At 38.5% G+C, this 144,179-nt stretch overlaps 2 protein-coding genes, 1 non-coding gene and 2 pseudogenes across 7 annotated transcripts; 1 reads left to right on the forward strand and 4 right to left on the reverse strand.

Annotated features, from left to right (window-relative positions):
• Nucleotides 1-1,810: 1,810 nt before the first annotated feature.
• Nucleotides 1,811-106,666, forward strand: Snx12 (sorting nexin 12). Of its 5 annotated transcripts, XR_015450768.1 has the most exons (7): nucleotides 1,811-2,223; nucleotides 7,326-7,421; nucleotides 8,920-9,044; nucleotides 9,554-9,644; nucleotides 87,523-87,606; nucleotides 95,364-96,225; nucleotides 104,921-106,666. XR_015450768.1 is itself a non-coding variant. In XM_087209874.1 (6 exons), exons 1-6 carry the CDS (start codon nucleotides 2,059-2,061, stop codon nucleotides 95,364-95,366), a joined length of 564 nt encoding a protein of 187 aa, XP_087066000.1. In that variant the 5' UTR covers nucleotides 1,811-2,058; the 3' UTR covers nucleotides 95,367-106,666. The 5 variants fall into 5 exon arrangements, 3 of the variants coding, with proteins under 3 accessions (XP_087066000.1, XP_087066001.1, XP_004872682.1); XM_087209874.1 differs by having other exon boundaries at nucleotides 95,364-106,666; XR_015450769.1 differs by lacking the exon at nucleotides 87,523-87,606 and having other exon boundaries at nucleotides 1,814-2,223.
• LOC101703386 (interferon-stimulated 20 kDa exonuclease-like 2 pseudogene) lies at nucleotides 43,893-45,077 on the reverse strand (annotated as a pseudogene).
• Nucleotides 106,667-131,674: 25,008 nt separating the features above from the next.
• On the reverse strand, nucleotides 131,675-131,836 carry LOC147828461 (U1 spliceosomal RNA). The gene has a single exon (XR_015450774.1). It is a non-coding gene; the product is annotated as a U1 spliceosomal RNA (small nuclear RNA).
• A 2,811-nt stretch (nucleotides 131,837-134,647) lies between these two features.
• LOC110347213 (TATA box-binding protein-like 1 pseudogene) lies at nucleotides 134,648-135,301 on the reverse strand (annotated as a pseudogene).
• A 59-nt stretch (nucleotides 135,302-135,360) lies between these two features.
• On the reverse strand, nucleotides 135,361-135,489 carry LOC147828462 (uncharacterized). Its single transcript, XM_087209876.1, is given in 1 exon segment — nucleotides 135,361-135,489. A coding segment is annotated over 1 exon segment (129 nt).
• Between the last annotated feature and the right edge of the window lie 8,690 nt (nucleotides 135,490-144,179).

The following is a 144,179-nucleotide window of genomic DNA, read 5'->3' on the forward strand; positions in this document are numbered from 1 at the left end:
GTAATTGCCTGCCAATCCATGCTGTTTCTTATCACAAAAACTTTGTATGTGTTTTTTTTTCTGCCAGAAATTACCTTTCCCCATTTCTACTCTTATTTATCCTTTATGTCTTTTCCCTTCTGTTAAACTCAGATGTTTTTTTCTTCCAGGAAGCCTTCCCTACTTCCTCCAGTTATACATGTCCTATGTGTTACTTTTTAACATTTGTTTAATTAATTTTGTGGTACTAGGGATTGAACCCTGGGCCTTCACTCCGAGCTACATCTCCAGCTCTTTTAATTTTTTTTAAAATTTTGAGACAGGGCCTTGGTGAGTTGCTAAATTGGCCAGGCTGGGCTTGAACTTGTGATCCTTTAAAATCAGCCTCCCAGAGTTCTGGGATTACAGGTGTGTGTTATCATGGCCAACTTACATTTGCTTATTTTCTATTTGTCATATTATATTAGTTTTGCTGTCTCCCTCAATAGAATGTTAATTTCTTTCTTTCTTTTTTTTTTTTTTTGGTACCACGGATCGAACTCGGGTCCTTCCGCTTTTGAGGCAGGCAGCGGAACCACTGAGCTAAATCCCCGGCCCTAGAATGTTAATTTCTTACCCTGGTGTGGTGGCGCATGCCTGTGATTCCAGCACTTGGGAGGCTGAGGCAGGAGGATTGCTGTGAGTTTGAGGCCAGCCTGGGTTACATAATGAATTCAAAGCCAGCTTGAACTACATAGTGAGACCCTGTCTCAACAACAACAACAAAACAAAACAAAAAAATAGAATGTTAATTTCTTAAGGGCAGAGATTCTTTTATTTAACTCCAGGTCTTCAGTGTTTAGCATGGTGTTTGGCGTATAAGTAGTTGGTTAGTAGATATCAGTTAAATTGAATTAAATAATTGTGAAACTGAAGAGCCTTATGTTTTGTAGAAAGAATTTCAGGCATTAGTGAGATAGGAAAAAAAAATTTTTTTTGAGACAAGGCCTCAGTATGTAGCCCAGGCTTGACTCAAACTCCTGATCCACCTGCTTCAGCCTCCCTGAATGTACGAGTGTTTGGAATTACAGACATGCTTCACCACATCTGGCTGGGAAATATATTTTGAGCAGTGGAGGGCAGGTGAAGGGAAGAGGAAAGAAAGATGACCTGAAATTATCACCTATTTATCCCTTAATGTAATGTGGGGCATGTGTAGATTAGTCTCATAAATATTAATATTTCTATAGATGATTCAATGTAGACGTGTATTTTATATCTCCATTATGGCATGCAACCTTAGAACACTACCAAGTATGGAGTTTTGCAGGATAGAAAGAGAAATAGAAATGTATTAAGTAAATACTGTCAAATTTGCTGAGAAATTAACACTTAGTACACCTGGAGTTAGCTTTTACATGGCAACATGTGGAAGATGAAGATAAGTCCAGTTTTCCAGAAAAGTGAGAATGAGAAAACATCTTTGCTTGCCCCATTCTAGTTGCTGCTTCTTGGCACCTCCTCAAGGAGTGCTCAATTGTGTGACATGAAATGAAACTATCAGTGGCACAAGTGGCGGGGTTGCATTCTAGGTTCTTGGGTACTATTGTTGGAACCCCACCCTCTAGGGATCACTCTTCTATTTTCGCGGAAAACTCGGATTTATTCAGGTCACGGGGCTTTGGCCTATCATTGTAGAATCCTAGGTTGTGGGGCAGTGCCCACTGCTGATTGACGCACAGTATGAGACAATTTCTTGGGTTGAGGATCGTTCATTGGCCGAGCCTGCCTGTGGTGCTTCGCAGGGCATTGGAAGGTACAATTGGAGATTCAGGTTCCGGGGCAACTAACTAACACCACCCGGAAGCCTGAATGAGGCCTTCTCCGTACAGTAAGCGCTGCTATCAGTAAGGCTGCTATTCAGGGCGCAGGGTCCCCGGCCGGGTGGCGTGCGCGTGCGTGCATGCGTGGGCGCGCGTACGCGGCGCCGCTGTCTGTGGGGTGTCTGGTTATTTTGCAAGCGGGAGGGGCTGTGCGCGTTCCTGCCTCGGCCTCTGTCCCCTACCCCCCTTCCCCGGTCCCAGTCTCTTCTTCGTAAAGATGTCGGACACGGCTGTAGCCGACACTCGGCGCCTTAACTCGAAGCCGCAGGACCTGACCGACGCATACGGGCCGCCAAGTAACTTCCTGGAGATCGACATCTTTAATCCACAAACAGTGGGCGTGGGCCGCGCGCGCTTCACCACCTATGAGGTTCGCATGCGGGTGAGTCACGGGGTGAGAGAAACAGCTGAAGGAGGACGGGACGGGGGTGGGGTGGAGGCTGCTATGAGGACGACTAAGGCGAAGACGCTTGAAGGGGTCTTTTAGGAGTTAGGAGCTTAATAGGTTTACAGAGAGGTCTGCAGATACGGTTGTCGCCCCAGGATACAGAAAACTCCTGAGGGGGACATCGGATGAGGGTGAGGGCGAACAAGTACCCACGAGGAAGAGTGAAGCACGGCTGGATAGAGTGGGGAAGATGGAAAAAGATTAGAGTGAGGAATTCAAGTAGATAGGAAACATGACTGAGTGACGAAAGAAGAAAAGGGAGGTTGGAAGACGGCTGGGGGATGGAAAGCCAAGGCGTATATCACTGGGTCCCATAACTAAGCTAGGTTGTGGGAAGTCAGTCTGAAAAGGGAGGACAGGAAGGTGGGGCTTCTTAATCAGGCCTCCCTGGGATAATAGAGTCAAGCAAAGCCTTGGATTAAAGGCAAAATAGACTTCAGGAGAGACAGTGAGTGGGCTTGTGGTAGCAGAAATGGAAAGGGAGTCTCCTGGAGACTGAATGCTTCCCTAACTTGGCTAGGGTTAACACCTGAAGGAGAGAAATGTTTTATGGTTAACTTTTCTCAGGTACCACATACTGTGTCTCCCCTTGAAACCTGGCTCTGCACTGGGATTGGTGGATTGTCAGTTGCTCTCATCCCGTGCAGGTCTTTTAGATTTGAAATACCCAGTGTATTTACTTCAATATTTATTGGGTTCTGTGTATATGAGTGGCTATTTGTCCTTTCTGTCCTACATTAACCTTTTGGATTCCTACCCTGGTCTGTAGTTACCTTAATGCATGACATTTCAGAAAGGACTGCCCCAGGAGTGGCTTCTTCCAGTGTTCACCACAGAGGACTTTATTCTGTAGTGCTTAGTCCAGAGTGCAAGAATGGAATGTGCAGATAGAGTACATGGTTTGCAGATTCTTTTATCCAAAGTGGTTATAGATAAAAAACTTTTAAGAACTATTTCCTAGTTTTCTTCTCAGACTAGAGAGCCAGAATATTCCTTATGGATAGCATCCTGCTCAAACAGCGTTGAAGACCTAAAAGAGTGTATGAATTGAATGAGAAAGTGTGGTCTCCTGCGTGGACTTTGAAATCTCATTGACAGATTATCTCCAAAAGAAAGAAAAATGAGTAGAAAAGCATGAGAAGCACTTGTCTTTTTTGGCAGTACTAGGGATTGAACCCAGGGCCTCACAGTTATGCATGCACTTTACCACTGAGCTACACCCCCAGCCCAACATTTGTGTGTGTGTGTGTGTGTATGTTTCTCTCTCTCTCTTTTTTTTTCGTGGTACTGGGATTGAACCTAGGACCTTTGCACTGAGCTATTTTGTCACATCCCTAGCTCCTTTTCTTATTTTTGTTTTGAGACAGGGTCTTTGCTAAGTTGCCCAGGCTAGTCCTCCAGCCTTAGCCTCCTAGAGTGCCAAGACTACAGGCATGTGTCACTATATCTGGCAATACTTGTCTTGTGTAGATAAGAACTATTTGAAGTCATTTCTTTGGGGAAGAATGGAATTTATGTATTTCAAAATATAAAAGGAGCTAGGGGTGCAGCTCAGTGGTGCAGTGCATAGCATGCCTAAGGCCTTGGGTTTGATCTTTAGCACCACAAAAACAAGTAAAAAACAAAATATAAAAAAGAATTGTTATTGCTGGAGAATTTAATGATCTGAGGGAGCCTAGGCATAACTTGTTCAGTATAAAGGCTCTGCTGTGGGTGTTTGGAGACATTGTCCTGATGCATTACCTAAGAGTCTTAGGAATTATGAATGTAATAGCTCCCTACTTTAGGTATGCTGATAACAGGGATTGTTAATCTTATGCCTTTTATGTTCCAGGCATTGAACTAGATTTTAGTGCCTATCTTTATTCTTACAAAAAACCCATTTTACAAATGGTAAACTGAGGAAAAATGCAGTTTAAGTAACTTGTTCAAGTATATCTAACTGTAACTGATAGGGCTGGGATTTGAACCAAAGTCTGCCTGACCTCAAAGCCCATGCTCTTTTCACTGTAATCTCTGGCAAGGCTTAACATTTTCCTACCAAGTTTTTCATCAGTCCCTTCCACAGATGTATAATAATGATAGAGTTGATGATGGTTCCTTGTTCAGTGGGTTTGAGTTAATTTGTATTGTTTATATTTAATTAGTATGGCTGTGTAGGCTTTTTTTTTTTTTCAGTAGTAGAGATTGAACCCAGGGCCTCACAATGAAGCTGTATCCCCAACCCTTTTTTTTTTGTTTTTTTTGGTACTGGGGATCGAACTTGGGGCCTTGCACTTGCGCAGGAGGCGGCTAAACCACTGAGCTAAATCTCTGGCCCTTTTTTTTGTATTTTGAGACAGGGTCTTGCTAAGTTATCCTGACTGGTCTCACTCCTGCTCAGCCTCCCTTCTGCCCCTCTTTCAAGTAGTGGGACTATAAGGCATGCAGTGCCATGCCTGGGTAAGCTTTTAATATTTTTATTGAACTCCAGTTTTGGGAAAAATTGGTAAAAGTGTTTTTATTCGTTTATTTATTATTTTGTTTTTTGAGACAGGGTCTTGCTATGTAGTTCAGGCCAGTCTTGAAGTCACTATGTTGCCCAGGCTGGCCTCAAACTTGGAGCAATCTTCTTGCCTCAGCCTCCCAATGGCTGGGATTACAGTCGTGCACCACCACGCCTGGCTGTTACTATTATTATTTTTTTCCGGTACCGGGGATTGAACTCAGGACCTTGCTCTTGTGAGGCAGGCACAGCACCACTGAGCTAAATCCTCGGCCCATGTTATTATTATTTTTTGAGACAGGGTCTCACTATATAGTTCAGGCTTGTCTTGATCTCACTGTGTAGCTTAGGCTGGCCTCAAACTCACAGCAATTCTCCTGCCTCAGCCTCCTGAGTGCTGGGATTACAAGGGTGTGCCACAACACCTGTCTTTAATAAACATTTGTGTTTATTAAAAAAAATGTTTTTTTCTGGTGCTGAAGATTGAACCCCAGGGCTCGAATGTTCTAAGCCCTTGATCTTAGCCAAAAGGCCGAGAAGTGATTGGAATGTGCTAAGCACATGCTTTATCATGGACCTATCCCCTCAGCCCCATATAATAATTATTGGTGAAGCTCTTCTGTTTCATTTTGTCCAATAAGGGATCCAGTCCTCATGGGGATCTGGAGAGGTGTCTTGGTGACCTCACATTATGAAAGTCTAGCTCCAAGATGCTCTTTTCTTGCCAAGAGGCAGTTGTGGAGAAAGGAAAAGTTCCTTTTATTACCCACCCACTGGTATGATTTGGTGAGAAGTAAATATGGTCATGATTAATGCATGTGGTTGGCCATTTTTATTTAGAACTCGTCCATAGGAGTAAGATTAAGACTTTTTGTTTGTTAGGGGTTTCTGTTGCCACTAGAGCCTGGGGAATCTTTCCAGTGGTTAAGATGTGAGAATGAGCCAATTTATATCAAGGAGCAAGGTGTGGTAAGCCAATTTATGTAATGGCTATTCTCCACTTTCTAAGTAAGGGAAGGGTAAACAGATATATACATAGGCTTTCTCTTAATCAATTGAATATTTGTCAAGTAACTTGTATTTTGGGAGATGAAGTAGTCATGGTTCCTTGATTTTTTTTTTTTTTTTGAGGTACTGGGGATAGCACTCAGGGGCACTCTACCACTGAGCTATATCCCCAACCCTTTTTGTTTTTTATTTTGAGGCAGTCTCACTGCAGTTGCCCAGGCTGGCCTTGAGCTTGTGACTATCCTGTCTCAGCCTCCCAGAGTGCTGGGATTATAGGCTTGCACCACTGTGCCTGGCATGATTCCTGATGTTTATGAGATCATAATTGAGTTAGGTAGAAAAGACAAACCTCATATATAAAATAACAGTGTGTTAAGGGATAGGAAAGTGTAAATGTCAGGGAAGTTCAGAGGGGAAGGATACCAATATATCTAGCTGGTATTGTCAGAGATTTCCTGGGCTGGGGATTTAGCTCATTGTTATGTCTGCCTCGAAAGCCCAAGGTCCTGAGTTCAATCCCTGGTACCAAAAAGAAAAAAAAAAAAGAAAATTCCTGAATGAAGTGAGATTGAGCTAGGGCTTATAGAATGGAAACGATTTGAATAGAAAAGCAGAGGGAAGCATACTTTGGCAATACTAACTTCTCTTTATTTTTATTTTTTGCAGTAATAGGGATTGAACCCAGGGCTTGTGTACTGAGCTGTATCCCCAGACCTTTTTTATTTTTTACTTTGCGTCAGGGTCTCACTAAGTTATTAAGTTGCCCAGGCTGGGTTTGAATTTGTAGTCCTCCTGCCTCAGCCTCTCAGAGTGCTGGGATAATAGGCGTGCACCACTGCATCTGACCTACCTCCTTCTTTACAGGGAACTTCAGTTCACTTTTTAATGGAAAATGTAATATGTGCATATGATAAATTGTTCAATAAACAGTATTATTTCTACCCTTTCTAGTTGTCTGGTCTTACTCTCCAGGGGTAATTTCTGTGACCAGCATCTTTTAATTAATTAATATATGTATATTATATATCCCTTTTTAAATGCAAAAAGAGGAAAGCCTCCCCTTCTGTACCTTGCTTTTACCAGCTAATATCTTTCCATCCTGGCACATATAGATCTTTCACATTTTTTCTTAGTTGTATAGTATTCCACTATAGAGGTATACCATAATTTATTTAACCAGTTGTTTGTTGATGGACATTATTATTACAAATAATAAAATGCAGTGAAAACTCGTGTATTTTTGTCTGTGTATTTACATACAGTTGCAAGTCTATTTGTAGGTTAAATTCTAAGCAACGAGGGACTTTTTATTTTTGCATTGTTAGGAATGGAACCCAGAGCCTTGTGCATTCTAGGCAAGTACTGTACCACTGAGCTACACCCCCAGCCCCAACTGTGACATGGTTGGATTTAGTAATGGTTAGTAGTCACCTGATGGTGGTTTGAAGGGGTTATAGGTACACAGTTCATAAGAGCTATTGGATCTGCCCAGTGGTTGTGACAGGTAGACATTGTACCATCTTTCATTCTTCCTTCCATGTAGACAAACCTACCTATCTTCAAGCTGAAAGAGTCCTGTGTACGGAGGCGCTACAGTGACTTTGAATGGCTGAAAAATGAGCTGGAGCGAGATAGTAAGGTATGTCCCATGCTCTATGTGGTACCTTTGGAGGAAGAGATCTACATAGGATGAGAGGGTATAAGATCATGTTCTATAAAATCTTGAAAGAGTGAACACACTCTTATCTGCCAAATACCAATATTTTGGATCTGCGAATATAATTTGAAACTTGAAAGAGGTTAAGTTTAGGGCAATGTTTTTATTAGTCTGTGTTTGTGCTGCATAATTACATTCATCTTGGGGAATTGGTACACATATATAACCTATCTTGATCATTTTTATTCCCCTTTTCCCCCTCTGACCCCTTCTCTAGGTCCCCTTCCCGTTTTCACAGAATCTACTTTCCTGTTTCCCACAATCTCTCTGTTTTTTTAAATTGAAAAAAATTTTTTTTTGAGACAGAGTCTTATTATGTAGTTCAGGCTGGCCTCTTAACTTGCAGCAATCCTCCTACCTCAGCCTCCCGAGTGCTGGGATTTCAGGTGTGCGCCACCATGCCCAGCTCAGTTTCTCTTTTATTTTGCTCTTTAAATTATTTATATTTTGGGTTTGTCATATTAGAGAAATTATATGATGTTTAACATTTTGTGTTTGATTTATTTAACAGCATTCTGGTCTCAAGATTCATCCATTTTCCTACAAATAAGTGAAATGTATCCTTCTTTATAGGTGAATAGTACATATATATATCTGTTGATGGACATATGGTCCACTTCTATGATTTAGCTACTGTGAATTGTGCTGCTGTAAACATGGGTATGAATGTATCACTCTAATATGGTGATTTTAACTTTTGGGAAGATACCTAGAGAGGTGTAGCTGGTTTGAATGGAATTTTTATTTTTAGTTTTTTTTTTAGGAATCTCCATACTGATTTCCATAGTGGTTGTACTAGTTTATATTCACACTAACAATGTAGAAAGGTTTGTTTTCCACCACTACCTCATTAGCATAAACAACAAATGCATGGTTGTAGGGCAATTTTAAAAAAAGTATTACTTCACCTAGTGGCTAGCAAAGTCATATGTCTTAACTCTTACAGGTGCTAGAAATGAAAACTATAATCCTAAGAAAGGCCTAGCTAAGTTCTTGGGTGGTGGATTATTAATGAAAATGAGAATTACTTGGAATTTATTTCCTTTCTTTTGAGATAGTAAACCTGCCCACCTATAAAAACAGAGGTGAATCGATCTGAGTCATTCTGACTGTTCTTATGGTCTTAGCTTTTTTGTTATGTTTGAGACAGGGTCTGGCTATGTAGTACAGGCTGGCTTTGAACTCAATATGTAGCCCAGGCTGGCCTTGAACTCTCTTTGATCCTCCTACCTTAATCCCTCCTCCAGTGCTGGGATTATAGACTGTGCCATCATGCCACTTGGTTTTAGTTTTTGCAGATTACTGGCCTTGAGATAGGATGGATCCTATGCTTAGTAAGAAATGAGGTATATGGTACTTTACCATTTTACTTCCTCTCTTTCCTTCTCCCAAGGGGCTGATATATTGCATCTTCTTGCAGATTGTAGTACCACCACTGCCTGGAAAAGCCTTGAAGCGGCAGCTCCCTTTTCGAGGAGATGAAGGGATCTTTGAAGAATCTTTCATTGAAGAAAGGAGGCAGGGCCTCGAACAGTTTATTAACAAGTAAGCCAAGCCAAGTTCCTAGGAGCTCTGCTTGCTGCTTTTGCCAGTATGGCTTTTCTGTATGTTTTGTCCAACCTTGTCTCTTTGTAAGGGGTACTGTGATGGGCCGGGGATTTAGCTCAGTGGTTCCAGCGCCTGCCTCACAAGGGCAAGGATCCGAGTTCGATCCCCGGTACCAAAAAAAAAAAAAAAAAAAAAAAAAAGGGTACTGTGATGTGGTGCTGATTGTGTAGTAGGCTGACTACACAGGAAAACTCCATTTCTTTGAGCAGAATTCTGACCCTGTGTATCAGGGCCTGAAAGAACATTGTATATTAATGGTTGCATCTTGAGATTTACCTGCCTTGCCTTCTGTCCCCTTTCCTTCTACAACATTAGGTCGAGGTGATACCCTACTACTGTTCTCCAAGGGGCTGACCTTGTCCTTCCTCCCCAGTGTACACTCTCCTCCCTCTGCTAATTCTCTGTGATCCCCAATACTACTGATAACCATTTTGGTCTCTTTGTAGAATTGCTGGGCACCCACTGGCTCAGAATGAACGCTGCCTACACATGTTCCTGCAGGAGGAGGCAATTGACAGGAACTACGTCCCTGGGAAGGTGCGCCAATAGGAGCCCCTCTCACCACCTGCCCCTCTACTTTCCTGCTGAGATGACATTGGTTTTTACACTAAGCCTCTCTCTCTCTCTTTGATCTGAAGTTGGCTGCCCATTGTCTGGCCTGTTAGACTGTCTGGCACTGTACCCCTTGGTACCTCCTGACTACACTTTGTGGGCATTCTGCAAGGATCTTCTCTGAAGAGAAGTGGGAAATCACAGGCAAATGCCCTTTGCTTGGGGGTGGGTGGGTGGGTGGAGGTTAGACTGGAAGGCAATTTCTTGGGCATTTATCCATGCTAAGGCAAACTGGGGGGCGGGGCTCATTCTGGTGATACTTGGATACATACCAATGCTGCAAGTCCAGGGGATTTTCCTTTTTCTTAGGTTTAACTGGGAACACCGAGCAGGGAAAGGCCCTGCCCTTCCTACCTGCATGAACTTTTTCTTGTTGGGGAAAGTGGTAGCGATCAAAAGTGCTCCATCTTTTCTCTAGGCCTGTTCCCAGTTTTCTCAGCAGTTTCTTTTATTGTTTTCTCTCTCCCTTGTTGCTTTCTGTGGCAGTAATCCTAGAGTCTAAGCAGTCTGTTGGGTATAGCAAAGTGTGAGTTTTCTGGGCCCATCTTCATGGTTGCTACAGAGTCAGAAGAAAGCCATGGGAAGTAGGGGAGCCCCCCTTTCTCTGTGGCTCCCTACTCTGGCTGCCTATTTTTGCTTACTAGCAGGTGGGTCAGTATGGGCTGGCAGTTCTCCTTCCTCAAGCCCTTGCTACTTTATGAGTTAGCTCTGCAGGTTTGCTGGCTTAAGGGGTGGGGATAACTCACCACTGCCAAGTGACTCCTGAATGGTGGCAGTTGGTCATATTCTAGGTTTCTCCAGGTTGTAGGGAAGAACATTACCACTTTCTTCCTTTCATTCTTCCTTCCCCATCCCATTTAGTGCTGCCCCAAGGGCAGGAACACACAAACCAACCATAGTCTCTGATTTCTCCTAAGCACGTTGAGCTGTTGAATAGGGCTCAGGGGTTAGGGCTGTCACTGCCCTCCCTAGCTTGGTCACAGGGTTATTGAACTGCCTGCATTGTTTCTCATGGAATGCCAGCATTCTCCCTAGGGCTAGTAGCTGGGTATGGATTTCCTAGATTTTAGTCTAAAGTAGCTTCTTATGGTTGACAACTGTCCTGAGCTTTTGTCTAGAAGGGAGTGGGTTTTTTTTTTTTTGCTGGGGTCCACTGTCTCTCCCAAGTGGTGGGATGAGAACAAGATAACTCTGGTGCTCTGTGAAAGTTGGGGCCCTTTGCTTAGACTCCCTATCATGAGAGGATTAGAATTTTCTATACAGGGCCTTGGGGAAAGGATTGCTGATTCTGACATGACCCTGGTTGGAGGGGTTAGGATTAGATTTTGACATGAGTGAAGTCCATCTAAATCTTGACATTCCTTGAGACAGATGAACTCCGCAGCTGCTGAGCTCCCTTTCCCACCTCGCCAGTGTTGGTATTGTTGCTGCCTTTTTGATTTGTATCCTCTGTTATAGCCTTTTTTAAAAAAAATTTCTTCTTTCATTGTGCACAAGTGCTGAGAGTCTGAGGCCCCATTTCTGCTGTGTATATATCCTGATTTGGGGCTTTTATTCAACAAACTGTTCATTCTTCTGTCAGGAAATGTCATATTCAAATCTGTTCATATTAAACCACTGTGAAGCAAGCCTTTGTTTTCTTCCTTAAATTGTAAATTTTGTATTTCTTGTGTCTAGAATATGCTGGGTGTTGTGCTGAAGTCATACAACGTGGTCAGTGTCTTGAGGTGATAAGTTTTGCATATAAATTTAAAAAAAAAGAATCTTAACTGCTCGTAGCAATATTTACGTATCCTTCTTTGCAACTTGCAGCTGACTTTGTCACAGAGATAATGTTATCTGTTTGCAGGAAGTAGCCATAAATACAATATCTGTGGTTTGGGTCAGATTTAGCAGATTTGGTTTTTAAGCTTGTAGGTTTGTGGGATAGAATATGTTTGTCTATATATGTGTGTGTATGTATATGTAATATATGTACATAAGCACATATAAGTATTTACTCATCCTTGGCACACCCACATACTACTAACAAACACTTCTTTTTTTGGTACTGGGGATCGATCTCGGGTCCTTGCGCCTGCAAGGCAGGTGTCGGAACCACTGAGCTAAATCCCTGGCCACAAACACTATTTCTTTCATAGTCTTTTCACTTCAATTGACACTTTGGTATTATCTTTCAAATACTGTAGATTTAGGGATAAAGATGAGTGAACTGTGAGCACTTTTGGTGGGTGGATATTTTCATCTGACAAATGCATTCTCAAATAGTTTCCTATTCGGAGTGGGGTCTGGGAAGGGTTGGAATGAGGGGAGGTAGTAGTCTTGTAATTTGGAAAGTTGAGCTAGTTTTAATGTAGTTCAGCATGGAAAGAAGATACAGAAAATGATGTGTTCAAAACATGAAATTAAGGTAACTTAACAGTTTGATTCTAAATAGAAGAGTGGGAGCTGAGTTAAAGTTAAGAGATTTTTGGTGATTGAAGAATGAAATGACTGAAGATATCTCAGGGGATGGGAAAGAATAGGCATTTGTGTCTGATAAAGGAAAAATAAAGAGATGTAACCTTCATAGGCAGCAGTATTAGAGAATGAACTGGTGAGTAACTAGAAAAAGCAGCTGCAAAAGTATTAACAGAATCTTGGACATATGACATTAATTTAACAAGTGTTAATAGTCTTTTGTGTGCCTAGCTCTCTGCTGAAAGCTGGGTTGGGAGTGAAATGTGGTGGTGGTTGTGGTACAAGTAAAATATGGTTAGGTTTATTTCTTCATAGGTCTTAGACTTTAGTTCAAGAGATTTCTATATAAGACAACAAAATGCTGAAGACAAAGTAAGATGACAGGTTCAGGTGCATCTGCTTAACTGTCCAGTATTTTTTTTCTTTTTCTTTTTTCTGTTTTAAATATCAAATCAGGTAAATTATCTCTCTTTGGAGTCAAATTGGTGATTTTAGCATAATAACCAGGTCCTGCAATAACCCTAAATCCAAGCCCTCTTACCATCCACACTGAAGCGAAGTATAGTTTTCTAAGAAATTTAAGTTTACCTGTGTATCGGGGTGTTTACTACTTTTGAATCCAACTTTCTCCATAGCACAGAAAGGCCTCAACCTTATACTGGGATCTGGGAGACAGAGGCCAATGACAGATTTTCAACATAGCTAGACCTAAAAGGAGTCTAAATTTTCACATTCCAAAGATGTCTTATCTACCTTTTGACCCATTCTTTGAGATGGAGTTAAGCTAGTAAAGTTCAGAGAGGTGAACAACATTCAGGATTCTCTGGAGTTTTTGTTTGATAGGTATCCTAGGTAAGACACTTCTATGTTGAAATACATGCTGTAATGACAAGTAAAATTACTTTCTGGTGTGGAAATGCAGACTAGCTGGTCACTGAATTGAATTTTTCTTCATAGCCTTGAGAACATACCTTCTTATATACAATAACAGTTCTAGTTTTTCTTCATTTGGGTCATAATTTTAATCCTTTTATCTTTATTCTGAAATCTCTCCAAGGTCCTCACATGTGTCCAAGTCATAGAGTCTAAAACTGGATGTCACTTTAATTATAGCCTACATAGGGCTGGGGATTTAGCTCAGTGGTTCCAGTGCCTGCCTCACAGGCGCAAGATCTTGAGTTCGATCCCTGGTACAAAAAAAAAAAAAAAAAAAATATATATATATATATATAAAAACTCTGTGACTAATTTAACTTGTGGTTCTCTGCTACTTTCTTCCTGACCACCCACCACCCTTCATTCCTCTTGTTTTTTTTCCTTGCTTATGCAGAAAAAAATTGTTTTTCAATTCAATTTTATTTTGAGATGAGGGTTTCACTGTGTTGCTAGGGCTGGCCTCAAACTTGCAATCCTTCTGGGCCAGGGATTTAGCTCAGTGATGCTGACATTTGCCTTGCAAGGTCCTGAGTTTGATCCCCCATACCAAAAAAACAAAACAAAACAAAAAAACATGCAATCTTTCTACTTCAGCCTCCCAAGTAGCTTGGATTACAGGTGTATGGTCCCATATCCGGCTTAATTTTAAGTTTATTTTGTCTTTCTACTACTCTGTCTCTTTGTGTCTATCTAGTCTATCTGTGCTTTTAAAGATCAGAGAACTCATTCCTTAAAAAACAGAAAAAATGGGCCAGGAATTTAGCCCAGTGGTTCCGGCGTCTGTCTCGCAAGCAAATTGCTTCACCACTTCAGGAATGTTGGCGCAAATATAAAATGAGATTTGATTAAATGATCTGAGATAATTTTGTCTTCGTGCTGGGAATTGAATCCAGGGCCTCATGCATGCTAAGCACACACTTTATCATTGAACTATACCCTCGGCCCTCCATGCCTGTAATCCCAGTGCTCTGGGAGGCTGAGGCAGGAGGGTTGCAAATTTGAACCAAACCTGGGCAATTTAGAGATTTAGTGGTGAGACCTTGTCTGAAAATAAAAGAACTGGCTGGGGAGGTAGCTCAGTGCAAGGATCCTGGGTTCAGTCCCCAGTACTGAACTGCCATCCCCCACAACTCTGATTTTTTTTTTTTGGTACCGGGGATTGAACTCGGGTCCTTGCGCTTGCGCAGCAGGCGACGAAACCACTGAGCTAAATCCCCGGTCCCCAACTCTGATTTTTATGATTTCTCATCTTGCGTATGAATTAAGTCTTGGGGGTGATACTATACAAAAAGTGAAAACAATTTTTTCTGAGTATCATGAAGTTTTATGTAGCGTAGTTAGTTTTCTTTTCCAGAAATGAATGATTTCATTTACCCTGTTTGCATTTTGTTTGCTCACATCCCATTATATCCAGTCATGAGTACCCCCACTGAAACTGTTAATTGGGTTTACAATTGCCCTAAATTTATCTTTGGTTTTCTGGCTGAAATTTTTCAATAGTCACCTTTTACCTACATAGGGTTATTCATATTAAAAATTAAAAAAATTATAACTTCATTGATCTGATTATAAAGATGCTTATTTTGTTAAAGTGTTTTATTGTGATAAAAATTTGAAAATGTTAGTTGACAAAATTCAAACAACAAATATATAAAGTAAAAAGTGAAAGATTTCTCAACCTTTCTCCCTATTCCCATTCTCTAAAAGTAGCTTTTAATTTGGTATGTCTTCTCAGACCTTTTTCTGTGTGTGTATACATTTATTATTCACATATATTTGTAGGAATAATCACACACTTGTATATAGTTTTTAAAAACAAGATGAGTTTTTGTTTCTTTGTTTTGGTACCGGGGATCGAACTCTGGACCTTGCACTTGCGAGGCAGGCGCCAGAACTGCTGAGCTAAATCCCCGGCCTCAAGATGAGTTTTTACATGTACTATTTTACAACTTTTTCACTGTGTAACTTACACTTCCTGTTGGATTAATATATGGAAATTTACTTCATTTAAAAATGGCTGCATAACATTTTATTTTACTTTTTATTTTATTTTTTGAGATAGTATTTCCCTGCATAGCCTAGGCTAGCCTTGAACTCTGCAGCAATCTTCCTGCCTCAGCTTCCTGAGTGCTAGCGTTACAGGTGTGCACCACTACACTCCGCTGCATAGCATTTTATAGTATGGTTGTATCACAATTTAGTGAGTCACCTACCTATGGGCAGAAACATGCCTTCAATCACTCGCTTTTATAAATAATGCTACATATAATCTTGCTCCAGTATTTAAGTTTTGTTTTTGCTCTGCTGGGGATGAAACCCTGGGGCCAACACATGCTAGTTATTGCTGTAGCACTGAGAGACACCCTCAGCCCCTGTAGGATAGATTTTGAGAGAAGATATTGCTGAGTCAAAGGGTATGTGCAGTTTGTATTTTGATAGATACAGCTAAAATGCCTTCTTAAAGATTGTAGTTTTGGTTCCTGCTAACAGCAAATGAGAGTTCCTGTTTTTCCAGTACAAGTGGAGGAATTCCTGTTTTCCCACAAGAATTCTTCTTGCCAAAAATGGTAAAAATTAAAGTAATTGATAATTAGCCAAACTCTTTGATGAAAATGGTATTTCAGGGCCGGGGATTTAGCTCAGTGGTTCTGCCACCTGCCTCGCAAACACAAGAACCCGAGTTCAATCCCCGGTACCAAAAAAAAATGGTATTTCATAGTTCAAATTTGCATTTTCTGGTACATTTTGTTATAATGACAGCAATTGTCAGGTATTTAAAAGTTTCCCCATACATTTTTTTTTTTTTTTTTGGTACCGGGGATTGAACTGGGGACCTTGCGCTTGCACAGCAGGCGCCAGAACCACTGAGCTAAATCCCCAGCCCTTCCCCATACATTTTAATTTTGGTTGTTTTAGAAGCAGTATCTGTTGCTGCTAGTTGAGGATCCTTACTACTCCTAGCCATGTACAAACCATCACTCTTAATTGATGGCCCGGAATATTCCTAGGTTTCTTCCCACCTGACTTTCGGGGAAAAGTAAAGCGATTAGCCTGGTGACAAAGCTGTATTTTCTGAGGTACTCTAATGACCAGGCTTTTTCTCAGATTGGTATTGCTTGAGGCCAAGCCAGAAGCAGGACTGACAGTTCAACCTCCTCCAGGAATTATAATTTTGCCTCTTTGGCTACCATCCCTCTAGCTTGGTCCTCCTTTTTTTTTTTTTTTTGTTATTTCTCCCAGATCCAAACCTTAAATTCCAGGCAGGGGCGGAACAAGGGGTGGGGGTGGGGAAACCAAGATCTAGACTTGGTAAGTAAAATAGGAGGTTGAATTACAATGACCCAGATCTTCTGGTTGACTGTTCATGCATCTGTCAGAAATGAGCAAGCATTTAATTCCTAGTACTGGAGGGAAACACATGCCCTCAAGGGGTGGGCCTTAGGAAGACTTCTAGTTGGCTGGAATGGAAGACCAATGGGAATTTTGGGATGCTGCTTTCAAAAGTTAGGCATGTCCAGTGGCACCTGAAGCAGCTGGGTTTTCTCAGAGCTCCCAAGGCTGATTTGGGAACTGTACGCACTCACAACCTAGTCACTCTCTACTATTGGTCATGCTTCCAGCATCTAAGCATAACTCTGTGCCTCACCATCTTGTACTGCGGTCAGCTTCTCTGGCCTCTATGGAGGCTCTGTCTCAGGCTGCAGATCTTTCCACCAGTGCCAGCACAGAGCTCTTTTGATGTGACTGCCGAGGTCGTGGGTCTGGGCTTGGGGAGTGGGGATCCAGAACCAGGGAATGGGACAAGAGTTTGTGGCCATTAGGGTGAAGTCATCACAGGAGCACCACCATGGCATTTGCCACAGAAGCAGGAGAGGCTGCACTCTGCGGCTGTGAAGACCTTCTTTATATTGGGTCCGGGGAAGGGAGCTGTCTGACCCAGAAAGATGGCCACGACTGTTTTAGCCAACCATTGCCTCTTCTGCCTGATTACACTCCATGTGCCTTCTTAGAATCATCAACTTTAAAACCATTGCACCAAATACATTTGCCTTCACAGCCTGGACTCAGAGAGGCTGGACTGCATTGCTTTTATTTCTTTGTCCTAATCATTTTTAATTATTCCAGTATTATTCTTGCAAAATATAAAAATAATAATATACAAAGATGGAGCTAAAAGCATGCTTTGGCTATTATCCATAATCTTCCTTCTCCAAAAATGACTGCTATAGACAGTTTGGATGTATCCTGGTAATGTCTGGATCTCTTTGCTTTTCTTTTTTTGAGCGTCCAATTATATTTATTTATTTGTTTATTTTTCTTAAATTCTTTTTTTGGTACATTTTAGGTATACAACACATTTACATTTCTCATTGGGAACTTGTAACTTTACATGATGCATCTCGGTTCTTATTTTTTCCCCATTCCTAGCTTTCCCTTCACCCCCTCCACCCTTCCCTATTTACAAAGACTTTATTTCCATTTTTTCTGTTTCTCATAATTTTTCCTTTCCCTTCTTTCCTTTCCCCTGCCCCTCCCACTTTGTTTTTCTATTTGTCATAAAAAATCCATCGTGTTTGTTTTTATTTACTATACTGTACATTTTCGACAAATTTTTTGGGTTCTTTTTTTTTTTTTTTTTGGTACTGGGGATCGAACTCGGGACCTTGCACTTGTGAGGCAGGCGCTGGAACCACTGAGCTAAATCCCTGGCCTTCAACAAGTTTTTTTTTTTTTTTTTTGGTACCGGGGATCGAACTTGGGACCTTGCGCTTGCAAGGCAGGCGCCAGAACCACTGAGCTAAATCCCTGGTCCTCGACAAGTTTTTTTATTCAGTGTTTTGAAAACATTTTTATTTCAGTACATGTAGATTTATTTCAGTTTTAAAAAATGATATGTCATAGTATGTCTATAAAATGGTTTTTTATTGATAGACTATATTTCTTTCAGTTTTTTTTGCTTTTACAAGTGGTACTCTTTTTTGGTTTTGTTTTTTTTTGAGACAGGATCTCACTGTGTAGTTCATGCTGGCCTTGAACTCATTATGTCACTCAGTCTGGCCTCCAACTCACAGCCTCCCGAGTGCTGAGATGACAGGCATATGCCTGGCTCTACAAGTGGTACTCTTGTGAACATTTCTGAACATAATTCCTTGTCACAGTTTTTCTAGAAGTGGTTCTCAAACTGTGATCTCAGGACCCCTTGACACTCCTGGGAGAATATGTAGTCTATCACTATTCAACATATTGGAAATTAAAACAAAGTTTAAAAATTCATTAAAAACAGTAATAAGGGGGGCCGGGGATTTAGCTCAGTGGTTCCGGCACCTGCCTCAAAAGCTCAAGGACCTGAGTTTGATCCCCGGTACCAAAAAAATAAAAAAATATATAAAAAATAAAAACAGTAATAAGGCCATCATATCAACATAAAAACTTACAATAAAAAATAACTTTCCAAGCCAAAACTATCAGTGAGAAGAGTGAAATTGTATTACATTTTTTTCAAGTTATATTAATGGCTGGTTTAATAGGAGACTTCTGGATTCTCATATCTGCTTCTACAGTTGATCTATTAATGACGTTTTGGTTAAAGTACAGTATATCATACATATATTTTGGTAAATATATAACAAAATTTACCATTCTACTTTTTTTTTTGAGACAAATCTTGCTATATAGTCCAGGCTGGCCTTGAACCCACTGTGTAGTCCAGGGTGGCCTCAAATTCAAGATCCTTCTGCCTCAGTTCTCCTGAGTGCTGGGATTACAGGTATGCACCACCATGCTAGTCCCATTCTACCCTTTTTTTTTTTTTTTTTTTTTTGGTACCGGGGATCGAACTTGGGACCTTGCGCTTTCGAGGCAGGCGCCGGAACCACTGAGCTAAATCCCCAGCCCAATTCTACCCTTTTTAAGTGGTCAGTTCAGTGGCATTAAGCACCGAAATGCAAAACAAAAACTCCCCATTGTTGTCTGCCTGTATCTTGTTTTTTTTTTTTGGTACCAGGAATTGAACTCACGACCTTGTGCTTGTGAGGCAGGTGCAGTGCCACTGAGCTAAATCCCCGGCCCTGCCTGCATCTTCTAACAACCATTCTGCCTCTATAAATTAGACAATTATAAGTACCTCATATAAGTGGAGTCATATAGTATTTGTCTTTTTGTTACTGGCTTATTTCACTTAGCATGTATCAAAATGTCCTTCCTTGTTAAGGCTAAATGGTTCATTTTCATACAGACATGCATACACCCACATTTTGTTTGTCCATTCATCTGCCAACCATACTTAGGCTGTTGTGAAAAATGCTGCTAGGAATATGGGTGTACAGATATCTGTTCAAGTTCCTGCTTTCAATTCTTTTTTTTTTTTTTTTTGGTACTGGGGATCAAGCTCAGGTCCTTGTGCTTGCGAGGCAGGTGGCAGAACCACTGAGCTAAATCTCTGGCGACCCTGCTTTCAGTTCTTTTGGATATGTTCCAAGATATAGAATTGTTGGATCATATGGTAATTCTCATTTCCCTGTTGATGGATATTTAGATCAGTGCTACTCAACGTATTCTATAGTCATGAACTATCGCCCATCCACAAAGAGATAGGTACAGAAATTGAGGATGATTAAAAACTTTGTGTGTGTGTAGTGGTGGGGATCAAACTCAAGACCTTGTCCATGCTAGGTAAGTGCTCTGTCATTGAGCTACACCTCCAGCCAGATCAGTTAAAAGCCTTTATAGCAATTTGACATGGCTATGAGATCTAAGTGCATGATAGATCACTTTTCTAGTAGTTTTTTTCTCTCTAAAGTTATCTGTTTCAGTTACTTTTCTCATTGCTGAGACAAAATACCTAACACTCAATGGAGGAAAGGTTTATTTTGGGTTACAGTTTATAGTGGTTTCAGTTTATAATTGGCTGGCTTCAAGGCAGGGTGATATGGCAGAGGGGCTTCACAGAGGAGAGATAGTCTATGGTGGGCAGAAATAGCAAAGTAGCAAAGAAGCAGCAGCGAAGACCCTCTTCCTGTCCCTTTATATTGTGTCCAGGCTACCCGCCCTTAGCATTCACATCAAGGGTGGGGCTTCCCATTATCCACACCCAGAACTGTGCCAAACCAATCCGTGGACTAACAGAGTAATCATACACCCTTAATCCCAGCATCACAAACTTAATCTCAGTATGAAGATCCAGCCACTTTTGAAAAGCCCCACTTATGACTGCATAAGGCTTTGAGGGGCACAAGCCATAACAGTATCTGTCCACAATAGATTGGACATTTACAAAAACCACAAAAACTAGCCTGTACCCCAGATAGTTTTTTTTTTTTTTTTTTCAGTACCAGGGATCAAACTTGGGACCTTGGACTTATGAAGCAGGCGGTGGCACCATTGAGTTAAATCCCCGGCCCACAGATAGTTTTTTGATAGTTGAACAAGCATGGATTGAGATTTTCCAGATTTTGGTGTTCTTCTTTTTTGCCGTTAACTCTGTGGGCATGTGTTAAGTGTTTCTCTGAAGTAGGTACTGAAGAGTAGAATTACTGAGTTGAAGGGCATGAATGTTTTATGTTTTAATAGTATAAACAGCCTTTTTTCTCATATATTTCTAAGTGTACATATATGCATATGCATGAATAGGCATGTTCTGGGATTATAATTTTTTTTAGCTTTCTATTTTTATGATACTGGGGATTGAACCCAAGACCTTCACACTGAACTATGTCCCCAGATCTTTATTTTTTATTTTGAGACAGGGTCTCAAATTGCCTAGGCTGGGCTTGAATTTGTGATCTTCCTGCCATAGCCTCCAGGAGTGCTGGGATTATAGGTGTGTGCCACCATCCTCAGCTCATTTTTATTTTATTTTTTGTTTTATAAATTTTATTTTATCCCATTCTCCCCCTCAAGCCTGCTCCCCTCCCTATGTACAAAAGCTTTGTTTCCATTTTTCCTTCTATTTTCACTTTTTTTCTTGGTGCTTCCTTCCCTCCCTCCTCCCTCTTTCCATTTGAACACTTTCTTCCCATTTCCCAAGATCCATTATGCATCTCAGTCCTTATTTCCACATTCAGTTTCTCACACCAGAGAAACAATTCGGTATCTAAACATATGTGTCCAATTTATTTCACTTTAAGAGTATGGTCTCAAGGTGCATCCATTTAGCTATAAATGTCTGAAGCTCATCCTTCTTTATAGCAGAGTAGTACTCCATTCTATAAGAAAACCACATCATCTTTATCCACTCATTAGTTGATGGGCATTTTGGCTGTTTCCAAGATTTAGCTATTACAAACTGTGCTGCTATAAACATGGGTGGCCATTTATTGCTGTAGTATGTTGTTTTTAATTCTTTTGGGAAGATACCAAGAAGCCTATCTCATTTTTATTAAAGTATAATTACAGTAAAATTTACTCTTTGTAAGTATATTTTTCTGCAATTATTAAGAATGCATACAAGGGCCAGGGATTTAGCTCAGTGGCACTGCGCCTGCCTCTCAAGCACAAGGTCCCGAGTTCGATCCCTGGTACCGGAAAAAAAAGAAGAAAAGAATGCATACAGTTGTGTAACAACCACCAAATGGTTGTTTTCTTATTAAGTTTTGAGAGTTTTGGGTATAAGTCCTTTTCCAGATATGTTATTTGCAAATATTTCCTCTTGATCTGTACTTTGTCTTTTCATTTCTTACCAGTACCTTTTGAAGCACCGAAGTTTATAATTTTAATGAAGTTAAGCTTATCAGTTTTTAAATGTATGGCTCATGTTTTGGTTTCATATCTAAGAAATACTTGTCTAATACAAGGTTGTTTCTGAGTTGGATTTTCAAGTTTTATTTAAACTATCTAGAATTTATTGTAATGAATGGTATGAGATATTGCTATAACATTATTTTTTCCAAATAGATTATTGTCCCAACACTTTGATGATTTGAATTGCTACCTTTATATCAAATTTCCTTGTACACATGAAACTGTTTTTGGACCATCTATTTTGCCTTTTTTTGCTGGTAATAGAAATTGAGCCTAAGACCTTCATGCTGAGCTACCCCCCAGTCCTTTTTTATTTTTTATTTTTTAATTTTTTTGGTACTTGGGACCTTGCGCTTGCAAGGCGGGTGCTGGAACCACTGAGCTAAATCCCCGGCCCCAGTCCTTTTTTATTTTTGAGACAGGGTCTTGCTAAATTACTAAATTGCCCAGACAGAGATCAGGCTTATAGTCCTCTTGCCTCAGCCTCCCAGAATGCTGGGATTACAGGTATGTGCCACCATGCCTGGCCTCACTGATATTTGTTCATATGTCAATATCACACTTTTGAAATTACTGCCACAGCTTTGTCATAAAATTTGATATATGATAGTCTTCTTTTGTTTTCAAACATTTCTTGAATAATCTAGCTTATTTTTCCTTAAAAAGGAACTTTTGGAATCAGCCAGTAAATTCCACAGAAAATCTTGTTGAGATTTTAGTTGAGGTTATATTGAATTTTTACTTTAATTTGAGAAGAATGAATATCTACATTATTGTATTTTCCCAACAACAGGAATGTGCTGTATTTAGGACTTCATTAATGGTATATCTTTCTTTTAATTTAGGCTTCTTTTATGTTTTAATATATTGTTTTATAATCCTGTGTTTACCTCTTTCTTTCTCATCTGTAAACTTTTTGAATTTAGGAACATTTTTGTTTCATCTTTATATTTACAATGCCTGGCATAGAGTAAATTACTCTGTGAATGATGAATAAATTACACTACACTAATCATTCCAGAATTTGATTAAAAACTATGGGCTTTTCCCCCTAGAAAAATGCACAGATATCCACAGAAGTTTGTATAAAGCTTCAAGGTATACAGGAACATGGTGACCCCTGATGCCCATTTATAAATCTCAGGTTAAGTAACCCTAAATCCTATAATGGCAATTGTATACATTGCTATAGGACTTCAGGAAAAGATTTCATATTTTAACCACAGGGTATGAGTAAGGCTTCATAGAAAAGATAGATTTTTTTTAGGTCTGAGACTTAAGGAATGAGTGGGAATTTTCTGGACTTTGAAGGGCAAAGGAAGAACACTTTTTTTTTGTACCAGGGATCAAACTTAAGACCTTGGACTTTCAAGGCAGGTGCAGGGGAAGAACATTATTTTTTTGAGACAACTTCTCACTAAGTTGTCCAGGCTGGCCTCCAACTTGTCATCCTTTTGTCTCAGTCTCCTAAGTAGCTGGAGTTATAGGAGTGCATCATCATTCTCAGCAGGAAAAGCATTTGGGGCTGAAGGGTCCAGTTAACCCAAAAGCCAGTTTATTCTGCAAGCCTTTTTGTTCATTTGCTTTTTTGTTCAGTTTTTCTTGAACCTCTTTGGCCTTTCTTCTACATTTCCTACCTTCCCTTAACCCCAGTCCCTTATCCACCCACTGTTACCTCCCTTGCCATATGTATTTACACGTGTTTTCTGAAAAGCTGATTCCATTGTAGATAAACTACTATACCCTAAATTTCCTCCCCAAATTCTCTCCATTTGGTTGCATTAATTGAGACCTGGCTTCTCCTTAAGAGTATACTTTGCTTAATGCTATGGCTCTTTTTTTTTTGAGATAGGGTCATGCTATGCAGTCCAGGTTGGCCTTGAACTCATTATGTAGCCCAGGTTGGCTCAAACCTGTAGCGATCCTCCTGCCTGAGCCTCTCAAGTGCTGGGATTACAGGCATGTGCTACCAGGCCCAGCATGCTATGGCTCTTGAGAGAATGCTTCACAAAGTGTGTTTAACCAATCTGCTTTATGATGAATATATAGATTGTTTTCAGTTTTTTAGCCACTGTGAACATCCTAATACATGTATATTTATATACATGTGAATATGTTTGTAGGACAGATGAATGGAATGGACCTGCTGAATCAAATGACATGAACATTAAAAAATTTTGATAAATACCACCAAATTTTTATCCAGAATGTTTGTTCTAATGCACAGTCTTACCACCCATAGGATTGCTCATTTTCTTGTACCTCACTGAGACTGGAGAGTTACTAATATTTGTAATTTTTTTCACAGAAGTCATCATTATTCTTATTCTACTTCACTGCATCCAGACCTTTGCTTTCAACTCTCATATTAAAATTTTTTTCCTTTTAGGCTCATACCTTTTGCAGTATTATACTTTTTTGTACTGGGGATTGAATCCAGGGCCTTTGCACTGAACTATATCTACAGCCCCTTTTTTAGTCTTTATTTTGAGACAGGGTTTTGCTAAATTGCCTAGACTATGTTTGAACTTGGGATTACAGGCATGCACCTGGCTTTTATTCTTTCTTAATATAGTTATTTATTGACTTGGGTATTTCCTTATATTCTGTGAGGATTTGGGCATCTGGTTCTCATTTTTCCCTCTACCCAAACTCCTTTTTATTTCCTGTTTCATGACAGGGTCCTACATATGGACTAGTCAAACAACATCTTAGCTTTACAGTTCCTTGATCATCACTAGTACTCTTTTCCACTCTAATTCTGTCACAAAATCCCTCAGCTTGATTCTAGATTTTATTTCCCAGAACTACTTTACATGTGGAGATACAAACTTCAAATATCCCATTCTGTGTCCATGACTTTGAATTCTTCTAGCTTTCTCCCTGCCTTAATCCTTTTATAATCATTCTTCAGACCGATAACCTCTCCATTTTCTTTAAAACAAATGTGCTCATAGCTGGATGCAATGGTGGGTGGCCTACCTACTCTGGAGGCTGAGGCAGGAAGATCTTGATTCCAGGAGTATGAGACCAGTCTGGGCAACATAGCCTACATCTCTAAGAAAAGTGTTATTATTATGAAGGTAATATGTATTATAAAAATGTGATTAATGACATAAACCTATTGCCTAGATCTGTGTGTAGTGTCACATGCCTGTAGTCCTAGCAGTCTGGGAGGCTGAGGCAGGAGGATCTCAAGTTTTAGCCCAGACTAGGCAATTTAGCAACTTAGCAAGACCCTGTCTCAAAATTTAAAAGGGCCGAAGATGTAACCCAGGGCCAAGGCCCTGGGTTCAATCTCCAATACCACAAAACAAACAAAACCAAAAAAAACTTTTACCTGGAGAGAGAGCATAAGTTTCTTGTAATCTTTTTACTTTGCGGTAACCACTGTTAAGACTTCTCCAGGGCCACTGTGTTCTCTCTTGCATGGTGGCCCACCTTCAAGTTGTAAGGTGTATTTTTTTCCTACTTTTACTTGGCCCAAACTTGCTCTGCAGAGCCTGTTTTCTTTTCCTGCCTTTAATAAAACTTTGCTACCATTTGTGCTTGTCTTGACCAATTCTTTGCTCAGGAGAGAAAGAACCTAGAAACCACCTCTAAAAAGAGGCTCCAGAACCCTCAAACCTGGTAACATATCTGGCTCAGCCAGCCAGGAGAGCAGGTAAGGCCCTTTGTACACATTTTTTTGTTTCCCTGAAGTGTCATGAAGGTTTTTTTTTTCCTTTCCCTGTCTCTCTTCCCTAGGATGGGAACTCAAGAGACTTTTCTCATGGTGCCAGAAACCATTTCTCGCTTTTCCCTCATGTGGCGGAGGGGAGGGGAAGCACATGGCCTCTGTGTTTTTCCCAGTTGGTAAGAGGTCCACAGGTCTACCTCAAGTTTATCTCCCCTTTTCTTTCTTTTTCCCATTTTTGGTCAGTCTTCTGGATACAAGTCAATAAAGAACAGTGAGAGAGCCTGTTATCAATCTAGTCACAAAACAGATCATTCAGGTATCATGTGTATGACCTAGAGTTTAGTATGCATTTTGGCTTCCTGTTTCTGTTCTCCATGATACTTTGCTCAGCTTTTGCACTCTTTTGGGAAAAATAGCTGTTGGCATCTTGGTTGCCTGCCTGAGTAGATGCCTACCTGAGTTTATTCCTTTTTGTGGTCAAAGTCCCATCTGCACCTTTCCCCTAGATGGACTTTTCTTTCTGTAGGTGTTATTTCATCCTAGTTATTTCACCTCTTCACTATTATGGTTTGTCACATGAATCAGCCATGTGGGTTCTGCCATATTTGTTTTCAACTGACCTCATGATCATTGGCAAATCTCACCCTTGTAGATAGGAGCTAAGCCTCCAATTACAAGAAACATGTGGGCTTCCTCCCTCTTTTCTTTTGAATTAGGCTAAATCCCTTCCTTGTTTCTTCTAACAAAATTCAGGTAATTTATACCTATACCTGATGGCCTGAGAAGAACAAAAGAACAGCCAGCAAAGCTTAACTTAAGTGACTGTGAGTATATAAAAGTTGAGCCATCTTTGTTCTTTTTTTAAAAAAGAGATTTCCATCTGTACTGCCTTAAACAAAGCACCAGAGTTTTTACTATGGTGTAAATGTAAAAAGTATTGTTTCCCAAGTGGCTCCATCCTGCTTTAGTAGAGCCATCAAGTAGCTCAAAGTGGCTAAGGGAGTCCTGGTGGGGAGAGACTCCACTCTGATCTCGTGGGAGTTTTGAAGGGCTAGGTAGAGCCTCCAAGTGGCTCAACACCCTTTTCCCTAAGGAGTTAATGGTCCCCAGTGTAGAGACAAAAAGCCCTCAATAGGAATTACTTCTATACCTCTATGAAAGACCCTGGGACCACAGAGAAGTCTGTCTAGTAAATACTTGAATCTCACAAAGGATGCTTTGTAGGCTCAAATCAGGTCTCCTCCTTCTGCATGGGATGCCATTTTAAGGACCTCAGACCTAGTTGTCTCTCTCTATAGGCCCCACAACGAGCCATGGGAAACCTCATGAACCACACCTTGTAGATTCCTCTAGGCTATATCCTTGATCAATGGGAAAGGTTTGACCCTGCCATTTTGTAAAAGGAACAACTTATTATGGCAGTACAATTCCTATGAACTAGGAAATGGCAAGAGATGGGTACAGGATGGCAGTTTAAATTATGATACTATTTTTCAGTTAAATTATTTCTTCCTAAAACATAGAAGGTGGAGTAAAATCCCTTAAATTTAGGCTTTTGTGATCCTTTATCCCAGGAAAAGCCCAGAAACTATGGTTTATAGAGAGCCTCCCCTCCCAAGAAAGAGATATATTTGGTGATCCTGTCTTCAGTTCCCCACCTGTCTTTCAGGAGGATATGGGTCTCTCTCATCTGTTTAATGAATACAACTACACTGGGAAGCCTCCTTGACCTCCTTCTTATAATCCTCAGTAAATCAATCCCATCCCCTCCAAGTGATTCAGGATCTCCACTAGAGCCTGGTGCCCCAGAAGAAGCCAATATTCCTAAGCCCCTCATCATGCTTCTCAGACAGCCTTAAGTCCCACTGGGTATACACAAACAGCTTTAAGCCCCACAAGATGTACCAGAAATGGTGCTTCTTACTCCTCTCTCTAACTCACAGCTTGTCCTGCCCCTGAAAGAAGTTCTAGGAGCAGAGGGGACTATTTGAGTTTAGGCCCCTTTTTTAGTTGTAGATATCCAGCAATGCAAAGAACAGCTAGGCCAACTATCAGAGGACCCTAGTAAGTTTGCAGATGGGTTTCAGACTTTGGCCCTTGCTTTTGACTTATCATGGTGAGATGTCTAATTCATCTTGGCCACTTGGTGTACCACAGATGAAAGATAAAAATCCTATAAGAGGCTAATAAGTATGCAAATGAACAATATGATTTAAGAAGGGAAGGAAACCATCCCAGAGAGGCTCTTCTCCCTTCTTCCCTTCAACAGAAACAAACTGGGACTATAATACTAGTCAGGGATAGAAAATAATGTCCGATATGATAGCTGCTCTTACTATGGGAATGAAAAGGTATATTAAAAAATCTGTTAATTATGTTGAGTGGGGTCATAAAGGGCAAAGAGGAAAAGCCAGCTATCTTCCATAGCTGATTAGTAGAAGTCTTTCATAAATATACAAATACAGATTCATTTCCAGGGAGAGAGTGGCATGGGTGAGACATCATTTCACTTGTCAGTTGGCTACAGATATTCAGCATAAATTATAAAAACTTCAGATGGGTCCCCAGACACCTATATCCAAATTACTGGACCCAGACATTTTTTGTGTTCAACGATTGGGATCCGGAGGAGGATCAGAGAGAAAGGCTAAGAGTATTGCTGTTGAAATTGGCAATGCTTTAAACTCACCCAAATCATCTAAGGGAAAACTCAAGGATTATCTAGGATAAGACTAGACACTAGGCATGAGACTGGACCAGTCCACCACCTGGGCCCTGCTCTGATTGTCAGGTGGCCAGTGTGCCTGACTCATGGCACTGGAGGGTTGACTGTCCTTGCTCACAAAGAGAGGGTAGGCTAGCCAAAACCCTTGTTTCCTACTCTGAAGAGGTCTAAGGGAGCCTACAATGCCCCTGTCTATGGATATTACCACTTCCTATGAGGAACCCCGGATAATGCTGGAAGTTATGGGTGATATAATTCAATTACTTCATTCTGTTTTGACTTCTCTGGAAAACCCTCCTCTAGATTGATAGCCATAGTTGGGGTTGAGGGGACCCCTAGATGCAGATTCTTTATTCCTGCTCTGACATGTCACTTTGAAGGCCAAATTGATCATGAGTTTCTAGTTGTCTCACTGTGTCCTACTCCCTTGCTAGGAAGAGATTTACTAGCAAAACTGGGGGGAAGTGTCAAATCCTGGCAAAAGCAAAAATGGATTTTAATTGTTGAGACTATGCCAAAATGGATTTTACTTAGCTAATTAGCTAACAGGTGGACCCTGCTGCATGGTATAACAATATTTGGTAGGGCAAATTCAGCTATGCCAGTAGTTATCAAACTAAAAGACTCCAGTGAATTTCCTAACCGAAAGTAGTATCCAATCAAAGAAGAGGCATGTAAAGGCCTCCAGCCTCACAGACAAGTTTCTTAAGTATGGCCTTCTGCAGCCTTGTCAGTCCCCTTGCAATACAAAAGTGACTGACAGTACTTTTAGAGAAAATAGACCCTTACTCAGGCTCCAGCACTAGGAATACCTGACTGAAGAAAACCCTTGTTTCTCTATGTATCAGAAAAGAGAGGAATTTCTTTGGGCGTCTTGATCCAAAGGCTAAAACAGAGGGCCAGGGATTTAGCTCAGTGGTTTTGGTGCCTGCCTCGCAAGTGCAAGGTCCTGAGTTCGATCCCCAGTACCAAAAAACAACAACAACAACAACGACAAAAACAAAAACAAAAACCCCCAAAGGCTAAGATGGAGACTACATGTTCTGACTCATCAGGTCAGGGCTATTCTGGAGACAGAAGCTTACTGTGGTTAACAGAGGGATGGCTTGCCAAGTATCAGGCCATTCTCTCAGACACGCCCAAGGTTATTTTAAAAACTTGCACTATTCTTAATCCTGCCTCTCTAATGTCTACAGGCCCAGAAGTTAGCCACTCTTTTTTTTCCCATTAAGTTTATTGGTACATTTTAGGTATAAAATACAGTTACATTCATCATTGGGATCTTGTACCATTACATGAGTATCTTGGTTCTTATTTTTTTCCCCTTTCCCTGCCCTCCCTTCACCCCCTCCACCCTTCCCTATTTGCAAAGACTTTGTTTCCATTTTTTCCTTTTCTCATATTTTTCCTTTTCCCTTCTTTCCCTTCCCCTACCCCTCCCACTTCCCCTGTTCCTTTAGCCTTTTCTTCCTATTACACAGTATCCATTATACATTTTTAAAATTACAATATCAAGATCTAGGAGACATTACCACAGATTTTACAGAATTTAAAAGGATATAGAGGGCTGGGGATTTAGCTCAGTGGTTTTGCCACCTGCTGTGCAAGCGCAAGGACCCAAGTTCGATCCTCGGTACCAAAAAAAAAAAAAAAAAAAAAAAAGGATATAGAAAGCATATTTCAAAAATCTTTTTTGGAATAAATTCGACAACTTCTAAGAAGTACCTTGGAAGACAAATTAATGAAAGTGACTCTGGAGGAAATGTAAAATTTGAATAGCTCCTATTAAAGAAAGTATATTCCTAGCTTGAAAACCTACCTATATGACAACAACAGGCTCATATACATTTTAACTGATAAATTATATCAAATATTTAAAGCAGAAAAAAGAAGGAACACTTCTCCCCTCATTTTAGGAAATCAACATTGTGCTAATCCTAAAACTGGATAAAGATAATAGGAGAAAAATGTATGAACATAGATAGAAATTTGTTTAACAAAACAAACTCTTAGAAGTCATATCTGGCAGTATGTAGAAGGTGGTTTTATTATAGGGGTGGCAGTGTTGGTTCAGCAGTGGAAGATCCACCCCCAAAAGTCATCATTTTAACAGAGGAAAGGAAAAAGCCATATGATCCTGTCACTAGTTGGAGAAAGAGTATTGGACTAAATTCTACAGCTGTTTATGGTAAAAGCTATCAGGAGACTAGAAGTAGAACAGAAACTTCTCAACAGATCAAAGACATGTACTCCATACTTCCAGAAAAAATGCCTTATATGAATGGAGAAGATACAATGCTTTCTCCCCAAGGTGGGGAACAAGGACAGATATGTGTACTCTTCATCTGTCCATTAAACTTTGAAACATAGGCCTAAACCAAAATCGTCTGGCAATAAAATGACACAATTAGCATAGGATTGGCAAGGTAGAAGTAAAATGTTTATATGTAGATGAAATGATCATCTACAGAGAAAATACTAAGAAATCTCTAGGATCCCCTAGAACTTGTATTTGAGTTTAGCAGGCTTAGAAAACACAAGGTATATATAAAAATTCAGGTCTATGTATACTTGCTATAAATGAAGAATTGGATATTGAAATTTAAAAGTTATGTAGGAATACAAAGGATCTAGAAAAGTAAAAAGAAAAAGAAAAAACAGTGCTGGAAGACGTTTAGTACCTAATTTTAAGACTTCCTCTAAAGCTACAGTAATCAAGGCAGTTTTGGTGTAAGGAAAGACATATAGATCATTGGAATAAAACAGAGAATCTAGAAATAGAACCACACATATATGGTCCACTGAGTTTTGAAAGATTATTTAACATTAACATGTTGTAGAATATAAACTCAATTCAAGAGCAGAGGAAAAGATAGTGATTTCAACAAATGGCACTAGAACACCTGGTATCTGTATATAAAAAATTAACGTCAACCCTTTATTTCCATACATAAAAATAACTTGAAAGGATATATGAACCTAAATGTGAAAGACTAAAACTGTGAAACTTTAAGAAGAAATTATAAGGGAAAATGTTTATGAATTTAGGGTAGGCAAGAACTTCCTCGGATACAAAAAACATGATGTATAAAAGAAAAAAATTGGTAAGTGAGATTCCATCAAAATTTAGAACTTTAAATGACATCGTTAAAATGAAAAGTAGTCCTTAAATAGACCATATTTATAATGCATATAACCTATGACCAGAATGTATAAAAAACCCTTACAGCTCATTAATAGACAACCCAATTAAAAAGTAGATACAAGAAGATGATAAATAGCCAGTACAGCATAAGGAAAGGTGTGCAACAGTAGAATCCGAAAAATACTAATCAGTACAACAACAAGATTGAATTATACACTCATTAGGGAGATGAAGTTAAAAGTTTTAAAAGCCTTGTCATAACTTTTTCTTTTTGTTGGATTCTCCCCCTTTGCGTTTAATTTGTCATGCCTAATGGATTCATTCTGCTGGGCTTTCTGGGGTTGTGATCCTCATTGTCTTTTCCTAGGATATTGTCTAAAATCTTTTGGAGTGCTGGTTTGGTATTCATAAAGTTCCTGAGGTGTTCTTTATCATGAAATTGTCTTATTTCTCCATCAATTTTGAAAGATAGTTTTGCAGGGTACATCAATCTGGGTTGGAGGCCGTTTTCCTTTAGGGCTTGAAATCCATCACTCCAAGCTCTTCTTGTCTTGAGGGTTTGCATTGAGAAGTCTGCTGTGATTCTGATGGGCTTTCCTTTGTATGTGATTTGTTTCTTTTCTCTCACTGCTTATAGAATTTTGTTCTTCTGTTCGGTTTCTGGAATCCTAACTATTATATGCCTATGTGTAGATTTTTTTTTGGTACTGGGGATCGAACTCTGGTCCTTGCGCTTGTGCAGCAGGTGGCGAAACCACTGAGCTAAATCCCTGGCCTGTGTAGATTTTTTTTGATCAAGGCTAGTTGGAGTCCTATATGCCTCACTTATCTGTATGTCAAGTCCTTTTCCCTTGCTTGGGAAGTTTTCTGCCATCACTTCTGTGAACAGTTTTTTTTTTATGTCATTTGCACTCTCTCCTGTTTCTTCATTGACTCCAATCAGTCTTATGTTATTCTTCTTTGCATCGTCTAGCAGCTGCTGGATTGATTTCTCATGGTCCCTTACAATTTTAAAGAAATTTTTCTATTCCTGGTCACTAATTGCAATCTTATCATCTGTATCTGAAATTCTATCCTCACATTGGTTCATTCTGCTACGTAGACTTTCAATGGAGTTTTTAATCTCCTGGAAATGTGTTTGTATCTGTTTTATGGATTCCATTTGTTTCCTATGTTGGGATTCCATCATGTTCCTCAGATCCTGTATTTTTTTTATCTGTGTCCTCTCTAGGTTTATTAATCTTGATTTGCACTGTGGGCACAATCTCTGCTGTTATCTGAGAAATTTTTTCTGATTTCATTTTTTCCAGATCCTCTTTTGTTGCCAGTTCAGGGAGTCCAGGTGGTTGAGTATCAGATTGTTCCATCTCATTTCCCTTTGGGGTTGCTGTCGGTGATCTGGAAGTCTGTTTTTGAGGCTTGTTTATGTATCTTCTCATTTCCACGGGGGTGGGGGGGTGCTGCTGGCATCTACATGACTCACCTCCTCTACCCTGAGAGCAGTGGAATGGGGGCCAGGGAGCCTCCTTGCCACTCTTTTGAACATTGATCTTGTAGACCTGTGCAAGCAAGCAGGACATCAGTGACCTGCCCCTCCAAGATCTTGAGGAGGTGATCCCCCTCAGGATATCAAAATACAGGTTATGTAGTTGTCAGTTCACACAGGTCATTGAGGCCAACTTCCCCCAGGGACCTCTACTTAAAAAGCAGAGCTCATAGCTCTTACTTGGACATTGATATTAGAAAAAGACAAGAAGCTATATATCTATTGTAGTACCTTGGTTCAAGAACTTAATTCATTCCACAATTCTGGTTGTGAACCAAATTGGTCATGATCCGAATCAAATTTCCCCATAAGGTTAAATGTGAATAAGGTTAATCCATTCTGACCTAATGTCATGGTCACAGATCGGTTTTGGTCGCCAACGACATCAAATTTTCCCATAAGATTCAATGTAAATAAAGTAAATTCATTCTGAATCATATATATTTTTTAACCACAAAAATATGAAACAAAGTACAGTACACTACAGTATGAAGAGAGAGGACACTAACCTTGCTTGAGGTTGTTTCTTGTACAATTCGGGTTCTTTTCAGAAAGCTCTTGCTTACGCCTATGTCTTCAAGAGTTTTTCCCTATTTCATCTTCCAACAGATTATCTGCTTTAACATTTAAATCTTTTGTCCATTTTGATCTTAGTCACATGGCAAGAAATATGGGTTTAGATTCAATCTTCTGAATGTGGATACCCTTTTTTCCCCAGCACCATTTATTAAAGAGAGTATCTTTCCTCCAGTGTTTGTTTATTTATTTATTATTCGCATTTGAAGTTTACATTCATCTTGGGGAGTAGGTACATAGACATACCACAGTTAATTTCTTTTAATTTTTAAAATCCCCTTTGTGCCCACTTCCCTCCCTCCTTCCCTCTTCTTTTAAATCCCCTTTCCTCATTTTCATTCTTATTAATATTATTAATCTTAGCTCATGTTCATGATATATAATGTTTACATTCATCAAGATCATTAGGATTCTCTACATGGCATATCAGTTCTACTTACTTCCTCTTCCCCTCCCCCTCTCCCCTTGCCCTCTCTCTCCTGGAGCCTTCCTATCTGCAAGAGATCTCTACCCTTGTTTCCTTCTATCCATCCTTCATTATGCTCTTTGCACTTTGAAAAGAACCCAAATTGCACAAGAAATAACATCAAGAATCAACAAATGGGATCATGTTAAATTAAGAAGCTTCTGCATAGCAAAGAAAACAACCAACAGAGTAAAGAGATAACCTACACAATGGGAAAAAATTTTCCAGCTATTCCTCAGATAGAATATCTAGATTTTTTAAAACTCAGAAAAATGAGTTAATCAAATGAGAGATACTATATGGTATTTAAGCTTGTGTGTCTGATTTATTTCACTGAACATTATATTTTCCAGGTGCATCATTTTACTGCAAATGTTTAAAACTTGTCCTTGTTTATACCTGAATAGTATTCTCTTATGTATAGATATCACATTTTCTTTATCCATTTGTCTATTAATGGATATATAGGCTGCTTCCAGGATTTATCTATTATGAATTATTTTGCTGTAAACATTGGTATGGATGTATTGCTGTAGTATGATGTCTTTAGCTCTTTAGGGAAGATAACTAGAAGGGCTATAGCTGGGTCACATGGAATTTCTAATTTTAGTTCTTTGAGAAATCTCCATACTGATTTCCATAGTGGTTGTACTAGTTTACTTTCCCATCAACAATGTAGGACACGCCAGCAATGGAACAGAATAGAGGGTACAGAAACATCCCCAGACATATTCAGCTATTCGATCTTTGATAAAGGAGCCAAAAGCACACATTGGAGGAAAGATAGCCTATTCAACAAATGGCTGTGGGAAATCTGGATATCTGTTTGCAGAAGATGGAAACTGGACCCATATCTCACCATGTACTATACTAAAATTGAAATGGATCAAAGATCTAGATAGTAAAACAGAAACATTGAACTACTGGAAGATAAAATAGGTAAGACATTTGAAGTCACAGGTGTAGGAAAGGATTTTCTGGACAGAACTCCAATTGCACAAGAAATAACACCAAGGACCAACAAATGAGATTACATCAAATTAAAAAGCTTCTGGACAGCAACAGAATCAATTAGAATTAAGAGACAACCTACAGAATGGGAAAACATTTTTGGTAGCTATTCCTCAGACAGAAAACTAGTATCTAGGATATATAAGGAACTCAAAAGAATTAGATCACCTAAAATAAAAAACCCAATCAAGGGCTGGGGATTTAGCTCAGTGGTTTCGCTGCCTGCTGCACAAGTGCAAGGACCTGAGTTCGATCCCCGGTACCAAAAAACAAAAAAACAAAAAACTCAATCAAGAAATGGACTGAGTAAAATGAACAGACGCTTCTCAGAAGAAGAAGTACAAATGGCCAATAGTTGTATGAAAACATACATCTCTTCAACATCTCTGGCCATTAGAGAAATGCAAATTAAAGCAATGCTAAGATTCCATCTTACACCAGAAAAAATGGCAATCATCAAGAAACCAAAAAATAGCAAATGCTGCTGTGCCTCCAGTGTATGTTTTTAACCCTTTTGTCAAAGATCAGATGTCTGAGTGTGCCTGGGATCATTTCTGGATTGTCTATTTTCTTCCATTGATCTACATGTTTGTTTTTGTGGCAATAACATGATGATTTTGTCACTAAAGCTTTGTAGTATAACTTGAAATTTTTTTTGTACTGGAGATCGAACTCAGGACATTGCACTTGCACTTGTGAGGCAGGTGTGGTGCCACTGAGCTAAATCCCCGGTAATAATTTGAAACTTGAGATTGTGATGCCTCCTGCTTTGCTCTTGTTGCCTAGGATGGCTTTTGCTATTTTGAGTCTCTTGTTGTTCCACATGAATTTCAGGATTGTTCTCTCTAGTTCTGTGAGGAATGCTGTTGGTATTTTGATTGGGATTGGATTAAATCTATATATAAGTTTTGAAAGTATGGCCATTTTGATAATATGGGTTCTGCCTCAACAGGAACAGGGGATACTTTTTCATTTTTTGATGTCCTCTTTGATCCCCTTTGTCAGTATTATAGTTTTTATTATAGAGGACTTTCACTTCCTTGGTTAGGTTAATTCCTAAGTATTTAATTTTTCTTTATGTTATTGTGAATGGTATTGTTTTCTTAATTTGTTTCTTGGTAAGTTCATTACTGGTGTGTAGGAATGCTATTGTTTTTGTATTTTATGTATTGATTTTTGTATTCTGCTATACTACTGAATTTTGTTATTGATTCTAGGAGTCTTTTAGTGGAATTTCTTGAGTCTGTTGTTGTTGTTTTTATTTGTTTATTCTTGAGACAGGGTCTCTCTCTGTAGTCACCGTTGGCCTTGAACTCACTATGTATACAGTGGAGGCTGGTTTTGAACTCTTGGCAGTCCTCTTGTCTCAGCCTCCCCAGTGTTGAGATTACAGGCATGTGCCAACATGCCCAGCTTCTTGGATCTTCTATGTAGAAAATCATGTCATATGCAAATAATGATAATTTGACTTCTTTTTTCCTATATATATCCTTTTTATTTCTTTCTTTTTCCTGATTGTACCAGCTAATGTTTTGAGTACTGTATGGAATGGGGTTGGGATTGTGGACATCCTTATCTTGTTCCTGATTTTAGAGGGAAAACCTTCAGCTTTTCTCTATTTAATATTATGTTGGTAGTAGGTTTGTCATAAATTTTTTTTATCAGGTTAAGATAAGCTTCTGTACATATTTCCTTCAGGGTTTATTTATTTATTTGTTTATTTGGTTTTTGAGTTTTTTGAGGCAGGGTCTCCCTTTGTAGTTCAGGCTGGCCCTGAACTCACTATGTAGCCCAGGCTGGCCTCATAGTCACAGCAATCCTCCTACCTCAGCCTCCCGAGTGCTGGGATTGTAGGGGTGTGTCATTGCGCCTGGCTTTATTTTTTATCATGAATGGATGTTGGATTTTGTCAAAGGTTTTTTTCTGTGTCTATTGAGATGATCATGTGATTTTTGGCCTTGCTTCTGTTTATGTGATATATTATATTTATTGATTTGCATATGTTAAACCATTCTTGCATCCCTGGGATGAAACTTACATGGTTGTGATGTATGATCTTTTTGATAGTTTGTTGTGTTATGTGTGCCAGTATTTTGTTGAGGATTTTTCCATTTCTGTTCAGTGAAGTGATTGCCCTGTAGTTCTCTTTTTTGGTTGGGTCTCTTTTTTAGGTTTTGGAATCAGGGTAATGCTAGCTTCCAGAAATGACCTTGGGTATCTACCTTCCCTTTAGATTTCCTTAAAGAGTTTGAGAATATTGACTTTAGATCCTCTCTGCAGTTCTTATAGAATTCAGTGGTGAATCCATCAGGTCCTGGGCTTTTATTAGCTGGAAGTTTTTAAAATTACTGCTTTAATTTAATTGCCTGTTGTGGCTTTTTTAGGGTTTTTATATCTTATTGGTTCTGTTTTGGTAATTCACATGTATCTAAGAGTCTGTCTGTTTCTTTGGATCCTCCAATTTATTGGACTACAGCTTTTCAAAGTAGTTACTAGAAATCTGGGTTTCAGTTTTTTTGTTTGTTTTTTGGGATAAGGTTTTGCTTTGTAGTTCAGGCTGGACTCACTATGTATCCCAGGCTGGCCTTGAACTCACAGTGATCCTCCTGCCTCAGCCTCCCAATCAATGGTGTTTGATGTCATTTCACCTTTTTTCACTTCTAAGTACATTGATTTGGGCCTTCCCCCCTCCCCCCTTTTTTGGTAAGACTGGCTAAGGGTTTATCTATTTTGTTTATTCATGAAGTTTTTTTGTGTATGATCATGGCTACTACTTCAGGTTTTATATGCCTCACATAGCTCTATGTTTAATTATTGACCCATATTTGGAAAGTTTACTGCTATTATTTGTGTAAACAGGTTTTTATGCCATTTGTGCTGTTTTCTTATTTTTCACCAATTCCAGTTAATCTTTATTAATCATCTTTGCACCATCTAGCAGATGTTAGATTTATTTTCCTTATTGTCTTTAATTGGTGACTGATATCATGGTCACTTCTACTACCCATACTTTCAATAGAATATTTAATTGCCTGGATTTCTTTTTGGTATCTTTTCATAGACTCTAATTCTTTGCTCAAGTGGTCATTCATGCTTTGTATCATTTTGTTTAGTTTATTTAATTTTTTTTTGGTACCAGGGATCGAACTCGGGTCCTTGTGCTTGCCCAGCAGGCGGCGAAACCACTGAGCTAAATCCCCGGCCCTAGTTTATTTAATTTTTTATTAGTGTCTTCTGTAAACAAAACTGATTGTTTTGCTTATTAAGACCCATTTTCTGTTCACTTATATGTTCTTTGAGCTCAAAGAGCAGGTTTTTCATTTGTTTTTAATCTCCTCTTTTATCATTTTAAATAATTCAGCTGTGTGGCATTTTATTTCCTTCCCCTTGATGCCCCAGGAATCAGCTTTGGGAGAGTTGGAAGTTTTTGGAGGCATTTTTGTTGGATCATCTTCTCTTGTTTCTGTTGTTGTGTGTGTTTTGGGCGAAAACTGCAGGTACTTATAGTGGAAAGACTTTGTTGCTACTATGGAGATCTCTTTTAGTTAGTATCTGTTTTTCAGGGATGCTCTCTAGATATGGCTAACTATAAGCCTTTTCCTCTGTCCTGAGCTCTGACCACCTGTGTTAATTTGGGAGGGAAGGATGCAGTGTAATTGGACCAGCACCCAATTCTGAATGGAGTGCTGTATTGTTAATGACCCAAAGGCAATTCTGATATTGGCATTCAGAGAAAACCAATTAATAACAACAACTATACTACCCTGGCAATAGCAACAAAATCAGCAGCAATAATAATGTCAAAGACAAGCTGGATACTGACATATCATAAGAACCAATAATGTGCCATCCTGAACCACAGAAAAGAGACCTGCAATTATAATATAAACTCTAAGACAAACCAAATATTGATATATGGTTAAAATGTAATACACTTGATCTTAACCAAAAGGCTGAGAAGTGATGGTAAAAATGTACTAAATACAACTATACCTGCACTAATAATAGAAAAGAATTGAAAAGTAATAACATAAATTTAACCATCTAAAGATTAACATGGGCTGGGGATTTAGCTCAGTGGTTCCGGTGCCTGCCTTGCAAGCAAAAGGACCCGAGTTTGATCCCCAGTACCAAAAAATACATAAATAAAGATTAATAAAGGTTAAGTTAATGGTTATACTAGTAAAGATAGAGAGGGTAGGAAATAAGAGAATGAAAAAGAACTATTTGAAAAATTAAGTACTTGGAAGATGAGAAGGAAGACAGAAAAGTGAAATAAAGGATCCTAATAAGGAATACAAATTAATAGAATTAGTAAAAGAAGCAGAAAAGAACAAACAAGAAAAAGAAAAAAACAGAGCAAAATAAGAAACAAAAAGGGACAGAAAAAAATTAAAAGAAAAAGAAAATTAAAGGAAGAAAACCTCTCCAAACTCCAAAGAACCAATAAATAGGAGAGAGAGAGAGAGAGAGAGAGAGAGAGAGAGAGAGAGAGAGAGAGAGAGAGAGATTGAGATTCTTTTGCATTTTTATATGAGTGTTTTCTTTCCAGGATCCAGTTTTAGAGTCCAAAAAAGTCATGATTTTCTCCACCAACTTTATGGTCTGTCATTTTGTGAAGTATCCCCCCCCCCCCCATTCCAAAGGATTCTCTGTTCATTCACCCCAGGCTGTGGCAACTGTCCACACTGAGGCATGTCCTTCCTTACTTTGGTAGATAGGGAAAGTAATCAGAGCTCCGAAATGTGCTGAATGTAGGAAGCAAGGCAAAGGTTCAAGTAGACTGCTATACTTAATGCCAGCACTTTCTGACCCAACTGCTTCTGAAATCTCCACATGCTGGGCTGGCGTCTCACCATGTAGAGTGAGACCCTGTCTCCTTTCTGGCCTGAACTTAAATTTCCCAGGAGGTCTGTGTCTAGCCCACACCCTCTCTGCAATTATCTCCTGTGACTCTCACCCAGTCACTGTGGGAGAGTAATATTGGGAGCCATGAAGTGAAGTTGTTTTGTAGTTGTTTTGTGGCTCAGTATTAAATAATTAACCCCTTCCCAAAATGGCACCCAATTAAACACTCTGGCAATATTGTGGGTGCTCCAATGGATTTCTTCTCCAACTCTAGCCTGGTATGTGGAGTCACTTTCAGAGTAAAACTCCATGCCATTTTTGCAGTTTACAGTAGTCATGGGCTTTTCTTGGGGCTAGTGCTGCTGGCCTGGTCTGTTGTTTTTCCCTGAGCTCCTAACCCTGAGGAATTACCTTGACTCTTTGGACATAGGTTCCTTTCCCTGGGAGCTAGCATGAGTTTCCAGACTGCTTCATTCTTTTTACTGTATCATGCCCCATTTCAGCTTTTCTGTAGTTTCTAATTTTCCTGTCAGTTCTCTCCTGAAATTCCTGGAGATCTACTTTTTTTTTTTGTCTTTGCCAAGTTGTTATTTTCCAGGTGCCTGGATTCCAGGTCTTTTAGAGATCACATTTTGCTGCTGATTACTACTCCATCATTTTGGTTCACAATAGTTACACTTGTAGAGAGCACAAACCAGTTGTTTTGCAGGATGCCTCTTCATTTGAGTTCATCTGATGTTTGCTCATGATTAGATTCAGGTTATACTTTTTTGGGTAGGAATACCACAAAAGCAATTTGTTCTTGTGCTTTGCAACAGGATATACAGTATATCAGTTTGTCCTACTAATGGTGATGTTAACTTTGACAATTTGGTAAAAGCAGAATATGCTAGGTTTCTTCATTGTAAAGTTACTATTTTTACTATTTGTTTTATTTACTTTTCTTGTTGCTGAGACAAAATAACGAATACCCAGAGTTAAAGGAGGAAATGTTTATTTCAGCTCACAGTTTGTAGAGGTTTCAGTTCATAGTCAGCTGGCTCCAAGGCAAAGTGGCACGACAGAGAGACATCACAGAGGAGAAATAGCCCATGGGAAGCTGGTGAGAGACAGCAAAACACCACCAGCTGCTTTCTGTTCCTTTATATTCTACCCAGGCTATAAGCCCATTGATCAGTGCCACCCACACCCAAGATGGGGCACCCTTAGTGCCAGCATCACACACTTAATTCCAGCGTCATACACTAGATCCAGCCACCTCTGAAAAGCCCCACCTATGACTGCATGAGGCTTTGAGGGGACATCTAGATACAAGCCCTAACACCATTGTAATAAATATGCAATTTTTAGAGGAATACTTTGCAGCTCTACAAATGTCCTATTCCTCATCAAACTCTCACCCAATAATGCTTTCCCCAGTACTGAGAATTGAATGCAGGGGTGCTTTATCATTGAGCTACATTCCCAGTCCTCTTTATTTTTTTTTTGAGATATTTTTACTAAATTGCCCAGGCTGTCCCAGAGCTTGTAATCCTCCTGCCTCAGCCTCTGGAATAGCTGGGATTATACATGTGTGTTACCTCACCTGGCTAGTTTTTAACATTCACTAATGATTTTTGCTTAAATTATTTATTACTATGATGTTTGGAAAATTGTGATTTTCTATATACATCATTAGCTCTATCTACATTGATTACAGCATTCTGCTGTAGAGTTTTTCTTTTACTTCATGTATTTGTTTGTTGATTGATTGATTGATTGTTGGGCCTCTACATTGAACTATATTCCAAGCAGTTTTTTATTTTGAGACAGGATCTCACTAACCACTAAATTGCCCAGCCTGAGCTCCAACTTGTGATCCTTCTGTCCCAGTATCGCAGAGTTCTGGGATTACAAGCATGCATCACCATACCCAGCTCCAATTTAACTATTGATTGATTGACAGTATAGAATTGTGGACTCTTTTTTTTTAGGCTAAAATAAATTTTTATTAAATGTTAGAAGAGATTTACACACAATTCACAAATTCTTTACAAAACAATTGCCAATCCTCTAATTTTGTGAGTTTCTCTACAGATTTGGTAATTTTGCTATGAAATAAAGTTTATAAAATATTTTTTTAAGAAAGCAAGGAAATGCTAATTTTAGACAAAATAATGTTTAAAACTGAATTCTTTGCATGAAAGCAAGCTCTCAAACACCCTTATTCTTTATTCCAGTGAAAAATAATGGGAAAATATACATTAAGCTGTTTTACCGAGGAAACAACAAGTATTCTGTAAACTTCTGAAATTCACCTGAATTTTTTATTACTTTCAGAAGCAATGTCATTACAAGGTGACAACCATACCATGTATGCAAATAAAATTAAAAACATAATCACAAAGAAGCACCTCTTATTGTAAAATATGTTAAGAAGTCATTATACTGAAGGCTTTTGGTGCGGGCAATAAACCCTACAGGAAACAGTCTCTTCACAGAATAGTGGTAACTCATCTATTCTAGAACTGAATAACACCTGTGCAGTAGTGTTGCTAGGATGAATAAAACAGACACAACTTCAAAAGATGATGGCAACATGCAAAAGCTCAAAAGCAGCCCACTGTTCTGGTCTTCTGTGCACACTCTGCCTCATGAACTCTTATTATTAAATGGATTATATTTTTTCTGTGATTATTTTATTTTGTGGTGCTGAGGATTGAACCCAGGGCCTTATGCATGTTAAACAAGTACTGTGCTCTACCATTGAGATACCCCAGCAAATTAGCCAAGATTTGGCCAGTGGGAGCCCTTTTAAGCTGGCTTGTATGCCTATTGTCATGTCCCAACATTCTTTAGCACATATTTGCTGGAATCTTTCAGGATTATCTTGTGTTTTTCTTGTCCTAAACATGGAATCTGCTATTTTCCCAATAAGCTCAGGCTCCCTTAAGTTGGGAATGCTAATTAGAAACCAAGATCAGGGAACTGGGTAAACTAATTGCCACTGAAGTGTGATTGCTTTGGGCTCCTTTAGTAAAGAGATGTAGGAACTGTCCCAGGCTTTTGAATCTTTCTCAATATCTCCAGTGGGTGATTCTAGGTCTATGCTTAGTGTATTATTTGAGAAAACTGCTCCAGAGACAGACTCTTCCATTATTGAGTAGCCTTGATATTTGACAACATTTATATTTGAAAACAGTGGCCATTAGTTTCCTCTACTAAGTCTTTTCTTCTCTGTGATAAATATCTGTGGTTCAATTACTGCCATTAATCTCTTGGCAGAGTTTAAAGATCCACTCATTATTCTGGTTATTCTATTCTGTTCACACATCATTTTATCAATATCTTTATTTAAATATTATCATCTAGAATTAATGTACATGTTCTGATCAGTAGAGAGGAGTGGGTCAATGACTTTCTTTTAGACTTATGCAACTACTCCTGTGAGCCAGGATTAAGTTAATTTGTTCTCTCTCCCTCTCTCTCTCACACATAGTAATCACCGTGTTGACTTATGTTGAGCCTATAGTTAGTTGGAATCCCTAAGACTTTAACTCATTCTGTGTTCATCTATTTGGTGCTTGCACATTTGTGTTTTAGGAAATAGTCTTTAATTTGATCTCTCTTTTTTTTTGGTAGCGGGGATCGAACTCGGGACCTTGCGCTTGCGAGGCAGGCACCAGAACCACTGAGCTAAATCCCCAGCCCTTAATTTGATCTCTCTTTTATCATGTTAAATTTAGCCTATCATTCTGCTTATCAAACTTTCAATCTTAAATGTCATCCAGTTGTACTAGATTCTTTTCTAGTTTATCATTTGTAAATTTTATTAGTATACATTAGTATCTTCATACAAATAACTTAAAAAATATCAAAAAGGGCAGAGTAGAGTTCTAATCTTTTCAGCCTAACTAGATACTTTCTTCCATTTTGAAATCAATCCATCAAATAAGGGTTGTTGCCATTTATCTACCTTCATCTGTTTTTAAATATAGAATCTGAGTCAACAGACCTGTCACAATACTGTGTTGAACCTCTTTCTAGTCTTTTCATGGATCAGTGCTCCAGGGTTTTATTTTTTTAATTTTTTAATTTTTGAGATTGCAAGGGCTATTGAGTGGGGTGAAGCCTCTCTCCCAACAATGCCAGCTCCCCAGGCCACTGCCTATTCTCCTGGGTGCTGTGTCTGCCGCTCCACAGCTACTAGTTTTTTTGGAGATTCTGGGCCAGGTGATGTTCCCACTCAACTTCAACCAACTTGTACAGCTCCATGGTGGCCTGGGCATCTTCCACAGAGGAGTGTCCACTTTTTCCAGCCTGGATGTCCCAGCCCAGCAGCTTCTTGGTGAGAGTCTTGAGAGACATGGTGGCATTCTCCGGGCAGCTGGCCTTGCGGTTGAGGAGAGGGATCTGGGAGGTGTCTCTGGTGAGGGGCTTGGGGTGAAAGTACTGCGGGGCTTTGAAGTCATTGTGGTTGGCGTGTCCCACCACAACCTTCCCAGAGAGGATCTTCAAGATCTGGCTCCACGCAGTCTTGAACGGTGTGGCTTTCAGCATGTGGTGCTTGCGGATACCACTCCACCTGGTCCGGTAGTCCACGATAGGGCAGGGAGGCAGGACGTACTCGTCATAAAGCACATCCCCATCATAGTTGATGATGCTACAGCGAGCCAAGGAGCTAATGTGGCCCTTGGGACCCGTGCCCACCATCTCACAGTCTACCACCACCATCTTTCTTGGCTTCTGTGATGCTCCAGAGCATATGTTTTCTGAGTGCACTTGGGTGGCATTCTGTGCAGCACTCTTCTGAGGGGGCTTCTGGGAGTGAGCTGGGGGGCTCTTAATCTTGGGAAGGGCACTCTGGAACGCCCCCAGCAAATCTACTTTACCCACAACAGAATCAGTCTTCTTGGAAGGGGCAGGGGTCATCCAAGACACTGCAGCTTTCTTGTCCAGGGACTGCTCTGACCTGTCGGTAGAGGCAGCTGTCTTCTTTCTTTGGGGAGGATGGATCTTCCCAGTGCCATCCACTCTTGGAGTTTCCCCTTTCTTTGTAGGTTCTGAGTGTGGCTTAGGGCACCTTACTAGGACACTGGTTCTTTTTGTTCAAAAAGCCTCTCTGTTCCAAGAACTGTTGCCTCTTGACAAAATTTCGATGCTTGGCATTTCCTTCTAATGACTTTTTGGGAGGACATTCCGCAAAATCCAGATTCAGGAGTAAAGCAGACATGAGGACAGCAAACAGTGGGAATGCAGGTGGGAAGAATGGCTCACGGATGACAGGATAAGGTTCTCATTCTCTGCTGAGTCCCTTCTACCATGTGAAGGTCTGTGGAAAACCCAGAGGCGAAGTGAGGGGCATCGGAAGTCGAGGTAGCCCACTTCACAGGCACACTCTGGATGGCCCTCACGGTGGGGACCATCCCCACTACGAACAGAAGCGTCCTGAGCTGGATGAGGAAACCAGGGCGCGCCGATGGGCACTGGGACGGCAGGTGCATGCGTGGGACCATGCGGGGGGCTGGTGCGGATGGGCCCCCACTTCCAGCAGTGAGATCAAGGACTCAGAGTGCGCAAGGACCAGCGGCAGGGGCAGGATGTGCTCCCTGGCCCCTCTAGCCCTAGCCCCGTGGAGGTACAACTCGGTGGAGGTACAACTCGAAGGTCTCTCCAGGGTTTTAGAGAGGCTTGTTTATTGTAAAATGGGTGGGGATGTTTACATAGTACAAATATATTATTCTTTGTTTTCTTTTTTAGTACATGTAAAAACTGATCTGGCACAGTCTGTGTCCTTATTGGTGCTAGAGGCAAAGAAAAATGTTTCCAGCAGGCAAGGCTATTCTACCTTAACCATAGACTCTTCATTAAATGTAACAAACTTCACAGTCATCTAATTTGAGCTTCTAAAACCTGACTGACAAAGCCTATCAGTGTGCCCATCTCCTTTAATACTATATCAGTCAAGTACTTATATACCTTATAAAAAGGAGGAAAGGTGCCTTATGGAAAGATGCTTTCAGAATTTGAAAGTAAGGATAGTGTATTGGTCAGCTTTTCATTGCTAGAATGAAATACCTGACACAAGCTACTCATGGAATAAAGAGGTTTATTTACTTCACAGTTCTGGAGGTTCAAAGTCCAAATGGCATAGTTGCAGGCACTGGCAAAAGCCCAGTGGCAGATGGCAGAGCACAGGTGGGAGAGTGATCACATCTTGAACCAGGAGGCAGACAGAGGTGAGGGCCTGGCTTGCTTCTTTTGTAATAATCTTTTCATGAGATCTGAAGGGTCTTAAGAGAGATACCTAATCCTTTCTGAGGGCATCCCCAATGACTTAAGGACCTCCTCTTAGTCCCTAACTTTCAAAAGTTTCTTACCATCTTCCATTGCCACCCTGAAAACCAACCTTCCAACACAGTGACCCCTGGGAGATATTCAAACCACATCCAAACCATAGCAGATAGGAAAATGCTATTGTCTGAAAATGAAGTGAAATGAAACACAATGAATAAAAGTAGCTATCTGAAAGTGCACACCTGCAGATTTAATCTAACCTAAGAACTAAGTTTTCTTTTAATGAAAGGAATTTTTCAAGTTTCCTTTGAAAGCTAGAGTATGGTATCAGGAAAAAGAGTGTAAGTGTAATAATGCAAAGAAATCCTAACTTACTCAGCTGTTTTATAATGCGGTCATCTGAAAGAAGTGGTTATCTTCAAGGAGAGTGGAAAGGAGAAGAGTTATATATATATTTCTTCCCATTAAGTTTATTGGTACATTTTAGGTATAAAATACAGTTACATTCATCATTAGGATCTTGTACCATTACATGAGTATCTTGGTTCTTATTTTTTTCCCCTTCCCCTGGCCTCCCTTCACCCCCTCCACCCTTCCCTATTTGCAAAGACCTTGTTTCCATTTTTTTCCTTTTCTCATATTTTTTCTTTTCCCTTCTTTCCCTTCCCCTACCCCTCCCACTTCCCCTGCTCCTTTAGACCTTTTCTTCCTATTACACAATATCAATTATACATTTTTAAAATTACAAAATCAAGATCTAGGAGACATTACCAAAGATTTTGCAGAATTTAAAAAGATATAGAAAGCATATTACAAAAATCTTTTTTGGAATAAATTCGACAACTTCTAAGAAGTACTTTGGAAGACAAATTAATGAAACTAACTCTGGAGGAAATATAAAATTTGAATAGCTCCTATTAAAGAAAGTATATTCCTAGCTTGAAAACCTACCTATATGACAACAACAGGCTCATATACATTTTAACTGATAAATTATATCAAATATTTAAAGCAGAAAAAAGAAGGAACACTTCTCCCCTCATTTTAGGAAATCAACATTGTGCTAATTCTAAAACTGGATAAAGATAATAGAAAAGAGTATGAACATAGAAATTTGTTTAACAACACAAACTATTAGAAGTCAGGTCTGGCAGTATGTAGAAAGTGGTTTTATTATAGGGGTGGCAGTGTTGGTTCAGCATTGGAAGATCCACCCCCAAAAGTCATCATTTTAACAGAGGAAAGGAAAAAGCCATATGATCCTGTTAGTAGTTGGAGAAAGAGTATTGGACTAAATTCTACAGCTGTTCATGGTAAAAGCTATTGTTACGGAAATCTCGGAAAGAAATACACAGAGACACAGAATTCGGATAAAATAATAAAATTTCTTCTGGCAAGCAGACAGGCATGCCAGAAACCAGTCTGGTCAATATCCCCGCCCTTGGTTCAGCATTTCCCTTTTTATATCCTTTTAGCCATTATCTCATCCCTAGTGGTCTTTGATATGTAAAAACAATTCCAGTTCCTATTTACAAGTCACAGACACAGGATAGGCCATATACATTGTAAATTCACCCTGGCATGGTAACTTCATTAGGTTAATGAAGTTGCTGATTAGAGTCAGATAATCTTCACCTTAAACAAGGAGTTACAGGAAAAGCAAATGTTAAAAGAACACATTACTTATTTTGCTTCTACAACTACCTTAATAGTCAATCTATTAAGTTATCTAAAACTTTTCCGTATCATTCCTCCCTCTGTTTACTTCAGGATAATTCTTCTATCCATTACAAGTTCTATCCAGTTTATCTACATTTTTTAACACTAGCATTTGGTAGTCTTGAGCTGAAGCACTGTGCTACTGTATAAATTTTGAAATCCATTGGATGATGCAAGGACCAAACATTAATAGTAATATTATAACAAGAAGGGGACTCAGAAGAGTTCCTATCCAAGTTTTTTCATTCTGCCCAAGTAAAATTAATCTCACAGGACAGCTCTCCTATACCAAATTTCTCATCAAGAGCCTTGATCTGATCTTTTAGTTTGCCTAGTGATTCTTGTACTACACCAGATTTATTAGCATATTAACTCTCTTCACCAAGAAATAAGCAAGTCCCTCCTTTCTGAGCAAATCGAGAGCATGCCTATTTTGTCATGACATTGGCCAGTCAATCTAGTTGAGTTTCTAAAGCCTGAAGTGTGTCTCGAATTTCCTCAAGATCTTTTTAAACTTCTTGTCCTAATGAAATATATTACTCCTTGTAGCCAAATAAGATCCCATGGGGCTGGCATATACATAGATATAGGATTACATTGACCTTGTTTACAATTGTTACAATTACCAGTGGCTCATCCAACAAGGGAGCCATTGATCCAAACTTGTGTTTTCTCTTTGCAATATAATTTTTCATTAGAATAGCCCCCCACAGTCAGAAGTTATCCCAGGTCCCCCATAATGTTTTTATCAAAGAATATTGTAAATGCATAGCCTTGTGGTTCCCATTTTTCCATTTTAAAAGTCACATATTGTTCATCAAACTTTTCATAGGCCTAAACACCCATAGTTCGAAAACAAAGAAACTTAAGGCAGTGGTGATCTGGCACAACACAATAACCCATGTTGGCCTTGTTGGTATTCTTCAGCCGTGCGTTGACTCACCAGCCTCCGGAGTGGTGAGAGCAGGGCTTTGAGTGTGTTGTCTTTCTCGGCTTTCAGCATCAGCTTTATTGTTACCTTGTGCAATGAAGTCTTTGCCTTTCTGATGTCCTGAACAATATATTACTGTGACTTTGCTAGGTTTCCATACTGCCTCTAGCAACTGTATAATTTCCTGTTTATTTTTAGTTAGCTTTCCTTCTGCCATGAGAAGACCTCACTCTCGGTAAATCATGCCAATGATGTATAATGTAGCAAATGTATAGCAAACGTCCATATATATATATATACACCTTTTTTACCCTTTGCCCATCGGAGTGCCTGTATGAGTGCCCAGAGCTTAGCACATTGCACCGACGGCCCTGGCTAGGACCACCTTATCCTTCATGGTTACTGCATATCCAGCATGATGGACCCCATCTTCCACAAAGCTGCTCCCATCCGTGAACAGAACAAGGTCAGCATCAGACAAGGGTGTCATTTGCAAGTCAGGGTGGCTGGAAAAGAGCTCATCAGTGACACCCAAGCAGTCATGATCAGGAAGGCCTGTCTCCATGGGCAAGAAGGTAGCAGAATTTAAAGTTTTTATAGAAATAAACCACAAGTGGGGATTCTCACAGAGAAGGGCTTGATACTGAGTAACCCAATTATTTGAGAGCCAATGATGCTCCCTTGTGTTTAGCAGTTCTAGGACCGAGTGTGGAACCTGCACAGTCAGTTCCTGACCTAAAGTCAGCTTGTCTGTTTTTTTGAATCAACAGAGCTGAAGTTGCTAAGGCCCAAAAGCAATGACGCCATCCTTTTGATACTGAATCTAAATTCTTAGACAAATATGCCACCATTGATTCCATGGGCCTACTTCTTGGGTCAACATTCCAAGGGCTACCTGGGTTTTTTTGAGTCACATATAGAGTGAGAAGCTGCTTTACATCTGGTATGCATAGGGCTGGGGTGGCTGCCTAAGTCAATTTTAAATTTGTTTTTTAAGCTTCCTCCTGTTTTACAGTCCAATGCAGATGATTTTCTCTTGTCCCTTTAGGGCTTCATAAAGGAGTTTAGAGATTTCTGTAAAGCCTGGAATCCAAATTTTTACAGAAGCCTGATGCCCCAAGAAACTCTCTCAGCTGTTTCTTTGTTTGGGGTATAGGGATGGCACTAATAACCTTTCATTTCCTAGGCAACGCATGCCCTGTGTTATTTGAAATCCTAAATATTTAACATGCTGTACACAAATCTGGGCTTTTCCCCATGATACCTTATATCCAGTTTTCTTGTAAGTGCAGCAACAACTTTTTGGTGCCTTCCCAGCACCGTTATTGGGTTGAGCTGCATAACAGTAAGTCAGCCACATACTGCAATAGGACACAGCTTTATTGTTCCACGGGGAAGGCAAGCAAGTCCTTGGCTAGGGATTCCCCAAAAAGCATGGGTGAGTTTTAAGTCCCTGTGGCAATCTAGTCCAAGTAAACTGAGTCTTTTTTCCATCACTGGGGTCTTCCCATTCAAATGCAAAGATGGGTTGACTGAGGGGAGTGATGAGAAGGCAAAAGAAGGCATTTTTAAAATCCAAACAAGTAAACCATGCTGTTTCTGGAGGTATGAGACCCAGCAAAGCATAGGGTTAGGGACCACTGGGTGCAGCGTTACTGTTCTGTCATTTACAGCCCGTAGATCTTGCACTGGCCTGTAGTCCCCATCGGGTTTCCGAACAGGCAGCGAAAGGGTGTTCCATGGTGACGTACATTCTCTAATAAGTCCCAATTCCTTTAATCTCATGATATGGGGTTTAATTCCAATTTGGGCTTGCCTGGACATTGGGTATTGTTTTACACCAATGGAGCCGAATTGTCTTTTAATTTTATAACTGTGGGTGGATGATTCTTAGCTAAGCCTGGGGATGATTCCTCTGCCAATACTCTAGGAAACATAGTTCTTAATTCTTGCAGAGCCTGGAAAACATCATCCACATTGTAACACTGCCATTCACCCTCTCTTTTAGTTGTTATCCTCATGATGAGATCTCTTCCTGGGTCTAAATGCAGAGATGCATTTCCTCATTGGATGAAAGTTATTGTAGTTCCCAATTTAGATAATAAATCTCTTCCTAGTAAAGGGCTAGGACATTCTGGCATATACAAGAATTCATGTTTCACTTTATGTCCTCTAACTTCACATGTCCTTTCATAGCAAAACTGGTGTTTTTCTGAAATTCCAGTGGCACTAATCACTTGGATGCACTCTCCGCTCAGAGGGGCAACTGGAGCTGTTACTACTGAATGTTCTGCACCACTCTCCACCATTAAGGACATATTTTGACCCCCTATCTATATATCGACCATGGGCTCATGGGGGCCTAGCTGCATTGAGCCCGGTCTGTGTCAGTCACTGTCCTCCATCACAGGCAACAATGTGCCAGTATCCTTCCTTTCTTTCAAGTCCTGCTTTTTTTTTTCCTTGAGCCTTGTCTTTCTTTTTCCTTCTCTTCCTTGGCTCCCATAGCTACTGCTACTATCTTCCTTTCTGGCTCTCTTTCTCTTTCACTGTCTCTCTATTCACATACACTTTCCCAGCTAATTGCAACAATTGTGTTATATTCATGCCTTCCCAAGTCTCCTGCCTTTGGATTTTCCTTCTAATGTCTGGTGCTAACTGGGTTACAAAAGTTGTATTAATTAGCTGATGGTTTTCAGGAACAGTAGGATCAAAAGGTGTATACATTCTGTAAACTTTACAGAGCTACTCATAAAATCTCTCAGGGCTCTCATTGGGCTCCTGCTGTGTTTCTAGCACTTTAATCATATTTGTAGGCCTTTTACTTGCAGCCCGCATTTCTGCTAAAAGGGCTCTCTGATAATTTCTCAAGTTTTCCTGTCCTGCTTGGGTATTGGGATCCCAATTGGGCAACACCTTACTGGGAATTGCTGTTCATATCAAGCGTCTGGATTCTGCATAGCACCCGGTATTCTAGTGGCATTAACTTTTTAATTTTTCCTAAAACTCTCTGTATTTTTTAGAGGTTAACAAAGTTCTACAAAGTTTTTCACAGTCCTCCCAATTAGGACAATGGATAGCAAAGATGGAATCAAATAATTGAAGCATTTTGGAGGGGTCTTGGGAGAGAATAAATGACTTTTTTCTCTGGACAGAGCCTCTTTTATTATCCTTTTTAAAGTCAAATCTCAAATATTGCACCTTGGTCTGACATATTTGTGCCTTTTTCCAACAGTTTTTTTCTAACTCACTATAAAGCAGGTCATATTGTAACCTGTTGGCTCTTAAACCCTTTGAAGATGACAAATGTACACATATTATAGTAACATATTTAGAATTTAACCCTTTGATAACAACTAATGTAAACATATTTAAACCTTTTATAACATAGTTGAAACCAACAAACATACATTTTTTTTTTGGATAAATCACTTTTGCACATCTTTTGACATACCTAGACCTTCTGGTCTTGTATATCTTTTTATCCTTTTAACAAGACAAACATACAAAATTTTTTATATCAAAATTGTATCTCTTTTAAATATATATTTTTTATCTCACTATAGACCTTTTATCACAAACTAGTCTTTAGCTGTTAAAATTTTAAAGTGTCCCTTTGTTCATTCTCAGATTGTTACACTTTAAATTTGGTTGGCTGCCAATTGAATGGTAGTAACCTTGAGGTTTTTTTTATCAACAAAGTGCAGAAAAGAGCAAGTTAACCTTATAATTACAATTGAAGAATTTGCAATGTACAATACTTTAAGCACACCAATTAAACATCAACTCAAACTGAAACACAGATACATTTATCAATTAACTAAAATTTGTAACCCTTGTAAAATTTCTTACTTTCTCTGGCTTTATGTCCTTCAGAGCTTTTTCAGCTGTTTTTAATCCATTACTTATTTTTTCTTACTAATTTTTAAAATTTGAGTGTAAGCCTTATTCATTCCTCTCTGAGTCTGACCACAGCACGGTGCTCTGAAGCCAAGCAGTTTTCATGCTTTTGTCCCCACCTCCTCCAAACCTGTGAATTTAGCAACTCAAAAAGAGGGGGAAAGTCTAAATTTTCGGTCCGGATCTGAAAGAACCGGTAACTTTTCAGCATCGTTCCCTTTCTGACAGAGGACCAGGATGTTGCTTTTTGCTTCCGGGGCGCACATATGACCCCAAGGAGGGATAATTTTTGAGCCATAAATCAATATAGGGAAATTGATCTGGATATTCCCATCCAGGGGTGGTGATTGTTAGCCAGACAGACCAGAGGAGACTCTAACCTAGGGATCTCTCAGTTGGCCAAGCTAGACAAAGCTTGGGCCATTCTAACTCACAAAAGGCTCTAAGTTTTGGGGTTTCATCTTAATACCATAATTTCCAGTAAAACCTTTCTTAAAATTCTTAAGCATGCATTCCAAAACAGTAGGATGAGATGTTTCTGTCCCCACGATCGGCCGATCAGAGTGTTGGTGCGTATGTGGGTACCCTTGTACAGAGACGCAAGACAAAGGTGGGGGATCACTTGCTTGCCTGCCTGGCTGCAGGCTTCTCGGCCATTGTAAGGTCTGTTCAGGCTATGGTGGGCTGTTGCCTAAGCTCACCATTGTGCCTTTGTTAAACGAGACCACACACAAATTCTACGACGGGGAGGACTCTTTAAGCACAAGCGCTTCCTCCCTGTCTTGTTCTGCAGCTTGTTTCACACACTCTCCTATCCAGAACTCTTTCACTCACAAATTTATTCAGAAGTTATCACATTCCCTCCTGGTGACCTCCTAACCGTAACCAAAACAAATGAAAGAAGCTACCTCCCCAAATGGCAAAGCACAAGGGGTGATCAGGCCCCTGCACTTTGTTTGCCCAAAGTTCACAAAGTGAACCAAGACAAATGGGAGGAGCTACCTCCCCAAATGGCAAAGCACAAGGGCTGATCAGGCCCCTGCACTATGCTTGCCGAAAGTTCATAAACTGAACCAAAACAAATGGGAGGAGCTATCTTTCCAAATGGCAAAGCACAAGGGGTGATCAGGCCCCTGTGCTGTATTTGCCCAAAGTTACAGAGTCCAAATTCACAAGGCGAAACAGAAAGTTAATGACTAGGGGCTTCCCGGGGTTTCTCACCCAGCAAAGGAAAGAGACAGACGAGACACCAAGAGCAGCAGTCCTCCTTCTGTAGTCTCCTTCTCAGGTTCAGGCAAACCTCCAGTGGTGAGCGGATCTCTGTGTCCTGTTGGGGAGCCTAGGAAATTAGTCCCAGGGGCGCGCCTTTCCTCTCAAGGAGACAGAGAGCCGCTCCCTCCAGTGGGGTTTGGGCCGATGCCCAAAAGGGCCATTTCATTCCCAATTCCTGGCCAATGCACCAAAGGTTTCTCTCCAGAGCAGACGGGCATGCCAGAAACCAGTCTGGTCAATATCCCCACCCTTTGTTCAGCATTTCCCTGTTTATATCCTTTTAGCCATTATCTCATCCCTAGTGGTCTTTGATATGTAAATACAATTCCAGTTCCTATTTACAAGTCACAGACACAAGATAGGCCATATACATTGCAAATTCACCCTGGCATGGTAACTTTGTTAGGTTAATGAAGTTGCTGATTAGAGTCAGATAATCTTCACCTTAAACAAGGAGTTACAGGAAAAGCAAATGTTAAAAGAACACATTACTTATTTTGCTTCTACAACTACCTTAATAGTCAATCTATTAAGTTATCTAAAACTTTCCCTTATCACTATCAGGAGACTAGAAGTAGAACAGAACCTTCTCAATAGATCAAAGACATGTACTGCATACTTCCAGAAAAAATGCCTTATATGAATGGAGAAGATATGATACTTTCTCCCCAAGGTGGGGAACAAGGGCAGATATGCGTACTCTTCATCTGTCCATTAAACTTTGAAACATAGGCCTAAACCAAAATTGTCTGGCAATGAAATGATACAATTAGCATAGGATTGGCAAGGTAGAAGTAAAATGTTTATATGTAGATGAAATGATCATCTACAGAGAAAATACTAAGAAATCTCTAGGATCCCCTAGAACTTGTATTTGAGTTTAGCAGGCTTAGAAAACACAAGGTATATATAAAAATTCAGGTTTATGTATACTTGCTATAAATGAAGAATTGGATATTGAAATTTAAAAGTTATGTAGGAGTACAAAGGATCTAGAAAAGTAAAAAGGAAAAGAAAAAAAAACAGTGTTGGAAGACGTTTAGTACCTAATTTTAAGACTTCCTCTAAAGCTACAGTAATCAAAGCAGTTTTGGTGTAAGGAAAGATGTATAGATCATTGGAATAAAACAGAGAATCTAGAAATAGAACCACACATATATGGTCTGCTGAGTTTTGAAAGATTATTTAACATTAACATGTTATAGAATATAAACTCAATTCAAGAGCAGAGGAAAAGATAGTGATTTCAATAAATGGCACTAGAACACCTGGTATCTGTATATAAAAAATTAACCTCAGGGCCGGGATTTAGCTCAGTGGTTTCACCACCTGCTGCTCAAGTGCAAGGACCCAAGTTCAATTCCCGGTAGCCCCCCCCCCCCCCAAATTAACCTCAACCCTTTATTTCCATACATAAAAATAACTTGAAAGGATCTATGAACCTAAATATGAAAGTCTAAAACTATAAAACTTTAAGAAGTTATAAGAGAAAATGTTTATGAATTTAGGGTAGGCAAGAACTTCCTCGGATACAAAAAACATGATGTATAAAAGAAAAAAATTGGTGAGATTCTATCAAAATTTAGAACTTTAAATGACATCGTTAAAATGAAAAGTAGTCCTTAAACAGACCATATTTATAATGCATATAACCTATGACCAGAATGTATAAAGAACTCTTACAGCTCATTAATAGACAACCCAATTAAAAAGTAGACACAAGAAGATGATAAATAGCCAGTACAGCACAAGGAAAGTTGTGCAACAGTAGAATCCGAAAAATACTAATCAGTACAACAACAAGATTGAATTATACACTCATTAGGGAGATGAAGTTAAAAGTTTTAAAAGCCTTGTCATGACTTTTTCTTTTTGTTGGATTCTCCCCCTTTGCGTTTAATTTGTCATGCTCAATGGATTCATTCTGCTGGGCTTTCTGGGGTTGTGATCCTCATTGTCTTTTCCTAGGATATTGCCTAAAATCTTTTGGAGTTCTGGTTTGGTATTCATGAAGTTCCTAAGGTGCTCTTTATCATGAAAGTACCTTATTTCTCCAATTTTGAAAGATAGTTTTGCAGGGCACATCAATCTGGGTTGGAGGCTGTTTTCCTTTAGGGCTTGAAATATGTCACTCCAAGCTCTTCTTGCCTTGAGGGTTTGCATTGAGAAGTCTGCTGTGATTTTGATGGGCTTTCCTTTGTATGTGATTTGTTTCTTTTCTCTCACTGCTTATAGAATTTTGTTCTTCTGTTTGGTTTCTGGAATCCTAACTATTATATGCCTATGTGTAGTTTTTTTTTTTTTTTTTTGATCAAGGCTAGTTGGAGTCCTATATGCCTCACTTATCTGTATGTCAAGTTCTTTTCCTCTGCTTGAGAAGTTTTCTGCCATCACTTCTGTGAATAGTTTTTTAAAAATTTTATCTGCACTCCTGTTTCTTCATTGACTCCACTCAGTCTTATGTTATTCTTTGCATTGTCTAGCAGCTGCTGGATTGATTTCTCGAGGTCCGTTACAATTTTAAAGCAATTTTTCTGTTCCTTATCACTAATTGAAATCTTATTTTCTGTATCTGAAATTCTGTCCTTACATTGGTTCATTCTGCTGTGTAGACTTTCAGTGGAGCTTTTAATCTGGAAATCTGTTTGTATCTGTTTTATGGATTCCATTTTTTTCCTATGTTGGGATTCCATCATGTTCCTCAGCTCCTCTATTTTTTTATTTGTGTCCTCTCTAGATTTATTAATCATGTCTTGCACTATGGGCACAATCTTTGCTGTTATCTGAGAAATTATTTCTGATTTCATCTTTTCCAGATCCTCTTTTGTTGCCAGTTCAGGGAGTCCAGGTGGTTGAGTATCAGATTGTTCCATCTCATTTCCCTTTGGGGTTGCTGTAGGTGATTTGGAAGTCTGTTTTTGAGGCTTGTTTACATGTCTTCTCATTTCCACGGGGGTGGGGCAGTGAGGGTGCTGCTGGGCCCCTGCGTCTCACCTCCTCTGCCCTAGGAGTGGTGGAATGGCGGCCAGGGTGGGGGATGGGGAGGAGTTTTATATATATATATATATATATACACACACATACATATATATATACATACATATATATATATATATATATATATATATACATACATACATATTTGGTACTGGGGATTGAACTCCGGAACTTGTGCTTGCGAGGCAGGCGCTGGAACCACTGAGCTAAATCCCCAGCCCCAAGGAGTTATATTTTTAAAAATATCTGGAGTAGAGAAAGTTTTTCAGGCTTATAATTGACATTAATATATATTTTGGGGCTGTAAATTCTCTTTGGTTCAAACATATGCTTATAAATTAATCTCAATATATAGTATGGCCTGTTGCATATGCTTGCATGCCTAGAGGGATTGTCTCATATGGTCAGTCCCTTGTTCTGAAGATAAATTTATTTCCTTTTTTTCTTTTGAGACAGGGTCTTGCTATGTAATCAAGGAGGCTGGCCTTGAATTCACTGTATACTCTAGGTTGGCCTCAAACCTGTGGTCCTCCTGCCACAGCTTTGCAAGGGCTGGGACTATATTTGTGCACCACCACACCCAGCTATTTCCTATTATTCTATAATACATATAATATAACTAATCGTGGAATTGACTGGTGTGACTAGCACCGTATTTTCACCTACTGTGATGCCACAAAGATATTGTCTACCTATGAATCAGTTCTGTAGTTAGAAATGAGACTTCCTGATTTCAAACAGCTTTCTAACTTCTGTGTATATATTAGGAGATAAAGGATTCAAAGAAACAATAGTTTTCTTAAAAAAGCACTCTATAGGGAAATTATAGTTTTACTGGGAAGACTAGACATCATGTAGGTCATTTCTTAAAGAAGACAATGCTATGTATAGTTATAAATTATATGTAATGTATATTTGTAAATATATATTTATAACAAATTATAATATAAGGCAGTATATAGTAAAAGGTTAAGTGGACAGCATAAATGAGTGCTGTACAAATTCATATCCTCCTTCAGTTCCTGTCATCTCTTCTTCCCCTTCATTCACCTTTTATTTCTTTATTTTCCACTCTTTAATTCAATATGATCTGGCTTCTCTCTTGCAACTGGCCTGAAATTGTTAGGGGTGGAAGATATGGGGCTAAAGGGATACATGTTAGGCATTGCTGTTTTCTACTAGCAACATCTTATTCATTTTCATGGCGTCTAATGCTTCCTACATACTGACCTCACATTAATGTATGTCTAATCCAGCCTTCTTTTCTGAGCTTCATACTTCTTATTTTCATCTGCTTATGTGGATGGTCCACAGACATTTAAAATTCACTATTTCCCATACTGGGGTCACTAATAACTGCTTAAACCTATTTCTCCTCTTGTGTTCCTTATCTCAGTGAATGGCACCACATCAGTCCAGTTCCCCACACCTGAAACCTTCACACTGTCCTTTCTCTAGTTATTCTACCACCAAATCTTTTCAGTTTTTTTTTTGTGCTAAATATTCATTGAATCCATGTACAGTATATCTCCTTATTCCTACTTCCATTAATCTGGTCCAAGTCACCATCATCTCAAACCTGAACTATTGCAACTGTCTCCTAATTCATCTACTTGCCCACTTATCCTACTCCCAAATTGTTTTTCTACCCAACAGCCAGAGAATGCATTAAAGAACATAAACTCATCGGTATCTTCCCAGTCCTATTAGGAGAAAATCCAAAATTCTTTAAGTGGATTATAAGGTTCTACATCTACCTCCTGTATCATCGTAATTTATCATCACTCCCCATCTCAAACTCTACTTCAATCATTCTAAACTCTGTTTTCCATTCTTGGAATATGCCATGACTTCTTTCTCTTGAATTCAAGCCTTCATACATTCTACTCCAATGTCTGGTTGTTCCACTTTATTCTTTAAAATATTTATTAGTATATATTTGCCATACATAATTATTATATCCTTCAAAGGGAATTTGTACCTGTACATACTATGTCTTAATAATTCTTTTTTTCTCATTAACCTCTCTTCCCTTCAACCCTTCTTCCCCTCCCCATATACAAGAGCTTTGTTTCCATTTTTTTTTATTCCATTCTCTTTTTAAAAAATCCATTTTCTTGGGCTGGGGATTTAGCTTAGTGGTTCCACTACCTGCCTTGCAAGTGCAAGGACCCAAGTTCGATCCCTGGTACCAAAAAAAAAAAAAAATCCATTTCCCTTCCTTCCCTTCCCTTCCCTTGTTCCCCTTCTAAGTTGACCATGTTCTTCCAAGTTGACCGTGTTCTTCCTACTTTCCAATAGCTATCCTCCATTTTACTCCTTATTTACCCTTTGAGTTTCTCACACAAGAGAAACTTATATCACTTTAAATATCACTTGTGTGATATTTAAACTAGTGTGTCTGATTTATTTCACCTAAATGTATGCTCTTGAGGTGCATCCATTTACCTAAAAATGACTCAAGTTTATCCTTTATAGCAGAATAGTACTTCATTGTACATAAATACATTTCCTTTATCCATTCATCTGTTGATGGGAATTGGGGCTGTTTCCAAGATTTAACAATTGTAAATTGTGCTGCTATAAACATGGGTATGCATATATCACTGTGGTATAATGCTTTTAACTTTTTTTTTGGTACCAGGAATCGAACTCGGGACCTTGTGCTTGCAAGGCAGGCACTGGAACCACTGAGCTAAATCCCTGGCCCAATGCTTTTACCTCTTTTGGGAAGATACCTAGAAGGAGAAGAGCTGAGTCAAATGGAACCTCTAGTTTTTTTGGGAAATCTCCATACTGATTTCCATATTGGTTGTACCAACTTATATTCCCACCAACAATGGAGAAAGGTTTCTTTTCCTTTTCTTTTTTGTTTTTGTTTTTTTGAGATAAGGTCTTGCTATGTAGCTCAGGCTGGCCTTGAACTCATGATGTAGTCCAGGCTGGCCTCAAACTCATGGCAGTCCTTCTGCCTCAGCATTCTGAGTGCTGGGATTACAGGCATGTGCCACCACACCCAGCTAAGGGTTTCTTTTCCCCCACAGCCTCAACAGCATTTGTTATTGGTTGAATTCTTGGTGATAGGCATTCTTTCTAGAGTGAGATGGAATCTCAGTGTTGTTCTAATTTGGGTTTCTCAAGAGGGTCTCAAGTGACCAGTGATGTTGAATGTTTCTTCATGTACTTATTGGCCATTTGTATTTCTTTTTTTTTGGTACTGGGGATTGAACTCGGGTCCTTGTGCTTGCGAGGCAGGCAGCAGAACCACTGAGCTAAATCCCTGGCCCTGTATTTCTTCATCTGAGCAATATCTATTCATTTCAGATGCCCATTTTTGGATTGGGTCTTAAAATTTGGGGGGTGGTCTGATGTTTTTTTTAAAGTTCTTTGTATATTATAGGTGTTCTTTGTCTGAGGAATAGCTGGTAAAAATATTTTCGCATTCTGTGGGTTGTCTCTTCACTCTGTTGGTGGTTTCTTTTACTGTACAAAAGTTTTCAATGTAGTGTGATCCTTGTTGTTGATTATTTGTAATATTTTCTGTGATATTGGGGTTTTGTTCATAAAGTCTTTGCCTATACATATGTCTTTGAGAGTTTTACCTATTCTACCTCCCATCAGATTAAGTTTTCTGTTTTAATATTTAGATTTTGGATCCATTTTGATTTTATTTTCTTTTTTAAAATTAATTTTATTGGTACACTATTTTGTTTTTGAAGCAAAACATTTATTGGTACATTTTATATATACATAATGGTAACATTCATCACAGGGAATTTTTGCCTATACATAATATATCTTGATTCTTCTTTTTTCTCCATTCTCCTCCCCTTCCATCAACCATTGCTTCCCTCCTTATTTACATAAGCTATGTTTCCATTTTCCTTTCTATTCTCTCTTTTTTTCCCCTTTCTCTTTCTTCTTCTCTTCCCCTTGGCCCTCCCTTGTTGCTTTTCCCATTTGGACATTTTCTTCCTACTTCCCAATACTTGTCATCCATTTCAGTCCTTATTTACCCTTTTTCACACAGAGAAACAATGTGATATTTAAACATGATTGTCCAATTTATTTCACTTAAAAGTATGGTCTCAAGGTGCATCCATTTACCTAGAAATGACTCATGTTTATCTTTCTTTATGGAAGAGTAGTTCTCCATTGTATTTAAAAACCACATCTTTTTTATGTTTATCTGATATTTATTCATGATTAGATTCAAGTTATCTATTCCTGATCAAGATAGTACATAAATGATACTTGTGTCCTTCTCAGGATATTGTACCTAAAAGCTCATGATGACTCCTTGCCTCTCATTGATAATGGTAGTTTTTTTTTTCTTTTTTCCCCATTAACTTTATTGGTACATTTTAGGTATAAAATACAGTTACAGTCATCATTGGGATCTTGTACCATTACATGAGTCTCTTGGTCCTTATTTTTTTCCCCCTTCCCTTGCCCTCCCTTCACCCCCTCCACCCTTCCCTATTTGCAAAGACCTTGTTTCCATTTTTTTCCTCTTCTCATATTTTTTCCTTTCCCCTTTTTTCCCTTCCCCTACCCCTCCCAATTCCCCTGCTCCTTAAGACCTTTTCTTCCTGTTACACAATATCAGTTATGCATTTTTAAAATTACAATATTAAGATCTAGGAGACATTACCACAGATTTTACAGAATTTAAAAGGATATAGAAAGCATATTACAAAAATCCTTTTTGAAATAAATTTGACAACTTCTAAGAAGTAACTTAGAAGACAAATTAAAGAAACTAACTCTGGAGGAAATATAAAATTTGAATAGCACCTATTAAAGAAAGTATATTCCTAGCTTGAAAACCTACCTATATGACAACAGCAGGCTCATAAACATTGTAACTGATAAATTATATCAAACAAAGCAGAAAAAAGAAGGAACACTTCTCCCCTCATTTTAGGAAATCAACATTGTGCTAATCCTAAAACTGGATAAAGATAACAGAAGAAAAAAGTATGAACATAGATAGAAATTTGTTTAACAAAACAAACTCTTAGAAGTCAGATCTGGCAGTATGTAGAAAGTGGTTTTGTTATAGGGATGGCAGTGTTGGTTCAGCATTGGAAGATCCAACCCCAAAAGTCATCATTTTAACAGGGGAAAGGAGAAAGCCATATGATCCTGTCACTAGTTGGAGAAAGAGTATTGGACTAAATTCTACAGCTGTTCATGGTAAAAGCTATCAGGAGACTAGAAGTAGAACAGAACCTTCTCAACAGATCAAAGACATGTACTCCATACTTCCAACAAAAACTCCTTCTATGAATGGAGACGATACAATGCTTTCTCCCTAAAGTGGGGAACAAGGGCATATATGCCTACTCTTCATCTGTCCATTAGACTTTGAAACATAGGTCTAAACCAAAATGGTCTGACAATAAAATGACACAACTAGGACAGGATTGGCACGGCAGAAGCAAAATCTTTATATGTAGATGAAATGATCATCTACAGAGAAAATACTAAGAAATCTCTAGGAGCCCCTAGAACTTGTACTTGAATTTAGCAGGATTAGAAAACACAAGGTATATATAAAAATTCAGGTCTATGTATACTTGCTATAAATGAAGAACTGGATATTGAAATTTAAAAGTTATATAGGAGTACAAAGGATCCAGAAAAGCCAAAAACAAAAACAAAAACAGTGTTGGAAGACGTTTAGCACCCAATTTTAAGACTTCTTCTAAAGCTACAGTAATCAAGGCAGTGTTGGTGTAAGGAAAGACATATAGATCATTTGAATAAAACAGAGAATCTAGAAATAGAACCACACATATATGGTCCACTGAGTTGTTTATTTATTAAATTCTTTTATTGGTACATTGTAGGTATATAACACAATTACATTTCTCATTGGTAATTGTACCTTTACATAATGCATCTTGGTTCTTATTTTTTCCCCATTCCTAGCCCTCCCTTCACCCCCTCCACCCTTCCCTATTTACAAAGACTTTATTTCCATTTTTTTCTTTTTTCATCATTTTTCCTTTGCCTTCTTTCCTTTCCCCGGCCCCTCCCACTACCCCTACCACTTTGGACCTTTTCTTCCTATTTTACATTATCGATTATTCATTCTAATCATTGGTACATTTTAGGTATACAATATAATGACATTCATCATTGGAAATTTGCACCTTTACATAGTCTCTCTTGGTTCTTGTTTTTCACCCTTGCCCAGCCCTCCCTTCAACCCCTCCATTCCTCCCTATTTACAAAGATTTTGTTCCTGTTTTTCCATTTTCTCATATTAATCCCATTCCCTTTTATCCTTTCCCTTAGCCCTCCCACTTCCTTCCCCTTTGCCCCTTTTCTTCCTATTTCACATTACCTATTATACATTTAGTCCTTATTTACACTTTCAGTTTCTCACACCAGAGAAACTATTCGGTATTTATACATGTGTGTCCTATTTATTTCACTTAAGAGTATTGCTTCAATGTGCATCCACTTAGCTATAAATGTCTCTAATTTCTCATTTTTTATGGCTGAGTAGTACTCCATTTTATAAAAAAACCCCACATTTTCTTTATCCAGTCTCCAATTGATGGGCATTTGGGCTGTTTCCAAGTTTTAGCTATTACAAACTGTGCTGCTATGAACATGGGTGCACATATATCACTGTGGTATGATTGTTTTAATTCTTTGGGGAAGATCCCCAGCAGTGGAATAGCAGGGTCAAATGGGACTTCCAGTCCTAGTTCTTTGAGGTATCTCCATAGTGATTTCCACAGTGCTTGCACCAGTCTACACTCTCACCAGCAGTGGAGCAGGGTTCCTCTTTCCCCACAGCCCCGCCAGCATTTGTTATTGGTTGATTTCATGATAGCAGCCATTCTTTCTGGAGTGAAGTGGAATCTCAGCATTGTTTTCATTTGGATCTCTCGAATGACCAGTGATGTTGAACATTTTTTCATGTATTCATTTGCTATTTCTACTTCTTTGTCTGAGAAATGTCTGTTCATTTCAGATGCCCATTTTTGGATTGGGTCTTTATATTTGGGAGGTCTGATCTTTTTAAGTTCTTTATAGATTTGAGATAGTAGACCTTTGTCTGAGGAAGAGCAGGTGAAGATTTTTTCCCACATTGTGGGTTGTCTCTTCACACTGCTGGTGGTTTCTCTTGCTGTGCAGAAGCCTTTTAATAAGAAGAGATCCCACTTGTTGATTGTGCTAGTTCACGGGCAACTGAGGTTTTCTTCATAAAGTCTTTTCCTACACTGATGTCTTCAAGGGTTCTACCTAACCTCTGTTCCAACTGGTTCAGAGTTTCTATTTTAATATTTAGATCTTTAATCCATTTTGATTTTAGTTTAGTGCATGGCGAGATATATAGGTCTAGTTTTAATGTTTGGCAAGTTGAAGCCCAATTTTTCCAGCACCATTTATTAAAGAGGCTATCTTTCCTCCAGTGAGGGTGTTTGGCTCCTTTATCAAAGATGAGATGGCTGAGTGTGTCTGGCGTTGTTTCTGCATCTTCTAATCTGTTCCACTGGTTCTCAGGTCTGTTTCTTGGCCAGTACCATGCTGTTTTTATCACAGTAGCTTTGTAGTAGAGTTGCAGGTTGGGGATTGTGATACCCCCTGCCATGTCTCTGTTACCTAGAATTGCTTTTGCTATTCTGGGTCTCTTCTTGTTCCAAATGAATTTTTGGATTGTTTTCTCAAGGTCTATGAAGTATGCTGCTGGGATCTCCATTGGAATTGCATTGAATCTATATATAGCAGTTTTGGAAGTATGGCCATTTTCACTATATTAATCCTTCCTACCCAGGAGCAGGGGATGTCTGTCCATTTTCTGATATCATCTTCAATCTCTCTTTGCAGAGTGCCATTGTTTTCAGAGAAGAGGTCTTTGATTTCTTTCGTTAGGATGATTCCTAGGTATTTCAGTTTTTTGGATGCTATTGTGAAAGGAATTATTTGCCCTATTTCTCTCTCAGTGAGTCTGTCATTGGTGTAGAGGAAAGTTATTGATTTTTGTGTGTTGACCTTGTAACCAGCTACTTGACTGAAATTGGTTATTAAGTCTAGAAGACTTTTGGTGGAGTTCTTGGGGTCTTCTACATAGAGTATCATGTCATCTGCAAATAATGACAATTTGACTTCTTCATTTCCTATCTTTATTCCTTTTATTTCTGTCTCTTGTCTAATTGCTGTGGCTAATGTTTCCAGAACTATATTGAACAAGAGTGGTGATAGTGGACATCCTTGTCTTGTTCCTGATTTGAGTGTGAAGGATTTCAGTTTTTGACCATTTAGTATGATATTGGCTGTTGGTTTTTCATAGATGGCTTCTATCAGTTTGAGGTAGAGACCATCTATTCCAATTTTTTGTAGGGTTTTTATCATAAATACATGTTGGATTTTGTCAAATGCTTTTTCTGTGAATGCCCAATAATATTTAACTTTTTTCATATATTCATTTGTTCTTTTTCACTGGAGAAGTATCTTTTCATTTCAGATGCCCATTTTTGGTTTGGGTCTTAGAATTCGGGGGTTTGATTTTTTAAAGTTCTTTATATATTCTAGGAAGTAGTCCTTTGTCTGATGAATAGCTGGTAACATTGTTTTTTCCATTGTGTGAGTTGTTTTTTCACTCTGTGGCTTTTTTTTCTTTTTTTTGCTGTGAAAAAGCATTTTACTATGATGAGATCCCTATTGCTGATCACCTACACCTATGTGTACATCTATGTCTTCAAGAGTTTTAGATATTGTATCTTCCAGCAGATTTAGTGTTTCTGTTTTAATATTTAGATCTTTGGTTCATTTCAGTTTGAGTTTAGTTTCTGCAGGATCCCTTGTGTTTTTACCCTTTTCATTCCTAATTGCATGGATTTGGGTCTTTTCTTCTTTTTTGATAAGGATTGCTAAGGGTTTGTCTATTTTATTTAATCTTTTTTCTTTTTTTTTTTTTTTGGTACTGGGCATTGAACTCAGGACCTTGCACTTGTGAGGCAGGCAGCAGCACCACTGAGCTAAGTCCCTGACCCTATTTTATTTAATCTGTCAAACTAACAAATTTAATTTCATAGCAAATGCTGTTGAGGCTGTGAGCTATGGTGAGAGATATGGGTCTAAGTTTAATCTTGAGTATGTTGAAAGCCATTTTTCCCAGCATCATATGTTTTTTTTTTTATACCACATTGTGCTTTATTTATTTAGTTATTTTCTTAAATTCTTTTATTTGTACATTTTAGGTATACAACACATTTACATTTCTCATTGGGAACTTGTACCTTTATATGATGCATCTTGGTTCTTATTTTTTCCCCATTCCTAGCCCTCCCTTCACCCCCTCCACCCTTCCCTATTTACAAAGACTTTATTTCCATTTTTTCCATTTCTCATCATTTTTCCTTTCCCTTCTTTCCTTTCCCCTGCCCCTCCCACTACCCCTACCACTTTGGACCTTTTCTTCCTATTTTACATTATCGATTATTCATTCTAATCATTGGTACATTTTAGGTATACAATATAATGACATTCATCATTGGAAATTTGCACCTTTACATAATCTCTCTTTCTTCTTATTTTTCACCCTTGCCCAGCCCTCCCTTCAACACCTTCATTCCTCCCTATTTACAAAGATTTTGTTTCTATTTTTCCATTTTCTCATATTAATTCCATTCCCTTCTTTCCTTTCCCCTAGCCCTCCCACTTCCTTCCCCTTTGCCCCTTTTCTTCCTATTTCACATTACCTATTATACATTTAGTCCTTATTTACACTTTCAGTTTCTCACACCAGAGAAACTATTCGGTATTTATACATGTGTGTCCTATTTATTTCACTTAAGAGTATTGCTTCAATGTGTATCCACTTAGCTATAAATGTCTCTAATTTCTCATTTTTTATGGCTGAGTAGTACTCCATTTTATAAAAAAACCCCACATTTTCTTTATCCAGTCTCCAATTGATGGGCATTTGGGCTGTTTCCAAGTTTTAGCTATTACAAACTGTGCTGCTATGAACATGGGTGCACATATATCACTGTGGTATGATTGTTTTAATTCTTTGGGGAAGATCCCCAGCAGTGGAATAGCAGGGTCAAATGGGACTTCCAGTCCTAGTTCTTTGAGGTATCTCCATAGTGATTTCCACAGTGCTTGCACCAGTCTACACTCTCACCAGCAGTGGAGCAGGGTTCCTCTTTCCCCACAGCCCCGCCAGCATTTGTTATTGGTTGATTTCATGATAGCAGCCATTCTTTCTGGAGTGAAGTGGAATCTCAGCATTGTTTTCATTTGGATCTCTCAAATGACCAGTGATGTTGAACATTTTTTCATGTATTCATTTGCTATTTCTACTTCTTTGTCTGAGAAATGTCTGTTCATTTCAGATGCCCATTTTTGGATTGGGTCTTTATATTTGGGAGGTCTGATCTTTTTAAGTTCTTTATAGATTTGAGATAGTAGACCTTTGTCTGAGGAAGAGCAGGTGAAGATTTTTTCCCACATTGTGGGTTGTCTCTTCACACTGCTGGTGGTTTCTCTTGCTGTGCAGAAGCCTTTTAATAAGAAGAGATCCCACTTGTTGATTGTGCTAGTTCACGGGCAACTGAGGTTTTCTTCATAAAGTCTTTTCCTACACTGATGTCTTCAAGGGTTCTACCTAACCTCTGTTCCAACTGGTTCAGAGTTTCTATTTTAATATTTAGATCTTTAATCCATTTTGATTTTAGTTTAGTGCATGGCGAGATATATAGGTCTAGTTTTAATGTTTGGCAAGTTGAAGCCCAATTTTTCCAGCACCATTTATTAAAGAGGCTATCTTTCCTCCAGTGAGGGTGTTTGGCTCCTTTATCAAAGATGAGATGGCTGAGTGTGTCTGGCGTTGTTTCTGCATCTTCTAATCTGTTCCACTGGTTCTCAGGTCTGTTTCTTGGCCAGTACCATGCTGTTTTTATCACAGTAGCTTTGTAGTAGAGTTGCAGGTTGGGGATTGTGATACCCCCTGCCATGTCTCTGTTACCTAGAATTGCTTTTGCTATTCTGGGTCTCTTCTTGTTCCAAATGAATTTTTGGATTGTTTTCTCAAGGTCTATGAAGTATGCTGCTGGGATCTCCATTGGAATTGCATTGAATCTATATATAGCAGTTTTGGAAGTATGGCCATTTTCACTATATTAATCCTTCCTACCCAGGAGCAGGGGATGTCTGTCCATTTTCTGATATCATCTTCAATCTCTCTTTGCAGAGTGCCATTGTTTTCAGAGAAGAGGTCTTTGATTTCTTTCGTTAGGATGATTCCTAGGTATTTCAGTTTTTTGGATGCTATTGTGAAAGGAATTATTTGCCCTATTTCTCTCTCAGTGAGTCTGTCATTGGTGTAGAGGAAAGTTATTGATTTTTGTGTGTTGACCTTGTAACCAGCTACTTGACTGAAATTGGTTATTAAGTCTAGAAGACTTTTGGTGGAGTTCTTGGGGTCTTCTACATAGAGTATCATGTCATCTGCAAATAATGACAATTTGACTTCTTCATTTCCTATCTTTATTCCTTTTATTTCTGTCTCTTGTCTAATTGCTGTGGCTAATGTTTCCAGAACTATATTGAACAAGAGTGGTGATAGTGGACATCCTTGTCTTGTTCCTGATTTGAGTGTGAAGGATTTCAGTTTTTGACCATTTAGTATGATATTGGCTGTTGGTTTTTCATAGATGGCTTCTATCAGTTTGAGGTAGAGACCATCTATTCCAATTTTTTGTAGGGTTTTTATCATAAATACATGTTGGATTTTGTCAAATGCTTTTTCTGTGAATGCCCAATAATATTTAACTTTTTTCATATATTCATTTGTTCTTTTTCACTGGAGAAGTATCTTTTCATTTCAGATGCCCATTTTTGGTTTGGGTCTTAGAATTCGGGGGTTTGATTTTTTAAAGTTCTTTATATATTCTAGGAAGTAGTCCTTTGTCTGATGAATAGCTGGTAACATTGTTTTTTCCATTGTGTGAGTTGTTTTTTCACTCTGTGGCTTTTTTTTCTTTTTTTTGCTGTGAAAAAGCATTTTACTATGATGAGATCCCTATTGCTGATCACCTACACCTATGTGTACATCTATGTCTTCAAGAGTTTTAGATATTGTATCTTCCAGCAGATTTAGTGTTTCTGTTTTAATATTTAGATCTTTGGTTCATTTCAGTTTGAGTTTAGTTTCTGCAGGATCCCTTGTGTTTTTACCCTTTTCATTCCTAATTGCATGGATTTGGGTCTTTTCTTCTTTTTTGATAAGGATTGCTAAGGGTTTGTCTATTTTATTTAATCTTTTTTCTTTTTTTTTTTTTTTGGTACTGGGCATTGAACTCAGGACCTTGCACTTGTGAGGCAGGCAGCAGCACCACTGAGCTAAGTCCCTGACCCTATTTTATTTAATCTGTCAAACTAACAAATTTAATTTCATAGCAAATGCTGTTGAGGCTGTGAGCTATGGTGAGAGATATGGGTCTAAGTTTAATCTTGAGTATGTTGAAAGCCATTTTTCCCAGCATCATATTTTTTTTTTTTATACCACATTGTGCTTTATTTATTTAGTTATTTTCTTAAATTCTTTTATTTGTACATTTTAGGTATACAACACATTTACATTTCTCATTGGGAACTTGTACCTTTATATGATGCATCTTGGTTCTTATTTTTTCCCCATTCCTAGCCCTCCCTTCACCCCCTCCACCCTTCCCTATTTACAAAGACTTTATTTCCATTTTTTCCATTTCTCATCATTTTTCCTTTCCCTTCTTTCCTTTCCCCTGCCCCTCCCACTACCCCTACCACTTTGGACCTTTTCTTCCTATTTTACATTATCGATTATTCATTCTAATCATTGGTACATTTTAGGTATACAATATAATGACATTCATCATTGGAAATTTGCACCTTTACATAATCTCTCTTTCTTCTTATTTTTCACCCTTGCCCAGCCCTCCCTTCAACACCTTCATTCCTCCCTATTTACAAAGATTTTGTTTCTATTTTTCCATTTTCTCATATTAATTCCATTCCCTTCTTTCCTTTCCCCTAGCCCTCCCACTTCCTTCCCCTTTGCCCCTTTTCTTCCTATTTCACATTACCTATTATACATTTAGTCCTTATTTACACTTTCAGTTTCTCACACCAGAGAAACTATTCGGTATTTATACATGTGTGTCCTATTTATTTCACTTAAGAGTATTGCTTCAATGTGTATCCACTTAGCTATAAATGTCTCTAATTTCTCATTTTTTATGGCTGAGTAGTACTCCATTTTATAAAAAAACCCCACATTTTCTTTATCCAGTCTCCAATTGATGGGCATTTGGGCTGTTTCCAAGTTTTAGCTATTACAAACTGTGCTGCTATGAACATGGGTGCACATATATCACTGTGGTATGATTGTTTTAATTCTTTGGGGAAGATCCCCAGCAGTGGAATAGCAGGGTCAAATGGGACTTCCAGTCCTAGTTCTTTGAGGTATCTCCATAGTGATTTCCACAGTGCTTGCACCAGTCTACACTCTCACCAGCAGTGGAGCAGGGTTCCTCTTTCCCCACAGCCCCGCCAGCATTTGTTATTGGTTGATTTCATGATAGCAGCCATTCTTTCTGGAGTGAAGTGGAATCTCAGCATTGTTTTCATTTGGATCTCTCAAATGACCAGTGATGTTGAACATTTTTTCATGTATTCATTTGCTATTTCTACTTCTTTGTCTGAGAAATGTCTGTTCATTTCAGATGCCCATTTTTGGATTGGGTCTTTATATTTGGGAGGTCTGATCTTTTTAAGTTCTTTATAGATTTGAGATAGTAGACCTTTGTCTGAGGAAGAGCAGGTGAAGATTTTTTCCCACATTGTGGGTTGTCTCTTCACACTGCTGGTGGTTTCTCTTGCTGTGCAGAAGCCTTTTAATAAGAAGAGATCCCACTTGTTGATTGTGCTAGTTCACGGGCAACTGAGGTTTTCTTCATAAAGTCTTTTCCTACACTGATGTCTTCAAGGGTTCTACCTAACCTCTGTTCCAACTGGTTCAGAGTTTCTATTTTAATATTTAGATCTTTAATCCATTTTGATTTTAGTTTAGTGCATGGCGAGATATATAGGTCTAGTTTTAATGTTTGGCAAGTTGAAGCCCAATTTTTCCAGCACCATTTATTAAAGAGGCTATCTTTCCTCCAGTGAGGGTGTTTGGCTCCTTTATCAAAGATGAGATGGCTGAGTGTGTCTGGCGTTGTTTCTGCATCTTCTAATCTGTTCCACTGGTTCTCAGGTCTGTTTCTTGGCCAGTACCATGCTGTTTTTATCACAGTAGCTTTGTAGTAGAGTTGCAGGTTGGGGATTGTGATACCCCCTGCCATGTCTCTGTTACCTAGAATTGCTTTTGCTATTCTGGGTCTCTTCTTGTTCCAAATGAATTTTTGGATTGTTTTCTCAAGGTCTATGAAGTATGCTGCTGGGATCTCCATTGGAATTGCATTGAATCTATATATAGCAGTTTTGGAAGTATGGCCATTTTCACTATATTAATCCTTCCTACCCAGGAGCAGGGGATGTCTGTCCATTTTCTGATATCATCTTCAATCTCTCTTTGCAGAGTGCCATTGTTTTCAGAGAAGAGGTCTTTGATTTCTTTCGTTAGGATGATTCCTAGGTATTTCAGTTTTTTGGATGCTATTGTGAAAGGAATTATTTGCCCTATTTCTCTCTCAGTGAGTCTGTCATTGGTGTAGAGGAAAGTTATTGATTTTTGTGTGTTGACCTTGTAACCAGCTACTTGACTGAAATTGGTTATTAAGTCTAGAAGACTTTTGGTGGAGTTCTTGGGGTCTTCTACATAGAGTATCATGTCATCTGCAAATAATGACAATTTGACTTCTTCATTTCCTATCTTTATTCCTTTTATTTCTGTCTCTTGTCTAATTGCTGTGGCTAATGTTTCCAGAACTATATTGAACAAGAGTGGTGATAGTGGACATCCTTGTCTTGTTCCTGATTTGAGTGTGAAGGATTTCAGTTTTTGACCATTTAGTATGATATTGGCTGTTGGTTTTTCATAGATGGCTTCTATCAGTTTGAGGTAGAGACCATCTATTCCAATTTTTTGTAGGGTTTTTATCATAAATACATGTTGGATTTTGTCAAATGCTTTTTCTGTGAATGCCCAATAATATTTAACTTTTTTCATATATTCATTTGTTCTTTTTCACTGGAGAAGTATCTTTTCATTTCAGATGCCCATTTTTGGTTTGGGTCTTAGAATTCGGGGGTTTGATTTTTTAAAGTTCTTTATATATTCTAGGAAGTAGTCCTTTGTCTGATGAATAGCTGGTAACATTGTTTTTTCCATTGTGTGAGTTGTTTTTTCACTCTGTGGCTTTTTTTTCTTTTTTTTGCTGTGAAAAAGCATTTTACTATGATGAGATCCCTATTGCTGATCACCTACACCTATGTGTACATCTATGTCTTCAAGAGTTTTAGATATTGTATCTTCCAGCAGATTTAGTGTTTCTGTTTTAATATTTAGATCTTTGGTTCATTTCAGTTTGAGTTTAGTTTCTGCAGGATCCCTTGTGTTTTTACCCTTTTCATTCCTAATTGCATGGATTTGGGTCTTTTCTTCTTTTTTGATAAGGATTGCTAAGGGTTTGTCTATTTTATTTAATCTTTTTTCTTTTTTTTTTTTTTTGGTACTGGGCATTGAACTCAGGACCTTGCACTTGTGAGGCAGGCAGCAGCACCACTGAGCTAAGTCCCTGACCCTATTTTATTTAATCTGTCAAACTAACAAATTTAATTTCATAGCAAATGCTGTTGAGGCTGTGAGCTATGGTGAGAGATATGGGTCTAAGTTTAATCTTGAGTATGTTGAAAGCCATTTTTCCCAGCATCATATGTTTTTTTTTTTATACCACATTGTGCTTTATTTATTTAGTTATTTTCTTAAATTCTTTTATTTGTACATTTTAGGTATACAACACATTTACATTTCTCATTGGGAACTTGTACCTTTATATGATGCATCTTGGTTCTTATTTTTTCCCCATTCCTAGCCCTCCCTTCACCCCCTCCACCCTTCCCTATTTACAAAGACTTTATTTCCATTTTTTCCATTTCTCATCATTTTTCCTTTCCCTTCTTTCCTTTCCCCTGCCCCTCCCACTACCCCTACCACTTTGGACCTTTTCTTCCTATTTTGCATTATCGATTATTCATTCTAATCATTGGTACATTTTAGGTATACAATATAATGACATTCATCATTGGAAATTTGCACCTTTACATAATCTCTCTTTCTTCTTATTTTTCACCCTTGCCCAGCCCTCCCTTCAACACCTTCATTCCTCCCTATTTACAAAGATTTTGTTTCTATTTTTCCATTTTCTCATATTAATTCCATTCCCTTCTTTCCTTTCCCCTAGCCCTCCCACTTCCTTCCCCTTTGCCCCTTTTCTTCCTATTTCACATTACCTATTATACATTTTAGTCCTTATTTACACTTTCAGTTTCTCACACCAGAGAAACTATTTGGTATTTATACATGTGTGTCCTATTTATTTCACTTAAGAGTATTGCCTCAATGTGCATCCATTTAGCTATAAATGTCTCTAATTTCTCACTTTTTATGGCTGAGTAGTACTCCATTTTATAAGAAAACCCACATTTTCTTTATCCAGTCTCCAGTTGATGGGCATTTGGGCTGTTTCCAAGTTTTAGCTATCACAAACTGTGCTGCTATGAACATGGGTGCACATATATCACTGTGGTATGATTGTTTTAATTCTTTGGGGAAGATCCCCAGCAGTGGAATAGCAGGGTCAAATGGGACTTCCAGTCCTAGTTCTTTGAGGTATCTCCATACTCATTTCCACAGTGGTTGCACCAGTCTACACTCCCACCAGCAGTGGAGTAGGGTTCCTCTTTCCCCACAGCCCCGCCAGCATTTGTTATTGGTTGATTTCATGATAGCAGCCATTCTTTCTGGAGTGAAGTGGAATCTCAGCATTGTTTTCATTTGGATCTCTCAAATGACCAGTGATGTTGAACATTTTTTCATGTCTTTATTTGCTATTTCTACTTCTTTGTCTGAGAAATGTCTGTTCATTTCAGATGCCCATTTTTGGATTGGGTCTTTAAATTTGGGAGGTCTGATCTTTTTAAGTTCTTTATAGATTCAAGATAGTACACCTTTGTCTGAAGAAAAGTAGGTGAATATTTTTTCCCACATTGTGGGTTGTCTCTTCACACTGCTGGTGGTTTCTCTTGCTGTGCAGAAGCTTTTTAATAAGAAGAGATCCCACTTGTTGATTGTTTGTCCCAGCACCATTTGTTAAAGAGGCTCTCTTTTTTCCAGTGAAGGTGTTTAGCCCCTTTGTCAAAGATGAGGTGGCTGAGTGTGTGTGGAGGTTTCTCCATCTTCTATTCTGTTCCATTGACCCTCAGGTCCTTTTTTTTTTTTTTTTTTAATCACAGTAGCTTTCTAGTGTAATCTTAAGTCAATGATTGTGATGTTCCCTGCCTTCCTTTTTGTCCAGAATTACTTTTGCTATTCTAAGTCTCTTGTGGTTCCAAATGAATTTTAGGATTGTTTTCTCTATTTCTGTGAGGTATGCCATTGGTATTTTTTTTTTTTTGGTACCGGGGATTGAACTCAGTACCTTGATCTTGCATAGGCAGGCACAGTGCCACTGATCTAAATCCCTGGCCCTGCCATTGATATTTTGATCAGGATTGCATTAAATCTGTATAACAGTTTTGGATGTATGGTGATTTTCACTTTATTGGTTCTTCCTATCCAAGGACAAGGGATATTTTTCCTTTTTTTGATATCCTCTTCAATCTCCTTTTCCAGACTATTGTATTTTCAATGTAAAGGTCTTTTATTTTCTTTGTTAGATTGATTCCTAAGTATTTCATTTTTCTTGATGCTATTGTGAAAGGTGTCATTTCCCTAATTTCTCTCAGTGAGTTTTTCATTTGTTTACAGGAATGCTATTGATTTTTGAGTGTTAACCTTGTATCCAGCTACACTACTGAATTTGGTTATTAAATCTAGGAGTCTTTTGGTGGAGTCTTGGGGTCTTCTATATGGAGTATAATGTCATCTGCAAATAACAAAATTGTAACTTCTTTTCCTATCTTTATTCCTTTTATTTCTTTCTCTTGTCTAATTGCTCTGGCTAATGTTTCCAGAACTACTGTACATTGAACAGGAGTGGTGATAGTGGGCATGCTTGTCTTGTTCCTCATTTTAGAGTGAAAGCTTTCAGTTTTTTTTCCATTTAGTATGATGTTAACTGTTGCTTTTTCCTATATGGCTTTTATCAGATTGAGATAAAGACCTTTCTTTTCCAATTTTCTTTAGGGTTATTATTTTTTTAACCATGAATGGGTGTTGGAGTTTGTCAAATGTTTTTCTGCATCTATTAAGATGATCATGTGGTTTTCATCTTGGTTCTGTTGAATCATTCCTATATTTCTGAGATGAATCCTACTTGGACATGATGTATTACCTTTTTGATGATTTGCTGCATTCTATTTACCAGTATCTTATTGAGGATTTTTTTCATCTATGTTCATTAAGGAAATTGGACTGTATTTCTCTTTTTTGGTTGGATCCTTCTGTGGTTTTGGTATCAGGGTGCTGCTTGCTTCCAGGAATGACTTTGGGAGTATTAGTTCCCTTTCAATTTCGTTAAAGAGTTTGAGGAGTAATGGCATTAAATTCTCTTCAAAGTTCGTACAGAATTCTTACAGAATTTCAGTGAAACTGTCAGGACCTAGGTTCTCTCTCTTTCTTTCTTTCTTTCTTTCTTTCTTTCTTTCTTTCTTTCTTTCTTTCTTTCTTTCTTTCTTTCTTTCTTTCTGAGACAGGGTTCAATTATGTAGTTCAGGCGGGCCTTGAACTCACCATGTAGCCCATCCTGACCTTGAACTCTCAGTGATCCTCCTGCCTCAGCCTCCCAAGTGCTGAGATTATAGGTGTGCACCACCATACCTGGTGGACCTGGAGTTTTCTTATTTGGTAGGTATTTTTATTGCTTCTTTAATTTCATTGCCTGATCCTGGATTATTTAGAATTTTTATATCTTCTTGATTCATCTTTGGTAATTGATATGTATCTTGGTGTCTGTCCATTTCTTCTGAGTTTTCCATCTTATTGGAGTACAGGTTCTCAAAGTAGGCCTTGATGACCTTCTGGATTTTTACAGGATCCCTCGTGATTTTGCCCTTTTCATACCTAATTATATGGATTTGGGTATTTTCTTCCCTTTTTTTGGATAAGGTTCACTAAGGGTTTGTCTATTTTATTTAATCTTTCAAAGAACCAACTCTTCGATTTACTGATTCCTTTGTATTGTTTTCTTAGTCTTTTTTTTTGGTACCGGTGATTGAACTCGGGACCTTGCGCTTGCAAGGCAGGCGGTGGAACCACTGAGCTAAATCCCCGGCCCTGTTTTTTCAGTCTTAATTGCATTAATTTATGCTCTGATGTTTATAATTTCCTTCCCCATATGAGCTTTGGGTATAACTTGCTCTTCTTTTTTTTAAAAGCTTGAGGATCAGCATTAGGTTATTTATTTGAGGTCTCTTTGTTTTTCTGATGTAGGAATTCACTCCTATAAATTTCCCTCATAGGACTGCTTTTCATTACATCCTATGAGTTCCAGTATGTCATATCAGCATTATCATTTAATTGTAGAAACTGTCTGATTTCGTCTTCAATTTTATCTGTGACCCATTTGTTGTTCAGGAAGATATTATTTAATTTCCATGGGTTTACGTAGTTTTTATGTATTTTTTTGCTATTGTTTTTCAATTTCATTGCAGTATGATCTGGTAATACATGCGGGATAATTTCAGTTCCTTTGCATTTACTTAAGCATGGTGTATGAGCTAGTATGTGGTCTATTTTGGAGAGCATCCATTGTGTTGCTGAGAAGAATGTATATTCTGTTGTTGAGTGGAACACTCTGTAGGTATCTGCTAAGTCTGTTCAAAGGTTTGGTTCACCTCTGGTATTTCATTGTTGATATTTTTTGTCTAGTGGATGTATTTATTTGGGGTGTTGAGATCACCCACTAGAACTATATTATTGCTTAACTGAGTTTTCATAGCCATTGGTATTTGTTTTATATAGTTGGGTGTGCTGGTATTTGGTATATATATATTTATGATTGTTACCTCTTCCTCTTTATTTGTTCCATTACCAAGTATGTAGTGACCTTCTTTGTCTCTTCGGATCAGTGTTGGCTTGAAATCTACTTTGTTTGTGTTATGGCTTGTGTTCTGATATCTCCCCAAAGCTTTATGTGAATTAGGTGGAGGTTTTTTTTTTTTTAGAGGTGGCTGAATTTAGAGTGTGTGATTGATTTATGGTGTCATGCTAGGCATAAGGGCACTAGGATTGAGGATGTGAGTGCTACCTGCCCTAAGAAACCTAGTTAAAAATAAAAGTGGTAGAAAGATGCTGTTGAGGGCCCCTCCCCATATCCCTTGTTCTGGCTGCCATGAACTGTTTCTCCTCTGCAAGGCCCGTCTGCCCTGCCACTTTGTCTTGCCCCTGGTTGCTTTTGCTGTCTTCTGCCACCATGAACTGTTGCCCCTCTGCCATGTACCAAGCTGCCTTAGAGTCAGCCAATTATAGACTAAAACCTCTACAAACGAAAGCTAAATAAACCTTTCCCCCTTTAACTTTGAGTATCTGGTATTTTGTCTCAGCAATGAAAAAAAACCTAACACAGTCTGCAAGTACAACAGCTACTTCTGTTTTCCAGTTTCCTGTCACATGGAGAATTATTTTCCATCCTTTAACTTTGTTTGTGAATTTGTTGTTGAGTTAAATATGTTTTTGTATGCAGCATATTGTTGTATCTTGTTTCTTGTTCCATTCTGCCAATCTGTTTCTTTTGATTGATATATTGAGACCTTTTACCTTGATGGTTCTAATGGATATGTATTGAATTATTCTTGTCATTATATTATTTTCCTGTTTTGGTTCCCTTTCTTTCCATTGTATTTAATTGCATGTCTTGTCTGGTGGATTAATTCTGTTGGGATTCTTGCAATTCTTGTGTTCATTGTCTTTTTCTAGAATATCCTTCAGAACTTTTTTTGGTCTTTTTTTTTTTTTTTCACTTTTCTTTTTTGGTACCGGGAATCAAACTCAGGGCCTTGCGCTTGCCAGGCAGGCACTGCACCACTGAGCTAAATCCCCAGCCCTCCTTCAGAACTTTTGAAGTGCTTCTTTAGTGGTTGTAAATTTCCTCAGGTGTTCTTTATCCTAGAAGTATGTTATTTCTCCATCAATTTTGAAAGATAACTTTGTGGCTTTCATCAATCTGGGTTGGAGGTTGTTTTCTTTTTTTTTGGTACTGGGGATGGAGGTTGTTTTCTTTTAGGGTTTGATGGTTGTTCCACTTTCTGTGATGGTATGACTAAGCATTGAGTACAGATTGGTGACAGCTTGATCTTTGCACTGTATGATTTCTTATTTTTTTCTATTGCTTTCCATTGATAACCATTATTTAGATTATTTACTTCACTGGGGCTTCTAAATGGTTATTTTTCTAGTTCTCCCAATGCTTCTACATCTATTAAATTGAATTCTTTCATAGAGAATTTTCCTCTCTCAACTACATTTATTTGGTATCCTAAAATAAAGGTCTGCACATGATTGGCAAGCTAAGTGTTTAACTCTTTTGTGTATGTTTTTTTTGGTTTAGTACTGAGGATTGAACCTAGGGTCTTGCACATGCTAGGCAAGCACTCTAACACTGAGTGACATCTGCAGCAATTTTGTTTTGATACAGGGTCTCACTAAGTTGCCCAGGTTGGCCTTGAATTTATGATCTTTTGTCTCAAGTTCCAAGTAGCTGGGATTATAGACATCTGCCACCATGTACAGGTTAAGTGTATTTTTAAAAGTTTATTCAAATTAGTAATTCAGAATATCACTTGTGTATTGTAAGAATAACAGACAAAAGACCACTTAATCCACAGGCTAAATAAAACATTACACGTAAGTCATGAAAAATAGAAAATATTTTTGTAATATTAGTTATTAATGGGGGAAAACAGAATGAGCTTTAAAAGATTAACTTGAGTGCTAGTACTTGAGAAAAATGCAGTCTTAATTAGAGGAAAAAGAAGTAGATGTATACTTAAGGTGATTTGAAGTGTTCTGCTGAGTAATTTCAAGGGCTTTTAGAGTTTGATGACACTGTTCTTATGTTTAATTTCACTACAAATTTAAGTTATTTCCATTTATTTGATAGGTGCTATTACCAATGCTTCTCACATTCAGCAATTAGGTCCCATGATCAGGACAATCTTTGGCTCACAAATGGAGGGGGGCACATTTTCCAATATAGTTAAAGAAGTGGATGTGAGAGGAATGAAGTGAAATATACTGAGCCAAAAATAATATAAGACAAGGAGGGAGAAAGATATTCATGCCAGAATTTTTTTTTTTTTTTGGTACTGGGGATCAAACTTGGGTCCTTGTGCTTGCAAGGCTGGCAGTGGAACCACTGAGCTAAATCCCCGGCCCCATGTCAGAATTTTGACGTATGAGAAGGGACCAGGGTCGGGACAAGGGTAAAGCAAGCAAGGTACCTATAGCACAGAACCTACACTTGCACCATCCTGAGAATGCATGCCTCCCTAACTTTTGGATCATGAGACAGTGACTCTGAGGTCTGTCAGTGTGAAACAGGGCAGTGAGAGCCATGGAAGATATTAAGGGTGGGAGCCCTAGCAACAGAGAAACTGGTTATAAAAGTAAAAATGTAGGCAAAATCTTTAGGCCTGTAGATATGAACCCAGAGATCCTATGTGATAGAGCAAGGGTCAATATCAAGGTAGACTGAATAATGGAAGTCAAGAAAGACTTCACAGAGAAGATTATGTTGGAGTCTAAATGATGAATTAGAAAACCCTTCTCAGGCCAAAGAGATATGAGAAGAATGATAGCAAAGACAGAGGAACCAGCAGATATAGAGGAATGGAGGTGTGAAATGAGAGGTTTAGTGGCTGGATTTTAAGGAGTGATAAGAGATGAGATTGGGGACCATGTTATGGAAAGCTTTATTAGCCAGAATATACATTTGGACTTTATTTCTGTGGACTTTGGGGAAATAGTTGAAGGATTTTTCTTAATGGCATTAGGGATTGAACCCAGGGATTCACACTGAACTACATCCACAGCCCTTTATAAATTGTTTTTTTTTTTTTTTGGTACCGGAGATCGAACTCGGGTCCTTGCGCTTGCGCAGCAGGCGGTGAAACCACTGAGCTAAATCCCTGGCCCTATAAATTGTTTTTAATACTGGGCTTGGTGATGTATGCCTGTAATCCCAGCACTAGAGAAGCTGATGCAGGAAGATTGCCTTAAGTTTGAGGCCTGTTTGGGCTACATAGTGAGTTCAAGGCCAGTCTGAACTACAAAGAAAACAATTTTTGGAGACAGAGTTTTGTTAAGTTATTAAGGTTAGCCAGGCTGTGCTCAAACTTGTGATCCTCCTTAGCCTTCCAGAATTCTGGGATTCCAGGAATAAGCCACTATGTCAACTTCTTTGAAGGATTCATATGCTTGTAAGTTACATGATTAGATTTGTGAATTTTAACAGATTATGAAATGAGGATCTAACAAGGCTGAATAGGAGAGGAGTCAGGTCAGAGAGATTCAGAGTAACGACTAAAAACAGGTAATGGGAAGTAGGGGAGGGAGGTACATCCTGATATAGAAAATCAGTTCAAAAGAAGATATTGTAGACTGGATCAAGAAAATGTGGTTTTTTAATAAAATGGAGTACTACTCAGGCATAAAAAATGAGAAATTAGAGACATTTATTGCTAAATGGATGCACACTGAGGTGATACTCTTAAGTGAAATAAACAGGACACACATGTGTAAATACAGAATAGTTTCTCTAGTGTGAGAAACTGAAAGTGTAAATAAGGACTAAAAGGTATAATAGATAATGTGAAATAGGAAGAAAAGGGGCAAAGGGGAGGGGGAAGTGGGAGGGGTAGGGGAAAGGAAAGAAGGGAATGGAATTAATGTGAGAAAATGAAAAACTAGAAACAAAGTTTTTGTAAATAGGGAGGGCAGGGGAAGGGGGAAAAATAAGAACCAAGAGAGTATGTAAAGGTGCATATCTCCAATGATGAATGTCATTATATTGTACACCTAAAATGTACCAATAAAAGGATATACAAAAAAAGAAGATATTATAGATCAAACAAAACATATGCATAAGAGTTAACAAGGGGAAGTGGCCCACCAGGGCTGGTCCACAGGGCCCCACCCTCACCCACTCAGGGAACAGCCATTTTGAGAACATTCCAAATAGCCAGAGGGAACTAAAGAGTGTGACAGTCTAGCCTCCCAGGGTAGACTCAGGGTATATGGGTCCCCATTCCCATTGTCCCCTCTCTAAATACAGAGGAGGCCAAAGCCCTGCAGCATCCTTGCTGGTGTACTCCAGCAGCATAAGACACTCCTTCCTCACCCACCAAAATTCAGGCTGTAAGAGGATAAACAAGTGAATGCTGCTTGTGTCTGGAGTCATCAATATTGGGCTCCAGGCATGCCTGAGTCACCACCAGTTGCCTCAAGTTTGTTGCATGCCAACTAGGACCTTTATCTGGCACACAGAAGTAACACTAGTCCTGTTTAAATTTGTGCCCAACACCCTAAGGTCGCTTGAGTTCCTGCCTAGTGCTCATTGCACTAGGGATGTATCATCCGTAGACACACCAGAGGTTCGGTTTGATATTCAGTACCAGTCTGGGTACTGGTTCTGTTTGACATCCAGTACCAGTCTGGGTCCCCATGGGAAGACCCAGTCCTATGTGAGTCTCTGCGTGTTGCACTGGAGTTGCTAGAGCTCTGATTCAGTGCCAGGCACTCAGCCCCTACCCTGGAGCACTGGAGGCTCCATCTTGCACCTCACCACAGTCCGGATCAGTCTCCACTCAGTGCAGTAGGCCAGTCCTCTACCTGGTTTGCAGCAAAAGTTAAAGGTCTGCCTGATTTGCCTGGTGCTCTGGACCCCCTTGAGACACCACCCAGTGCCCTGTGCTCTCCTTGGGGACGCTGGAATTTCCCTATATCAGTTCTGGCACACATGGGTCTCCATGAGCCTACGTCTGGTTTTCAGCTGGTCCCACAGACACCGGACACCGGACTATACTTCAGGTACCCAGCATTCATCTTCAACCAGCAGAAATTCATGCCAAGAGCCTCAGAATCCAAAGCCCCACATTTTTCCTGGAATTGTACCCCAGCTTGGGCAGTTGCCACAAACAGGTTTATAGACCATTTGACCCTTTGAACAGACCCCTTGAACAGAGAAGTCCCCACACAAGCCTACAGCTTATAAAGAGGGGCAAAGAGGAACGTGACTTGTGGGATTAGAGACTGCAGGCTCTGGAAATACATAAAAATTTTCTTCTTCTTTTCTCCCTTCTTTTTCTTTTTTCTTTTTGGTACCGGGGATCAAACTCGGGACCTTGTGCTTGTGAGGCAGGTGGCAGAACCACTGAGCTAAATCCCTGGCCTTTTCTCTCTTCTTTTAACTCAATTTTTCCCCTCTATTGGTATTTTTTAAAGCTTTATTATATATTTTTTCTTTTGGTAGAATTTAGTTTTCTCATCCACTTTCTTGTTCCTCCCTTTTAATATTACTGTTTTATTTGTTTGAATAGGTCCTCCTTTTTTCTCTCTCTTGCTATTTTTCTTGCTATCTCTATTTCAACTTGTTTTCTTATTATTTTTCTCCTAATTTAATCTTTATTTATCCTTTTTCTAGTTATTTTTTCTGTTAGTGTTATCTAATACTACTAGTTTTCTTTTACTCCTTAATAAGACCTTTTTATTATCATTCTTACTACATTCTTCCCATTTTCTTTTTTTTTTTTTTTAAGCTTTGGGTCTGATCAGTGCTGCTCTGGGCAGCAAAGACAAAGACCCCCTAGCTTGCAGCACTTTTTATTCAGTACATGGGGAAACAAATGTAACAAGTGAAATGCAGAGTTCAGTGCTTCACATTGGGATAAACAAGGTGTAACCCTTCTTCCCATTTTCCATCGCCCAATTTTCCAATATCTGTTTTTTCTTTCTTTTTTCTTTATGCTCCCATGCCTGTACCATATCCTTACTGGTGTAACCATTTACCCTTATGAATCTGTAGATAGCTAACTATGTCTTATTACAGTTGAACACTGTTCAGTTGTGAATGGAGGTTAAATTGTTCTATTGTGTCGATATTTTCTGGTTTGTCTTAGAATCTGTACTATAATTATAGGTCTCATTCTTTTTTTTTTTTTAGTATAGGTCTCATTCTTATGGTTAAAGGTGGCACACTGTTTAGTTATTATAGTCTGTTATTATTTAGTGTGTATTTGATGCTGAGGTTGTGCCTGGTTTTACTACTTTACCCAAAGTGACATAGTTGTTGCTCTCAATTAGTTTTCTCTGAATGTTAATGTCTATATTGGCTGGGGGTCATAAACAGTACTACAATCCGTTATACAGAACTAGGTACTGGGCCAAATAGGCTGCCACCTCCTTTCCCTAATAAACAGAGGTGGTTGGATCCTGGGCCAGACACAAAGGCCAATAGCTACCTATGCCTAGAAGACATCTTTGAAAAGTAGTCATTACCTAAAAAGGTCTCAAGACTAGCAATAAAGCTACCCATAAGCAATTTGTAAACCTCAACACAGAAAACAAACAAACAAACAAATAAATAGAAAATGAGAAAACACAGGAACAAAATGGCCCTAAAAGCTCCCAACTCCCAAAGCAAATTCAGGGGGGATTGAGGGAGAAGAAATCAAGCCACATAGCTGAAATACTTGAAATGGTAGCAGTGGAAGTAACAAAACAGATCAAGAAGATACTTGGCAAATTCAAAGCAGAGATAATTAAAGAGTTAATGACTCTAATAAAACAAATGATCAGAAGATATTAATAAAAAATAGAGGAGCTAAAGAAAGATATACAAACCATGAATTCCCAGCATAGAAAAGAACTGGAGTCCATAAAACAGTCTCAAACAGAAATCCAGATTAAAAGCTCTGTTGAACGTATACACAGCAGAATTAATCAGTGTGAGGACAGAATATCAGACCTAGAAGACAACTAATGAAAAATGCCTTAAAAATAGCAAGGGGACATTTGCATTCTAATACAAAAAAGACCAATCTAAGATTAATTGGAATGAATGAAAAATCAGAAGATAGCAAAAAAACATAAAAAACCTATTTACAGAAGTAATAGCAGAAAACTTTTGAAACATGGAAAAATCCAACACAAGAACAGAATATTAAAAGCTGTTAAGGGGCTGGGGATTTAGCTCAGTGGTTCCCCCACCTGCCTTGCAAGCGCAAAGTCCCGCATTTGATCCCCGGTACCAAAAAAAAAAAAAAAAAAAAAAAGCCATTAGAGAAAAGAAACAAATCACCTATAAAGGAAACCCCATCAGAATCACAGTAGATGTCTCAACACAAACTCTATAGGAGAGTTTGGAGTGACTGAAGTATTTCAAGCCCTATAGGCTACCAACATCCAATCAAAATTGATGTACCCCATGGACCAAGGATTTAGCTCAGTGGCACTGTGCCTGCCTTGCAAATGCAAGGTCCTGAGTTTGATCACCAGTACAAAAAAAAATTGATGTACCCTACAAAATTATCTTTCAAATTTGATGGAGAAGTAAGAAACCTCCATGAAAAAGAACAGCTGAAGAAATTCATGACCACCAAACCAGCACTCCAAAAAATTCTCAAGGATATCCTGAAAAGAGACAATGAAGATAGCAGTGCCAAAAAGCCCAACCAAATGAATCTACCAGGCAAGGCAAACAATTAAATAGAATAGAAAAAAGGGCATTGACAACAGGAAAATAATATAATGACAAGGATAAGTCAATACCTATCAGTTATAACCACCAAGGTGAATGGTCTCAATTCAACAGTCAAAAGAAACAGATTAGCAGAATGGATCAGGAAATAAGATCCAACAGTGCTGGGGATTTAGCGCAGTGGTTCCAGTGCCTGCCTCGCAAGCGCAAGGTCCCAAGTTCGATCCCTGGTACCAAAAAAAAAAAAAAAGGCCCAACAATATGCCACATACAGCAAACATATTTAACCAAAAGAGAAATTAAAGGACTGAAAGTTAAAGGATGGAAAACAATACTCTATGCAACAGGAACCCAGAAAAAAGAAGTAGCTATTCTAATTGCAGATAAAGTGGATTTCAAGCCAAGATTAATCAGAACAGACAAAGAAGGTCACTATATACTGGGTAGGGGAACAATTCAACAGGAAGAGATAACAATCAAATATATATGCACCAAATACTGGCACACCCAACTTCATAAAACAAGCACTAAAGGACATGAAGAGTCAGATAAGCACAAATACAATTGTAATGGGGACCTCAATACTCTACTGTCACAAATAGACTGATCAACCAGACAAAAAATCAGCAAAGAAATATCAAAATTGAGCTAAACTTTTGAAAAAATGGACTTAGTAGATATCTACAGAATGTTCCACCCAACAGCAACAGTTATACTTTCTTCTCAGCAGCATATGGCACTTCCTCCAAAATAGACCAAATACTAGCCCATAGAGCAGTGATAGCAAACCTTTTATAGACCAAGTGCCCAAAATGCAACCCAAAACCCTCTTATTTATCACAAAGTGACAACACTGCAGTTAAACCTGAACGCTGAGGTTTTAGTCTAGAGAAAACGTTATCCAATGCTTGGCTGCTGGGGTGACTTGGCTTGCATTGCCAACAGAGAGGGCTCTGCTTGCTGCAGCATATGTACCATAGGCTTACCACCACTGCCATAGAGCATGCTTAAGCAAATGCAAAGGAATCAAAATAATCCCATGTGTATTATCAGATCATAGTTCAATGAAACTAGAAATAAATGGCAAAAGACAACACAGGAACAGCAAACACATGGAAATTAAATAATGCACTCTGGAATAATCAATGGGTCATAGGTGAAATTAAAGAAGAAATCAGACAGTTCCTACAATCAAACAATAATGCCAGTCCAACAAACCAGAACCTATGGGACTCAATGAAAGCAGTCTAAAGAGGGAAGTTTACAGTTGGTGAATTCCCTTATCAGAAAAGCAGAGCAAGCTCAAATAAATAACCTAATGATACACCTCAAGATTCTAGAAAAAAAAAAGATTCTAGAAAAACAAGAACAATTCAAACTCCAACATGGTACAAGGAAGGAAATTATAAAAATCAGAGCAGAAATTAATGCAATTAAGACTAAAAAATCAATACAAAGAATCAATGAATCAAAGAGTTGGTTCTTTGAAAGATTAGAATAACAAACCCTTAGCCAACCTTATTAAAAAAAAAGGAAAGAAAAGACCCAAATCTATGCAATTAGAAATGAAAAGGATGAAATCACAGTGGATTCTGCAGAAAAACTACTTCCTTTCTTATCCTTATTCCTTTATTTGTTTTGCTTGCCTGATTGCCTGGCTAATGTTTTCAGAACTATGTTGAACAGGACTGGTGACAGTGGGGATCCTTGTTTTGTTCCTGATTTTAGAGTGAATGCTTTTAGCCTTTCTCCATTTAGTGTGATATTAGATGTTGATTAGTCATTGATGGCTTTTGGTGGAATTTTGGGGCCTTCTAGGTGGAGTATAATGTCATCTGCAAATAATGATATTGTAACTTCTTCCTTTCCTATCCTTATTCCCGTTATTTCTTTCTCTTGTCTAATTGCTCTGGTTAATGTTTCCAGAACTACTGTACATTGAACAGGAGTGGTGATAGTGGGCATGCTTGTCTTGTTCCTGATTTTAGAGTGAAAGTTTTCAGTTTTTTTTCCATTTAGTATGATGTTGACTGTTGGTTTTTCCTATATGGCTTTTATCAGTTTGAGATAAAGACCATCAATTTCAATTTTCTTTAAGGTTTTTAAAAATCACGAATGGGTGTTGGACCATGTCAAATGCTTTTTCTGCATCTATTGAGAGGATCATATGATTTTTGTCTTTGGCTCTGTTAATACAATGTATTACATTTATTGATTTGCATATGTTGAACCATTCCTACATCCCTGGGATGAATCCTACTTGGTCATGGTGTATAACCTTCTTGATGATTTGCTGCATTCTGTTTGCCAGTATCTTATTGAGGATTTTTGCATTTGTGTTCATTGTGGAGATTAGCCTGTAGTTCTCTTTTATGGTTGGATCCTTCTCTGGTTTTGGTATCAGGGTAGTGCTTGCTTCCAAGAATGACTTTGGGAGTATTGGTTCCCTTTCAGTTTAAGAGTTTGAGGAGTAGCAGCATTAGGTCTCTTAAATTTCTTGTAGAATTCAGCAGTGAAACTGTTAGGACCTGGTCTTTTCTTTGTTGGTAGGTTTTTAATTACATTTTCAATTTCATTGACATTGGTTTATTTAAAATTTTTATATCTTCTTGATTCAATTTTGGTAATTCATATCAATGTAGGAATCTGTCCATTTCTTCTGTGTTTTACATCTTATTATAATACAGGTTCTTTTTTTTTTTTGGTACCAGGGATCAAACTCAGGACCTTGTGCCTGCAAGACAGGTGGTGGAACCACTGAACTAAATCCCTGGCCCAGAATACAGGTTCTTGAAGTAGGTATTGATGATCTTATGAATTTCTGTATGATGTGTTGTGATTTCACCTTTTTCATTCCTAATTGCATGGATTTGAGTATTTCCTTTTTCTGATAAGGTTGTCTAAGGGTTTGTCAATTTTATTTAATCTTTCAAAGAACCAACTCTTGATTCTTTGTATTGTTTTTTCAGTCTCCATTGCATTAATTTCTGCTAGGATTTTTATAATTTCTTTCCTTGTACATGCTTTGGGCTTGACTTGCTCTTCTTTTTCTTGAGGCTTGAAGTTCAACATTATGTTGTTTATTTGAGTCAGCTCTGCTTTCCTGTTATGGGTATTCACTACTATAAATTTGCTTTATAGGACGGCTTTCATTGCATCCCATAATTCCAGTATGTTGTATTGTCATTATCATTTAATTGTAGACACTGTTTGTGACCCATTGTTTGTTTATTTTATTTTATTTTATTTTATTGGTACTGGGGATTGAACTCAGAATCTTGTGCTTGCTAGGCAGGTGGCAAAACCACTGAGCTAAATCCCCGGCCCTTGTGACCCATTGTTTGATCAGGAGGGTGTTATTTAATTTCCACGTGTTTATAAATTTCCTGTGGTTTCTTTTTCCATTGATTTCCAATTTCATTGCACTATGGTTTGATAATATGCATGGGATAATTTCAATTCCTTTGCATTTACTTAAGCATTTCCAAAAGATACTGTATGGTCTATTTTGGAGAACATCTTGTCTATAGCTGAAGAGAATGTGTATCTGATGTTGTGGGGTAGAACATTCTATAGACATCTACTAAGTACATTTGTTCAAAAGTTTGGTTCAGTTTTAATATTTCATTGTTGAGTTTTTGTCTAGTTGATCTATTTTACAGTGGGGTATTGAGATTCCTCCATTAAAACTGTATGAGTGTTTATTTGATTTTTTTCATGTCCATTAATATTTATTTTATATAGTTGGGTGCACTGCTATTTGGTACATATATATTTATGATTGTTATCTCTTCCTCTTGGATTGTTCCCTTTACAAGGATATAGTGACCTCTGTCTCTCTTAATCAGTCTTGGCTTGAAATCCACTTTGACTGCAAGTAGAATAACTAATCCTGCATTTTTCCAGGTTTCTGTCACATGGAATATTGTTTTCTGTCCTTTGACTTTCAGTCTATGAATTTCTTTTTGAACTAAATGTGTTGCTTGTATGTAGCATATTGTTTGATCTTGCTACTTGATCCATTCTGTCAGTCTGTTTCTTTTGATTGGTGAATTGAAACCATTAATATTGATGGTTATAATTGATATGCATTGACTTATCCCTGTCATGTTTTTTCCTGTTGTTGGCTCTCTTCTTACCTCCTCTGTTTAATTTCTTGCCTTGCTTGGTAGATTCATTCTGCTGGAGTTTCTGGAGTTGTAATCTTTGTTATTTCTTTCTAGAATATCCTTCAGTACATTTTGGAGTGCTGGTTTGGGAGTCATGAATTTCTTCAGGTGTTCTTTGTCAAGGAAGCATCTTTTTTCTCCATCAATTTTGAAAGATAGTTTTGTGGGGTACATCAATCTGTGTTGGAAGTTGTTTTCCTTTAGGGTTTGAAATATTTCACTCCAAGCTCTCCTTTGCTTGAGGGTTTGTGTTGAGAAGTCTGCTGTGATTCTGATGGGCTTTTCTTTATAGGCGATTTGCTTTTCTTTAACAGCTTTTTTTTGGCTGTTTCCAATTTTTTGCTATTACTATACACATACAACAAAAAGCATATTGCAATAATGTGTGCACAGATATGATTATTTCCTTATGTTGAAAATTTACAAGCAGACTGTTAGATCAAATGGAATCCACATTTTATACTCATAATATTATAACATTTCCTCCCACCATGTTGAAGAGAACAAAATTCTGTTCTCTTCTGATTTTCTCTAATTTCTCTGGCCATTCTTCCTCATTCTCTTCCATCATTTCTTCCACTTAGTCATCCCTTTTATGTTGGTATTCCCAAGCAATGTCATTCTGTTTTCCTCTTCTTTCTCCAAAGTTACCACCTCAAATGTCTCGGGGAAAGATGGCAGTCATCAGGGCTGAAGCGTAGCCAGGCTTGCAAGCTCCCTCTGAAAAGTTTGCGTACTTGGTGGCTAACTCAGCAGGCAGTTTAGAGTCCAGTTTCAGGAGGAAGCCCAACCAATCATACTTGCAGCCTAGAAGGAGGCCAGGGGGAGCCGGCGCCCGGGCCCATGCTGGGCGGGAAGGCGAAGGTAGCAGCGCAGGTGGCGGCGGCGACAGCCACGGGGAACCCCGGTGGGTGCCCACTTTAACAGCTTTTCATATTCTATTCTTGTATTGAATTTCTGGAATTTGGACTATTATGTGCCTTGGGGAAGATTTTTTTTTTATCATGGCTAATTCAAGTTCTATATGTCTCACTTATCTGTATGTCAAATTCTTTTTCCCTGTTTCGGAACTTTTCTGCCATTATTTCTGTGAATAGTTTTTTATGTCATTTGCAGTACTCCTGCTTTTTCATCGACTCCGATCAATCTTATGTTATTCTTCTTTGCATCATCTAGGAGCTGCTGGATTGATTTCTCATGGTCTCTTGCTGCTTTTAAGAAATTTTTCTTTTCATGATCACTAAACACAATCCTATCTTCTATATCTGATATTCTGTCCTCACATTTGCTCATTCTGCTGTGTATACTTTCAATGGAATTTTTAATCTCCTGGACATCTGTTTGAATCTGTTTCATGGTTTCTATTTCATTCCTTTGCTGGGCATTCATAGTTTCCATCATTTTCCTGAGTTGTCTATTTTTTTAATCTGTATCTGCTCTAGAGTCACTAAGCATATCTTTCATTCTGGTTACCATCTTTGTAGTTATCTGAGAAATTCTTTCTTTTTTTTTTTTGGTACCGGGAATCGAACTCAGGACATTGTGCTTTTGAGGCAGGCACCAGAACCACTGAGCTAAATCCGTGGCCCCTGAGAAATTATTTCTGATTTAATTTTTTCTAGAGCCTCATGCATCTGTTTTGTTTCTTCCACTGTTACCATTTCAGAGAGTACAGAGGGGTGGCTTTCAGATTGTTCCACCTCATTGCCCCCTGGATTTGCCTTTGGTGAACTGAAAGTCTGGGGGGGGGTTGCATCTTGTTTAAGTGTCTTCTCATTTTCTATTTTTAAAAACTTTAATTCCTAGGTTGATGCTTGTAAATTGCTTATGGCGAGTAGGTTTATTGCCAGTATTCAGAACTCTTAGGAAATGACTACTTCTCAGAGGTGTCTTCCTGGTGTAGCTGGCTTTTGGGTTTTGAGCTTGTGCAAGATGCTACCTCTTCAATTTATTGGGAATGAGAAGTGTCTGCCTACTTGGCCTAGCTGCTGGTTCTTTGGTACTGGCCTATAGTCTTTTTTTAAAGACCCTTAGGCAATCTCAGTCTTGGTATATCATGAAGAACAACTGATTAGCACAATTATGTCACCTTGTCTGAAGTAGTACAATCAGCAATAACAATAGCATCAAATATAGCCTAGAAAATGGCAAACTGTGGTAACTATTAATTTGTCATCTTTAACTGTATGAACTATTTGTGGTTATATAACAAAATCTAAAATGAACTAGAAAATTGTGTGCAATAAATAAGCCCTTAGTATGGCAATTTTACCCTTAGGGGAGAAGATTTGAAAGGAGCTGGTGTGTGTGTGGGGGAAATAGAGAAATAAAAGAAGAGGAAGTGAGGGCTGGGGATTTAGCTCAGTGGTTCCACCGCCTGCCTTGCAAGCACAAGGACCCGAGTTCGATCCCTGGTACCAAAAAAAAAAAAAAAAGAAAAAAAAGAAGAAGAAGTCATTAGAAACAAGCCTGGAGAACAAAGAAAGATCATATAAACTTTGGGAAACTGGTGCAGAAGATAGGAGGGAAAGAGAAAGGAAAAAATAAAAACAAGAAAAGAACAGAGGAACATCAACAACAAAAAACTAGAAACCATGTCCAAAGATTCAAGAAAAAACAAAACAAGAACCAGAAAAGAGGCAAAAAGAAAGAAAAAAGAAAAGAAAAGGAAAGGAAAAATAAAGTCCAATTCAAGACCTCTTTCTGCTGTCACTGGTAGACAGTGTGGGCAGACAGAGTCCAGAGCCGAACTGATTAATCCCAGCAACCCAGCCATAGCTTTATGGTGGGGTAGTGGATAATCCCAGTCAGCCTGCATCTTTAGTTCTGCTGAAGTTCAGGCTGGTTTCTGGCTATGAGGCTGGAACTGGATTTGTTGAGCCTGCCACTGTCCATGTGCTTCCTGCCAGTTTAAACTCAGCTCCCTTCCAACTTGAACTTTGCTCCCTGACTTTCTGCTGACTTGAACTTGGCACCCTCACCAAGACACTGGGAGCCACTAGATGGAGTTGGCCAGAAGCTGTTCTGAGTTCCAAGCTCAATTGTCCCCTCTCCAAGATGGCTACTGGCTAATAATCCTTTCCTGGGTGACATCTGAACCTGAATAACTAACCAGCCACTGCAGTCTGCTGCATCCACTGCTTTGTTCCACTGGTACGTTGCTCCATGGAGGCCTCTAGGGTTGCCAGTAGTCACTGTGTGCCTGCATTTCCCACACCATGTGTCCTGGCTCAGGGAGAAAATGCCGCATGTTATTTCCCTCCTCTTCATTGAAATCTCTGTCCTTGCTCTCCCCGTGGACTTTAATTTTCACTTGAGATCCTTTCTGGGTCCTGGGGACCCACTTCCTTCTTTCTTCTCCTCCTCATGCCACTATATCTTAGTGTCAGAATACAAAATCTCTGAGAGGCTGTTTCTCTGCTGTTCACCACTCCACCATTTTCCTGGAAGTCTCTTGGTCATGGTGTATAATCTTCTTGATCAATTATTGTGTTGTGTTTGGCAGTATCTTATTGAGAATTTTTATATTTATGTCCATTAAGGAGATTGGCTGGTAGTTCTCTTTTTTAGTTGGATCCTTTTCTGGTTTTAGTTTTAGCGTAATGCTTTCTTCCAAGAATGACTTCTGGAATATTGCTTCCCTCTCAGTTTCATTAGAGAGTTTTAGGCTGTGGCATTAGAATTCAGCAATGAATCTTTCAGGACATGGGATTTTCTTTATTGGTAGTTTTAAAATTACTTCTTCAATTCATTGACTGATATTGGATTATTTAGAATTTATATGTATCTAAGCATCTGTCCATTTCTTCTGAGTTTTCCATCTTAGAGTACAGTTTCTTAGAGTAGGTACTGATGATTTTCTGGATTTCTGCAGGATCTGTTGTGATTTCACCCTTTTCTTTCCTAATTACATGGATTTGGGTCTTTTCTTTCCTTTTTTGATAAGGTTGGCTAAGGGTTTGTCTATTTTATTTAATCTTTCAAAGAACCAGCTCTTAAATTCATTGATTCTTTGTATTGTTTTCTTAGTCTCAATTGCATTAATTTCTGCTCTCATCTTTACAATTTCCTTTCCTATACATTCTTTGGTTTTAACTTGCTCTTCTTCTTTTTTTTTTTTATAAGCTTGAGGTTCAACATTAGGTTATTTATTTGAGCTCACTGTGTTTTTCTGATGTGGGAATTCATGCCTATAAATTTCACTCATAGGACTGCTTTCATTGCATCCCCTAAGTTCTGGTGTGTTGTATTGGCATTATCATTTAACTATAGAAGCTGTCTGATTTTTTCTTAGTTTTATCTGTGACCCATTGATTGTTTAGGAAGGTGTTATTTAATTTCAATGTGTTTATGCAGTTTTTGTGGTTTCTCTTGCCATTGACTTCCAATTTCTTTGTACTGTGATCTGATAATATGCACGGGATAATTTCAATTTTTTGCATTTACTTAAGCATGTTCTAAACCAGGCATGTTGGCACATGCCTGTAATCCCAGCACTCAGGAGGCTTAGGCAGGAGGATCACCATGAGTTTGAGGCCAGCTTGGGCTACATAGCGAGTTCAAAGCCAGCCTGAATTACATAGTGAAACCAAACCAAACTAAACCAAAACAAAAAAAGCATGTTCTATAAGCTAGTATGTTGTCTGTTTTGGAGAAAGTCCTATGTGTAGCTGAGAAGAATGTGTTTCCTGTTGTTGTGGGGAAGAGTATCTGTAGATATCTACTAAGTCTATTTGTTCAAAGGTTTGGTTCAGCTCTGATATTTCTTTGTTGATTTTTTTGTCCCATTGATCTATTTGTGACTGAGGTATTGAGGTTCCTCATTACAGTCATATTAGTGCTCAGTTGATTTTTCATATCCATTAATGTTTGTTTTATATAGTTGTGTGTGGTGGTATTTGGTGCATATATATTTATGATTATTTTTTCCTCTTGCATTGTTCCCTTAAGAAGTAGATACTGACCTTCTTTGTCTCTCTTGAAGTCTTGGCTTGAAATCCACTTTGTTTGTAAATAGAATAGCTATCCCTGCTTTTCCTGGGTTCCTTTCACATGGAGTATTGTTTTCCATCATTTGACTTTCAGTCCATGAATTTCCTATTGAGTTAAATGTGTTTCTTGTATACAGCATATTGCTGGATCTTGATCCATTCTGCTAATCTATTTCTTTTGATTGGTGTATTGAGACTATTCACCTCGATGGTTATATCTGATATGTATTTACCTACCTTGTCATAATTTTTCTTGTTGCTGGTTCTCTTTCTTTCTCTCTGCTTGATTGCTTTGCCTGGTGAATTCATTCTATTTGGATTCATGGAATTCTTATCTTCCTTGTGTTTTTCTAGAATATTCTCCAGAACGTTTTAGACTGCTAGTTTGGTGGTCATGAGTTTCTTCAGCTGTTCTTTTCATGGAAGTATCTTATTTCTCCATCAGTTTTAAAAGATAATTTTGTGGAGTTCATCAATCTTGATTGGATGTTTGCTTATTGTGCTTGAAATACTTCAGTTCACTTCAAACTCTCCTTGACTTAGGGGTTTGTGTTGAGAAGTCTGCTATGATCCACTTTTCATATTTTGTTCTTGTGTGGAATTTCTGGAATCTTGTCTATTATATGCCTTAGTGTTGTTTTATCTGATCATGGCTAATTAGAGTTCAATATGCCTCACTTATCTATATGTGAAATTCTTTATCCATGCTTAGAATGTTTTCTGCTGTTACTTCTGTGAGCAGGTTTTTATGTTCTTTGTGACATCTTCTGATTTTTCATCGATTCAGATCAATCTTATTCTTCTTTGCATCATCTAGTAGGTGTTGGATTGATTTTTCTTGGTTCTTTGCTATTTTTTTTTTTTTTTTGGTACTGGGGATCAAACTTGGGTCCTTGTGCTTGTGAGGCAAGCGGCGGACCACTGAGCTAAATCCCTGGCCCTCCTTTGCTATTTTTAAGAATTTTTTCATTTGATGATTTCTGACCACAAACCTGTCTTCTAGGTCTTATTTTCACATTGAGTGATTCTGCTGTGTATACTTTCAATAGAATTTTTAATCTCCTGAATATCTGTTTGAATCTGTTTTATGGAATCCAGTTCTTTCCAATGTTAGTATTTTTTTTATCTGTATCTACTTTAGATTCACTAACCATGTCCTTTATTATGATCATCATCTCTTCAGTTATCTGAGAAATTATTTCTGATTTGATTTTTTCTAGAGCCTCAGCTTTGTTACTTCTGCTGTTACCATTTCAGAAAGTTCAGCTGAATGTCTTTTGATTTCTTCCACCTCACTGTCCCCTGGATTTGCCTTGGGTGAGCTGGAATTCTGGGGTTGCATCTTGCTTCTGTGTCTTCTCATTTTCTTTTTTTAATATTTGTTTTCTGCAGTGACATTTATAAACAGCAGCAAATCAGCCTCTCCAAGATTCAGAATACAGACATTGGAATATAACAACTTGAAGAAGAGAAGGAGGGAGATGGATACCTGGGACCCAGAAAAGATCTGAAGGGAGAATTGGAGCCTACAGGGAAAATGAAGATACAGACCTCAATGCATAAAGGAAGTGGGAAACTGCCTTTTCTCCCTGACTCCTGGCTTGTGGTGTGACAGAGAAGGATGGAATTTACAAAGACAAAGTGTGGGGGGGTGTTGAATTCAGAGGCTTCCAGTGAGAAACACACTGGTGGACTGGTACAGTGGATGCTGTATACTAGAAGAGCTGGTGAGTGACTCTACTTCAGACATCCCAAAGAGAGGGTGGTTGGCCAAACACCATTTTAGGGAACGGCCAACTGAATCCAGGACTCAGAGCAGCCATGGGTTGGCTTCATCTCAGGGCTCCTAGGAACTGTGTGAGGCACAACTACAGGAGACATTCAGGATCAAGGCGCCAAAGTAAGGCCAACAAGAGACACAGAGAGTGTTGTAAGCTGAACAACTCAGACCCCAAACCCACAACAAGAGGCCAAGATCACCTTGAACTTCTGTGGAGTTGAAAGGACCAGAATTGGCAACATGCACTATTCCTACTGCAGGCTTGCTGGGATTGTCCAGCACTCCACCCTAATCCCACTGAAGGCTCACTGAGATCATCCAGCCATAGATCTGGGCTCTGTTTGCTTTTATTATCTACCAGTGACAGCAGAGATGTGCCATGAATTGGAAACCACCACAAAATTGTAAACTACAGAAGATAACCACAGGCTTTAAATTACAGAAAAATCTCTTTTAAAAAATTTTTTTACTGAGGTATACTTTTTTATAACTTATAAAATCCATCCATTATAAGTATATAATTCAATAATTTATAGAGTTGTGCAACCATGACCACAGCCTGGCTTTAGAATATCTTCATCAGACTAAAAGATCCCCTGTATCCTTTTGTAATCAGTCCCCATTCCCACTCCTAGCCTCAGGAAACCATTAATTTCCTTTCTGTCTCTGTATATTTGTCTTTTGTAGAGATTTCATATGAATGGGATTATAATCTGTACAGCTTTTTGCATCTGGCTGCTTGCACTTAGCATTATATTTTCTTTCAAATTGAAGTATAATTTACAAACCATAAAATTCAGTATTTTAACATGGTTACTTAGGTTTTAGTATATTGACAAGGTTACAACCATCACCACTATTTGATTTCAGAATATTTTCATCACACCAAAAAAACCCCCACCCCATATTTATTATTACTGGATTCTCATCTCCTCTCCCACACTATTCTTCTGGAAGCTGGTAATCTATTTTCTGTCTCTATGGAATTGCCCACTCAGGACATTTCATATAAATGGGATAATATAATATGTGGTCTTTTGTGTCTGACTTTCTTTTAGCATAGTGTTTGCAAGTTTCATCTATTTAAAATTTTTTTAATTAAAAGTTTTTATTAGTATTTGTTTGAAGTACATAATATTTATATTCTTTGTGTGGAATTGATACATGTACGTAACACATTTTAATTCCTTATTTCATCCTCTTTCCCTCCCCCATCCCTCTGTCTTGATTCCCTTTCCCTTTGAGAAAGATCTGTCTCCCATTTTCTATTATCAATCTTCTATTTTGCTCTTTATTGATATTTAAGCTTGTGTGTCTGATTTATTTAACATTATTGTCTCAAGGTGCACCCATTTTCCTACAGATGACTCAAATTTATGCTATATGGCAGAATGGTACTCTAGTGTGTATAAATACCACATTTTCTTTACCCATTCATCTGTTCATATATATTTAGGCTGCTTTCAAGATTTAACTATTATGGGGCTGGGGGAAAAAGATTTAACTATTATGAATTGTGTTGTTATAAACATGGATGTGCATGTATTTTTTTTTTTTTTTGGTACAAGGGATCGAACTTGAGTCCTTGCACTTGCGAGGCAGGCGGTGGGACCACTGAGCTAAATCCCCAGCCCCTCTGCTCAAATTTTTTTAAAAACTTATTTTTATTTCTAAGCCTGGTTTCCTATATATCATATTTAGGTCAGGATAGGTTAGTGGTCAGCCAATGATTTATTAACAACTCTCTTTCAACACCAATGACCAGTATGTCTTCCACACTTTTCTAATGAAATTGTATGTGGATTGAGAAACACATTCAAAATTAAAGGAGTTTTCAAGCCTTCCCTGGTTTATGTTTTGCTAGGGCTTTTCAAGTCTCCTGTATCTGTGCATCACCTCACATTCAACTAAGGAAATGTAAATACTTAGGGCTCTCTCTGGCACCCTGAGCTTGAATGGAGCCTTGCACATGCACATGGTCTTCTAGACCACCAGGGCTTTGTGGGAGCTTATCAAGCTTCACTGTAGCTGTTTTTTTTTTTTTTATCTCTCTGTTAAACCTTTGACAGATATGCTTTTCCACTGCTTGTGCCAACCAACATTGTGACTTCAGGTAACTGTGATGTTGGCTTTCCCTGATTATATGCCACTGAGTTTGCTATTACTTCAAACATCCTTGGGCATGGAACCTTTTTTTTTAATTAAAATTTTTTTTTTTTTTATGGAGGATCAAACTCAGGACCTTGTCCTTGTGAGGCAGGCATGATGCCACTGAACTAAATCCCTGGCGGGACCTTTTTTATGTATACTCATTCCTGGTCAAGTAAATCCCAGCAAGCAGCCAAATTGCTTTTTTGTGGCTTGCTTTGCTCTGTTCTTATAAAATCTGCTCTAAGAGATTTGGGAGGGGAAATGGGAGCTGCCTCAGGCTAAACATGATAGAGTCTCACTATTCTTTTTTTTTTTTTGGTACCTGAGATCGAACTCGGGACCTTGCACTTGCGAGGCAGGTGCTGGAACCACTGAGCTAAATCCCTGGCCCAGAGTCCCACTATTCTTAATCAAGATTCAATACGTTTTCTTAAACATTTTTTAGTTTAATTTTAGTCTCTTTCTTGAGTCCTGAAATGATTGTTTTTGATAATTTTGTACAGTTTTATCATTGCTCTAAGGAAGAGAGGATTTACTGATTCTGCCACTCTAGAATTCCTAAGTGATCTGTGTTTTAAAAGATCATTCTTATGTGTTCTTACTGCAAAAATGATAAATATGTGAGGTAATTCTGTGTTAGTTTGATTTAGCCATTCCATATTCCATGATATTTAAAAACAACATGTTGTATATCATAAACATATATAGTCTTGTTTGTCAATTTAAAAATAAAGATCATTCTGAGAGCAGTGAAGGATCAATTTTCTGGAAGGGAAATGTAGTCAGGATTATAGGATTGTATTCAGCAGTATTTTGTAATCTGTAAACAGGAATGGAGAATAAAAACAATTCAGTTAATTTGTGGGTAAGGATTGACAAAGAGTTATGGTGGGTGCGCAAGGTCCCAAGTTCGATCCCTAGTACCCCCCCCCCCCAAAAAAAACATCAAGGAGAAAGGAGAATTGAGAGTATTGGTTATTGTCATTGAAATATGACTGTATATGGAATCTTACCTAGGTAGAAAAGGAAATCAAGTCCAAAGAGACATAATGGCCTTGGAGAATACATAAGAGATTTAGTGAATTAAAGGCCTTGAGGAAGTTGAAGGGTAAATTCAGGGAGCATACTGTATAATTCTACCTCTCCTAAGAGGTAGAAAAATAGGAAGAGAGCAGAATCTGGTTTTGTAGGTGGAACCATTCTAGGTGTCACTACAGAAATGGAGGATTGAAATGGAATTGAGAAAAATAAATTATAAAAGGAGATGTCAAAGACCTGTGAGGTTTGGAAGTTAGATCATCAATGGGGTTAAGGAAGGCTCTCAGGATTAGAAGAGGAAAAGAAAACAGGTTATATCAAAGTCATCAGTGAATATAGAGGAGTTACTTGAAGATTTACATTTAACATTGAGAGCATGATAAAAGAAAAAGAAACTATTGAGGCAAGATAGTAAAATAATACTCCAGGGATTTAGTAAAAGATAAAAAGATGTGAACCTGATTTTGACATATAGGAAAGGATGAATAAAGGAAAATGAACAGCCTGAAACACAGCTTTGTAAGAGAAATAACACCATTTGACATGACACAGTTCAGGTAAGGAGCGGAGATAGAAGATGAATGGATGGAAAAGACCAAAGGCTAAAAGGTTTTAGGAAATGGTCAATAGATTTTTTTGTTTGTTATTTTGTTTTGCTCAATTATACAGTATAATTAGGTATATAATAATAAGATAATATTAGAATCTAGGTGATTAGTATGAATCCAGAATATAACTAGAGTCATTGTTAAAAATATTATTAGCTAGATAGGATGCTAAGGAAACTTTTTGAAATTATTTTGACTAAATCTTAGGGAAATTTAGGAACTAATATTGGTGGCTGGGAAGTAATTTGACAGCTTTAGAATACCGTGACTATAACAGATGTAAAATTTGGGGTCTGGGAATGTAGTTCAGCTTTAGATGATGTCCCTAGCATGTGGTAGGTCCAGGGATCAATCTATAGCACCCCTCAAAGTGATATCAGTATACATTTGGTAAGTTATTAATGGTCAACATTGAAATTGATCTTGACTGTAGATCATAATTTTGATTAAGAATAAAATTTACTATAAAACAAATTATTCCTAATCTTTGTCCAGGAGGCTGTGATGAATTTTTTCTCTTTGAAATTGGAAAATTAGAGCTTTAAAAATGTATTGACTTTTTGGAATAACCTTTTTACTATTCTTTTTCAGAACCATTTATACAATATGTAGAAGTTTATGTAGGAGCTGCTTTAGTATGAGGGATTTGATCTTAATACCCCAATATATTTGACATGTACATCATATTTGTCATGTATATATATGATACAGAGCTAGAAGCATAAAAGAAAAAATGTAAAGCAAAAATGATACTGAATTGGGATGTAGAGTTCCAGTTATGAAAAATTTAAGAAGATTAACTTCCATGAGGGTAATCTGACATATTTTCAGTTTTTTATATTATGTGTTATGGACTGAACAAATGATAGAATAATTTGATATTGAAATATATAATTGTTGGCAATGAGGTATTAAAGGGCAGTTGCTTAGCTAGAAGGGAGCCTTATAGCTATTTCTGTATTAATACTATGTATTTGATATTGATTGGCAACAGTGGAAAAATTATTGATCACCAAGCTGGGTACTTATTAAATTGATTTACTCTGAAATAATATGGAGGAGTCTTAGAGATTTAGCACAATATTTCTTCTTTTTGTCATTCTAACAGCCTTAAGAGAAGAGATAACCAGGGGCCAGGGATTTAGCTCAGTGGTTCTGCTGCCTGTCTCACAAGCACAAGGTCCCGAGTTTGATCCCTGGCACAAAAAAAAAAAAGAGAGAGAGAAGAGATAACCAAAACATGTTGTTTATATAGCCCTCTGTCATTTGTGACCTGGGATATTGCGCTCTTGGGGAGTCAGAATTCCAGTTCATGAGGAAATCTGTGTCAATGTGGTCTAGCCAGGTGAGTAGTCCCTGTGGACTAGTTACACAGTATTTTGCTCTTTAAAAAATAACAATAAAGAAAAAAAGCAAAGAAGAAGAATATGAAAAAATATTGATATGAATCTTAGACCCTAGAGGAGAAGTTCAGGCTTGGGTTGTGAACAGCAAAACAGAGGGAGAGGGCCCTGAGGGTCATACTGGAATTCAGCAGAGTGGTATTCATGCAATATAAAAACCGGGAGAACTGGGAGAACTAAGTGTGTTTTGAAACCTGGCTTGACTTCAAGAATGAAGAAAATTAGTTTAACTGCAGTAAAAATATCTATGAAAGCAAAGTTAAATAGAAAAGAAGTATACTTTGAAGTTAAAAGAGGTAGAAGTTTACTTATAATGAAGTATCTTTTTATAATAAAATATTAGCTATGTAGACATTATAATCGTATCTCAAAGATTTTCAAAAAATATTTAATGGTTGGAATAATGAATCCTAGCTCTCCTATTTACCAGCTATATGATTATGTGACAATTACTTTTTTTTTTTTTTTGCGGTACTGAGGATTGAACTCAGGACCTTGTGCTTGCAAGGCAGGCATGGCACCACGGAGCTAAATCCCTGGCCCATGTGACAATTACTTATCTTCTCCAAACTGCAGTTTCTTCATTTATGAAGTGAACTAATGATACTTACATGGTTGTTGTAGGAATTAAATAAAAAAATATATAAAGCACATAGCATGGTGTCAGGCATGGATTCAGAGCTCAACAATTTGTCACTATCATCAGGCAGTGGAAAGGAGACTTAATAATTAGTTATTTCTTGCCAGAGCAGCTTGCAGAAGTTTCAAGGTCAGACCCTCTTGGGGATCAGTCTACATTTAGTGTGAATTTGGCCCACTTAAAAAAGATAATTCCCTTTGTTTGCTGGGTTTGTAAGAAATTACATTCTTTATATGTACTCCTTCCAGAATAGTACTTTTTATTTTATGTTTTGGTATTGGGCATTGAGCCCAGGATCTCATGTGTGCTAAGCACACTTGCTACCACTGGATTACATCCCAGCCCTAAGGTTGAAATGGTATTAACATTTTTGTTAGCATTTACTATTAGAATTTTTAATGTTTTTGTTGCATCATTTAAAAAATTTTTATTGGTACATTTTAGGTATACAATATAATGAGATTCATCATTGGGAATTTGTACCTTTACATAATATATCTTGGTTCTTGTTTTTTCCCCATTCCCCTGCCCTCATTTCAACCCCTCCACCCCTCCCTATTCACAAAGACTTTGTTTCCATTTTTTCCTTTTCTCGTATTAATTCCATTCTCTTCTTTCCTTACCCCAACCCCTCCCACCTTCTCTTCCCCTTTGGACCTTTTCTTCCTATTTCACATTATCTATTATGCCTTTTGATCCTTATTTACACTTTCAGTTTCTCACACCAGAGAAAGTATTAGGTATTTACATGTGCCTGTCCTATTTATCTCACTTAAAAGTATCTGATGTCCTCTTCGATCTCCTTTTTTAGGGTACTGTAGTTTTTGTTATAGAGGTTTTTTTACTTTGTTAGGTTAATTCCTAAGTATTTAATTTTTCTTGATGCTATTTTGAATGATATTGTTTTCCTAATTTCATTCTTGGTAAATTCATTACCGGAGTGTTGGAATGCTATTGTATTTTATGTATTGATTTTGTATCCTGTTACACTATTGCATTTGGTTATTGATTCTAGGAGTCTTTTAGCGGAATTTCCTAGATTTTTTCTGTAGAGGATCATGTCATATGCAAATAATGATAATTTGACTTCTTCCTTTCCTATACACTTTTATTTCTTTCTCTTATCTGATTGTCCTGGCTAATATTTTGAGTACTATGTTGAACAGAATGGTGATAGTGGACATTCTTGTCTTGTTCTTGATTTTAGAGGGAAAACTTTCAGCTTTTTCCCATTTAATATGATGTTGGTAGTAGATTTGTCATAAATGGCTTTTATCAGACTGGAGCAAGGTTCTTCTATATCTATTTTCTTCAGGTTTTAAAAAAATTTATAAATGGATGTTAGATTTTGTCAAAGGCTTTTTTCTGTATCTATTGAGATGAAAGTATGATTTTTTTTTGTTCAAGTATCAACAATCTTTTATTACCAAATGTGCTCAGGGTTAACTTTTTAACCTGGCTGACAACAAAAACATCTCCATCACATCCAGGATGGGGATATAGACCCAGTAAAGACTGTCTTTAAAAAAAGATTGAAAAAATGTATCTATTTAAGTATTTTATTAAAAAATTAAATTTTACCAGTGTTGCAGAAAAAAAATAAACTAATTTCATTTCATTAAAACAAAATAAAACATAAAACAAGTGGTACTTGGAAGCCTGTGTTTCCTTAAATGCCACCCCCCCCCCCAACAACACTGGGAGAAAAACACCCATCCCTCATTAAAAAGAAAACCCTCTCTGGGCCAGGGATTTAGCTCAGTGGTGCTGCTGCCTGCCTTGCAAGCGCAAGGTCCTGAGTTCGATCCCTGGTACCAAACAACAAAACAAAAAAACACACAAAACCCTCTCCTCCTCCTTTGTTTACCTTCCATCACTTACTTCAGGAAGCACCCAAAGAACAGGGTAAAGACTCAGCTGGTTCACACCAAGGACCCTCCTAGGAATATTCACCTCTGCTACAATAAGAAAACTCATTCTCAATTTCAGGGCCAGATATCTAGAAACTTGCAAATCATACTCAAGGTTCTTCCAGGGAGAGGACTGAGGGCTCTTTGAAAGATGGACAGGGAAGTTCTAAGCAAAAACACAGAACACTTTGTAACCTATGGAGTCTAATCTATCAGGAAAAATTAAGTAGCAGCAGGCATCAAACTAGGGGAAGTATCAAAAAGGAGTTTATCTTTCCCTTTCACCACAAGGGTAAAGGAGGTAAAGAGAGCCATGTGTGTATTTGACCTCAGCTGTCCTGTGAGATATGTGTACATTTTTCACTAATCCCCTTTTGCCTTGCTTGGGGCTTTCATCTTATCTTGTGTAGAGGGTTCAAATGCATAGAAGCGGTCAAGGGGTATGTTTGCTGTTTCTTGCTGGATAAAACTGTCATCCCAGGACTACCTAGGTTTTGGTTGCTTTATGGAAGCATTCTCCCCTTATGCAGGGTACTTAATACAGAAATTTTCAATATCTTCATAACTGACAGGTTTTCAGTAGTATTTCCTCAAAAACCACCCCTGGAGACAGACCATTGCTTTGGGGATATCCATTGTAATTTCACCTTTTTTTTGTTTCTAATTGCAATCATTTAGGTCTTTTCTTTTCTTTTTTGGGTAAGACTGGCTAAAGGTTTAGCTATTTTTTTTTTATTCTTTTGAAGAAACAGCTCTTTGATCCATTGGTTCTTTGTATTTTTTTAGTTGCAATTTCATTAATTTCTGCTCTGATTTTCATAATTTCCTTCCTTGTACTAGCTTTGGATCTGGATTGTTTCTTGTTTTTCTAAGACCTTGAGGTGCACCATTAGGTTATTTATTGGGACTCAGTCTGTATTTCTGATGTGGGTGTTTGCAGCTATGAACTTCCCTCTTAGGACTGCTTTCATTGGGTCTCATAAATTCTGATATCTTGCAATGGCATTGTTGTTGGATTCTAGGAATTGTCTAATTCCTTCCTTGGTTTCTTCTGTGGCCCACTGATTATCCAAGAGAGTACTGTTTAATCTCCATATGTTTGCACAATTTTTGTGGCTTCTTTTGCCATTAATTTCTAGTTTCATTGCCTTGTGATCTGATAATATGCACAGGATAATTTCAATTCTTTTGTATTTATTTAAGCATGCTTTATAGGCTAGTATGTGGTATATTTTGGAGAAAGTTCCTTGTATTGCTGAGAAGGTGTATTCTGTTGTTGGATGTAATACCCTGTAGATATCTATTAAATCCATTTTATAAAGGTGTGGTTCAACTCTTTTGATTTTTTGTCTAGTTGATCTGTCTATGTGTGATAGTGGGATATTGAGGTCCACCACTATAATTGTTATTTTTTTTCAGGTTCCAGTATATTATGTGATAATAGACATGGTTGATACTCTTGGAAACAGCAACAACAACAACAGCAAAGCTGTACCTAGAATCTATTTATCTCTATCTCCACTGCCTCCACCCTAGTCCAAGCTAATTATTTCTCACCTGAATTAGACTTCCTGGTAGATGGTGGAATGGTGAGCAGCAGCAAATCAGCTTCTCTGAGATTTGGAGTCCAGATCCTGGAATATAGCAATGTGGGGAAAAGAAGAAGGAAGGTAGTGGGTCCCCGGGACCTAGCAAGGATCTGAAGTGAGAAGTGGAGCCCATGGGGAGAGTGAAGAGAAGGACCTCAATGCAGAAGAGGGAAGTGGCAAATGTTGCTTTCTCCCTGAATCCCAGCTTGTGGCCTGAGAGAGCCAGTTCAAACCTACAGAGGCATGGTGATGGTGACTATGGGTGATTCCAGAGGCCTCCATGGAGAAATGCATCAGTGGAATGGAGCAGTGGATGCTGTGGGCTAAAGTGGCTGGTGAGTAATCCCAATTCAAATGTCCCCAGGAGAAGGTGACTGGCCAGTCAGCATTTTGGAAAAGGACCAACTGAACCTGAAAATCAGAGAAGCAGTGAGTTGGCTCCATATTGGGGCTCTCAGTGTCAGGGTGAGGTGTAGCCATGGGAGACACCCAGGGTCAGGGAGCCAAGTTCAAGCCAGCACTTGGGAGTGTTGTGGGTTGAACAACTCAGGTCCCAGACTTACAGCCAGAAACCAGGATCAGCCTGAACTTCAGTAGAGTTGAAAGCACAGGCTTGCTGGGATTATTCATCACCTTGTGTAATTGTACTGTAGGCTTGCTGAAATGAACTAACAAGGATCTAGGCTCTGTCTCTGCCCTCTTTGTCTACCAGTGACAGCAGAGATATGCCCTGAAGTGGACATTTTTTTCTTTCTTCCTTTCTTTCCTTTTTCTTGATTGTTTGTTCTTGTTTTTATATGAGCATGAACATTGTTTCTAGTTTTTTCTTGTTGTTTTGTTCTTATTACATTTCTTTCTTTTTTCTTTCTTACTTTTTCTTTTCTTTCTTTCTTTCTTTCTTTCTTTCTTTCTTTCTTTCTTTCTTTCTTTCTTTCTTTTTCTTTCTTTTTTCTTTCTTTCTCCCTTTCTCTCCAGTCTTCATCAGTTTCCCAAAGCTTGGGTAATCTTCCTTTGCCTATCAGCCTTGTGGCTAATCTCTCTCTCTGTTTTTCCTCTTATCCTTTTAAAATTTTCTCCCCTGAGGGTAAAATCACTGTATTGAGAGTATATTTGCTGTATACAATTTTCTGGTCTGTTTTAGATTTTGTTATATAACAACAAATCTTGTTCATATGGTTAAAGGTGGCAAATTAATAGTTACCAGAGTTTGTAATTTTCTATACTATGTTTGATGGTCTTGTACTCTTATACCTCTTTAGTGAAGGTGATGTAGTTGTTCTGATCAGTTGTTCTTCCTTGTATGCAGACTGAGATTGCCTGAGGGTCATAAGCAATACTATAGGCCAGTAGAAAAGAAACAGGGGCTAGGCCAAATAGGCAAAACCTTCTCATCCCCAATAAATTGAAGAGGCAGGATGTTGGGACAGACTCAAAAGCCAAAAGCTAGCTACACCCAGAGGACATCTCTGAAAGGTAGTCATTTCCTAAGGAGTTCTCAGTACTAGTAATAAAGCTACATACCATAAGCAATATACAAGCATCAATGCAGAAGCCAAACTAAAAAAAAAAAAGAAAATGAGAAGACATGGAAGCAAGTTGTAACCCCAGACTTCCAGCTCACTCAGGGCAAACATAGGAGACAATTGAAGAAAAGATTAGTGAGCTTGAAGGCATAGAAATAGAAACTATTCAAAATGAAACACACAAAGAAGAAAATGAAAACAAAATGAACAGAGCATCAGTATGCTATGGTACAAATTCAGATAGTCTGAACTTGGAAGAGATTACAACTAGAGGTAGGGATTTGCTAGCCTCAGTGACCAGAAGAGTATTTCAGACTATAAGATGATACCATCCCAAAGTGGATAATGACAGAAGGAAAAGAGAAAAAGACCAATGGCAGAATTTTGGGGGTCGGGGATTTAGCTCAGTGGTTCTGTCACCTGCCTTGCAAGCACAAGTATCTGAGTTCAATCCTCAGTACCAAAAAAAAAAAAAAGAATTTTGGGAGAGTGTCTTTGTAAGGGTAGAAGATCCCTTGCATACTAGAAAGTAGGCTCTGGTTTTGAAATTTGGAACTGAAAAATGAATCATGGATTCTACAACCACATTTTGTGAAAAATAACTCTACATTCACTATTACTCTTGCCTTTCATATTAGTCTGTTAGTATAGAAGGAAGAAAAACTTGATGATGCAGGAGGTATGTTGCAAGCAGAGCAAGCAGTATGTAGGTAAGCACAGAAATGTATATGAACATAGTATTTGGGGAGAACTTCAAGTAGTATGTTGTTAAAATGCAGGGATTGTGTGATAGAATAGCAAGAGATGAAGCTGGAAACATCAGCAAGGGTCAATGAGAAATCATGACAGGGTTTTAAGTAAAGAAGTGCCACGATCACATGTGTATTTGCTTGTTTGTTTCTTTTGGTTTTCTTCTTGAGACAGAATCTTGCTGTGTAGTTCAGACTAGCCTTGAACTCACTATGTAGCTTGGCTGGCCTTGAACTTGAGGCAATCCTCCTGCATCAGCCTCCCAATTTCTAGGATTATAGGCATGCACCACCATGCTCAGCATATGTGTATTTTAGAATGAGCCATCCCTTTTCCAGTGTAGAAAATAGCTTGGAAGGAAGAAAGGTAGAGCAGGGAGATAATTTAGGAGGTGTGTGTATTTCCTAGGATGGCCCATAACGAATTATCATAAATTGGGTGGTATAAAACAATAATTTATTCTCAGTTCTGAAGGCTAGAAGTCCAAAGTCAAAGTACTGACAGGACCATGCTCCTTCTAAAAGCTCTAGAGAAGAATGCTTCTGCCTCTTCCTAGCTTCCGATGGCTTCCAGCAATCCTTGGCATTCAATGGTATACTAGCCCTTTTTCTGTTATAATAATAAAATACTTTATAAAGAATAGAGATTTGTTTAGATCACAGTTTTGGAGGTTAAAGGTCTCAATAGCATAGCACTGGCACTAGTGAGGACTCCTTTGGCTGTGTCACATTGTGTTGAATGACATGATAGTGGGAGTACATGAGAGAGGGAAAGATCAAATCACCAGATAGGAAGCCAGAGGTAGAGGAGGAGCAGATATGCTCCTTTTATAACAATCCTGTCATGAAAACTAACTCAGGATCCCATGAAAACTACTCTAATCTCTTCCAAGGGTGATGGTACTTATGATCAAATGATCTCCTAGTAGACCACCTCTTAAAGGTCCCGCCGGCTCTTAACAGTGCCACACTAAGGACCAAGCTTCCAATGCGTGAACCCTTTAGAGATAGATTCAAACCACATTCAAACCCTAGCACTTTGCCTGTAGCTGCATCATTCAATCTCTGCCTTCCTTTTCACATGGCCTTCTTCCTTGCATGTCTGTTTTGCTTTTTGTAGTACTGGGGATTAAATCCATGGCCTTCATACTGAACTACATCTTCAGCCTTTAAAAAAATATTTTTATTTTGAGACAGTCTCACTAAGACTCTAAGTTGAACAGGCTGGGCTCAAACTTTCAATCCTTCTGCCTCAGCCTTTCATAGAGCTGGAATTACATGTGCCACCACCCCATGCATGTCTTTATGTGGCCTTATAAGAACACTTGGATTTAGGGCCTACTCTAATCCAGTATGATTCCGTCTTAACTAATTACATCTGCCAAGACATATTTCCAAATAAGGTCACAGGCTGCATTTCTGAGTGGACTTAAATTTAAGTACACTATTAAAGTCAGTACAAAGGCTATTATGGTAATCAAGGAGAAAGAGTTGATGAGAATCTGAATTAAGTCACTGTGAAGGGAATGAGGTGGGAGAGACAGATTCAAAGTATAGAATTGGAGCCAGGCATGGTGACACATGCCTGTAATCCCAGCACTCAGGAGGCTGAGGTAGGAGGATCATTATGAGTTTGAAGCCAGTCTGGACTACACAGTAAGTTCAAGGGCAACCTGAACAACATAGTGAGATCCTGTCTCAAAAAAAAAAAAAGATAGATACCTACAGGCCTGTTTAATGATATCATACCTTTAACCAGTGGTGAATCCTTTACAAGTATCTTTCTGATTTCATTGTAAGTCAGTGACATTGTTGCTTATTTTTGAGCTTCTACCCTCTGCCTGTTTTAGATGGCACATCACTTTAGGAATAAGATTAAGTGTACAAAAGTGAAAATCCCTACTTCCAAAATTCTATTTGGACTGGATAATGAATCCTTAGAATTATAATGAAACTCATTATTTCATGACAGGACTGGGCCCTCTGTCCAGAATGGATAATTTTATTTGACAGATTTTTTTGAACATTTATATGCACAGACATTATCTAGGCCCCAGGGATACAGAGATAAATAAGCAATGGTCCCTATCCTTATGAAACTCACAGGTTAGTGTGAAAGACGTGAATAAGCAGATAATTGTAGTAACATGTGATAGGTGCTTGACAAAAGTAAACATATTATGCCATAAAAGAATGTTAGGAAAAGTACCTAACCTGTTTTAGAAGTTGTTAAGATAGGCTTCCTAGAAGAGATGATGATCAAGTTGTTTTGAAGGAAAGGTTGGAGTTAGTTCAATGAAATATTAAAGGAAACTGTATTCTAGGAAAAGGGACAGAAATGAGAAAGTATGGCCTACTGTGGGAGTAAAAAACCAAAAGTGGGCCGGGGATTTAGCTCAGTGGGTCCAGCGCCTGCCTCATAAGTGCAAGGTCCTGAGTTCGATCCCTGGTACCAAAAACAAAAAACCAAAAGTATCTCAGAGCCAGGTATGGTAGTGTATGCCTGTAGTCCTGACTACTTGGGAGAGAGAAGGAAGAGAATCATTTGAGTCCAACAGTTTAAAGCCAGCCTGGGCCACTTAGTGAGACTCTATCTAAAAAAAAGTATTTCAGTGTGACAGAAGTAAAGTGTGATTAGAAATAAGATTGGAAAGAGTCAGGGGCTGGAGAGACCAGGAAGGGTACTATAGGTCATTCCATGCTATGCTAGGCATTTGGACTTTATTCTGAAGCTATAGAAAAGCACTGAAGGACTTAACATACAGCAATCATGGTAAAAATTGACTCTGGTGGCCATGTGAAATCCAAATTGATCGAAAGACAAAACTGGAAGCATGCTTATAAGTTAGGTGGCTATTGAAGTACTCCAGATAAAAAAATGTAGGTACTTGAATAGGTACAAAGACAGTGAAGATCACAACAATGGGAACAGAGATTTGAGAGACTCAGGACTAAGTCAAGAAGCTCTGGAGACCATGTGAGCACTAATGGAGATAAATATAAAGGACGACTTTGATGCTCCAGGATTGAGCACCATTCACTCAACCAGCAATTCAGCAGAACAAGGTTTGAGGTTTGTAGAGGATGAGAAGGATGATAAAAGTTTTTTATTAGGACATATTTGCAGTATATAATGGTTATATTTGTTGTGGGGAGTTGGGACATGTACATAACACATCTTAATTCTTTTTTTTTTTAAATCAAAGTTTTTATTTATTTTAAAACTTAACAATCTCTTAAAGTCACAATTCAGATTCAATAAAGAAGCAAAGCCCAATTTTTAGAAAAGCAAGCTGTGAGGGCCTGGTAAAAATTCCTATGTGTTCTTTATAATATTTAGCGTTATAATTTTTTACATTCAAATCATGTAGATGTGTAATCAAGCAAATGTAGAGCTGAGAGGAATTTTATGTGATCTGGTCACCATTATTTATGTAATTTTCTTTTAGAACTCAAAAGGATATTATTAAAAAAGATTCATCTTCCCAGAGTATTGAAAATTTTCTTGCCACTTTGGTTCAGAATAGAAAGTCTGAATTACTGGGTGATATTTACCTTGACAGAGAAGTATCTGTATTTAATTTTGGCATCATATCTTTGATAACATTCTTTTTTTGTATTAAATTCTTTTATTCGTACATTGTAGGTATACAACACAATTACATTTCTCATTGGGAATTGTACCTTCACATGATGCATCTTGGTTCTTATTTTTTCCCCATTCCTAGCCCTCCCTTCACACCCTCCACCCTTCCCTATTTACAAAGACTTTATTTCCATTTTTTCCATTTCTCATCATTTTTTCCTTTCCCTTCTTTCCTTTCCCCTGTGCCTCCCACTACCCCTACCCCTTTGGACCTTTTCTTCCTATTTTACATTATCGATTATTCATTCTAATCATTGGTACATTTTAGGTATACAATATAATGACATTCATGGTTGGAAATTTGCACCTTTACATAGTCTCTCTTGGTTCTTGTTTTTCACCTTTGCCCAGCCCTCCCTTCAACCCCTCCATTCCTCCCTATTTACAAAGATTTTGTTCCTATTTTTCCATTTTCTCATATTAATCCCATTCCCTTCTATCCTTTCCCATAGCCCTTCCACTTCCTTCCCCTTTGCCCCTTTTCTTCCTATTTCACATGACCTATTATACATTTAGTCCTTATTTACACTTTCAGTTTCTCACACCAGAGAAACTATTTGGTATTTACACATGTGTGTCCTATTTATTTCACTTAAGAGTATTGCCTCAATGTGCATCCACTTAGCTATAAATGTCTCTAATTTCTCATTTTTTATGGCTGAGTAGTACTCCATTTTATAAAAAAACCACATTTTCTTTATCCAGTCTCCAGTTGATGGGCATTTGGGCTGTTTCCAAGTTTTAGCTATTACAAACTGTGCTGCTATGAACATGAGTGCACATATATCACTGTGGTATGATTCTTTTAATTCTTTGGGGAAGATCCCCAGCAGTGGAATAGCGGGGTCAAATGGGACTTCCAGTCCTAGTTCTTTGAGGTATCTCCATACTGATTTCCACAGTGGTTGCACCAGTCTACACTCCCACCAGCAGTGGAGCAGGGTTCCTCTTTCCCCACAGCCCCGCCAGCATTTGTTATTGGTTGATTTCATGATAGCAGTCATTCTTCTGGAGTGACGTGGAATCTCAACATTGTTTTCATTTGCATCTCTCGAATGACCAGTGACGTTGAACATTTTGTCATGTATTTATTTGCTATTTCTATTTCTTTGTCTGAGAAATGTCTGTTCATTTCAGATGCCCATTTTTGGATTGGGTCTTTAAATTTGGGAGATCTGATCTTTTTAAGTTCTTTATAGATTTGAGATAGTAGACCTTTGTCTGAGGAAGAGCAGGTGAAGATTTTTTCCCACATTGTGGGTTGTCTCTTCACACTGCTGGTGGTTTCTCTTGCTGTGCAGAAGCTTTTTAATAAGAAGAGATCCCATTTGTTGATTGTTTGTGCTAGTTCATGGGTAACTGAGGTTTTGTTCATAAAATCTTTTCCTACACTGATGTCTTCAAGGGTTCTACCTAACCTCTGTTCCAACTGGTTCAGAGTTTCTATTTTAATATTTAGATCTTTAATCCATTTTTAGTTTAGTGCATGGTGAGAGATAGAGGTCTAGTTTTAATCTTTGGCAAGTTGAAACCCAATTTTTCCAGCACCATTTATTAAAGAGGCTATCTTTCCTCCAGTGAGGGTGTTTGGCTCCTTTGTCGAAGATGAGATGGCTGAGTGTGTCTGGCATTGTTTCTGCATCTTCTAATCTGTTCCACTGGTCCTCAAGCCTGTTTCTTGGCCAGTACCATGCTGTTTTTATCACAGTAGCTTTGTAGTAGAGTTGCAGGTTGGGGATTGTGATACCCCCTGCCATGTCTCTGTTACCTAGAATTGCTTTTGCTATTCTGGGTCTCTTCTTATTCCAAATGAATTTTTGGATTGTTTTCTCGAGGTCTATGAAGTATGCTGCTGGGATCTCAATTGAAATTGCATTAAATCTATATAGCAGTTTTGGAAGTATGGCCATTTTCACTATATTAATCCTTCCTACCCAGGAGCAGGGGATGTCTGTCCATTTTCTGATATCATCTTCAATCTCTCTTTTCAGAGTGCCATAGTTTTCAGAGAAGAGGTCTTTGATTTCTTTTGTTAGGATGATTCCTAGGTATTTTAGTTTTTTGGATGCTATTGTGAAAGGAATTATTTGCCTTATTTCTCTCTCAGTGAGTCTGTCATTCATGTAGAGAAAAGCTATTGATTTTTGTGTGTTGACCTTGTAACCAGCTACTTGACTGAATTTGGTTATTAAGTCTAGAAGACGTTTGGTGGAGTTCTTGGGGTCTTCTATAAAGAGTATCATGTCATCTGCAAATAATGACAATTTGACTTCTTCATTTCCTATCTTTATTCCTTTTATTTATTTCTCTTGCCTAATTGCCGTGGCTAATGTTTCCAGAACTATATTGAACAAGAGTGGTGATAGTGGACATCCTTGTCTTGTTCTTGATTTGAGTGTGAAGGATTTCAGTTTTTGACCATTTAGTATGATATTGGCTGTTGGTTTTTCATAGATGGCTTCTATCAGTTTGAGGTAGAGACCATCTATTCCAATTTTTTGTAGGGTTTTTATCATAAATGCATGTTGGATTTTGTTAAATGCTTTTTCTGCATCTATGGAGATAATCCTATGGTTTTTGTCCTTGCCTCTATTGATATAGTGTATTACATTAATTGATTTTCATATATTGAACCATCCCTGCATCCCTGGGATGAATCCCACTTGATCAGGGTGTATGATCTTCTTGATGATCTTCTGCATTCTATTTGCCAGTATCTTATTAAGGATTTTTGCATCTATGTTCATTAGTGAGATTGGCCTATAGTTCTCTTTTTCAGTTGGGTCTTTCTCTGCTTTGGGGATCAAGGTGAGGCTTGCTTCCAGGAATGAATTTGGGAGTATTACTTCCCTTTCAATTTCATTGAAGAGTTTAAACAGTAGCGGCAGCAGTTCCTCTCTAAATGCCTTGTAGAATTCAGCAGTGAAGCCATCAGGGCCCGGGCTTTTCTTAGGTGATAAGTTTTTAATTACGTTTTCAATTTCATTGGTTGATATTGGGTTGTTCAGAATTTTTAGGTCTTCTTCGTTCAACTTTGGTAATTCATATGTATCTAGGAATCTGTCCATTTCTTCTGTGTTGTCCATCTTATTGGCATATAGGTTCTGGAAGTAGGTATTGATGATCATCTGGATTTCTGCTGGGTCTGTTGTAGTTTCACCCTTTTCATTCCTAATTGCATGCATTTGGGCCTTTCCTTTCCTTTTTCTGACAAGGTTGACTAAAGTTTTATCAATTTTGTTGATTCTTTCAAAGAACCAACTCTTGGCTTCATTGATTTTTTGTATTGTTCTCTTAGTCTCCATTGCATTGATTTCTCCTCTGATCTTTATAATTTCTTCCCTTGTATGAGCTTTGGGGTTGTCTTGCTCTTCTTTTTCTAGCAGCTTGAGGTTCAGCATCAGGTTGTTTAATTGGGCTCATTCTGTTTTCCTAATATGCGTATTCACTGCTATGAATTTCCCTCGTAAGACTGCTTTCATTGTGTCCCATAGATTCTGATATGTTGTATTGTCATTGTCATTTAATTGAAGGAACTGTCTGATTTCTTCTTTAATTTCCTCTGTGACCCATTGGTTATTCAGAAGTGTGTTGGTCAATTTCCACATGTTTATGAAATTTTTCCAGTTTCTTTTGCTATGGATCTCCAATTTCATGGCACTATGGTCTGATAATATACAGGGGATAACTTCAATTCCTTTGCACTTACTTAAACATGTTCTATGTGTGAGTATGTGGTCTATTTTGGAGAATGACCCATGTGCAGCTGAGAAGAATGTGTATTCTGATTTTGTGGGGTGGAAGACTCTGTAAACATCTGTTAAGTTCATTTGTTCAAGAGTTCGATTGAGTTCTAGTATTTCATTACTTATTTTTTGTCTAGTTGATCTATCTATCTGTGACAGTGGGGTGTTGAGGTCCCCCACTACAATTGTATTAGTGCATATATGGCTTTTCATGTCCGTTAGTATTTGTTTTATATAGTTGGGTGCACTAGTGTTTGGTGCATAGATATTTATGATTGTCATCTCTTCCTCTTGGATTCTTCCCTTTACAAGGATGTAGTGTCCTTCTTCATCTCTCTTAATTAGTGTTGGTTTGAAATCTACTTGATCTGCCAAGAAGATAGCTACTCCTGCTTTTTTTCGGGTTCCTGTCGCATGCAGTATTGTTTTCCACCCTTTAACTTTCAGTCTATGAGTTTCCTTTTGAATGAAGTGTGTTTCTTGTATGCAGCATATTGTTGGATTTTGCTTCTTGACCCATTCTGCCAGTCTATTTCTTTTGATTGGTGAATTGAGACCATTAACGTTGATGGTTATAACTGAAACGTATTGACTTGTCATTGCTATGACTTTTTCTTTTTGTTGGGTTCTCCCCCTTTACATTTAATTTCTTGTCATGCCAGATGGGTTCATTCTGCTTTGCTTCCTGGGGTTGTGATCCTCAATGTCTGTCCCTAGGCTATTGTGTAAAATTCTTTGGAGTGCTGGTTTGGTATTCACGAAGTTCCTAAGGTGCTCTTTGTCATGAAAGTATCTTATTTCTCCATCCATTTTGAAAGATAGTTTTGTAGGGTACATCAGTCTGGGTTGGAGGCTGTTTTCTTTTAGGGCTTGGAATATGTCACTCCAAGCTCTTCTTGCCTGTGATGGTTTGTGTTGAGAAGTCTGCTGTGATTCTGATGGGCTTTCCTTTGTATGTGATTTGTTTCTTTTCTCTGAGTGCTTGGAGAACTTTGTTCTTCTGTTGAGTTTCTGGAATCTTAACAATTATATGCCTATGGGTAGATTTTTTTTGATCAAGGCTATTTGGAGTCCTATATGCCTCACTTATCTGTATGTCAAGCTCTTTTCCCCTGCTTGGGAAGTTTTCTGCCATTATTTCTGTGAAGAGATTTTTTATGTCATCTGCACTCTCTCCTGTTTCTTCATTGAGCCCAATCAGTCTTATTTTATTCTTCTTTGTATCATCTAGCAGCTGCTGGATTGATTTCTCATGTTCCCTTATACTTTGGAAGCAATTTTTCTTTTCCTGGTCACTAATTGCAATCTTATCTTCTATATCTGAAATTCTGTCCTCACACTGGCTCATTCTGCTGTGTAGACTTTCAATGGAGTTTTTCATGTCCTGGAAATCTATTTGCATCTCTTTTATAGATTCCATTTGTTTCTTATGTTGGGATTCCGTCATGTTCCTCAGTTCCTCTCTAATTTTATTAATCATGTCTTGCACTAAGGGCACAATTTCTCCTGTTATCTGAGAAATGATTTCTGATTTCATTTTTTCCAGATCCCCTTTTGTTGCCAGTTCAGTGGGTCCAGGTGGTTGAGTATCAGAGGGTTCCATCTCATTTCCCTTTGGGGTTGCTGTAGGTGATCTGGAAGTCTGGTTTTGAGACTTATTTATATGTTTTCTCATTTCGACTGGGGCGGGGGGCTGTTAGCTCCTGCACGGATTACCTCCTCTGAGCTGGGTGAGGTGGGACAGGGGCCGGGAGCAGCGGTAGGGATGGTGGCCCAAAAGCCCTTTCCTGTGGGCTGGGAGCAGCGGGAGGGATGGTGACCGGGAAGCCCCTTCCTCTGGACCAGGAGCAGTGGGACGAAGGCTCAAAAGCCGCTACCTCTGGGCCGGGAATAGTGGGACTCAGTACCTTGGTCTGGTGGTCTGGTGTCCTCTGCGCCTTGGTAATGTGGAATCAGGTGGCTGCCTGTCTGCAGTGGGGTGATTCGATGTCTTCCGCATGACTCAGGACCTCGGTAGGGCGTGCACAGACCTGCCTGTCTGCAGCGGGCTGATTCGGCGTGTGTTCCGCACGACTGGGGACCTCGGCAGGGTGTGGGGACACATCTTAATTCTTTGTACTTCCTCTTCCCTTCCTATACGTCCTCCTCCCTCCATCTCCTGGTATTTTAATTGTTCTTAATTTCTACATTTATATCTCAATCTTTGTAAAATTTTACATATAAATAACTTGGAAAACACTAACCATCTTTCAAGAATTTATCATCAACACAGTTGGTAAATATTTCTGGTTATCAATTTTTTATCAAACATATTTTCTTTGATTTCCCCCAAATCAATATGTTAATAAAAAAGTAAAACCACTTAAAAACATAGTATACAAATATTTGATCATACCAGACACATAACATAAATGATAGGCTTTAAGATCTCAAAGGGAAAATAAGATGAAATAGGTTTCACTAAAAATGCTTTTAAGGAAATTATGAGATATTTGCCAGTATTATTTCCTTTATTCTCTTCTATTTGCTATTCATTAGATTGTATTAGCTACTTGGACCTTCAGGTAGATTTCCTTTAATAAGAGCTAAACAACACTTTTAGTGAGAAATTACTTTGTACACCTGTTTTACAAATATTTTATGATACATTTTTGGATAAAGCACTTTCCCATCTTCTTAAAAGATCCCACATTTTCTAAACAGGAATCACAGGCACCCCAATGCTAAAGATCATATGTAAGTGGATTAATTTATTAACATTGTCGTAACATTAGCATGGTGAAACATTTTAAACACACAGCTAACTGCAGCCATTTGCGTGTGTTCTGAACCTAACACAATTATGTAAAGTAGCAAGAAAAAGACAAAAACACCCCAACTTCAACACAAATTATATAATATTCTTTCTAGAAAAATCTTTAGTATACTTTCTTAGGTGAAAGAAAACAACTAATTTGACACTCTAATGCACTGTAGAAGAGCTTTGAGGCCTGATAGTTTGGATTCTGGCTCTCCCACTTGCTAGGTAGGGTTCAAGTCATCATTTAGTTTCCTCTGGTTAAGAAAAATAATGCTCCTTTTTAAAAGGACTATTGTGAAGTTTAATAATATATGAAAAGGGCCTAGAAGCTGATTAAAATGTGGGGCTGTGGGGAAAGAGGAACCCTGCTCCACTGCTGGTGGGAGTGTAGACTGGTGCAAGCACTGTGGAAATCAGTATGGAGATACCTCAAAAAACTAGGACTGGAAGTCTCATTTGACCCCGCTATTCCCCACTGGGTATCTTCCCCAAAGAATTAAAAGAATCATACCACAGTGATATATGTGCACCCATGTTCATAGCAGCACAGTTTGTAATAGCTAAAACTTGGAAGCAGTCCAATTGCCCATCAACTGGAGACTGGATAAAGAAAATGTGGTTTTTTAATAAAATGGAATACTACTCAGCCATAAAAAATGAGAAATTAGAGACATTTATAGCTAAATGGATGCACATTGATTGAGGTGATACTCTTAAGTGAAATAAATAGAACACACATGTGTAAATACCTTATAGTTTCTCTAGTGTGAGAAACTGAAGGTGTAAATAAGGACTAAAAGGTATAATAGATACTGTGAAATAAGAAGAAAAGGGGCAAAGGGGAAGGGGAAGTGGTAAGGGTAGGGGAAAGGAAAGAAGGGAATGGAATTAATATGAGAAAATGAAAAAACTGGAAACAAAGTCTTTGTATATAGGGAGGGATGGAGGAGTTGAAGGGAGGGCAGGGGAATGGGGAAAAAATAAGAACCAAGAGAGATTATGTAAAGGTGCAAATTTCTAATGATACATGTTATTATATTATATACCTAAAATGTATCAATAAAGTTAATTTTTTAAAAATCTCATCAGGAAGTTAGAGACAAATGTGGGCTATACAGTGAGTTCAAGGTCAGCCTGAGCTATGCAGCAAGACCTTGTCTCAAAAAAAAAAAAAATAGGAGACCTCTTGGAAAAAGGCAGAGTGGTAAACAGCAACAAATTGACCTCTCCAAGATTTAGAATCCAAACACGGGAAAATAACAACTTGGGGAAGAAAAGAAGGAGGGAGGTGGATCCCTGAGAAGCAGGAAGGATCTGAGGGGACAATTTGAGCCAGAGAAAGTCAAGAGACAAATATACCGCTGAAATGGACCAGGGAATGCTGTGTGCTATAAGAGCTAGTAAGTGACTCCAGTCCAAATGACAGCCCTGTCCTCTGGAAAAGGTGGTTGGCCAGACATGATTTTAGGGAGAGTCCATCTGAACCCAGGACCTGGAGCAGCCATGGGTTGGCTTCATCTCAGGGTTCCCAGAGTTGAAATCCCACAGTGACAGAGTGAGGGACAACTGTGGAAGACTTCCAGGGTCAGGGAACAAAGGTTAGGTTGACAAGAGATACCCAGAGTGTTGTAGGGTGAACAGCTCAGGCCCCAACTCTAAAACCAGAGGCCAGAATCAGCCTTAACTACTGTGGAGTTGAAAGGACCAGAACTAGCACCATGCCTTAATCCTGCTGCAGGTTTTCTGGGATCATTTATCACAGATCTGGGCTCTGTCTGCCTCCATTGTCTACAAGTGACAGCAGAGACACACCCTGAATAGGACATTATCAGAAAACTAGGCCCCACACAGAGGGGTCTAAAGTGTTTTAATTGCTTTTGGTTTATTTTCTTTTTCTTCTTCTTCTTCTTTTTTTTTTTCTTATAAGTGTGAACATTGTTTTTAGTTATTTTTGTTTTGTTCTTTTGTTTTATCCTTCTTTCTTTCCCTGCAGTCTTCACCAGTTTCCTGAAGCTTGGGTAATCTTTGCTCAACCTTCAGCCTTGCTTCTAATCTCTTTCTTTTTAGTTCTCTATTTTTTTTTCTTATCCTTTTAAAGTTTTCTCCCCTGAGGGTTAAATTGCTCTATTGAGGGGCTATTTGTTGTATATAATTTTATGATATGTTTTAGATTTTGTTAGATAACTATAAATATTGTACCTATGTTTAAAGGTGGCAAGTTAAGTTATCACAGTTTGTCATTTTCTAGGTTGTACTAGATGCTATTGTCTTTACTGATTGTACTACTTTAGCCAAGGTGACATAGTTGTTGTATCAGGTCTTCCTTGTATGCCAATACCAAGATTGTCTGAAGGTCATAAACAATACTATAGTCCAGTACCAAAGAGCTGGGTGCTAGACTAAACAGGCAACAAGCTCTCATTATTAATAAATTGAAGAGGAGGTAGGATGTTGGGACAACCTCAAACACCAAAATCCAGCTATGCCTAGAATACACCTCTGAAAACTAGTCATTTCTTAAGAGGGCTCAATACTAGTAATAAAGCTACCAACTATAATCAATTTGCAAGCAACAATGCACAAAACAAATAGTAAAAAATAGAAAATGAGAAGACACAGAAGGAAGATACAACCCCAGACCCCCTGCTCACCCAAAGGAAATCCAGGTGGCAGTGAGGTGGAAGAAATAAAAATACACCCAGTTGAATTTTCTGAAATGCTAACAGCAGAAGTAACAAAGCAGATGAATGAGGCTCTAGAAAAAAAATCAGAAATAATTTCTCAGATAGCTAAAGAGATAATGAACATAATGAAGGACATGGTTAGTGAATATAGAGTAGGTACAGATAACAAACAATAGAGGAGCTTAGGAAAATGATGAAAACCATGAATGCCCAACATAGGAAAGAAATGGGGTCCATGAAACAGATTCCAACAGATATCCAGGAGATTAAAAATTCTATTGAAATTATAGAGAGCAGCATCACCTGATGTGAAGATAGAATATCAGATCAAGAAGACAGGTTTGTGGTTAGTGTTCACCAAATGAAAGATTTCCTAAAAATAACAAGGGACCAAGAAAAATCAATCCAACAGCTGCTAGATAATGCAAAGAAGAATAACATAAGATTGATTGGAATCAATGGAAAATCAGAAGATAGCACAAAGGACATAAAAAACCTGTTCACAGAAGTAATGGCAGAAAACTTCCTCAGCATGGGAAAAGAATTTAACATACAGATAAGTGAGGCATATAGAACTCCAATTAGCCATGATCAGAAAAAACTACACCAAGGCATACAATAGTCAAGATTCCAGAAATTCAACACAAGAATAGAATATTAAAAGTGGCTAGAGAAAAGAAAAAAATAACCTATAGAGAAAAGCCCATCAGAATCACAGCAAATTTCTCAACACAAACCCTTAAGACAAAGAGAACTTATAGTGAAGTATTTCAAGTCCTAAATGTAAACAATATTCAACCGCTCCCAGTGCAGAAGAGGATGCTTCCAGGCCATCATAGCACCTTTCCCAGTGCAGAGGAGGAGGCTTTGGGGCCACCAGAACTGCTCCCAGCACAGATGGGGAGGCTTCTGGGCCATGGTACCACCAATTCCAGTGCAGAAGTGGAGGCTTCTGGGCCATCGTAGCACTGCTTCCAGCGCAGAGGAGGAGGCTTTTGGGCTGCTGTATCACAGCTCCCAGTGCAGAGGAGGAGGCTTTGGGGCCACCAGAACTGCTCCCAGCACAGATGGGGAGGCTTCTGGGCCATGGTACCACCAATTCCAGTGCAGAAGTGGAGGCTTCTGGGCCATCATAGCACTGCTTCCAGCGCAGAGGAGGAGGCTTTTGGGCTGCTGTATCACAGCTCCCAGTGCAGAGGAGGAGGTTTCCAGGCCACCATACCACCGCATCCAGCGCTGAGGAGCAGAGCAACCCCCAGAGCTGAGGAGGTGAGCCACACAGGTGCCAGCAGCACCCCACCCCCATGGAAATGAGAAGACATGTAAACAAGTCTCAAAACCAGACTTCCAGATCACCTACAGCAACCCCAAAGGGAAAGGAGATGGAACTCAACCACCTGGACTCCCTGAACTGGCAACAAAAGAGGATCTGGAAAAAAAGAAATCAGAAATAATTTCTCAGATAACAGCAGAGATTGTGCCCATAGTGCAAGACATGATTAATAAGTCTAGAGAGGACACAGATAAAAAAGTAGAGCAGCTGAGGAACATGATGGAATCCCAATATGGGAAACAAATGGAGTCCATAAAACAGATACAAACAGATTTCCAGGAGATTAAAAACTCCATTGAAAGTCGATGCAGCAGAATGAGCCAATGTGAGAACAGAATTTCAGTTATAGAAGATAAGATTGCAACTAGTGACTAGGAGAAAAATTTCTTTAAAATTGTAAGGGACCACGAGAAATCAATCCAGCAGCTGCTAGACAATGCAAAGAAGAGTAACATAAGACTGATCAGAGTCAATGAAGAAACAGGAAAGAGTGCAGATGACATAAAAAAAACTGTTCACAGAAGTGATGGCAGAAAACTTCCCAAGCAGGGGAAAAGAACTTTACATACACATAAGTGAGGCATATAGGATTCCAACTAGCCTTGATCAAAAAAAACTACACATAGGCATATAATAGTGAAGATTCCAGAAACCCAACAGAAGAATAAAATTCTACAAGCAGTTAGAGAATAGAAACAAATCACATACAAAGGAAAAGCCCATCAGAATCACAGCAGACTTCTCAAAGCAAACCCTCAAAGCAAGAAGAACTTGAAATGACATATTTCAAGCCCTAAAGGAAAACAGCCTCCTACCCAGATTGATGTACCCTGAAAAATTATGTTTCAAAATTGATGGAGAAATAAGACACTTTCAGGTCAAAGAGCATCTTAGGAACTTCATGAATACCAAACTGGCACTCCAAAAACTTTTAGACAATATCCTAGGAGAAGACAACGAGGATCACAGTCCCAGGAAGCCCAGTAGAATGAATCCATCCGGCCTGACAAGAAATTAAACACAAAGGGGGAGAATCCAACAAAAAGAAAAAGTCATGACAATGATAAGTCAAAATGTATCAGTTATAACCATCAATGTTAATGGTCTCAATTCACTAAGCAAAAGAAATAGACTGGCAGAATGGGTCAAGAAGCAAGATCCAACAATATGCTGAGTACAAGAAGCACACTTAATTCAAAAAGAAACTCATAGACTGAAAGTTAAAGGGTAGAAAACAATATTCCATGCAACGGGAACCTGAAAAAAAGCAGGAGTAGGTATCCTCTTTGCAGATCAACTGGATTTCAAACCAACACTGATTAAGAGAGACAAAGAAGGACACTACATCCTTGTAAAGGAAACAACCCAAGAGGAAGAGATGACAATCATAAATGTATATGCACCAAACACTAGTGCACCCAACTATATAAAACTAATACTAACGGACATGAAAAATCATATAAGCACTAATACAATAGTAATGGGGGACATCAATACCCCACTGTCACAAACAGATCAACTAGACAAAACATAAGCAATGAAAAACTATAGCACTCTGAAAAGAGACATTGCAGATGATATCATAAAATGGAAAGACATCCCTTGCTCCTAGGTAGGAAGAATCAACATAGTGAAAATGGCCATACTTCCAAAACTGCGATATAGATTCAATGCAATCCCAGTAGAAATTCCAGCAGCATACTTCACGGACCTTGAGAAAACAATCCAAAAATTCATTTGGAACAAGAGACGTAGGATAGCAAAAGCAATTCTAGGCAACAGAGACATGGTAGGGTTGTCACAACCCCCAACTTGAGACTATACTACAAAGCTACTGTGATAAAAATAGCATGATCCTGGCAAAGAAACAGACCTGAGCAGTAGTGGAACAGATTAGAAGATGCAGAAACAACTCCAGACACACTCAGCCACCTCATCTTTGACAAAGGAGCCAAACACCTTCACTGGAGGAAAGATAGCCTCTCTAATAAATGGTGCTGGAAAAATTGGGTTTCAACTTGCCAAAGATTAAAACTAGACCTCTATCTCTCACCATGCACTAAACTAAAATCAAAATGGATTAAAGATCTAAATATTAAAACAGAAATGCTGAACTGGCTGGAACAGAGGTTAAGTAGAACTCTTGAAGATATTGGTGTAGGAAAAGTTTTTATGAACAAAACCTCTGTTGCCCATGAACTAGCACAAACAATCAACAAGTGTGATATCTTCTTACTAAAAAGCTTCTACACAGCAAGAGAAACCACCAACAGTGTGAAGAGACAACCCAAAATGTGGGAAAAAATCTTCACCTGCTCTTCCTCAGACAAAGGTCTACTATCTCGAATCTATAAAGAACTTAAAAAGATCAGATCTCCCAAATTTAAAGACCCAGTCCAAAAATGGGCATCTGAAATGAACAGACATTTCTCAGACAAAGAAATAGAAATAGCAAATAAATACATGAAAAAATGTTCAACATCACTGGTCATTCGAGAGATGCAAATGAAAACAATGCTGAGATTCCACTTCACTCCAGAAGAATGGCTGCTCTCATGAAATCAACCAATAACAAATGCTGTCAGGGCTGTGGGGAAAGAGGAACCCTGCTCCACTGCTGGTGGGAGTGTAGACTGGTGCAAGCACTGTGGAAATCAGTATGGAGATACCTCAAAGAACTAGGACTGGAAGTCCCATTTGACCCCGCTATTCCACTGCTGGGGATCTTCCCTAAAGAATTAAAAGAATCATACCACAGTAATATATGTACACCTATGTTCATAGCAGGGCAGTTTGTAATAGCTAAAACTTGGAAGCAGCCCAATTGCCCATCAACTGGAGACTGGATAAAGAAAATGTGGTTTTAAAAAATAAAAAGGAGTACTACTCAGGCATAAAAAATGAGAAATTAGAGACATTTATAGCTAAATGTCGATACTCTTAAGTGAAATAAATAGGACACACTTGTAAATACCTTATAGTTTCTCTAGTGAGAGAAACTGAAAGTGTAAATGAGGACTAAAAGGTATAATAGATACTGTGAAATAGGAAGAAAAGGGGCAAAGGGGAATGGGAAGTGGTAGGGGTAGGGGAGAGGAAAGAAGGGAATGGAATTAATATGAAAAACTGGAAACAAAATCTTTGTAAATAGGGAGGGATGGAGGGGTTGAAGGGAGGCCAAGGTAGGGGGAAAAAATAAGAACTAAGATTATGTAAAGGTGCAAATTTCCAATGATGAATGTCATTGTATTGTATACCTAAAATGTACCAATCAAATTAAATTTAAAAAAAAGCATCCAACCAAGATTGATATACCACTTTCAAAACTCATCATACAAACATAAGATACTTCCATGATAACAAATACTTTAAGAAATTCATGACAACCAAGTTACACCATAAAGCTTTGAAGTTTATTCTAGAAAAAGACAATGAAGACAACAATTCCATGAATACCAATACAGTAAATCCACCAGGCATGGCAAGAAGTTAAACAGGGGAAAGATAGGGAACCAGCAACAGGAAAATAATATGACAAGGTAAGTCAATATACATCGGTTATAATCTTCAATGTAAATGGTCTCAATTCACCAATCAAAAGAAATAGATTGGCTGAATGGGTCAAGAAGTAAGATCCAACAATATGCTGCATACAAGAAACACATTTAACTAAAATCATAGACTGAAAGTTAAAAGATGGAAAGCAATACTCCATGATACAGGAACCCAGGAAAAAAAGTAGTAGTAGTATTTTATTTGCTAACAAAGTGCATTTCAAGCCAAGGCTGATGAGAGGAGACAAAAAAGGTCACTACATACTTGTTAATGAAATAATCCAAGGGGAAGAGATAACAATGAAAAATATGTATGTACCTAATACCAGTACACTCAACTATATAAAACTCTTAAGTGACATAAAAAATCAGACAAACACTAATACAATTCTAATGGGGTTCCTCTATACCCCACTGTCACATATAGACCAGCTAGACAAAAAAATCAATATGAAATATCAGAGCTGAACCAAACTTTTTTTTGGAGGGGTGCTGGGGATCAAACTTGGGACCTTGCGCTTGTGAGGCAGGCCGTGGAACCACTGAGCTAAATTCCCAGCCCCCTGAACTGAACTTTTGAATAAATGGAGTTAGTAGTTATGTGCAGACTGTTCCACCCCCAAAACAACAGAATACACATTCTTCTTAACAACACATGAGACTTTCTCCAAAAAGACCACAAACTACTTCATACAACATGCTTAAGTAAATGCAAAGGAACTGAAATTATCCCACATTACCAGATCATAGTTCAATGAAATTGGAAAACAATGGGAAAACCCACACAAAATCTACATAAACACTTGGAAATTAAATAATAGCTTTCTAAACTGCCAATGGATCACAGATGAAATTAAACAAGAAAGTCGACAGCTTCTGCAATGAAATAATATAGCCAATAATACATACCAGAACTTATGGGACATAATGAAAGCAGTCCTATGAGGGAAATTTATAGCAGTGAATTCCCACATCAGAAAAACAGAGTGAGTTCAAATAAATAACCCGATGTAGACCCTTAAGCTTCTGGAAAAAAGAAGAGTAGTTAAACCCAAAGCATGTATGGGAAAGGAAATTATAAAGATCACAGCAGAAATTAATGCAATTGAGACTAAGAAAACAATACAAAGAATCATTGAATCGAGAACCTGGTTCTTTGAAAGATTAAATAAAATAGACAATCCTTTAGCCAACCCTATGAAAAGAAAGAAAGAAAGAAAAGACCCAAATCCATGTAATTAGAAAAAGGTATAATCATAACAGATCGTGCAGAAATACAGAAGATCATCAGTACCTACTTTGAGAAACTCAGAAGAAATGAACAGATGCCTAGATACATATGAATTACCAAAGCTGAATGAAAGAGATATAAAAATTCTAAATAATACAATATCAGTCAATGACATTGAAGAAATTATTTAAAAACTACCAACAACAGCAAAAAAGCCCAGGTTCTGACAGATTCACGGCTGAATTCTACAAAAAATTTAGAAAAGATCTAATGCCACAGCCTAAAACTCTTTAATGAAATTTAGAGGGAAGCAATACTCACAAGACATTATTGGAATCAAGCATTATCCTGATACCAAAACCAGAGAAGGATCTAACTCAAAAAGAGAACTACCAGCCAATTTCCTTAGTGAACATAGATGCAAAAATCTTGAATAAGATACTGGAAAACACAATGCAGCAAATAATCAAGAAGATTATACAACATGACAAAGTAAGATTCATCCCAGGGATGCAGGGGTGGTTCAACATACACAAATCAATAAATGTAACACACCACATTAACAGAATCAAGGGCAAAAACCACATGGTCATCTCAATAGATGCAGAAAAAAGCATTTGACAAAGTCAACCCGCACTCAAGTAAAAACCCCTACAGAAAATTAGAATAGAAGGTCTTTATCTCAATCTGATAAAAGCCGTCTATGACAAATCAACACTAACATCATACTAAATGGTCAAAAACTGAGAGCATTCACTCTAAAATCAGGAACAATACAAGAATTCCCACTACCTACACTCTTATTCAATGAAGTTCTGGAAACATTAGCCAGAGAAATTAGACAAAAGAAAGAAATAAAAGGAATTAGGATAGGAAAGGAAGAAGTTGTTATCATTATTTGTGGATGACATGATAGTCTACACAGAAGACCCCAAAAATGCCATCAAAAAACCTCCTTGATTTAATAACCAAATTCAGTAGCATAGCTGTATACAAAGTCAACACTCAAAAAACAATAGCATTCCTGTACACAAATAAAAAACTCACTGATGGAAAAATTAAGGAAACACCATCTTTCAAAATAACATCAAGAAAAATGAAATACTTAGGAATAAATCTATGCTTGATCTTAGTCAAAAGGCCAAGAAGTGATACTTAGGAATAAATCTCATGAAGGCAGTAAAATATCTTTACAATGAAAACTACAGTACTCTGAAAAAGGAGATTGAAGAGCATATCAGAAAATGGAATGATGTCCCCTGTTCTTGGATAGGTAGAACCAATGTAGTGAAAATGGCCATACTTCCAAAACTGTTATACAGATTTAATGCAATTCCAATCAAAGTACCAATAGCATACCTCACAGAACTAGAGAAAACAATCCTAAAATTCATTTGGAATCAGAAGAGACCTATAATAGCACAAGCAATTCTTGGTAACAACGGCAAGACAGGGTGCATCACAATCCCCGATTTGAAATTAGACTACAAAGCTACCCCAATAAAAACAATATAGTACTGGTCGAAAACCAGACCCAACAATCAATAGAACAGAGTAGCAGATGTAAAAACAACTCCAAACACACTCAGCTACGTTATCTTTGACAAAGGGGCCAAACACCTTCATTGAAGGAAAGATAGTCTCTTTAATAAATGGTACTGTGAAAACTGGCTTTGCACATGCTGAAGACTAAATACAGACCCATATCTCTCACCATACACTAAGCTAAAAACAAACTGAATCAGAGATCTAAATATTAAACCAGAAACATTAAATCTACAGGAAGATACGATAGATAAAACTCTTGAAGACACAGGAGTAGGCAAAGACTTTATGAACAGAACCCCGATTGCACAGGAAATATTACAAAGAATCAATAACTGGATCACATCATATTAAAAACCTTTTACACAGCAAAGGAAACCACCAACAGAGTGAAGAGATAACTCACAGAATGGGAAAAAATTATACCAGCTATTCCTCAGACAAAGGACTTATATTTAGAATATATAAAGTACTAAAAAAAAGACCCCAGACCCTCCCAATTTAAAGGCCCAATAACAAATGGGCACCTGACATGAATAGACCCTTCTCAGCTGAAGAAGTACAAACAGCAAATAAGTATATGAAAAAATGTTCAACACCACTGGTCATTTGAGAAATGCAAATTAAAACAATACTAAGGTTCCATCTCACTCCAGAAAGAATGGTTATCATCAAGAAATCAACTAATAACAAATCCCAGGGAAGCTGTGGGGAAAAAGGAACACTTCTCCACTGTTGGTGGGAGTGTAAATTGGTACTACTAATGTGGAGATAAGTGTGGAGATTCCTAAAATATAAAACCTGATATTTTCTCTCTCTTTTTTTTTGGTACCAGTGATCTAACTAGGGACCTTGCACTTGGGAGGCAGGCAGCGGAACCACTGAGCTAAATCCCCGGCCTTTGATATTCTCTTTGACCCAGCTATTCCCCTTCTAGGTATCTTCTCCATAGAGTTAAAAGCACCATAGCACGGTGATGTATGCACACCCATGTTTATGGCAGCACAATTTGTAATAGCTAAATCTTGGAAACAGCTCCAATGCCCATCAACATATGAATGGATAAGGAAGTGTTATTTACATCATAAAGAATGATAAAACTTGAGACATTTTTAGGTAAATGGATGCACCTTCGGAAGATACTTTTAACTGAAATAAATCTGACACACATGTTTAAATATCACATTGTTTCTCTTGTGTGAGAAACCCAAAGGGTAAATATAGACTAAAATGGATGATAGATATTGGGATTAGGAAGAGAATGTTCAAATGGGAAGGGAAAGAATGGAGGGGGGATGGAGAAGGGAAGGACGTTCATAGGGATAAAACCAAAAAAGAATGGAGGGAAAACAATAGAAAAAGTTTTGTAAAGGGAGAGAAGAAGAAGGATTGAAGGGAAGAGAGGGGAATGGGAAAAAGTTAAGGTTTATTATGTACAGGTACATATTACCTATGATGAATGGGATCATCATATATGTCAAAAGTGTACCAATAAATTTTTAAAAAACCCAAAATAAAAAAATCTCTTGAGAAGGAGAAGTATGCACATTTTTATTCAAATTTATACTACTAATAATATTTGCCTTATAGTATACAAATACTTGATCATACAAGACATTTATCATAAAATAAATGATAGACTTTAATATCTCACCAATTTTCATTCCTAGAAGGGTCCTGCCAGCTCCAGCTGACATCCTCCTAGGCAAGAGCTGGACACTACTGGAAGTGTGTGACCACATCCTGGTCCTTCTACAGGATGGAGGGTACCTGAAGTTGCCAGAAACTTTGCCCTGCAGGTGATGACAGACAGAAGACCTCAACACCTGTGGAAAAGATTTCTAGGCCTTGGGGCAATGCACTTTCTGGTCCCCCTTCTGTCTTTCTTTTTTTAAAAAATTTTATTTTATTGGTACATTTTAGGTATACAATATAATGACATTCATCATTGGAAATTTACACCTTTACATAATCTCTCTTGGTTCTTATTTCTCCTCATTCCCTGCCCTCCCTTCAACCCCTCCAAACCTCCCTATTTACAAAGACTTTGTTTCCATTTTTTCATATTAATTCTATTCCCTTCTTTCCTTTCCCCTACCCCTTCTATCTTTCTTAGAAGCTATCTTTCTCTCCATAAATTTTTCCTACTCTTAACCTTGGTTGTTTCTAAAATTCATTCTTCAATTTTAGAGAACACGAACTCCTGTTTCAGATATCTAGCAGGTTTGGGAGTTGCATCTATTCCCCCTACATCATTTTGGAGGTCTTCCACCAAGATTACTGGTCAGAGACTCAAAGCTATACACCTACCCAAGATGACAATGCCTGGTTCCTATCAAGGGCCTTTAGATAGACCCTCTGTAGAGTAACTCTGACTGTTGACCGCAACTAAGAACCTCTTCAGGGGGAAGTAGCCAGATGGTTTTCGCCCTTTGCCCCCTCACAGGAGTTAGGGGTACTTCTTCAGAGGGGGTAATATTGTAGAAAGGTAAGTTAATTAGATAGATATCTTTTAGGCAGTTAGACAGGGCTGTCATTCAAGGAACTAACATGGACCACAGTGGAGAAGCCAACAAGGAGGACAATCAAGACACATTCACTGAAAGTCAGCATTATAAAAGAAGAGAAACTACCAAACCCACGTACTTCCCCTAAGGATGCATAGCAGTGATTGATATTCTAAATAGGTATCAATCACCTGGGTGGGGGACAAAGATCTTCCAAGAAAGATCCCTGACCCACACCTTACCACAGAAAATCCTTGCTCATTCCTTGTATGCTTGCTATGTGACATGTTTTCCCACTGGATCCCCATTTAATCAGTATTACCTAAGTGACTATACTTGCCATAATCTTATTGGTTGTTCATAGTTTTGTCCACTTGTGATTTCTCATTGGATCAATATCACCTAGGCAACTATACTTGTAATCTTACTAGTTGACTACAGTTTTGTCCCACCTTGAACCCGCCTCACCTCATGGCTTCATCCCATAAAACACCTTTGAGAAGTTGGGTGAGTGGGAAACCCACTTTCCGGTCCCCCTTCTGTCTCTCTTAGACAGAGCTATCTTTCTCTCAGTAAATTCTTACTACTCTTAAAAAGAAAAAGATTCTAGGCCTGCCTGGCTTCTAGGGGCTCCTCTATCCTAGGAGGAAAAGGTGGTGGTTGCCTTGAAAGCTACTCCAGGATGATGAAATTAATTTTGTAAATATTGAATTTGAGGGGCCTCTGGGATATCAAAACAGAGATATGTGATATTTAGGGTGGAATGTCAACTTGCTTGGATTTGGGATCTGGCTGGCAGATTGGTGGAGCACACTAGTGGGTGTGTCCCAGTAGGTCATGGAAGCCTAGCCTTGGGTTTTATGTCTGATCCCCTTGGCCCTTCCTCTCTGGCACTGTTCTCTTGCTCTGCTTCCCTGCCACCATGATCTAAGCCTTCATTAATGATTATTACCTAAAACAATTATTACTGTGGTAGTTGCAAAATATTGCAAAATAAAGTACTTTTCTTTTTGACATCTGGCCTTTATTTTATGCTAGAATTGTGGATGTTGTGACTAAATTTACCTTCTCAAGAAGATTCACTTTAATTAGTAACTAACTGTGTGCTAGTCCAAGGAATAAACAGGCACTTGGAGAAAAACACAAATGGAAATGTAAAAATTAGTGTAGTGTGTACCAGATACATAAATTTTCTTCTAAACTCATTGAAATTTATACCACATCATGTTGTATATAATTCATTTGGAAATTACTCATTACTATTTTTTTAAAAGTGGGAACACAGTCCCTCACTACCACAAATTATGTAGTTGAGTTTCCTGCATTTGGGGAAATCTCAGGGGTCAGCACATCTGGAGTACAATGAATAAGCCTTATCCTGGGAAAACCATCTTCGTGATCATAGTATCTCCCCTGCCAGGTAAATACTTGTCTTAGTTACTTTTCTCATTGTTGAGACAAAATACCAAACACCAAAGTTAAAGGGGGAAAGGTTTATTTAGCTCATAGTTTGTAGAGCTTTCAGTCCATAGTTGGCTGGCTCCAAGGCCGAGTGGCACATGGCAGAGGGGCATTGCAGAGAAGAAACAGTTCATTGCACATAGAAGACAGCAAAAGAAACAAGGGAACCACAGCTCTTTCTGTCCCTTATATCTTATCCAGGCTACCTGACCTTAGGGTGGGTAGCACTCACACCCTTAATCCTAGTGCCCTTGATCCTAGCATTGCACCAAGAATCAATCCCAGAGTCACACACTCTAGATCCACCCATTTCTGAAAAAGCCCCATCTATGATGACTGCATGAGGCTTTGGGGGGACATCTAGCTATAACAGTATTGTTATTATTATTTTTTGGTACCCGGAATCAAACTTGGGACCTTGTGCTTTTGAGGCAGGCGGCAGAACCACTGAGCTAAATTCCCGGCCCTATTGTTATTATTTTTTGCACAGTAAGTTTTAAATGGTGTATCACACATAGCATTTACATAGATGGACATGAGGGAATATGAGTTTTGGGTAATTTTTGTGGAAATTCTGAATCCAACTGCATACTGCTGTATCCCACTAATAGTGTATGGACTGCTGGTTGAGCAGGAGATTCAGAGAGGTTAAGAGATAGTGGTGTCAAACTAAGGGAGGCCAAAGTTCTAAGGTAGGAATAATGAATGGGATTAAATACTGCAAAGGTCAACCAGTTATTCTGTTGCACTAAAAAAATTTCCATGAGATTTGACTTTTCAGAAACAGATGGTAAAAGAAATACATATATAAGAAAAAATGAATAACAAGAAAAGAAAGAGGTAATTGGTGGCCTTATTGAGCCATTTTATTTGAGTTCTATTGATACAGTTAGAAATGTAGGCATGAGTGAGACAGTCTTTCCTTCATTCAGCTGTGTACATAGCACTGCCTTGGTGATTATCCATGTTTAAGCTTAGGAGGTTGTGATGCCCTAGGTTGCAGACCATTAGTTCCAACACCAGTGAGAGATGGAATGGGAGGCACTTAGAGTCAGAGGTGTCTGACCACAATAGGAGGCACTTGGAGTTAGATGTGTCCAATCCTTTAAATACTGGAAGGCTGAGTTGTGTAAGTGCTCATTGAGGGTTCCTCTTCCTCTTTCCATTTGCCCTTCTGCCTGTTCCTGTGTTTCTACTGCTACTACTTACTATGAGATGTATGCCTAGCAATTCTTTTTTTTTTTTTTGGTACCAGGGATCGAACTCAGTACCTTGCACTTGTGAGGCAGGCATCGGCACCACTGAGCTAAATCCCCAGCCCTTTTCTTTCCTTGATATATACAAGAACCTGGACTAATTTTGGCCCTTTCAAAATTATGTTTCAAAAGTCAGTTTATAGTGGATTGAAGGATAAGGAAAAGCACAACTCTAAAGGAAATGCTTGACAACCTAGACTACATGAAGATAAAAATAATTTTTAAAATATTCTTGGGATTGAACCTAGGGCCTCATAATGCTAGGTAAGTGCTCTACCATTGAGCTAAATCTCTAGCACTTTTTAAGAAAAATTTTTGGAGACACAGTCTTGCTAAGTTGCTCAGACTGACCGCATACTTGCTATCTTCCTGTATCACCTTCCAAGTAGTTGAAATTATGGGCATGTGCCACTATGCCTGGCTGTAAAACTTTTTAAATAAAGAAAATTCAGAAACACCTCAAACAAAGTGCAAAGGGCAAACTTATAAAAATACTTTTGGTTTTCAGAGGATTTTTGGATTTGCACAACCTCTGTTAAACAGTTTGGCACTATATAGTAAAGTTGAAGATATCTTCCATTCCTAGTGCCAGAGAACCCATATAAGATTGTTTATTGCAATATTGATTGTAATGGTGAATAATTGGAAGCACAAATTTCACTAGTAAGTGGTTAAATAAATTGTGGTATATTCACATGGAGGAATTATTTACTAAAGTAAGTTTAAAATGAATGAACTAAGCTGGGTTTGGTAGAGTAGGTCTATAATCCCACCATTATGGGAGGGTGAGGCAGGAAGATTGGATCACAAGTTCAAGCCTACCCAGGGTGGCTTAACAACTCAGTGAGACTTGGCTAAAAAAAATGAAAAAGGCTGAGTATGTATCTCAATGTGAAGATCCTGGGTTCAATTCGCAGTACTAAAAAAAAAAAGAGAATGAAGTACAGTTATATGTATAAACATGGAAAGATTAAATATGAAGAAACAAAGAAAATTATGACATGAGATATATAATATGATGCTACACATATGAAGCTACACCACAAAAACTTAATCACTTAAAACATTTATTTGCTCAATATTCTGTAGATAATGTGAACTAAATTCATCTTGGAATTATTTCTGCTGGTCTTGCCTAGGCTTTTTTTTTATTTTGAAGAGAGATCTCTTTCCAAACTTATTTGTGCACATTCAGTTGAAAAGATAACTTTTACTGGTTCTTTGGTGTCCATATTCAGCACACAAAAATGTAGAAGATTATTCACAAATTGAACACATTAGCTCAAACTGGAAAAAATAACTGACAATAATAAAGCAATTTAAGGTAGTGCACATTGTGACAGCTCTGCTTATGGGGACATGAGAATTACTGTGAAAATAAATAGAATGTCCTCTTGTAAAAGCAGCAATGTCATGTCTTGTAAACTTCCTTTTTATATTAAAGCAAAGACTGAAATAAAATCCAGAGGGACTGGAGCTTACACTCTGTCCATGAGTGAATAAAAGAATCTATTTCCTCAATTACTGTTGGTCCAGTTTTCCTTTTGAGTCCCATGTGCAGCAGGTTTTAAAAGGTGCTCAGTTAGAGATTCTAACCAATTTAAGCGATGAGTTATAAAATTTCTTTCCGGCTTTCAAACACAAATGGGTAAATTTGTTCCACAGCAGTAGCCACAGCCTTTACACTGGGCCCTGTTACTGTGATACTTCCTGTTGAAAAAAATCTGTAATGTAGCTCTTAGAGATTTTATCCGATAGCACACAGCAGGATGAAGTTCAGGTTCATAACTGGCATGAGGTCTATTGTTCTTTGTGAATTCTGGCAAATGAATTTCAAAGGGCATATTACAAACAGCCAAAACATTAACAACCTTAAAATCTGTAAATATTACCTGAAAACCTAGTTTCTGCAGACTTCAGGCTAAACATCTGGCACCAAATTTAGCTTCTTCTTCATCCAACATCACACTTATAAATGACATTTGCTCCCTCTGATGCAATCTTCCTTAAATTAAATGGCATCTTGTTCTAAAAACACAGACTACATTTGTGATTAAAATGTCCAATACAACATCACTGTCTGCATCCATTGGGGTAGTTAAAAAAGAAACTTAGGGCCGGATATCTAGTTCAGTGGTTCTGCTGCTGGCCTCGTAAGCGGAAGGACCCAAGTTCGATCCCCCGTACCAAAAAAAAAAAGAAAGTTAAAAAAAACTTAGCTTCCCACCATGAAGTTCACATCTGTGGGAAGACTGGGCAGCCACAGAGGACACAGCGGCAGCGCTGCTGCCGGTTGCTTCAGATATGAAGCAGAAGCTGGAGGACAAGGATGAAGATGAGGCGAGCGTGCTCCCCAGTCTCCATGGACCTCCTGCCTCGGCCCATTACTAGCAGCTCCCAGAGGCTCAAGCTCAGTCTTCCCTGCTTTGTTGTTCCGGGTACAGGCTTGCCTAGGCTTTTTTTGTATGGCAGTCAGCTGGTAGATTGATGGGAGCTGGATGATTTAACCTGGCCTCACTCACATGCCTCGAAGTTGGTAGGTTGTCAGCCATGGTGCCTAAATTTTCTTCTATGTGGCCTTTCTAGATTTGGACCTGTTCATATGGTGGCAACATTTCAAGATGACAAGCACTAGTATACAAGTGTTTTCCAAGCCTTTGCTTGCATCTTGTTTACAGTTATCTCATTGGTCAAAGCAAGTCACATGACCACATTCAGCAGCAGTGAAGGAGGCAACTACTCCTGGGTGTGGATTCAAAGAGGCATGATTCACTGGGAGCCATTACTCTCACATCTCCCATAACTACAGTATATATATATATTTTAGGGGTAAATACTATAGTGGTACCTCAGTTTACAATTTATTCCACAATTCTGGTCATGAACTGAGTCAAATTTTCCTATAAAGTCCAATGTAAAAATGTTAATCCATTCTGAACCATATGTATATTTTAAAAGCACAAAAATATGAAATAAAGCACAGTATAGTAAAGTATGAAGAGAGAGAACACTAACCTTGCTTGAGGTGTGGAGGACAAGAAAGGGGTGGTGAGGAAGTTACTGTTTGAAGGAAGAGTGCCCCTCCAAAAGAACATTGAGGAGATCTTCTTCAGGGTTTTCTTCTCTTGTCTCTTAGCTGCAGGGTCAACTATGGCAAAAAAAAATCTGTCCAATGTCACTTGTTTTTTCTGCATTGCAAAACCCTCCAAAAATGAGAGACCATGTTATCATTCATCAGATTCAACACTCGGCTCATTATGGTTATGTTGGAGTGGTGCTTCTCAAAGAAATCCTGGCATTCATTCCATATTTTCATAATGGATTTTATCACATCACTGCTAACCTCCTCCCTGTCTTCCTCCTCCTTGGCGGAATGCTCCTCAACAAGTGCCTTCTGCTGCTCACTCTGGACTTCAGCAACTTCTTCCATCATCAGTTCCTCCTTATGGTCCTCAACAAGCTCCTCTATGTCTGTATCTTTGATGTCCAGACCCATACTCTTGCCTATGGACACAATCTCCTCCACTACCTGTGCGTCAGACCCTTCAAAATCACATTCAGTGACACATTCTGGCCACAGTTTCCTCCAGGCCGAGTTTAAGGTCTGGTATATGACATCTTCCCAGGGTTTGTCAGTGAGGTTGATGCAGTGGAGAACTTGAAGTTTCTTCCAGAACTATTCCAGTGGCAGACATGGTGGTACTTGCCTGTAATCCCAGCACTCAGGAGGCAAAAGCAGGAGGATCACCACAAGTTTGAGGCCAGCCTGGACTCTATAGTGAGACTCTGTTTAACCAACCAACCAACTGACCAACAAACAAATCAATAAACCAACAACAATAACAAAAAACTCCAGAACTCTTAGAATCAAGGACGTCTCTTCAGTGCTATTAAAATACTTGATGAAGACAATCTTTGTATGCAGCTTCTTGAAGTTGCAGATCACTTGCTGGTCTGTGGGCTACAGAAGAGGTGTAACGTTGGGAGGGAGAAACTTGACCTTTATGAAGTGATGCTCAGGATCCGTATCATCCACCAAGGCTGGACGGTATGCCAGGGCATTGTCCATCAGAAGAAGGAACCTTTCAGGCAGTTGGTTGTTAGAAAGATGTTTCTTAATGATGGGTGCAAAAACCTCATGCAGCCATTCCATGAAAATTGCCCTGTGACTCAAGCTTTTATATTGGCCCTCCATATGACTGGCAGTCTGGCCTCATTCACATACTGTTCCTTGAATGCATGAGGGGTCTGGGAATGGTACACTAAGTAGTGGCTTAATCTTCAGATCAGCACTTGCATTCATACACAGCAAAAAGGTCAGTCTGTCCTTTCATGGGCTTGTGCCCCAGCAGTGCCTTTTCCTCTTGTGAGGTTCTGTTTGGCATCTTCTTCCAGAAGAGCCCTGTTTCATTGCAGTTGAACACTTGTTGAGTTATGTATCCTGGTTTCATGAATTCCATGAATTCTTTTTGTAGGTGTTTGCAGTGGCCTTGTCAGAACTGGAAGCCTCACCATGTCTTATCACACTTCTCTTGGTGAATTTATCAAACCACCCTCTACTGGATTTAAATTCATCACTTATTATCCTTGTAGAGGGGTTTTCTTACAGTAAATCACTGCAATTTCCTGGATTTTTTTTTTTTACAGATCATAGCTTCACTAAAACTATTACCTACCAGCTGTTTCTCATTCAACCACACTACCAACAGTTTTTTCCACCTCTTCCAGCGTTTGTGCCCTCTGCTTGGTTAACATCATTATTCCTTTTGCCACATCAGCTCCTTTGATGACATCTTTATTCTCCAAAATAGTTGAGATTGTTGACTTCACCATCTTGTACTCAGAGGCCAAATCAGTCACATAAATACCATGCTCGTGCTTTTCTAGGATTTCTTTCTTCAATTCAATGGTTATTTTCTTCAAAACCTTCTTCTTACCATTCTTGCTCTGCACTTTCTTGTTACCTTCATTTCCACTCTGCAGGTTCTTGTTACCTTCATTACTGCTCTGCACTTTCTCTTTCCCACCATGATTGCTCTGCACTTTCTTTGGAGCAATGCTGGTTTGAACAATACTGTACAGTACTGTATATGCCAAAAAGCACACAAAACCTTCACAGGAAGTGTACACAGGTCTGTCTGTGGCCATGATCTTCAATAGAGGAGGCCACAACCACCTGTCAGGGCAGGGATGACAGCCGTGGTCGCGTTCATCACCCAATGTAGAGTTCATGACCGAAGCACAATTTTGCTGAACACTTCCATTCATGAACTGAGTTGTTCACAAATGGAAGCGTTCATGAACTGAGGTATTACTGTATGTATGTAGTGTAAATATAAAAACATGTTTTGAAATAAGAAATACCAAAGCCTGAATAGTAGTTACTTCTCAGGAGGGAGGAAGAGAAATCAGAAAAATAGGTTCACATGATGTTTAAACTATATCAGTAATGTTTTAGGGTGGGCGATGTAGATCAGTAGTAGAAGATTAGTGGTTGAGTGCTTGTCTAGAGTGTGCAAGTCCCTGGGTTTGATCCTCAGCACCACAAGAAAAAAGTTTTATTTTATTATAAAACAGGAAAGAGATTTGGTAAAATGTTGATATTTGACAAACTGAGTTGTCATGCATGGGCTTTTATTAGATTATTCTCTATCTTTTTTTTTTTTTTGGTACTGAGGATCGAACTCAGGACCTTGTCCTTGTGAGGCGGGTGCAGTGCCACTGAGCTAAATTCTCTATTCTCTACCTATTCTCTATTCTCTACCTATTCTCTGTTCTCTGCCTATTCTCTACCTTTTTTGTTTGTTTAAAGAATTTCCAAAGTTCTTAAAAAAGTGATTGGGTAGTGTGGAAATACAGACTAATCCTTGAAGATGTTTGGCAAAGGGAATGGAAGATAGGTAAAGCAGACAGTAGCTACATAAAAGAGCAGGGTTGCAAGTGCATATTTCTTTTGCAGTACTGGAGGTTGAACCCAGGGCCTCATCCAGTGCTGGGAAGTGCTTTGCCACTGAGAGACACCTCAGTGGCCCTTTCTATTTCTTTTACTTTAAAGCAAGTTTTCACTAAATTGTCCAGGAGGCCTCAATCTTGCAATCTTGCCTCAGCCTCCCAAGTATCTAAGATTACTGGCATGCACCACTGTGACCAGTTAAAAAAATGCCAATTAAAAAAAAAGTCAAAGGGAAGGAATTCAACATTGCTGAATAGAGGAGGAGCCATATTGGAGCTACTCTGAGAAAACTAAAAACACAAGTAATTAGAAGAAAGAGAGGGACGTACATCCTGATACCAAAATCAATCTGAAATAAGAGACTTGTAGATCAAACAAAACATAGGCATAGGATTTTATAAAACAACTATCCAGCCCACAGGGCTGCCAGAGGTGCTTCAACCAGTGAACAAAATAGGAACCACCATCCTGGGAAGTTCCCAAAAACTGATGGATTGTGAAAGTGTGGCAAACTCAATCCACACAGGATAGTTATGGGATATCTATTTTTGCCTTCCTGAAGACAGTATAAGCTGCAGCCTGACAACAAATTTCACTGGCACACACAAGGGTGAGTGACCAGGAAGCTTCTGCCCTTCCTAATGCTAATGGGCCAGCAGTTGTTCCTTTCTCTCTCTCCCTCTCTCTCTTTCTCTCCCTCTTTCTTTCTTTCTTTCTTTCTTCCTTCCTTCCTTCCTTCCTTCCTTCCTTCCCTCCTTCCTTCCTTTCTTTCTCTCTTCTGTTGTGTGCCATAGTGGTAACAAGAACCTCTAGTGACAACAAGGTTAGGGACCACAGCAGCAGCAGTGAGGGTAGTACAACCCCTCCTGCCCTGTGACCAGTGGTGTGAGAAAACAACTCAGACCATGTATGTGGGATTCAAGCAGTCTTGGGCCACCTATGGGGTAATGAGTGGGAAGACAGTGCTTCCCCTGTCCTACAACCAGCAGTGTGAAAGGAGCTAGCCACTGGAGTAGAACGGAGGAGACTGTGAAGGTCCAGGAGGGGCCAACTGTGCATAGATGGGCAGCAGCCTTAGGCTTTCTATGGCTAAGGGCACCACAACAACTGGGAGAGTGACACAGAGACAAACAGGGTAAGGAGATATGGGTGGGCTACCAAGGGACATCCAGAAAGCTGCTGGCAAAAGAGTGGCCCCAGTCTCCATATCTAGAAGCCAAGATTAGCCCTGCACCCAGCACAATTTCTACTGCAGACTTCATGGGTTTACCCAGGACAGAATTGGTCTCTGACTTGGACACTAGCATAGAACTGTGGACACCAGAGGGATTTTATCTATCTATCTTTCTTTCTTTCTTCCTCTCTTTGTTTTGTTTTCATTTTTCTGTCTTTTTTGTTGTTTAGGTTTTTAGTTCTGTTTGTTTTGTTTTATTCATCTTGTTTCTCTATTTCCTCAACTGTTTTTCATGAGTTTTTGATATTTTCATGTGTGACCATTGTCACTAGTCTTTCTGATTGCTTTGATATTCTTTTGTTTTCCCCTTCATTCTTTCTCTCCTGCCCTCTTCTCCAGTCCCAAAGCTTGGATGATCAGCCTTTGTCCTTCAACCTTGCTTCTACTATATTTCTCTTCATTTATCTTTCTGTTTTGTACCCTATCCCTGCTAAAGTCCCCCTTCCAGGGTAAAAATCACTCTACTAAGGGGAAACTCACTGCATACAAGTTCCTGGTATATGTTGTATTTTGTTAAATAACAATAGATCTTGCTCCTATAGTTAAAGGTACACATTAATAGATACCACAGTTTGTCAGTTTCAAGGCTAGGCTTGATGCTGTTGTCATTGATTACCAGGATACCTGTTGTAATCAGTTCTTCTCCCTTATATGACAACACTGGGATTGTCTGGGGTCATCACCATTACCATAGTCTAGTACCAAAGGACTGGGTGCTGAGCCACATAGCAACTTCTCATCTCTAATAAATTGGGAAGGTAGAATCTAGGGACAGACACAAAGATCAAGAGCCAGCTACACTTAGAAGGCATCTCTTAGGAGTAGACATTTCCAAGGGAAGCCACAATACTAGTAATAAAGCTATCTCCCATAAGAAATTTACAAGCATCAACACAGAAAACAAATTAAAATTTAAAAATAGAAAATTACAAGATGCAGAAGCAAAATGCAACACCAAACCTACAGCCCACCCACGACAAGGCCAGAGGACAATGAGATAGAGGAAATCACAAGCCACCCACCTGAATTTCTGAAATTATATCAGCAGAAGTAAAAAAAAAAGATGCATAAGGCTATAGAGAAAATCAGATTAGAAATAATTTTTCAGATAAAAAAGAGACGATGATAATAATGAAGGACTTGCTCAGTGAATATAGAATAGACACAGATAAAAAAAATAGAAGAGATTAGGAAAATTATGGAAACCATGAATGCCCAACATAGCAAAGAAATGAAATCCATGAAATAGATTCAAACAGCTATCCAGGAGATTGAAAATTCCATTGAAAGTATATGCAACTTTTTGTACCGAGGTGAGGACAGAATATCAGATCTAGAAGACAGGATTGCAGTTAGTGACCACAAAAAGAAATATTTCTTAAAAATAGCAAGGGACCATGAAAAATCAATCCAACAGCTGCAAGATGAGGCAAAGAAGAATAACATAAATTTGACTGGAGTCAATGAGAAAGAAGGGGACAGGACAAACACTATAAAAATCTGTTCATGGAAGTAATGGCAGAAAACTTCCCAAACATATGAAAAGAATTTGATATACAAATAAGTGAGGCACATAGAACTCCAATTAGCCATGTCCAAAGTAAATCTACACCAAGACATATAATAATAAAGATTCCACAAATTCAGCACAAGAACAGAATATTAAAAGTTGTTAGAAGGGGCTGGGGATTTAGCTTAGTGGCACTGCACTTGCCTTGCAAGTGCAAAGTCCTGAGTTTGATCCCTGGTAACAGAAAAAAAAAAAGCTGGTAGAGGAAAAAACCACATCGCCTACAAAGGAAGCCCACTGGAATCACAGCAGACTTTTCAACACACACCCTTAAATCAAGGAGAGCTTGGAGTGAAATAGTTCAGATTCTGGAAGAAAATAACCTCCAACCCAGATTGATGTGCCCTGCAAAACTATCTTTCAAATTCGATGGAGAAATGAGATATTTCCATGACAAAGAAAAACTGAAGAAATTCATGATCACCAAACTAACTCTATAAAATGTTCTGACAGATATTTTAGAAAGATAACAAAGACTATAATTCCAAGAACACCAATATAAAGACACCACCGGGTAGGGTAAGCAATTAAACAGAGGGAAAAGACAGGGGGCCAACAGCAAGAAAATAATATGACAAGTATAAGCCAATATATATCAGTTATAACCATCAATGTAAATAGTTTCAATTCACCATTCAAAAGAAACAGACTGGCAGAGTGGATCAAGAAACAAGATCCAATAATATGCTGCATATAAGAAACACATTTAACTAAAAAAAATTATAGACTGCAAATTAAAGTATGGAAAACAATACTTTACATGACAGGACCCTGGAAAAAAGCAGAGGTAGCTATTCTATTTGCAGACAAAGTGAACATCAAGCCAAGACTGATCAAGAGAGACAAAGAAGGTCCCTATATACTTGTAAAGGGAACAATCCAAAAGGAAGAGATAACAATCATAAAAATATACACCAAATACCAGTACACACAACTATATAAAACAAGTATTAATGGACATGAAAAATCAAATAAGCACTAATACAATTGGAATAAGGAACTTCAATACTCCACTGTCACAAAGAGACAAATCAACTAGAAAAAATCAACAAGAAACATCAGAACTGAACCCAATCTGTGAACAACTGGACTTAGTAGATGTCTACAGAGTGTTCCATCCCACAACATCAGAATACACTTTCTTCTCAGCTGTACATGGGATGTTCTCCAAAATGGTCCATATACTAGCTCATAGAACATGCTTAAGTAAATGCAAAGTAACTGAAATTATCCCATGTATATTATCCAACCACGGTGCAAAGAAATTGGAAATCAATGGCAAAAGTAACCACGAAAGCAACACAAACACATGGAAATTAAATAACACCCTCCAAACAACCAATGAGTCACAGATGACATTAAAGAAGAAATTAAACAGTATTTACAATTAAATGATTATGCCAGTACAACATACTGGAATTTATGGGACACAGTGAAATCAGTCTTATGAGGGAAATTTACAGCAGAGAATTCTCACATCAGGAAAACAGACAGAGCTCAAATAATCAACCTAATGTTAAACCTCAAACTCCTAGAAAAAGAAGAACAAGTCAAGCCCAAATCTGATGTGAGGCAGGAAATTATAAAGGCCAGAGGAGAAATTAATGCAGTTGAGACTAAGAAAATAATACAAAGAATCAATGAATCAAAGAGTTGGCTCTTTGAAAGATTAAATAAAATTGATAAACCCTTAGCCAACCTTATTAAAAAAGGAAAGAAAAGACTCAACTCTATGCAATTAGGAATGAAAAGGGTGAAATAACAATGAGTCCTGTAGAAATCCAGATCATCAATATCTACTTCAAGAACCTGTACTCTAATAACATGGAAAACACAGAAATGGACAGATTCCTACATACATATGAATTACCAAAGCTAAATCAAGAAGATATAAAAATTCTAAATAACCCAATATCAGCCAATGAAATTAAAAATGTAATTAAAAACTTATCAACTAAGAAAAACCTGGGCCCTGATGGCTTCACTGCTGAATTCTACAAGAAATTTAGAGAAGAAGTGATGCCACTACTCCTCAAACTGTTTAATGAAATTGAAAGGGAAGCAATGCTCCCAAAATCATTCCTGGAAGTGAGTGTTACACTGATACCAAAACCAGAGCAGAACCCAGCAAAAAAGAAGAACCTGCAGGCCAATTTCCCTAATGAACATAGGTGCAAAAATCCTCAATAAGATACTGGCAAACAGAGTGCAGCAAAACATCAAGATTATATACCAGGCCCCAGTCCCGCGGAAGACGCCGAATCAGCCCGCTGCAGACAGGCAGGTCTGTGCACACC

The sequence above is a fragment of the Heterocephalus glaber genome, unplaced genomic scaffold, assembly GCF_053883595.1.
Source record: "Heterocephalus glaber isolate CG9 unplaced genomic scaffold, H.glaber_assembly_v1.0 deba00001068, whole genome shotgun sequence".
NCBI lineage: Eukaryota > Metazoa > Chordata > Mammalia > Rodentia > Bathyergidae > Heterocephalus > Heterocephalus glaber.

Bases quoted from the DNA above. Each gene is read 5' to 3' on its own strand.
- Snx12 (XM_087209874.1), top strand. From the start codon at position 2,059: ATGTCGGACACGGCTGTAGCCGACACTCGGCGCCTTAACTCGAAGCCG. The intron at 7,422-8,919 runs GTATGTCCCATG...ATCTTCTTGCAG, and splicing joins AGCTGGAGCGAGATAGTAAG to ATTGTAGTACCACCACTGCC. The intron at 9,645-87,522 runs GTGCGCCAATAG...TTTTGGTACCAG, and splicing joins GGAACTACGTCCCTGGGAAG to GGATCAAACTCAGGACCTTG.